Source organism: Rhinoderma darwinii, chromosome 6 (genome assembly GCF_050947455.1).
Source record: "Rhinoderma darwinii isolate aRhiDar2 chromosome 6, aRhiDar2.hap1, whole genome shotgun sequence".
In the NCBI taxonomy this organism is placed as follows: Eukaryota; Metazoa; Chordata; class Amphibia; order Anura; family Rhinodermatidae; genus Rhinoderma; species Rhinoderma darwinii.
In genome coordinates, this window is record NC_134692.1 from 75,394,049 (window position 1) to 75,538,227 (window position 144,179).

Here is a 144,179-nt window from a genome sequence, read left to right on the forward strand (position 1 = left end):
CGAATAAGACTGAACTACCTAGTCCCAGACACTTCGGCAAAGCCCATCACAGGGTTAATCAGCTTTGCTTCTGGATCATTGACCATATACCCCCTCTTAGGAGAGGTGGAGATAGGGAGAAACAATTTAAGAGAAAGGAGGTAGAGTGGATTAGTAAACTCAATACGTTACAACCAAATGGACTCAATTTTGAGTATAATTTGAAAGCGTTTTCATAGGATGTTTTGTTCTAGGGGATGGAGGATGTGGTAATTTTCCCTTATTACCATTCAATGATATTATCTGTCATGTCCGTGGCTGCAGGCTCTGCGAGTGCTGGCCCCAGTGTCCTCCTCAGGAGACGCCAGCATTCACTTCCACTCACCTCGGTCGGGTCCAGCAGGGTGCGCGCGCACGCTCGTGCCCGTTCTTAAAAGGGCAGCGCGTGCACCGGACTTTAATGTGTAATCAGCCCATGAGTGGCCTGGACTATGAGACGGGTCCATCCCCTTGCTTCGATGCCTGAGCGTTGTTTGTCGTATCCTAGTTTGTCTAACCAAATGGTCTCCTAGTATTTTCCGGTTCCCATTGTTTCCTCTATCCTGTGCTATCAAGGTAAAGTGCTGTGCTGTAGTCGTGCTGTGCTGTATTCTACGCCTGTCCTGCTACTTCACACCTGATGTCTACCTGCTGCCTAGTCCCAGCGGAGCCTGTCTTGCTACTGTCCGAGCTGCCACAGGTACCCTATACGAACTATAGACTGTGACCTGCGCCCTGTTGGCCAGCAGCCATACCGCCAAGGCGGTATTGCCCAGTAGGTCCACGAACCCTATGTAACGTTATCCTCTTAAGTAGTAAGATGTATTGTATTTTCCATTAGGGGTTTATATACACTTATTTTCACTTTCTATATGGTATTTTTTCTAAGACTGCATATCTCTTTTTGATTATTCATTTATTGTTATTTATTATTTTTTATTCTGCATGTTTGTTTTACATCTTGCTGGAATTGGATTACTTCGCTGAATGCTGGCCCAAGCCGAGGGATACATTTGCGCTGAGGGTTATATTTGTTGACCTAGATGTTGATCATTATTTACTATACCAAGTTATTACAGATCTGGCCCCTTGATATTATTATATCTGTTGAAATGTGTCTATCTTTCTCTTATGGATTAACAGAACCCTATTTGATCTTAGCATTATTTTTATGGCGTGAGTTTTTCATTGCTATATTTTGCTAGGATATTAGACTTTTCTATCTGGTTTAGGCGATATAAGTCGGGTCAATGAAATCCATTGAATGTTATAGACTGACACTGAGGTCATCTTCGTGTGGTTTTCTTGATGTTTCCCCTCCGGCTCTTATGTACGCATGCGCAGCATGTTTTACTTTAGTTTGCTAGCCGTCTCTATAAAAGCTAACACAGGGCTGCTTGACAGCCGATCACGTGATACTTGTATCACCTGACTAAGTGTTAGGCATGCGCAGTTGGGTTTCATAGACGCCGTATTTGGATTAGTGTAACGCATTATACCCGTGAGTGCTCTGTTCCTTCGCTTTGGGTGAGTGCCAGTGATTATATACCTATATGTATTACTTCCATACACCTGAAAGCTTACAGCTGTTTAATATATAAAGTTTTGATTTTGATTTAGAGAATTGCGAAGTCGTTTTTATTATGTCACTTTTTTTTAGTATAATATTGTTGTTTACATTCTCACATATATGTATTTCTACAAATTCTATGACACTGACACTATGGATTTTGTATGATCAATTGATTATGCACTTATAAAACGTTAAATGTTTTATTAAGATGTAAATTTTGATGATGGCTCCTCCCATTGTGGGTTGTATAAATGCACTGAATTGTCTGTTTTATATTGCTTGACAAAGGCTGCATCGAGCAGCTTAAACATTGTACCTTTTTCTCTGATGGGTGAATAAATGTATTCTATTTTGACCTTTAGAGTGCTGCCTCTCTTTCCAATTTGTAAAAAAATACAAAGACATAGGAAAAATATTTTATTGAAATAAAAACCCCCCATACAATCCTCGTAAACCATTTAATTGAGTATAAAAAAAAAACGCTGTCATCAAAAGTAGTCCTCAAATCTAATGTAGTCCAATAACTGAACCTGTAAAAAAACACAAACACACAAAAAACATTAGTAGCACATAAAAAAAGCAAAGCAATTATTATACTAACCTTTTCCTGGGTCCAGTACTGGTGCCGCAATGTCAGCGAACTGAGCCCTATATAAGCCTATCATATGTGATACAGTCTGCTGAGCCACTGTATCTAATCCTATCCATAGCTATAGGGTCTTAGTGCTATAGATATGCTGTCTCCTAAAAATATCTTTTTTTGGGGGGGGGGGGGGGCATATGGATTGGGGCTATGGCCCCTGATATTTTAAGACCTTAGTGATGCCCCTGGCTGCTAGTTCTGCATCGTTGGATAACTTAGAAGACCCAGCAATGCAGCTGAAAGCTGCGGGCCGTCGGCCATGAGAAAAAGTTTGGGGGGCCCCCAAGAAGGACTTCTGTATCGGGGGCCCATAAGGCCCCCTGCACGCAGCTGTAATCCCGGTCGTGTGCATCGGGCCTGGCATTTAGCTACGCCCCTGAATTCCAGCATTCCCTCTGGCAGTTCTTGGGAGTGAGCTAGGTGATAGGATGACACTGAGGACACTGACGAAACGTGCAGAGAGCGGAACAGTTTTCTGAAACAATGTGCTACAGACGATGCTGAAGTTGGTTTCTTATTCGTCCAGTTTCTTATTCAGGGCTGAAGTTGGTTTCTTATTCAGCAGTTTCTTATTCGCATTTTCAGTATTTTTGTTTTTGTAAATCATTTGTTTTTATTGATTTATCAAATAATTCCACAGGTTACAAACGGTACAAAATCTTGCTTACAAAGGTACTAACAGTACAAACAAGACAATTAAAGGCAATCAATTGAGAAGTGACCTGAGGAGGGGTAAAGGAAAGTCAGGAAGGAAAGGGGGGGGGGGGGGAGAACCTAGATAAACACCAAGTATATATTTATACATTCAAATGTATATGAAACAGAGGCACACAGAGAACATGAGCCTGTCAGGGAGGATAGTCCCCTCCTCCTGCCTGCAAACATCAAAGTCCCATCAAACATCAAAGTCCCAAGAGCAGGCCCCTCAACAAGGGAACAGGATTGTCCACAGGTGCCACTGGGCTGAGAAGCGTCCCATCCTGTTCTGACGGAGTGCAAAAAGTCTCTCGTATACACAATGTGACGAAACACTATCAACCACCTATTGTAGAGAAGGAGCAACAGTAGACTTCCACCGTTTAGCCAACAAGAGTTTAACCGATAGGCAGATATGACACACTAAAACCTTTTGGGACGGTAAAACAGAATCCATATCTAAGGACAGGAGGGTCAAAGCTGCGTTCAGTGCCAGCTGAGTACCTAATAGTGTGGATATAAGATCAAATGCCACTATCCACAATGGAGCATTAACTCGGCAATCCCAGAAGATGTGATATAAGGACCCCACCATCCCCGCCAACAAAAGGGACTAGAAGCCGGAAAGATCTTGGACAACTTAGATGGAGTATAATACCACCTTAAAAGGATTTTGTGGTAAACTTCCAGGAGATTTGAATTCATGGTAGACCTCAGCGTCCACTTAATGGCAGTTGACCAAACATCAATACTGTACGTAGACCCCAAATCTCCTTCCCATTTTGTGATTTGTGGGATCTTAGAAGCCACCACATCTCACAAGATTATATCATAGAACGATCGAGTTAACTTTGAGTCCCCCATGAAGGCCGTGAAAACCATGTCATACAGTCTAGAGGGAACTTGCACCTGTGCATGAGATCTAGAGGGGAGAAGGTGTCGAGCCTGTAGGTACTTGAAAAAGTCAGAATGTGAGATTGCAAACTCCGATCTCAATTCGGAGAAGGATTTTATGGAATCATTCCTGAAAATATCGGTCAGTGTCGCAATACCCAAGGTAGACCAAGTCCCTATCTTAATATTAGGAACCAGAAGCTCAAGAGCATCCACCGGCAAAGAGATTGTGCGGGTAGGAGCAGGGGAGGGAAGCAATTTCTCGCCTGAATCGAGACCTTCACCATAGGAAAGTTCGGAATCAAGCTATTGGGAAATTTCGCATGGATCAAAAGTAACGAGGGGAGAGGGGTATAACCGATCAAATGACGCTCAATCGTAGGCCAACTAGAGCCTGAGAATGGGAGGAACCAAGTATTTTTGTTTTTTTATGAACATATTAAAGTGAAAACTTATGTTAATAATAAAATACGTTACACTAAGCTACCCAGAAGTGAAAACACTTTAAAACAGCCTAAAAACAGAAAGAGCTGGCACAAAGATGGGCATAAAAGTGGGCAATACAAAGTGATTTATAGGGTTAAATAACTTTGGGCCACTGATCTCACACGGCCAACGTACAGTGAGGGATACCCCGCATAAAAATCAGTCGAGATCAGCCTGGCCCGAACAGGTTCTCGGTATCAAAGCTGGTATCAAAGTGGGCAAATTGACAGTTTTTAATAATGAACTGATGTTTTTGAAGGGTTAAATGGCTTTGGGCCACTGATCTCACACTGCCAACATACAGAGAGGGATTCCCCGCATCAAAAGCAGTCGAGATAGGAGCTTCATTGATAGCCCCATTTACGCAATTAGAGTTAGACTCAGTTTTAAAATCTATACCGAACGGGTAGAGTATAGGAACTGATGGCCTACCAATCATTTGCTATAAAAAAACTACAAAAAGTACTTCTACCACAATTTCTGACCCTCTATAATTCGATACTACAAGCTGACCATTTTCTCACAAAGGCTTTGGCAGCTAACATCACGATTCTTCCAAAACCTGGAAAGGATCCGGAAAGGTGCAGCAGTTATAGAGCTATCTCTCTCTTAAATTCAGATATAAAATGGTGGGCTAAAATAATATCCACACGTATTAGTTCCTTTCTCCCACGTTTGATAGGTCTTGAACAAGTGGGTTTTGTCCCAGGGAAGGAAGACAAATTTAACACCACACGAGTAATACATTCGATATACTATGCTAAACACCATAAAATTCCTTTACTGCTGTTGGGAACAGATGCTGAAAAGGCTTCGACCAGGTAGACTTGATGTTTTTGCAAGAATCACTATACAAATTTGGATTTCCGACACAACTTATCGAGGCTATTTTTTCACTGTATTCCACCCCTATTGCCAGGGTACAGGTTAATGGCACCTTTTTGGATCCTTTCCCGATAAGAAATGGCACAAGACAGGGATGCCCTTAATCACCTACTCTATTTATACTTATAATGGAGACATTATTACTTAAGCTAAGACAAACACCTTTCATACATGGGCTTCACATTGGAGAATTCGAGCATAAAACAGCGGCTTTTGCTGATGATTTATTATTGTTCATCACAAACCCTTTAGACGCGTTATCTCAAGTGCTGCGAGTGTTTGGGGAATTTGGGGAGGTCTCAAATTTTAAAATAAATTATGATAAATCAGAAGCCCTGAACATAAACTTATCACAAGATGTCCTCAAAATAATTAAACACAGTCCCCTTTCCATTGGCCTAAAACGGAAATAACCTACTTAGGTTTAAAAATAACATTGGATACCAAAAAACTTTTTAGCAGAAATTACACTCCTCTCTTTTTAATTTTAGAAATGGCCTTACAATTCCATATGTGTCATGGTTAGGCCGAAAGAACCTACTTACTACTTACATACTTCCTCAAGTGTTATATCTGCTACAAGCACTTCCGATGGAGGTCCCGAAATATTATTTTTTGAAATTTAGACGCCTATTTACAGCAGTCATATGGAATAATAAAAAACCTAGATTAGTTTATAATTTACTAATTAGGAAAAAACGCACGTGAGGCATATCCTTACCGGACCTAGCCACATATTATAAGGCTATACAACTGTGCAGATGGACTCAATTAGCGAACGCACAGGTTACGCTACCACATGTAGATATCGAACGTCACCTGATGATAGGAAGTCTACCCTCATACCTCTGGGTTAAATCGCCATTACCTCCCAAGACATTGATTGTAAGCGACCTTACTAGAGGACTTCTTAAAGTATGCCAATCTTCCCCGGCTCTTAATGCAGGGCCTGATAAGGTATCGGTCTTAGCCCCACTTTCCATACTCCCTTGTTACATAAATAGGAAAGCTATACAAATTCCGGACATTTGGATACAATTGAAGCAAACCAATGTAGCCAGGCTTTCGGGCTCCCAGGCTATCAGCTGTTTATCACAGCTATATGACGAATTGCATTTAGCTCAACCCACGGCCATACAGATGTTTGATTTTTCATGCACATATCTTGAGTGCTTCTGATTTACAAAAAGGAGAACCAACGTGGTTGGAAAATTATACATTACATACTAGCTCACCTAAGAAGTCTCTTTCTAAAGTATATTTAGGTTTATTATCAAACTCGCCTTTTGTGACAGCAAATTATTTGACGGCTTGGGAGGGGGAACTGAAGAGGGTATTTTCATCAGAAGGTTTGTTGTGTTCTACGACACTCACATGGCTTTTCTAGTTGTGTGCGTATACAGGAAAACTCATATAAGATCCTCACACGGTGGTATAAGACTCCTGACTTTTTATTTAAAATACACCTTTCCGATACGTCTCTTTGTTGGAGGTGTGAAGGGGAAGTGGGAAATATCTCACATATTTGGTGTTCTTGTTCACGAATTCAAACATTTTGGAAACAAATTGAACATTTCATAACAGAAGTGTGTTCAGTGTCCTTCACTATTACAAGGGAATTGGTCTTACTATGGTTGCCCACGATTGAATTCCGGCCTTCACATAAGAATCTTCCCACATATATTATAGCCATAGCCAAATTGTTAATTCCCACAAAATGGAGGGATCCCTCACCACCCACGATGGCACACCTGATTTCCAAAATGCATCAATTATGTAGGTTAGAGGAATTAGCAGCATGGGAAAATTAAAACAGACCATTTTTTCTGCAGGTGTGGCAGTCTTGGCTGGACTATGAGAGCAAGAATCCAAACTTAGTTCATGTTGCCTAGGAAAATATATCCAAAGGAATAAAATAAATTTGAGACCTTCTATCCGTGAATACTGACGCTGCGTATACGTACTGTTCTAGACGAGCAATGTTCGATAAATAATCTGAATACTTTTCATCCATTTTCACGACCATGATAAATGACACTGTTGGTTTTACTTATTGGTTATAACACACATGACGTGCTTTATGACGGTACAGACACGAGGTTCACAGAATGTATTGTATGTGACAAACTTACTTAACAAGCAGTAGGCGTAGAGTAAACTCATTAGCTGATATGTGTTGGGAGGTTATTGCTCTCTAGCTAAAAAACGTGCCTGCAGTAGTATACAATTTAAATTGTCATTTGTTATATACAATTGTCATTGATATTATTTTTTTGTTACTCTGTACAAATATCTGTATGTACCAAGCTTTTGAATAAATAAAAAGAGTTTCTACAAAAAAAAAAAAAAGCAGTCAAGATCAGCCTGGCCCGAACCGATTCTGGGCATGAAAGCTGGCATCAAAGTGGGCAAATTGAAAATTTTTACAGATTTGAATAATTAACTGATGTTTTTGAAGGGTTAAATGACTTTGGGCCACTGATCTCACACTGCCAACATACAGAAAGGGATTCCCCACATCACAAACAGTCGAGATCAGCCTGGCCCGAACCGATTCTGGGCATGAAAGCTGGCATTAAAGTGGGTAGACGGACACTTTTTCCGAATTTGAATAAGTAACTCGTATTTTTAAAGGGTTAAATGACTTTGGGCCACTAATTTCACACTGTCAATATACATAGTAGACTGTCCCGCATCAAAATCAGTCTAGATCAGCCTGGCCCGAAAAGGTTCTGGACATGAAAGCTGGCATCAAAGTGGACAAAATTTACAATTTTACATATTAATTAACTGATGTTTTTGAAGGGTTAAATGACTTTAAGCCACTGATCTCACACTGCCAACATACAAAGAGGGATGCTCAGAATCAAAATCAGTCGAGATCATCCTGGCCCGAACCGATTCTGGGCATGAAAGCTGGCATCAAAGTGGGTAGACTGACACTTTTTCCAGATGTGAATAAGTAACTGGTATTTTTAAAGGGTTAAATGACTTTGGGCCACTCATTTCACAATACTAATATACAGAGAGAAATCAAAATCAGTTGAGATCAGCCTGGCCCGAACAGGTTCTGGGCATGAAAGCTGGCATCAAAGTGGGCAAATTGGAAATTTTTACAAATTTGAACAAGTATCTGATGTTTTTGAAGGGTTAAATGACTTAGGGACACTCATTTCACACTGCCCACATACAAAGAGTGATGCCCGCATCAAAATCAGTTGAGATCAGCCTGGCCCGAACAGGTTCTGGGCACAAAAGCTGGCATCAAAGTCGGAAGATGGACACTTTTTCCAGATTTGAATAAGTAACTGGTATTATTAAAGGGTTAAATTACTTTGGGCCACTCATTTCACACTGCCAACATACATAGAAGAATGTCCCGCATCAAAATCAGTCTAGATCAGCCTGGCCCGAACAGGTTCTGGACATGAAAGCTGGCATCAAAGTGGGCAAATTTAAAATTTTACAGATTTGAATAAGTAACTGATGTTTTTGAAGGGTTAAATGACTTTGGGCCACTCATTTCACACTGCTAAGATACATAGAAGAATGTCCCGCATCAAAATCAGTCGAAATCAGCCTGGCCCGAGCAGGTTCTGGGCATGAAAATGTTTCCAGATTTTAATAAGTAACTGATGTTTTTGAAGGGTTATATGACTTTGGGCCACTCATTTTGCACTGCCTACATACAGAGAATGATGCCCCGCATCAAAATCAGTCAAGATCAGCCTGGCCCGAACAGGTTCTGGGCATGAAAGCTGGCATTAAAGTGGGTAGACGGACACTTTTTCCAGATTTGAATAAGTAACTGGTACTTTTAAAGGGTTAAATGACTTTGGGCCACACAATTCACACTACCAACATGCAGAGAGAAATGACACACATCAAAATCAGTCTGGATCAGCCTGGCCCGAACAGGTTATGGGAATAAAAGCTGGCATCAAAGTGGGCAAATTGACAATTTTTACAGATTTGAATAAGTAACTGATGTTTTTGAAGTGTTAAATGACTTTGGGCCACTGATCTGACACTGCCAACATACAGAGGGTGATGCCCCTCATCATATTCCGTAGCATTAAGCCTGGCCCGAACAGGCTGTGAGTAGGAAAGCTGGTAACAAATTCTGAAGACGGACACTTTTCTTGGACTTTAAAGAGGCTCTGTCACCAGATTATCAAATCCCTATCTCCTATTGCATGTGATCGGCGCTGCAATGTAGATAACAGTAAAGTTTTTTGTTTTTTTTAAAAATGATCATTTTTGCCCAAGTTATGAGCAATTTTATATTTATGCAAATGAGCTTTTCAATGGACAACTGGGCGTGTATTGTGTTTTTACCAACTGGGCGTTGTGAATAGAAGTGTATGACGCTGACAAATCCGCATCATACACTTCTCATCGTTCCCACCCAGCTTCTTTCACAGCAGAAATACAGAGTGACGTCACCCACAGGTCCTTCAACCTTGTTGTCGGGAGTTGTAGTGTTACAACTGATGGAGTAGCGAAGGTTGCTTTCCCCTGATCTAGGATATATTATAAATGCTTTATAGAGTATATGTCCGACTAATAGGGAGTCTATGGTTTTGAATGACATCTTGAAGCATAAGGGGGTACGGGGGGGGGGGGGGGGTGTTGAAATGAAGTGGGCTACACTACATATGGTAATGAGCATGAGGCGGCACTCTACCCCGATTCTATTAAAAAAAGATCATGCGAGTCGATTGAGGACTAAACACAGCGCCCTCCTGTCCATGTCAGGTGATCATCTGTGTGACTAAGCTGCAATACCAGACACCACCCATGCACAGGAGAGGCGCTGTTTCTGAATGAAAGCAGTCATGTTTTTGGAAACCTCAAAACCCCCTTAACATATGCTGCCACCTTCCCGTCGGCCCCGTTCTGAAATTAAGGATTTCACTTACAGGGGGCATTGACGTCCTGATTTAAAGCGCTCTCTACTACTCTGAGTGGCTTCAATAAGAGAATACAGGTACAACAAATATGGCTGCCATCTCAGCTCCCACGGGGCTCTCCACAACTCTGAATGGCCACTCGACATTTAACAATTGCCATGTATAGCATCACTATATTAGGCCTCATGCACACGACCGTAAAAACACCCGTTATTGCGGGTCGTTATTACGACCCGCAATAACGGGCTCATAGGCTTCTGTTAGCCACGGGTACCTTCCCGTTTGCTCACGGGAAGGTACCCGTGCCGTTAAAAAAGATAGAACATGCCCTATTTCATGCCGTAATAACGGCACGGGCATCCCATAGAAGTCTATGGGGCTCCCGTAATCATGGGTGGCTCCGTGTGTTCACCCGTGATTACGGGAGCGTTGCGAGGTGAGGTGAGGTCAGGGGACTACCCGGTCTGCAGGCCACAGCCCAGTGGCGTAACTACCGCCGGGACTACAATGAAAACTATGGCAGAGCGGGGAGGTATCTCCCCGCTCTGCCATAAACAAAAGACATGTATCCCCTATCCTGTAAAAAATAAAAATAAAAGACGTTCATACTTACCGACAACTTCCTGCTTCTCCAGTCCGGTCTCCCGCCCGTTGCCTTGGTGACGCGTCCCTCTCGACATCCGGGCCGACGTCCTGGATGACGTTTCAGGCCATGTGACCGCTGCAGCCAATCACAGGTCAATCACAGGCTGCAGCGGTCACATGGACTGCCGCGTCATCCAGGGATGTCGGGCTGGATGTGAAGAGAGGGACGCGTCACCAAAACAACGGCCGGGTAAGTATGAATTTCTTTAACTTTTATTACAGAAAAGGCTGTCCCTTCTCTCTATCCTGCACTGATAGAGAGAAGGGGCTGCCGATTAGTGCAGTGCTATTTTGCTGCCAAAAACGTGCTCGTAAATACGGGTGGAATACGGGTGACACCGGACCCATATTTACGAGCACGGGTTCGTAAATACTGGTGCAAAACGGGTGGAATACATGTGACACCGGACCCGTATTTACGCCAGTATTTACGGGTGTGAAAAAATACGGTCGTGTGCATGAGGCCTAACTAAGTAGATTTGCTCTTCAGGACCCTAGAAAAGCTGGGTCACCGCTGTAATGTGGGTCATGTTGGGTATTTTTCATTTTCCCCTTATATGACTTGGCCTCACAGACAGACAATCTACGGGGCTGAGATCTGATGATGGATTTGCAAAATATGAAACAACATCTGAGGTAAATGGATTTTCCGTATAAAGTAACAGTAATGCGCCTTTATCTATAGCCAGCACACGGAGGACTGTCAGGCGCGACTGTAGGATCAGGTCATTAGAAGCGCTGGACAGTCCTCCGTGTGCTGGCTGCATGTAATGTGGCGCGGTCACCATGAATATGGGGACTGGGGGGGGGGGGTCACCTTGACTGACGATTTACGGTGTGGGGGTCCCAGCACCCCCAGCGCTGCCGCTCTTTAGCTGCCTGTCTCCCAGCGTGAAGGACGGTCGATCTGTTCTATTTTTACACATCTCCTGTCATGCAGCGGGAGCCATTAAATCCACGTTCGCAGACGCGCAGCGAGCAGATAAAGGCGCATTTACTGTTACTTTATACGCAAAATCCATTTACCTCAGATGTGGTTTCATATTTTGCAAATCCATCATCAGATCTCAGCCCAGTAGATTGTCTGTCTGTGAGGCCAAGTCATATAAGGGGAAAATGAAAAATACCCAACATGACCCACATTACAGCGGTCACCCAGCTTTTCTAGGGTCCTGAAGAGCAAATCTACTTAGTTATATAGTGATGCTATACATGGCAATTGTTAAATGTCGAGTGGCCATTCAGAGTTGTGGAGAGCCCCGTGGGAGCTGAGATGGCAGCCATATTTGTTGTACCTGTATTCTCTTATTGAAGCCACTCAGAGTAGTAGAGAGCGCTTTAAATCAGGACGTCAATGCCCCCTGTAAGTGAAATCCTTAATTTCAGAACGGGGCCGACGGGAAGGTGGCAGCATATGTTAAGGGGGTTTTGAGGTTTCCAAAAACATGACTGCTTTCATTCAGAAACAGCGCCTCTCCTGTGCATGGGTGGTGTCTGGTATTGCAGCTTAGTCACACAGATGATCACCTGACATGGACAGGGGCGGCGCTGTGTTTAGTCCTCAATCGACTCACATGATCTTTTTTTAATAGAAACGGGGTAGAGTGCCGCCTCATGCTCATTACCATATGTAGTGTAGCCCACTTCATTTCAACACCCCCCCGTACCCCCGTATGCTTCAAGATGTCATTCAAAACCATAGACTCCCTATTAGTCGGACATATACTCTATAAAGCATTTATAATATATCCTAGATCAGGGGAAAGCAACCTTCGCTACTCCATCAGTTGTAATACTACAACTCCCGACAACAAGGTTGAAGGACCTGTGGGTGACGTCACGCTGTATTTCTGCTGTGAAAGAAGCTGGGTGGGAACGATGAGAAGTGTATGATGCGGATTTGTCAGCGTCATACACTTCTATTCACAACGCCCAGTTGGTAAGAACACAATACACGGCCAGTTGGTAAAACGAGAATACACGCCCAGTTGTCCATTGAAAAGCTCATTTGCATAAATATAAAATTGCTCATAACTTGGGCAAAAATGATAGTTTAAAAAAAACAAAAAAAACGTTACTGTTATCTACATTGCAGCGCCGATCACATTCAATAGGAGATAGGGATTTGAGAATCTGGTGACAGAGCCTCTTTAATAAGTTTGTCTGGGTATCGTCTGTCTTCTCATTTACGTTTTTGGGTATGTTCACACAGCCTATTTTCAGACGTAATTCGGGCGTTTTACGCCTCGAATTACGCCTGAAAAAACGGCTCCATTACGCTTACAGACATCTGCCCATTGCTTGCAATGGGAATTACGATTTTCTGTTCCCACGAGCCTTTATTTTACGCGTCGCTGTCAAGATACGGCGCGTAAAATGACGGCTCCTCAAAAGAAGTGCAGGACACTTTTTTTTCGAGGCGTTTTTCATTGACTCCATTGAAAAACATCTCCAAAAACGGCTGTAAAAAACGCAGCGAAACACACGAGTTGTTAAAAAAAAGTCTGAAAATCAGGAGCTGTTTTCGTCTGAAAACCGCTCCGTATTTTCAGACGTTTTTGGTCACTGCGTGTGAACATACCCTTACGATAATGGAGTTTATCATGTTTTCTTTGTTGTGTCAAATATTTTACTGGATTAGTGGATTAGTGGATTTTACTGGATTAGTGCTGCAATACTGAAAATGCGAATAAGAAACCAACTTCAGCATCGTGAGCTACAGCGTAAGGGTATGTGCACACGATGAGAGGCTTTTACGTTTCAGGAGCAACCAGCTGCCTCGTTTCAGACGTAAAAGCGCCTCGCATTATGCGAGGCGTCTTTGACGCCTGTAATCTTGAGCTGCTCTTCATTGACTTCAATGAAGAACGGCTCAAATTACGTAGCAAAGTGTCCTGCACTTCTTTGACGAGGCTGTATTTTTACGCGTCGTCGTTTGACAGCTGTCAAATGACGACGCGTAAATGACAGGTTGTCTGCACAGTACGTCGGCAAACCCATTCAGATGAATGGGCAGATGTTTACCGACGTATTGGAGCGCTATTTTCAGACGTAAAACGAGGCATAATACGCCTCGTTTACATCTGAAAATAGGTCATGTGAACCCAGCCTAAGGGTATGTTCACACACACTATCTACGGACGTAATTCGGGCATTTTAGCCCCGAATTACGTCCGAAAATGCGCCTCAATAGCGTCGGCAAACATCTGCCCATTCACTTGAATGGGTCTTACGATGTTCTGTTCAGACGGTCATTTTTTTTACGCCCCGCTGTCAAAAGGCGTGGCGTAAAAAAGACGCCCGCATCAAAGAAGTGTCATGTCACTTCTTCAGACGTAAATGGAGCTGTTTTCCATGGAAAACCAGCTCCAGTTACGTCCGTGTTGGACGCGGCGTTCAAGCGCCTGCACATGCCGTTACGGCTGAAATTACGGGGCTGTTTTCTCCTGAAAACAGCCCCGTCATTTCGGCCGTTACGGACGATGTAGTGTGAACATACCCTTAGGCTGGATTCACATGAGCACATTTTGTCCGTAATGGACAGAACGTATTTCGGCCGCTAATCCTGGACCGAACACACTGCAGGGAGCCGGGCTCCTAGCATCATACTTATATAAGTACGATGCTAGGAGTCCCTGCCTCGCTGCAGGACAACTGTCCCATACTGTAATCATGTTTGCAGTACGGGACAGTTGTCCTGCAGCGAGGCAGGGACTCCTAGCATCGTACATAACTATGATGCTAGGAGCCCGGCTCTCTGCACTGTGTTCGGTCCGGGATTAGCGGCCGAAATACGTCCGTCCATTTCGGACGTAAAATGGTCGTGTGAACCCAGCCTCAAAAAAAGAGAGTCGACTAGCATAACATCGTATACAGTGCGCGCGCGCTCGGACGGCCTCCTGACCCTACCCGCCCTCAGCTCTACCCGCCGTCCTGACCCTACCCGGCCTCAGCTCTACCTACACTGCAGATCAACCACATACGTGAACTTTACGACCAAAAAAAAAAAAGCATTCTCTCCGGACCAATCAGCATCTAGCATAGTTAGGACTAGGCAATAATTGGTTTATACCGTTTATGGGCGGTGCCTGGCGGCTTGCGTGCCATGACGTCTTAATTAATGCTGCACTTTTCAAACTACAACCGTCGTGCCCGGGGTGACAGCTGACGGTTATACCTGCAGGCAGGACGTTTGACGGGATATAGATCGGCGTGCTCCGTGAGTAACGATGTGCCAGGTCACGTGACAATCGGTGGTATTAGTAGAGAAGCTGTGAGATGCCCTTCTGCTTGTCGTATGTGTGTGAAGGGCACGGTGTCGCCCATGCTGTCACTGTGTATGATATGGGCAGTACTGGGCATTTGGGTAAAGAGAGATAAAAGTGGAACTATTCACTGCATTACACATTACTGTACAATCAATTTCTGATTCGTCATCCGCAGGAAAATACTAGCAGACTGCCCGTCTATTATTTGTGTGCCACCACTATGCTGAGAAGTAACCGCTCTCTGGACTGTCTATATTCTACAATCCAAACCCCTATCAAGACCGAAAGCCTTCACAACTTCTATTCCATGGACACAAACCTACTGGGCAGGTAAGACGCAGTATCTGTATACACCAGCAAGCAGACAGATGGAAAGGTGCAGCTATCCGATTTTTTTATAAAAATGTAAATTGTTTTGCCAATCCCTTTCTAAAATAATTTTAGTGCTAAAAAAACCTTCTGACGTCATAGAGACCTGTCATAGGGAGCAGATGGCATCGCTCCGCAGAGTTCCAGCCTTCTTGGATCTCGTTGGCCTCTCTGGACTTCATTCGGAAGAGAAACTGATGGGCCGGTCTTCTCCCAGGGACGGCGGCTGTATGGACGGTGTCTTTACACACGTGCCCGTTCAGCATGTTCGGAATGAGATCCATAGAATCCATACGTATTTCTGCCTGGTGCCTTCAGTTATTTGGTAGCTATCTAAGGGTATGTGCACACACACTAATTACGTCCGTAATTGACGGACGTATTTCGGCCGCAAGTACCGGACCGAACTCAGTGCAGGGAGCCGGGCTCCTAGCATCATACTTATGTACGATGCTAGGAGTCCCTGCCTCGCTGTAATCATGTTTTCAGTACGGGACAGATGTCCGGCAGCGAGGCAGGGACTCCTAGCGTCGTACATAAGTATGATGCTAGGAGCCCTGCTCCCTGCACTGTGTTCGGTCCGGTACTTGCGGCCGAAATACGTCCGTCAATTACGGACGTAATTAGTGTGTGTGCACATACCCTTAGGCTTTGTTCACACCAGGTTTTCAGCCTTCCGTCAGAGGTATATCTGGGTAGAACTCCCAACGTATACCTCACTCAGAAGGCTTAAACATATCCCACTGTATAGGGCATACAATAATATGTCACCTATACAGTTCCTTCAACCTCTTTTATAAGTCCGCTTAGTGCACACAAGCGGGTGGGACTTCTATGAACTGTACACAGTATGGGGAAAACGAGGAGAAGGGGCGATCACTCGGTACCTGTCACGCTGACTACTTCCTAAGGCCCCATGCACACGGCCGTAGTTTTAATCAGCAGTTCTGGACCGTACTTGCGGATCAAAGTATGGACCCATTATTTTCTATTGCCCTCTGACAACCCCCCCCCCCCCCTCTTCCCCCAGGAATCTCTCCTGCACTATGGACTAGGGATGTCACGATACCAGAATTTGGACTTCGATACCGATACTTTGTTTAGTATTGCGATTTCGATACCAAAACGATACTTTGCCAACCGTAATAAAAATAAATAAATAATTCTTACGTTTTCTGATGTGAACATATTACGCAGCGCTTTACAGAGGTCTTCTTTTACTGTCCCCATTGGGGCTCACAATCCAAATTCCCTATTGGTATGTTTTTCGGGGTGTGGGAGGAAACCGGAGGAAACCCACGCAAACACAGGGAGAACACACAAACTCCATGCAGATGTTGTCCTTGGTTGTATTTGAACCCAGGACCCCAGTGCTGCAAGGCAACAGTGCTAACGAATAACGGTACCGAACCATTTGGGGATGCAATGTATCGAAACCGTATAGAAGTTTCGATGCATCGTGCATCCCTGCTATGGACTACTAGAAGTGAGAAAAATGCAGTGGCACCTCCTCCCAGGGAAGGTCTAGTGGTGGCACTGCCCATATACAGACAGTCATCAATGGGCAAACATGTCCCTGCCTTTTTTCTCACATCTAGTAGTGCTGGAGAGATTCACAGAGGGGGGGGGGGGGGGGTGCATTTTCTACTAAATCACCCCGCCTCCTCTTACATCATTATTCCCCCTATACTGTGTATAGTTCATAGAAGCAACGGGGGTAGAATTGATTAATTCCGAGGCCCCCTTCAGTGTTAAACACCCACCACAAGAGATCCACACAATAAAACGTGATGCCACCCCCAGGACACTGAACTGCTTACAATGCTGTCTTTCAGGAGCCTTTGTTATAACTTGCGGCCAGCTTTTACCCTCTGCCTGGCAAAGCTCCAGTGATAATGTCCATGTATGGCCCGTGATGTCATTATGTACGTTTAAAGGGCTTTTCTCATAATGATCATTATCTTTCCACTGGATAGGCGATAAATGTATGATCTGTTGGGGTTCGACCTCTGGGATGCTCACTGATCCTGAGAACGGGGGTGCCGGGTGGGCCCTATATGAATTCAGCGGTATTGCATGCTCGGCCACCGTTCTTTTTCACTTCCTATGGGGCTGCCAGAGATAACGCTCAGCTATCTCTGGATAGGTGATGAATGCTCATTATAAGAAAACCTCTTTGATGCAGGCCTGTAACAGAAGCCATACAGTGGAATTCATCACACAAGCTCACATTGTTAAACAACATACCGTATTTTTCGGACTATAAGACGCACCTGACTATAAGACGCACCCAGGTTTTAGACAACAGAAAATAGGGAAAAATGTCATATTTTACTACTTTTACAAAGCAAAAACTATTTGCTAAAAAAAAATAATTTGTTCTGTTTCACCACATTCTGAGAGCCATATTTTGGTACATACGATTTTGTATTTTTTTTTTTATCACTTTTTATTCCATTACTTTTTTTTTTCTTTTTTTTTTTTTTTTTTATACGTTGTGATTGGGGAAAAATGGGAAAAGGGTTTTTTTTTTTTAAATTTTTTTTTATAAACTTTTCATGTTTTTTTTACACTCCTGAAAATTAATCTAACTTTTTATTTTTTTATTTTTTTTTACACATTTTATTAGTTCCACTAGGGGACTTGAACTAGTGAACATTAGATCGCTGGTACAATACACTGCAATACATGGATGAGTTATGGAAACGGCGTAACTCGCTGAGCTAGACTGTTCCCATAACTCCCATATGGCATTTACAGAAGCAGCGTAGCGTGCTACGCTGTTTCCGTAACTACTATTCAGTTCTATGGGAGTTTCGGAAACTGCATAGCTCAGCGAGTTACGCTGTTTCCATAACTCAACCATGCACGCGGTTTTCAGAGCTACCGAGTTCTGGAAGCAGCGTAGCTCGCGGTGCTACGCTGTTAACGTAACTCCCATTCACTTCCATGGGAGTAACGGAAACTGCGTAGCTCAGCGAGCTCTCGGCTGTTTCCGTGATTCCCGACCACCCAACCAGGAAGTGGCCGGGAGACAGCTGGCGAGTAAGCTAGAATAGGGTTTAGAGGGCCCCGTTCTAGAGATAGATGCGGGTCCCACCTCTGGGACCCGCATCTATCTGACATTTATGGAAAGACCCACATAAATACCGCCGTGGCATTTAACTAGTTAAATGGCCAGGAACAGCGCAATCGCTGTTCCTGGCCGTTAGAGCAGCGTGTCAGCTGTAAAACACTGCGGACACCTGCAGTGCATGGAGCGGGCTCAGCGTGTAAGCCTTCTCCAAACATCATCCCCTCCCCACTCCATGATGTGCCAGCACATCAAGGGTCGGGAAGGGGGTTAACCCCTTCGCGCTCAGTGACGTACTATTCCATTATGGTAATCACATCGTTCGCTCTCCATGACGGAATAGTACATCGGCCATTTCGGACGTTTTCCGGACACATACAGAGCTGTGACAGCTGCGGTCTTGTACAGCAGTTGCCGCAGCTCCTTTAGCGGGGTCCGAACGCGGTGTCCCCGCTGATTAACCCCTTCGAAGCCGCGGCCAAAAGCGATCGCGGCTTCTTGGAGGTAACCACCATGGACGGCACGCTACATGATAGCAGGCAGCGATGGTTGCTATGGCAACCGGACGCCTAATAATGGCGTCCAGCTATGCCATCTACGGAAGCCTAGTGGGTCCTGACTATGCTTGCTGTCAGCGAGTAGCTGACAGCTCTAATACACTGCACTACGCACGTAGTGCAGTGTATTAGAATTACCATCAGGGCCTCCTGCCCTCAAGTCCCCTAGTGGGACAAAGTAAAAAAAAGTTGTGTACAAATATGAAAATACAAGTTTTAAAAGTAAAAATCCCCCCTTTTTCCCTTATCAGTCCTTTTATTATTAATATAAATAAACTCTACTTCATTGGTATCGCCGCGTCCGTAACGGCCTGATCTACAAAATAATTTCATTATTTATCTCGCGCGGTGAACGCCATAAAAGAAAATAATAATAAACCGTACCAGAATCACAATTGTTTGGTCACTTCACCTCCCAAAAAATGGAATAAAAAGATATCCAAAAAGTCGCATGTACCGAAAAATGGTAATGATCGAAACTACAGTTCGTTACACAAAATACAAGTCCCCGCACGGCTTTTTTGATGGAAAAATAAAAAAGTTATGGCTCTTAGAATAAGGTAACACAAAAAGTAAATTATTTTTTACAAAAAGTATTTTATTTTGCAAACGCCATAAGACATAAAAAAAAACTTTAAACATAGGGTATCGCCGTAATCGTATCGCCACGCAGAATGAAGTGAATATATTTTATTTATAGCGCACGGTGAACGCTGTAAAAAACATGTTAATAAAAAAAAATTGTAGAATTGCTGTTTTTTAGTCACCGCGCCACTTAAAAATAGAAAATAGAAATAAAAACTGATCAAAAAGTCGCATGCACCCCAAGAAAACTACAATGAATTCCTCAAGGGGTCTAGTTTCCAAAATCCACTAGGTGCTCCTTTGCTTCGGAGGCCGGTGCTTCAGTCCATTACCGCACTAGGGCCACATGTGGGATATTTCTCAAAACTGAAGAATCTGGGCAATAAGTATTAAGTTGCGTTTCTCTGGTAAAACCTTCTGTTTTACAGGAAAAAATGGAATAAAAAGGATTTTCTGACAAAAAAAAAAAAGAAATATGTAAATTTCACCTCTACTTTGCTTTAAATTCCTGTGGAACACCTAAAGGGTTAATAAACTTTCTAAATGCTGTTGTGAATACTTTGAGGGGTCTAGTTTCTAAAATGGGGTGTTTGATAGGAGTTTCTAATATATGGGCCCCTCAAAGCAACTTCAGAACTGAACTGGAACCTAAAAAAAAAATTAAAATTAGGCAATACTTAGCTTATTACATTATACTGATAATGAGCCGTGCCCACCCCGAGATGAGCCCCGTTTTGACCGTTTGTATAACCCGAGACCCCTATTAGACCATTTAAGTGCCTGGATTTCCCAAGCATTCACCCCCGAGACGTGTATTTCTATTGATGAGTCCCTGGTACATTTTAAAGGGAGGGTTCAATTCTGCCAGTACCTGCCGAGTAAGAGGGCAAGGTATGGCGTGAAGATGTATAAGCTGTGCGAGAGGGCATCAGGGTATACCTACAGATTTAGGATATATGAAGGGAAGGACACCAGTATTCAGCCCCCAGAATGCCCCCCCCCCCTTACTGGGAGGTAATGCAAAAATTGTGTGGGATTTGGTGCACCCACTGCTGGACCAGGGTTACCACCTCTACCTGGATAATTTTTATACCAGCTTCCCACTCTTCAACTGCCTCGCTTCCAGAAGGCATGCGGCACTGCTACGGTAGAAGAAACCTGAGAGGCCTCCCTAAGACTCTGCTTGGGCAAACACTGAGAAGGGGTGAGAGCAGGGCACATTCTATATTGTATGTCAAGGACAAGAGAGATGTCCTGGTGTTAACAACCATATGCGGTGTGGTATAAGAAGCTGGCCGGGCACATCATACAGATGGCATTATACAATGTGTACGTGCTACGTCGATGTACAGGCCAGACGGGAACTTTCCTGGAATTTCAAGAGGTGGTTATCAAGAACCTAATCTCTAGGGACCAAGAAGGGGGGGGCACCCAGTACTTCTGGAAGCGGGGCCACACGCATCGTACCAGGGCAACACTTTCCAGGAGAAGTTCCCCAAACTGGCAAGAAAGGAAAAAGTCAAAAGAGGTACAAAGTCTGTTATAAGAGGGGGATAAGGGAGGACACAATATATCAATGTGACACGTGTCCTGAAAAACTAAGGCTCTGCATAAAAGTGTTTTAAAATTTATCATACATCCCTTGATTTTTAATCTACCCCAGTTTTTCTTACCCTGATGCACTCCGCACAGCTTATCCCCCTCATCTTTCCCCTCTGAGCCCTGCTGTGTGCCCAGGCAGCTGATAACAGCCACATTGAGGGTATTACTATACCCGGGAGAACCCACATTACAATTTATGGGGTGTATATCTCCGGTGGCACATGCTGGGCACAATGTATCGGACACTGAATTGGCATATATGTATAGAAAATTGCAAATCTCACTCTGCACCATCTGCTGCACATTATCTTTTACACAGTACCTGTGGGGTCAAAAGGCTCACTACACCTCTAGATGAATGCCTTAAGGGGTGTCGTTTTTAAAACAGGGTCACTTCTCGGGGATTTCAACTGTACTGGTACCTCAGGGGCTTCTGCATACATGACTTCGCACCAGAAAAGCTTCAGTAGGCCAAATGGTGGTCCTTTCCTTCTGAGCCCTCCCATGGGCCCAAACGGCAGTTTATCACCACAAATGGGGTATTGCCGCACTAAGGACAAATTGGGCAACAAAATGGGGTATTTAATTCCTTGTGAAAATAAGAAATTTTGAGCAAAAACTACATCTTATTGGAAAAATGTTAATTTTTTTTTAAATTCACAGCGCAATTCAAATACGTGCTGTGAAAAAACTGTGGGGTCTAAATGGTCACAACACCCATAAATTTCTTGAGGGGTGTAGTTTTCAAAATGGGTTCACTTTTGGAGGATTCCTACTGTTTTGGCACCTCAACACCTCTTCAAACCTGGCATGCTGCCTATAATATATTCTAATAAGAGTCCCCAAAATGCACTAGGTGCTTCTGGGGCTTGTGTTTTAGTCCACGAGCGCAGTAGAGCCACATGTGGGACATTTCTAAAAACTGCAGAATCTGGACAATACATATTTAGTAGAGTTTCTCTGGTAAAACCTTCTGTGTTACAGAAAAAATTTGAATAAAATTGAAATAAGGCAAGAAAAATGAAATTTGCAAATGTCACCTCCACTTTGCTTTAATTCTTGTGAAATGCCTAAAGGGCTAAAAAACGTTCTAAATGCTGTTTTGAATACTTTGAGGGGTCTAGTTTTAAAATGGGATGTTTTATGGGGGTGTCTAATACATAGGCCCCTCAAAGCCACTTCAGAACTGAACAGGTACCTTTAAAAAAAAAAAAAAAAAAAAAAGGCTTTTGAAATTTTCTTTGAAAATTGCTGTTTTATGTTCTAAGCCTTGTAACGTCCAAGAAAAATAAGAGTGTTCAAAAAACGATGCCAATCTAAAGTAGACTTATGGGAAATGTGAACTAGTAACTATTTTGGGTGGTATAACCATCTGTTTTACAAGCAGATGCATTTAAATTCAGAAAAATGCAATTTTTTTTTCAAAATTTTGCAATTTTTCACAAATAAACACTGAATATATCGACCAAATTTTACCACTAACATAAAGCCCAAGGTGTCACGAGAAAACAATCTCCGAATCGCTTGGATAGGTTTAAGCATTCGGACGTTTATTACCACATAAAGTGAAATATGTCAGATTTCAAAAATGGGCTCTGAGCCTTAAAGCCAAAACAAGGCTACGTCCTTAAGGGGTTAAAGGGGCTCTGTCACCACCACCACATTATAAGTGGCCTATCTTGTACATAATGTGATCGGCGCTGTTATGTAGACTACAACAGTGTTTTTTTACTTAGAAAAACGATCAATTTTGACGGAGTTATGACCTATTTTAGATTTATGCTAATGACTTTCTTAACCTATTAACGCAGGAGGACGGCTATATCCGTCCTGTGATCGTGTGGGTACTGACAGTGTACACACGCGATCAGCGGCAGGAGCACGGTTGTTATACACAGCCTGGCTCCTGCTGCAACTGCCGGAATCGAAGCGCGCTCCGATTCCGGCAGTTTAACCCTTTAAATGCCGCTGTCAATAGGGACAGCGACATCTAATGTGTTCGACAGAGGGAGGGAGCTCCCTCTGTCACCCCATCTGCGCCCCCGCAAAGAAATCGCCGTCGGGTTTCCAAGGCAGCCGGGGGCCTAACAAAGACCCCCAGGTCTGTCGTCAGCAAATGCCTGTTAGGCATGGCCTAATAGATTGCCTGTCAGTTTTACACTGACAGGCAATAATGCTTTGGTATACTAAGTGTACCAAAGCATTATATATGCGATCAACAGATCGCATCGTGAAGTCCCCTGGTGGGACTAAAAAATAAATAAATAAAGTTTGTGAAAAAAACGTAAAAATAATTTAGTCAAAATCAAATAAAATTTGCCCAACTGCCCAAAAAGTGGTTTTATTTAGTAAAAGTGCCAAAACAAATCACACATACACATATATGGTATCCCCGCGATCGTAACAACTTGAACAATAAAATGAACACATTAATTAAACCGCTGGATGAACGGCGTCCGAAAAAAACGCAAAAAACAACGGCAAAATTCTCTCTTTTCTCCTATTCTCCCCATAAAAAATTAAATAAAAATTTATCTATGTCTTATGTACCCCAAAATAGTACTAATGAAAACTACACATTGGCCCGCAAAAATCAAGCCCACATACGGCCACATTGACGGAAAAATAAAAAAATTACGTCTCTTGGAATGCGGCGATAGAAAAAAATTACTTGCTTTTGCAAAAGGGTATTTATTGTGCAAACGTAGGAAAACATATAAAACCTTTACATATTTGGTATCCCCGTAATCGTGCCGACCCATAGAATAAAGTTAACATGTTATTTACGCTGCATAGTAAACGGCGTACATTTATAACGTAAAAATCGATGCTAGAATAGCTGCTTATTTTCAATTCTCTCCTAAAATAAAGTTAATAAAAGTTAATCGATATAAGCATCTAAAAATGGTACAATTACAAAATACAACTCGTCCCGCAAAAAACAAGCCCTTATACGGCTATGTCGACGGAATAAAAAAAAAATTACGACTCTTGGAATGCGACCGTGAAAAAACAAAAAATAATCCTTGGTCATTAATGCGCAAAATGGCCGGGTCATTAAGGGGTTAATGCCCAACTGGGCGTGTTTTACTTTTGACCAAGTGGGTGTTGTGGAGAGAAGTGTATGATGCTGACCAATCAGCGTCATACACTTCTCTCCATTCATTTACTCTGCACAAAGTGATCTTTCTAGATCATGATGTGCAGTCACATACTCACACATTAACGTTACTGAAGTGTCTTGAGAGTTAATAGACCTCCAGCCAGGACGCGATGCCTATTCACAATCCCGACACTTCGGTAAAGTTTGTGTGGGACTTACAGCACATCGAGATCACGCTGTGCTGTCATTTACAGCGTGATCTCGCGAGATCACGCTTGCTGTCATTAAGTCCCACACAAACTTTACCGAAGTGTCAGGATTGTGAATGGACATCGCGTCCTGGCTGGAGGTCTATTAACTCTCAAGACACTTCAGTAACGTTAATGTGTGAGTATGTGACTGCACATCATGATCTAGTAAGAACACTATGTGCTGAATAAATGAATGGAGAGAAGTGTATGACGCGGATTGGTCAGCATCATACACTTCTCTCCACAACGCCCACTTGGTCAAAAAGTAAAAACACGTCCAGTTGGGCATTTAAGAAAGTCATTAGCATAAATCTAAAATGGGTCATAACTCTGTCAAAAATTATCGTTTTTCTAAATAAAAAAAAAACACTGCTGTAATCTACATTACAGCGCCAATCGCATTATGAAGAAGATGGGCCACTTATAATGTGGTGACAGAGCCTCTTTAAGAAAGAAGCGGTCAGGGGGCCCGGCGCTGCCGGGTCCCTTGACTGCCAACTATAAGACGCAGGGACCTTTTAGCAAGATTTATTCTTGCTAAAAACTGCGTCTTATAGACCGAAAAATACGGTATATATTTTTTACTGTACTCTACAGGATGGAGTAGCATAGTCTTCTATTTATTTCTTTTTTTTGCAAGTACACACTTTCGGCCTCCGTCTGTCAATAGAGCACTACAGAAACGTTTAGCGCGTATGTCGGGAGATTCCCCTGTGTAACCGCTAGATATAGGGGAAAACGTGATGTGAACAGGGCCTATATCTAGTTTCGTAGTGCTTACTCTAAAATAATGACTACATAGCATTGTTGATAGTCCTTTTATTAAGTCTCATATTTCTGTTATTTTCTAAGTGTATGTAAGTGTTCAGCTTTGTCTTATTGTTTTGTTTAGGGGTAAATTTGCCGTAGTTCGGCGATGCACTGAGAAGGCCACTGGAAAAGAATTTGCTGCAAAATTTCTTAAAAAGAGAAGACGAGGAAAAGACTGCAGAGCGGAGATTATTCATGAAATAGCTGTACTTGAAATGGCAAAGTCAAATCCACGCATTGTGGATCTCCATGAAGTCTATGAAACTAGTAATGAAATGATTCTAGTTATGGAATAGTAAGTACCAAGTTATTCATGGAATTTACATTGAGACCATTGCTATTTCTTCAAGGAAAACTGCACTCTTGAATGAATTTTAGCAATAGTCCACAGTTTGTCTACAGAAAAAGTAACTAAATTCATTGCTTTACTTATCTTTTACCACATTTAAATTGCCTTATGTTTTATTGGCTGTTCAGAATTCTACTGGACTCCTGTTACCAGAGAGCAGTGCATTGTGGGAGCTTAGTTGACAGCTAGCGCTAGGATTTTGAATAAGAAGTGTAAGCAGCTATGAACAATTATACAAAATAACTGACAAAGTCTCATTCAAACATGTTTGTTTAGGTCAATATTTTGCATAAGTATTTCTAAGCCAAAACTAGCTGGGGGTTCAAAACATTCAAAAAGTGCAACGATTACCATTATAAATTTTCTTTGTGGTTCAACTCTAGTTTTAGCTTCCAAATACCATACCTCCCAATCGTCCTGGATTTCGGGCGGTGTCCCGGACACCCGGTGTCAACTGTATCTGCGTCCTCAGGACGCAGATACAGTTAAACCCAATGATGAAGCTGGGAACCGTCATCTCGGTGCTTCAGCATTAGTACAGAGGACTCCCCGGGCACATCGCTACTTTAAGCGCTGAGCCTGGGGAAGCCCTTTACGGTCAGTAGCTCCATTATACTGTATGGGAGGAGCTCTGGGGCATTATACTGTATGGTAGGAGCTATGGGGCATTATACTGTATGGTGGCAGCTAAAGGGGCATTATACTGTATGGGGAAGCCATAGGGGCATTATACTGTATGGTGGCAGCTGAGGGAGAATTATAGTATATGGTGGGTGACAGCTGTGGGGGCATTATACTGTATGGGGGCAGCTAAGGGGGCATTATGCTGTATGGGAGCAGCTGTGGGGAATTATACTCTATGGGACAGCTAAGGGGGCATTATACTGTATGGGTCCGCTATAGGGGCATTGTGTCGTATGGGGGCAGCTATGGGGCATTTTAGTATATGGGGGAAGCCATTGGGGCATTATACTGTATGGGCATAATAGTGTATGGTGGCAGCTGAGGGGCCATTATACTATGTGGTGGCAGATAAAGGGGCATTATACTGTATGGGGCTGCTAAGGGGGCATTATACTGTATGGTGGTAGCTAAAGGGGCTTGTACTTTATGAGGGCATTATACTGTATGGGGAAGCTACAGGGGCATTATACTGTATGGGCAGCTGTGGGGGCATTACAGTGTATGGTGGCAGCTAAGAGGGCATTACGCTGTATGGGGGCACAATACTATATAAGAGCAGTGGGGGCACTATGCTGTATGTGGCAGCTGTGGGGGCATTATTCTGTATGGGAGCATGATACTGTGTTGGCTGAACCGGTTGTGTATGGGCAGGATTAGAGGCGTGGCTTAAGAGGAAAAAACCTTGTCCCTCTTTGTGTTACTTGAAAGTTGGGAGGTATGAAATACTATATAAAATACTGCCGTGTGAAAGTCGTCTAAGGCCAAGATCACAGGGTGTTTTGGAGTTTTTTGAGCCAAGCCATAAATGAATCCAAAAGGAATAAAAAAAGGTACAAAGAAAAAAACTGATGCATTTCTTTTCTTTAGTTTCCTCCCCGTGTTGGGCTCAAAAACTGCATGTGACTTTTTTTTTTTTTTTTTTAAAGATGGAATTTCACTTTTTTATTGTGAATTTCTTGTAAGGCTGGATTCGACAGGGCGTTTTAATTGCATTTTTTACTACAATATTGTAGTGGTTTTCATGTGCTTCTCAAAGGCTATGTACACCTTTCAACCAAATGTTTTTGTTTTTTTTAATAAATTAATGTTTTAAGAGATTTAAAAGAACTTTTACATTTTGTTTTACTTTTTAGGATACAGCTTCTATGTATCCTGAATACATAGAAGCTGTATCGTTCTTTCAAAGTCTAATCCGTCAGGTCAGCAGGACTGACGGCTCGGCTGAAAACTGGTCACATCTAAGTTATGATCATGAAAGCAAAGCCCTTTCCATTTGTATCACATCCTTATCAGTGAATATGATCATTGCTAGGCATGGTATCCAAAAGTATTTCTACAATTAGTATAATTCACTTGTCTAGTGCATGAATTATGTAGTATAAAATGAGAACATCAGCAACAGGGCAGAACCACACACTTCCACTAATAATGAGTCTGCATCTCTAAGTGGCTACTGCGCGTGGATAAAACCCAGTTCTCTGAATTACAGCGCTTATTAACCCGTTAGTGACCGCCAATACGCCTTTTAACGGCGGCCACTAACGGGCTTTATTCTGATGCATATGCCTTTTTACGGCACTGCATCAGGATAAAGTAAACAGAGCAGGGAGCGTCAAATCTCCCTGCTCTCAGCTGCTAGAGGCAGCTGAGGGCTGGGAGCGTCCCTGCTCTGCCGGGTGAGATCGATATCAGTATCGATCTCACCTGTTTAACCCTTCAGATGCGGTGCACAATAGCGTGCACCGCATCTGAGTGGTTTTGGAGAGAGGGAGGGAGTTCCCTCTCTCCCCACCGACACCCGGCGATACGATCGCCGAGTGTCTGTGTCTCTAATGGCAGCCGGGGGCCTAATAAAGGCCCCCAGGTCTGCCAGTAATGAATGCCTGCTAGATCATGCCGTGGGCATGACCTAGCAGATGCCTGTCCGTTTTAAACGGACAGGCAGTAATGCACTGCAATACAAAAGTATTGCAGTGTATTATAATAGCGATCGGAGAATCGCATATTATAGTCCCCTAGTGGGACTAGTAAAAAAGTTTAATAAAGTTAATTTAAAAAAAAATGTGAAAAAAAAATGAAAAACCCAGCTTTTCCCCATACATAATGCTTTACTATTAAAAAAACAAAATAAAGTAAAAAAGTTACACATATTTGGTATCGCCGCGTCCGTAACGACCCAGACTATAAATCTATTACATTATTTAACCCGCACGGGGAACGCCGTAAAAAAAATAATAAAAAACTATGGAAAAATTGCTGTTTTCTGTGAATCCTGACTTTAAAAAAATGTGATAAAAAGAGATCAAAAAGTCGCATCTACTCCAAAATGGTACCAATAAAAACTACAAGTCTTCCCGCAAAAAAAAAGCCCCATACGACCGCATCGGCGAAAAAATAAAAACGTTACGGCTCTTCAAATATGGAGACACAAAAACAAGTCATTTTGAAAAAAAAGCGTTTTTACTGTGTAAAAGTAGTAAAACATACAAATTTTGGTATCGTTGCAATCGTAACAACCCAATGAATAAACTTATTGTGTTATTTATATCACACGGTAAACGCCGTTGATTTAAGACGCGAAAAAGAGTGACGAAATTTCAGGTATTCCCCCCCCCCCCCCCAAAAAAAGTTAATAAAAGTTAATCAATAAATAATATGTCCCCCAAAATGGTGCTATTAAAAAGTACAACTTGTCCCGCAAAAAACAAGACCTTATATGGCTATGTCGACGCAAAAATAAAAAGGTTATAGCTCTTGGAATGCGACGATGGAAAAACGTAAAAAATGGCTTGGTCATTAAGGTCTAAAATAGGCTGGTCATTAAGGGGTTAAGTAACTAAGAAGACTCTAGACCTCTCCTTGCAATCCATCTTATCACTTTGCTAAACTGAAGTTACCAACTATCTACCAGGGGATCATATAACGGGAAAAATCGAAGTAATGGGGGATCAATATATAACTTTACCTGAAAAACTATGTGATCGCGGGAGCACCTATATTACGACGCAAAGACATATAGAAATAAAGCCTGATGTGTGAAAAAAAAATACAGCGGGCCCCAGAAAATCTGCCCCCCCCCCCCTAATATGCCATCACTGTCCCCTGTATGTCATCTCTGTCCGCTAGGTATGCCACCACTCTGTTGCCTGTATGCCATCACTGTCCCTTATGTGTCACCACTCTTACCCCCTGCATGACCATTGTGCAAAAAAATATAATGGGCTCTAGAAGACTCTTGTTGGTCAGTTCTTAAATTTTACATGAAACGTTAAAATACAAAATGCGGAAGAATTTGCAGGATGATAATCCTCCCTTCCGCGTGTTGCTTCAGTTTTTATTTTTAACAGTTTTATAATTTTTTTTGCTCCCCACATATCTATTATACTGATTGTAACCACACACTGACCTCCAGATAATGATAGACACCCCTACTTTATAATCTTCTACTGGGAAAATGGCCATTAAAAATGGATCAACTCTCAGTTTTTTTTATGGCCATTTTGCATCAGTGTGTCTCCAAATTTTCATCCATTTTCAGTCCGTTTTTAATCACCGTTTCCATCCGTTTTTCATGGCCGTTTAAAAAAACAAAAAACGTTTGATTTTATTTGTCAGGGTTTTTTTTGTCCAAACCCCCTGTAAACACCACAGTGCCTATGTAGATAGTGCCCAAATATTGCCATAGTGCCACACCCCCCCTTGAAGATAGCGCCATTCAGGCTTCCGCTAGGAGCGGAATCCTCAGCTAGAGAGTTGCTGACACTCTGGCTGAGGATTCCGCACCTGACATCACTGTCCATATATGTATAGTGATGCCAGAGGCTCCACTAGGAGTGGAATCCTTGGCCGGAGCGACGGCAACTCTCTGGTCGGGGATCCGCTCCAGGAGGGGGCCCTGATGTCACTGTCCATATATGGATAGTGATTCCAGGGGCTCTTACGGTAGCGGAATCCCCGGCCAGAGCGTCTGATCTGGCCAGGGATTCCCGTAACTCAAAGCTCCTAATGTCACTGTCCATTATAGGATGCCACCTTTTTCCACAAGTCAGTTTGTGATGTTTCAGATCTGCTAGATTTGTCCCAGTCAAATGTAAGTTCTATTATTATGAAGTGTCTAGGAGTAACAACAGCTCAGTCACAAAGCAGGGACAGGGTGTGAAAATCACCTATTCTCTGTTGCATCATTTATAACCGAGTTCTAAACTGCCTCTAGATGGAACACTGTGCTTCAGGAGCTCCATGAAATAGGTTTCCATGTTTGAGCAGCTGTACATAAGCCTAAGATTGCCATGTCAAATGCCAGATGTTGGCTGGAGCGGTGTAAAAAACACCACCACTGAGCTCTGTAGGAAAAGTGTTCTCTGAAGTGGTGAATCCCGTTTCACGATCTGACAGTCTTGTGGATAAATAGTTACATAGTTGATGAGGATGAAAAAAGACACCGGTACATCAAGTCTAACCTATAATGCTACAGCATACAGAGACCGTTTAGGCAAGTGTATGCTTCCAACTTTGTGGCAACAGTTTGGGGAAGATGCTTTTCTGTTCCAGGACGACTGCCCCAGTCCACAAAGCAAGGTCCATTAATAGTGGCTTGCACAGAGCCCTGATATCAACCCCTATGGGATGAAATATAACGCCAATTACGAGCCAGACCTTCTTGTTCAACATCTGTGTCTGTCCTCACAAATGCTCTTCTGCCTCAATGGGCACAAACTTCCACACACTCCAGACTTTTGTTCAAAGTCTTCTCAGAAGAGTGGAGGCTGTTATAGTAGTATGGAGTTTTGCCCTCTTTTACCAACGCAGGTGTTTACATTGCTTGATTAGGCAACCTTGTCTTTGTATAGTAAACAATTTAGGACTTAGTAAGGCTATGTTCACACGGAGTATTTTGGGGGAGGAATATCTGCCTCAAAATTCAGTTTGGAACTTTGAGGCAGATATTCCTCTCCCTGCACGCCGATTTTCGCTGCAATTATCGCGCCGTTTTTCGCCCGCGGCCATTGAGCGCCGCGGGCATAAAACAGCGAGAAATACGCTTTCTCCTGCCTCCCATTGAAGTCAATGGGAGGTCGGAGGCGGAAGCGCCCGAAGATAGGGCATGTCGCTTCTTTTTCCCGCGAGGCAGTTTTACTGCTCGCGGGAAAAAGACGCCGACGCCTCCCATTGAAATCAATGGGAGGCGTTCTCGGGCCGTTGCTGCCGAGTTTTGCGACGCGGTTTCCGCGTCAAAAAACTCGGCAAAATACCCCGTGTGAACATAGCCTAAAGCAGTAAGAATCTAGTCACATTGTCGCTTGTTTTCATTCTATCGGATTTCCGTGGGATTTTAATGGAAAGAATGGTGTAGTCTAATGCTCTCTTCTAACCATCAAAAACTGAAACTTAAAGCGGCTCTTTCACCATTATAAGTGCCCTATCTTGTACATAATGAGATTGGCGCTGTAATGTAGGTAACAGCAGTGTTTTTTTTATTTAGAAAAACAATCTATTTTCACCAAGTTAGGAGTGATTTTAGCTTTATGCTAATGACTTTCTTAATGCCCAACTGGGCATGTTTTTACTTGTGTCCAAGTGGGCGTTGTGGAGAGAAGTGTATGACGCTGACCAATCAGCGTCATACACCTCTCCATTCATGTAATCGGGGCATAGTGACCCTGCGTTGTTCACTATGTGCTGTCACATACTCATTAACGTTACTGAAGCGTCTTGACCGTAAATAGACATCGCGTCCAACCAGGACGGGATGTCTATTCACACTCCCGACACTTCGGTAACGTTTGCGTGGGACTTACTCAACACAGCACATCGAGATCACGCTGTGCTTTCATTTACAGCGAGATCTTGTGAGATTACGCTTGCTGTGCTGTAAGTACCACACAAACGTTACCGAAGTGTCGGGATTGTGAATAGACATCCCGTCCTGGTTGGACGCGATGTCTATTTACTGTCAAGACGCTTCAGTAACATTAATGTGTATGTGACCGCACATAGTGAACAACGCAGGATCACTATGTGCAGAGCAAATGAATGGGGAGAAGTGTATGACACGGATTGGTCAGCGTCATACACTTCTCTCCACAACGCCCACTTGGTCAAAACTAAAAACACGCCCAGTTGGGCATTAAGAAAGTCATTAGCATAAAGCTAAAATTGCTCATAACTTGGTGAAAATAGATCGTTTTTCTAAATAAAAACCACTGCTGTCACCTACATTACAGCGCCGATCACATAATATAGGAGATAGGGCACTTATAATGTGATGACAGAGCTTCTTTAAGGGGGTTTTCCCATGAAGGACGTTTATGACATATCCATAGTAGTTACGGAAACAGAGTAGCTCGCATGCTACATTGTTTCCGTAACTGCCATTCACTACTATGGAAGTTACGGAAACAGCGTAGCTCAGGAAGTGGGCGGGAGTCTGCATGAGCACAAAAAGCTAGAACAGGGATTTTGGGGGGCCCATCATAGAGATCGGTACGGGTCCCAGAGGTGGGACCCGCATCTATCTGACACTTATCACATATCCTGTGGATATGTCATAAATGTCCCTCATGGGGAAAACCCCTATAAATCAATGATATCCGTCCTTATTTGCTAGGATCCATTTATTAACCGATTCCACAAAGCTGTCATAGCTCTGATAATAACAAAAGCTTAAGAGAGCCTGACTCCTGTGCAGCAGTGGGTGACAAGTGTAAATCATTAAGGCTATGTTCACACGATTAACAAAAAACTTCTGAAAATACGTAGCTGTATTCAACGGAAAACCGCTCCTGATTTTCAGCTGTTTTTTAATCAAACTAGCGGTTTTTATGGTTGTTTTTGGAGCTATTTTTCTATTAAGTCAATGAAAACCGTCTCCAAAAAACGGCCCAAGAGGTGACATGCACTTCTTTTTACGAGGCGTTTTTTATACGCTGCTTTTTTTAAGATTCGTATTTTAGTAAATCGTTTATCTTCAATTCATGGTAACTGTTTCATTTTACTCCAGTGCAGCAGGTGGCGAAATATTTTATCTTTGTGCACCAGACAGAAATGACAACATCTCTGAAAGACAAATAATTAGACTACTTCGTCAGATCATTGAAGGTGTACAGTTTCTGCATGAGAACAATGTTGTTCACCTTGATCTTAAGGTAATGTTCTCCTAGTATGCTTGGAAAAAATGTTTACTGTAAAGACTGCTGATGAATTTCTAAACCTCAATCAACTACCATGCATCTTCTCTATCTGTCATTCGTTTTATTTCCCTTCCTTGGTGGGGCTTGTACACGTGCCTATTGATATGCTTACATAATGGAGTAAAATCTAAACGCCTATTTAGAAGAGTTTTATGTTTCCTTGAATTTCCTTTAAGACTTTTCTTAGATGTTGTTCCGTGCATCTCGTTGGGTTCACATGACTTCTGGAATCCTTCAACGACAATTATGGCATTTTTTTCATATGATCACATGTATCAAGCAGCTTTCATACTGTAGTTTTGTAGTTCCGGACAGATCTGAGAAAACCCATACTGTTGCTGCCAATATAAAATACAAAAACATTTAAAAATATATAAATAGATTAAATTCTAGATTCAATGTATGAGTTTCCTGGCTGTGCTGTTGCCTGAAGCTCAGGAAAATATGTGCTCATTGTTGTTAGCATGGTGAGCAGATCTAATTGATATGAGTATTAAATTGGCAAAGATGTTTCACTTTTATATGAAACATGAGTTTGGCAAAGGGTTAAGGCCTTATTTACACGAGCTTGTCCGATTTGCGTCCACAAAAACGGGCTGTTTTCTTTGCATATAAATGTGTGTGTTGCGTCAGTGTGATTTCCATGTGTTATCCCTTTTTCTCATTCGTGTTTCTCTGCAAGCACTTCCTGCTTTCACGTACTATTCTGTCGCTCTGACCGACACGTTCGCGCTCAGCGACGGAATAGTACATCGCAGGGAAAATGCATCGCCATTTTCCACCGGCGCGTGCACGAGCTGTGACAGCTGCTGTTTCCGACAGCAGGCTATCACAGCTCAATACGTCGGGACCTGTCGCGATGGTCCCGCCTCCACGATCGTCACTATTGGTCAGTTAGTGAGTATCTGTCCAATAGTGGCGATCGGTTTCTTCACTTCCTCTCCCTGACATCACATCCTGCCGCTCCCACCCTGAACGCCTCTGTTGGTGATAGCGAGGCGTTAAGAGCGGTTGTAAGAGAGAGTAGAGAAAAGATTAAAAAAAAAAAGTCTAAAAAAACAACTTTTTTCGGCATCCCACCTCTCCCATCCACTACCCATTCCTGTACCGTTCCTCCTTGTGTCTCCCCCCCCCCCCCCCCCCCACGTTTTTAGTCAGTGATCACCTATCACTGACCACTTCTTAGTCTTCAGGACCAATTTCTTGGTCCCTGGGGATTATTTTTTTCTTTTTTTTTCTTTATAAAAAATATATGAAAATTAAAAAAAAAACAGTTAATTTAGACAATTTAACTGGTTAGTTTAGTATTAGTTAGTGTCGGGGAACCGTTAAAAAGCGTAGTTAGGTATAGCGTCAGGGAATTTAGCGTCAGGAATCCGTCACCGTAGTTAGATCTAGCGTTAGGCGTCCATCACAGTAGTTCGGTTTAGCGTCGGGGAAGCTCGGAATAATCTAGTTAGGTTTAGTGTCGGAATAGTCGCCATAGTTAGATTTAGTCTCAGGGAAGTTCAAATAAAATCTAGTTAGGTTTAGTGTTAGGAACCCTCGCCCTAGTTAGGTTTAGTCTCCGGGAAGACCACTCGTTCTATAAAAACACCAATTTTTTTGGGCTGGCTTAGGTAGCAGCCTATTGTTCCTAGTTAGGAAAGCAATCAAACATGTCCCAACGGACATTTAGTGCCGAAGAGGCATATTCATTTCTTGCCTCTGACACAGAGTCGTCGGATGGTGAGACTCTGTTTTATTTATCCACCTCCTCATCCAGTGATGAAGAGGAACCCCCTAGGAGACGCCCCAGGACCACCACCACAGTTGAAGCCCCCGAGCCAGATGACCCCGCCGCAGTTCAAGCCCCCGAGCGAAGTGACCCCATTTGGACCCCCACACCAGACATTTGAGCCCCAAATCCCAGAGTACACGGGCAGCTCAGGGATAAAAATTAATACGGCAGGGCTCAGTGAAATGGACTTTTTCAAGTTCTTCTTCACTGATGACTTTATAGATCTTATGGTCTCCCAGACGAATTTATATGCCCAACAGTATATTACTAAGAACCCCACATCATTTTATGCCCAATCCCACAGGTAGACCCCTGTAGATGCAGCAGAGTTCGGCAAGTTCTGGGGACTTCACTTGAACATGGGGCTTCTGAAAAAGCCGTCAATTAGGACCTACTGGAGCACGGACATCTTATACCACACCCCGATGTACCGTATGGCCATGTCCAGGATGCGTTATGAGGCAATACTTCGCTTCTTACATTATACAGATAATGAGCAGTGCCCACCCCGAGATGACCCCAGTTTTGACCGTTTGTACAAACTGAGACCCCTATTAGACCATTTCAGTGCCCGGTTTGCCCAAGCATATACCCCCGAGAAGTGTATTTCTATTTGAGTCCCTGGTACATTTTAAAGGGAGGCTTCAATTCTGCCAGTACCTGCCGAATAAGGCCTCATTCACACGACAGGGTCCGAGTGTCGGCCGGGAAAATCGGACGTTTTTGGCCGATTTTTCCCCGGCCGGTTTGCATCCGTTTTGCATCCAATCCGTTCCGGGCCGAGTTGCCGTTTTTACCGGCCGATTTGGACCCGATTTGCATCCGTTTTTTTCCCTGTCCGTTTTAAAATCTGATGAATTTCATTTAAATTTGTTGCCACACACAGCCCTTTGTAGATAATGCCACCCAGCCCCCTGCAGGCGATGCCACCCAGCCCCCTGCAGGCGATGCCACCCAGCCCCCTGCAGGCGATGCCACCCAGCCCCCTGCAGGCGATGCCACCCACCCTGCCCCCTGCAGGCGATGCCACCCACCCTGCCCCCTGTAGGCGATGCCACCCTGCCCCCTGTAGGCGATGCCACCCTGCCCCCTGTAGGTGATGCCACACAATCCCCTGTAGGTTGCACCCGTCCCCCCCCCCCTTCCAGGAGAAGTCACTGACTTCAATGTCCATATATGGACAGTGTAGTCACTGACTTCTCCTGAAGAGGAATTCCCTGCCACAGGTCGGGAATTCCGCTTCAGAAGTGAGTGACGTCACTGTGTCCATATATGGACAGTGTAGTCACTCACTTCTCCTGTAGCGGAATCCCCGGCCATAGAGTCGGGGATTCCGCTGCAGAACTGCGTGACTTCGCTGTGTCCATATATGGACAGTGTAGTCACTCACTTCTCCTGTAGCGGCATCCCCGGCCATAGAGTCTGGGATTCCGCTGCAGAAGTGAGTGACATCGCTGTGTCCATATATGGACAGTGTAGTCACGCACTTCTCCTGTAGTGGAATCCCCTCCCCGGCCATAGAGTCGGGGATTCCGCTGCAGAAGTGCGTGACTTCGCTGTGTCCATATATGGACAATGTAGTCACTCAATTCTCCTGTAGCGGCATCCCCGGCCATAGTCGGGGATTCCGCTGCAGAAGTGAGTGACTTCACTGTGTCCATATATGGACAGTGTAGTCACGCACTTCTCCTGTAGCGGAATCCCCAATCCCCGGCCTTTGATTGGGGATTCCGACTCCTACAGCGAGCAATAAAAGACCCTCCTCCTCCTCCTCACATGCACTCTGCACTGTGAGGAGGAGGAGAGAGAGTGCGCGAGCGACGGTAGACCCGGCCATCACTCGGGACACATTCCGGTGATGGCCGTGTATTACCCGGCCCCATAGACTTCTATGGGGGCCGGGCACCCGGCCGAAAATAGAGCATGTCCTATTTTTTGACGGCCGGTTTTCCCGGCCGTCAAAAAATCGGTCGTGTGAATAGCCCCATTAGGGGTCTATTATTCCTAATGCAGCCGGGTGCCGGCCGATTTATGAACGGCCGGCACCCGGCCGGGAAACCCTGACGTGTGAATCCCGCCTAAGAGGGCAAGGTATGGCGTGAAGATGTATAAGCTGTGCGAGAGGGCATCAGGGTATACCTTCAAATTTAGGATATATGAAGGGAAGGACAGCAGTATTCAGCCCCCAGAATGCCCCCCCCCCTTACTGGGAATTAATGCAAAAATTGTGTGGGATTTGGTGCACCCACTGCTGGACCAGGGTTACCACCTCTACCTGGATAATTTTTATACCAGCGTCCCACTCTTCAAATGCCTCACTTCCAGAAGTACTGTGGCATGCGGCACTGCTAGAAGAAATCTGAGAGCCCTCCCTAAGACTCTGCTTGGGCAAACACTCAGAAGGGGTGAGAACAGGGCACATTCTAGCAGCAACATATTGTGTGTCAAGTACAAGAGAGATGTCCTTGTATTGACAACAATACGTGGCCACACCAGTACCCATGTACCTGTATAAGGTACCAGTACAGAGACCCCCAAACCAGACTGCATCCTGGACTACAATAGGTACATGGGAGGGGTGGACTTGTCAAATGAAGCCCTAGATATAGCGCCATGCGGAAAACGAGGGTGTGGTATAAGAAGCTGGCCGTGCACATCATACAGATGGCATTGTACAATGCGTACGTGCTACGTCGATGTGCAGGCCAGAGGGGAACTTTCCTGGAATTTCAAGAGGTGGTTATCAAGAACCTAATCTTTAGGGACCAAGAAGGGGGGGGGGGGGGCACCCAGTACTTCTGGAAGCGAGGCCACACGCATCGTACCAGGGCAACACTTTCCAGGAGAAGTTCCCAAAACTGGCAAGAAGGGAAAAAGTAAAAAGAGGTGCAGAGTCTGCTCAAAGAGGGGGATAAGGAAGGACACAACATACCAATGCAACACGTGTCCCGAAAAACCAGGGCTCTGTATGAAAGATTGTTTTCGAATTTATCATAAATCCCTTAATTTTTAATTTACCCTGATGCACTCCGCACAGCTTATCCCCCTCATCTTTCCCTTCTGAGCCCTGCCGTGTGCCCAGGCAGCTAACAGCCACATTCAGGGTATTGCCGTACCCGGGAGAACCCACATTACAGCTTATGGGGTGTATATCTCCGGTGGCACATGCTGGGCACACTATATCGGACACTGACATGGCATATATATATATAGAATATTGCAAATCTCACTCTGCACCATCTGCTGCGCATTATCTTTTACACCGTACATGTGGGGTCAAAATGCTCACTACACCTCTAGATGAATGTCTTAAGGGGTGTCGTTTTTAAAATTGGGTCACTTCTCGGGGGTTTCAACTGTACTGGTACCTCAGGGGCTTCTGCATACATGACTTCGCACCAGAAAAGCTCCAGTAGGCCAAATGGTGGTCCTTCCCTTCTAAGCCTTGCCGTGTGCCCAGGCAGCTAATAACAGCCACATGTAGGGTATTGCAGTACCCGGGAGAACCCACATTACAGCTTATGGGGTGTATATCTCCGGTGGCACATGCTGGGCACACTATATCGGACACTGACATGGCATATATATATAGAAAATTTCAAATCTCACTCTGCACCATCTGCTGCGCATTCTCTTTTACACAGTACCTGTGCTGTCAAAATGCTCACTACACCTCTACATGAATGTCTTAAGGGATGTAGTTTTTAAAATGGGGTCACTTCTCGGGGGTTTCAACTGTACTGGTACCTCAAGGGCTTCTGCATACATGACTTGGCACCAGAAAAGCTTCAGTAGACCAAATGGTGGTCCTTTCCTTCTGAGCCCTGCCATGGACCCAAACGGCAGTTTATCACCACAAATGGGGTATTGCCGCACTAAGGACAAATTTGGCAACAAAATGGGGTATTTTGTTCCCTGTGAAAATAAGAAATTTTGATCAAAAAGGACATCTTATTGGAAAAATGTCATTTTTTAAATTTCACAGCCCAATTCAAATAGGTACTGTGAAAAAACTGTACTGTCAGAATCATAACAACCATAAATTAAATTCCTTGAGGGGTGTAGTTTCCAAAATGGGATCACTATTGGGGGATTCCTACTGTTTTGGCACCTCAACACCTCTTCAAACCTGGCATGCTGCATAAAATGTATTCTAATAAAAAAGAGGCCTCAAAATGCACCAGGTGCTTCTTTGCTTCTGGGGCTTGTGTTTTAGTCCACGAGAACACTAGAGCCACATGTGGGACATTTCTAAAAACTGCAGAATCTGGACAATACATGTTTAGTAGTATTTCTCTGGTAAAACCTTCTGTGTTACAGAAAAAAATTTAATAAAATTGAAATTCAGCAAGAAAAATTACATTTGCAAATTTTCACCTCCACTTTGCTTTAGTTTCTGTGAAATGCCTGAAGGGTTGAAAAAAACTTTCTAAATGCTGTTTTGAATACTTTGAGGGGTCTAGTTTTTAAAATGGGGTGTTTTATGGGGGTTTCTAATACATAGGCCCCTCAAAGCCACTTCAGAACTGAAGAGGTACCTTTAAAAAAAGGCTTTTGAAATTTTCTTAAAAATATGAGAAATTGCTGTTTATGTTCTAAGCCTTGTAACGTCCAAGAAAAATAAGAGACTGTTCGAAAAACGATGCAAATCTAAAGTAGACATATGGGAAATGTGAACTAGTAATTATTTTGGGTGGTATAACCATCTGTTTTAGAAACAGATGCATTTAAATTCTGAAAAATTCTATTTTTTCAAAATTTTCTCTACATTTTGCAAATTATTTTTTTTTCACTAATAAACACTGAATATATCAACCAAATTTTACCATGAACATGAAGCCCAATGTGTCACGAGAGAACATTCTCAGAATCGCTTGGATAGGTTTACGCATTCCGACGTTATTACCACATAAAGTGAAATATGTCAGATTTAAAAAATGGGCTCTGAGCCTTAAGGCCCAAACTAGGCTGCTTCTTTAAGGGGTTAAAGGGCAAGATTGGTCCACATAAACGGACCAGAATAGGACATGTAGGGAGTTTCTTGCAATTGACACACACTCTGTGAAAAACACGGATGTGTGAACAGCCCTATTGAATTGCATGGGTCAGTCTGCTGTCCGTTATTAAGACGGACAGCATGTAGACGAGAAACACGCTCGTATGGATAACGCCAATTTTAATTTTCATCTTAGAAGTGACGATACATTTGCTTATCTATACTAAGCGTCCATATGTTCAAGAAATAGGTAATGGAAGCGTGATACGTCATAGCAATAATGAAAGTGATCTCTGTAAAAAGCTTTATTTTTCATATGGGGAAAACTTTCTGCCTACCGTTGACCAAAGCTTTTCTTGATGCTTTCTCAATCTGCTTAACATGTCTGTCCACATAATCGTAAAACTTGGACTGCTCACTGTTGCCTGTGAAGAGAGGACTTCAGCTGAAGTCCTCTCGGCTCTTAAAGGACCACAGCTTTAATCACTAAATCAGAGACATTTTATTATATACAGTACTGTGCAAAAGTTTAAGGCAGTTGGGGAAACATTCTGCAAAGTAAGAATGCTTTCAAAAATAGAAATGTTAATAGTTTTTTTTTTTTATCAATTAGCAAAGTGAATGAACTGAAGATAAATCTAAATCAAATCAATATTTGATGTGACTACCCTTTCCTTCAAAACTGCATCAATTCTTCTAGGTACACTTGCACACACATTTTTTGAAGGAACTCGGCACGGAGGTTGTTCCAAATATTTTGGAGCGTAACCACAGATCTTCTGTGGATGTAGGCTTCCTCAAATCCTTCTGTCTCTTCATATAATCCCAGACAGACTTAATGATGTTGAGATCAGGGCTCTGTGGGGGCCATATCATCACTCTCAGGGCTCCTTGTTCTTCTTTATGCTGTAGATATTTCTTAATGACATTGGCTGTATGTTTGTGGTCGTTGTCCTGCTGCAGAATACATTTTGAGCCAATCAGACGCCTCCCTGATGGTATTGCATGATGGATAAGTATCTGCCTGTATTTCTCAGCATTGAGGACACTATTCATCCTGACAAAATCCCCAACTGCATTTGCTGAAATGCAGCCCCAAAATTGTAAGGAGCCTCCACGATGCTTTACTGTTGCCTGCAGACACTCATTGTACCGCTCCCCAGCCCTTCGGCTAAATAAATGCCTTCTATTAAAGCCAAATATTTAGAATTTTGACTCATTAGTCCAGAGAACCTGCTGCCATTTTTCTGCATCCCCCAATTCATATGTTTTCGTGCATAGTTGACTCGATTGGCCATGTTTCCACATCGAAGGTATGGCTTTTTGGCCGCATTACTTCCATGGAGACAACTTCTGGCCTTCTCCAATCAGTAGATGGGTGTACCTGGGTCCCACTCGTTCTGCCAATTCTGAGTTACTAGCACTGCTGAATATCTTCCAATTTTGAAGGGAAGTAAGCATGATGTGTCTTTAATTTGCTGCACTAAGTTTCCATGGCCGACCACTTATTCTACTGTCCTCAACGTTGCCCGTTTCTTTGTGCTTCTTCAAAAGACCTTGAACAGCACATATTGAAACCTCAGTCTGCTTTAAAAACGTTGCGTGGCAGAGACCTTGCTGATGCAGTATAACTACCTTTTATGTTTTGATGCTGTGCTCAGTCTTGCCATGGTGGACCTGTGACATCAAACGGTCTAGAACAGCCTCCCCCTTTGTAGCAGTTTGGCTGTTGCTCACCCAGTTTTAAGCCTCCTACACAGCTGTTTCTGTTATAGTTAATGACTGTGTTTCAACCTGCATATGAAAATTATGATCATTATCACCTGTTTGGTATAATTGGCTGCTAATACACCTTACTAATCCTATAAAATCCATGACTTTGCAAGTGTATCTTAAAGAATTGATGCTATTTTGAAGGCAAATGGTGGTCACACCGAATATTGATTTTGATTTAGATCTCTCCTTTTTTTTTCTTTCACTTTGTATTTTGTTAATTGATTGAAAAAAATGATTACCTTCTTTTTACAAGCATTCTTACTATGCTGCATTTTCTCATTAAAGTATTTACTAGGGAACAGAGTACCATGGCTATAGGCCGCTGTCACTAGGAGGCCGACAGGTAAACGTGAAAAAATGTGTGGCTCCGCCCACGTGGGTGGTACCCTCTGCTGAGCACTGCAGGCAATTCTGCTAGATTTTTTTAAAATTTAAAATTTTATTTATTTTCCAGGTTCAGGGTGTGAATCCTTCGTGTGTTCCACTTGGTGACTCCCCTACGGGCACCGGCCATAAGGAATTCCCACTGTTTGTGTATGACCACCATTTTGGTGGATGCTCTTCCCACCTCAGTGGAAACACCTCTCTGGTGGATGTTCCCCACCTTGCTCGCCTATTCCCCTATTACCGCAGCGGCGGTTTGAGGCAGCCGGACTACGTGTGTGCGTTTTACAAAGGGTTGACAGGCTGCGCTTGAAGACGACTGACAGGTAAGTTCCTCCCGACATGTCGCGAGCTGCTCTGGAAGGAAACGGAGCAATTTAGACTTGTCAGTGGGCTTTACGGCATTATGATAGAGAGGGGATTTTTTATTTTGAGGCGTTGTGTCCTTTCTGAGGGATTTCTAACACTTATGTTCTGGCAGACATACTTTCAGCATTATCTTTTGTTTTCAGCCGCGACATTCCACCAATGGCACCGTTTACTTACGCCCAGGCTTTGGTTCTTTACTAGGACCCAAGATGGCCTGGCGCTCCCGCCTGCTCCTCACCGTTTCTCGTGTTCTGTTTGGACTCCGGGCAGAACCGGCGTCACATGCACGCCCTGTCCACCCAGCACGGCGTGGGTTTGGCTGGAGGGGAGGGATTTCTGTTTTCCTCAGACGCTCTTCAATATCACTGGTAGTGAACGCCATAGTACACTGAGCCGGTGTACTGACATCATACGGCGCTGGAAACGGTCCTGCTTCATGAGGACACAGCACCTAGGGGGTCTGGTAGGATAGCCATTGGCTATAGTGTGTATTTTGTAAAAAGCTCATAATATGTCTTCAAAGGACAAAACTGACCCAGTTTGTTCAGTGCCCTCCCTCTAAACCACCACAGGATTCCCCACTCCCACGTGAACATATTACCCCCCCCCCCCCAATGGGCGGCTTCCCTCACCCAGGCGGTTGATAATCTCACGTGCCTCTCTTAGGCCTTAGTGGATGCTTTACATCGCCTACTTCAGCAGTTATCATCCCAGTTGTCTGATCCCTCTCAGGCACCACTGTCCATTCAGGCCCCCAGACATTCTTCCCTGGATTGCACTCTTTCTAGTTCTCGCAGTGCATCCCGCAAGTGGGCCAGGAAATCAAGGAGATATCATTCTTCCTCTTATTCCTCTTTGGACATAAATACTTCATACTTAATTCAAAAGCTATATCTGAACCAGCTTCTTCAGGGGCTGTCTCTTCCTCTGTCTCAGAGTTTGAGTGTAATAGAAGCAAATCCACTTATCCTGCTGTGAAGGATCTCATTCAGGCAGTGAGAGATATACTTAAAGGAACAGTGTCATCACAAATAAATTTTTTATATGTTAAAGATGTTAGTGCTTTAATAAAAACGTTTATATTCATTTGTGTGTTTGTGTTTTACTGTTTCTTATTTTTACACTTTTTCTTCCCTATGGGGGCTGCCATTTTTTGTTCCATTTCTGTGTGTGTCGATTAACGACACACACAGACATGGAATACGGCGTTCACAGTCCCATAGGGACTGTGAACGGCTCCCGTCCCATTGACTGCCGTGTACGGCGTCTGTGTGGGAACTGCGCATGCGCCGCTCCCACACAGTCCTATTCGAAATTGGCGCCGTCCGGCGCCATTTTCCTGTGGACCGGAAGTCGCGGCCGGACAGTAATATTACTACTTCCGGTCGCGGCTTCCGGACTTGTGCACATGGAACAGCGGCAGCGGACGGGCCGGAGGGAGCCGCGGCGGCAGGAGCAGGTAAGAGATTTCAATGTATGTTAGTGTTTGTGTGTGTTTACTACTGTATGTAAACCTACTACACTGTGGGTTACCTCAAAAAATGGCGACACACAGTGTAGGAGGTTAAACCTTTCAAACCCCTCGTTTATCCCGGCACTAGCCAGGATAAAGGAGGGGGGGATGCTGAGAGCTCACTAGAGCGAGGGCTTTTAACCCAATGTTGCAATGCTGCAATTTTGGGAACTAGCTCCATCTAGTGACCAAAAATGGGTAGTATTATAAATTAGAAAAAATTTATAATATTTCCTGACTCGCAAAAAAAATAAAAAAAATTTGAACAATGTTTAATCACCCACACACTAAATGTTTAATTTTTAAAAAAAAAACATGTTTTTCTGGCAACACATTCCCTTTAAGAGTGTGGATGATCCTGCTGAATCCTTTCAGAATGAGTTCTCATTGGGTTCGCCACATGCCACTTCCTCTGATCTTTCCAGAACATAAGGGTTTTGACAAATTGTTTGTTTTCTGATGCATGGAAACCTCCTAACTGGTCTATGCATGTGTCCAGGAGTGTGGACTATGTTTCGATTCTCTGATGAGTGTATTGCCAAATGGTCAGCTCGTCCTAAGGTAGATGCTCCCATTGCCCGGCTTTATGAAAGTACTACCTTACCAGTTGCAGATGCTTCAGCTGATGCCAAAGTGGAGTCTATGGCAAAAGCTACTTTCAGCACAGTTGCGTCTTCAGTCTCTTTTTCAGCATATTGGGTTAGCTTGGCTCGTATTGAAATAGCTACTCAACTACAGGATGCTTTTGATTCAGGAGACTCAAGTGGATACTTGAGTCTCCTGCACAGCTTTTGCAGATATCTAAATATATCTGTGACGTCTCTGTACAAGTTGCCCCATGGGCGGCTAATATTTGAAGGCGGAAAAGGAACATAAGGCGCCACATCGTGCAGTATATTAAGTAGGATGAGACATCGGGAAGCTTTAGGAGTATCCGCGGTCACCTTGTTAGGTTGTACAGTCCAAAGACAACTCTGGTGTGTGCGTGTCGACAGATGTCAGCTGCTGCCGTCCCGGATCGGTGGATGAATTCCTCAGGCCTGAGGAAGATGCCGGTCCGGCGTTGAAAAGCATAGCCACAATAACTATTAATAACCTTCTTTAATCACAGTTTCTGGATATTGGCAGCGTCTCTTTGCAATCCCCATTTTGTTTTTTTTCCTTGCCTGGAAATTGTATGCAACGGTCGGCTAAAGCAATGGCTATTGCAATAGCTTTCTGTAGGGCCATTTGGACTAGGAACTGGGATACTGACAGTGCCTTTAGGAAGAAGGTTTTCGCCCTTCCATTTGCCCAGGATCTCCTTTATGGCCCTGACATGGTCCAATCCAATTCTGAGGCGACTGGAGGAAGGAGCACTTTACTTACACAACGTCGTCAAAGGCGACGCCCAGTACCCTCAGTCAGAAGAGAAAGGTGGTTTAGTTCATTTCGGTACTTGGCTCAATGTCCGAGGCAGAACTCATGTGACTCACATCCCTTCCGAGCACAGAGACCCTTTTTCAGGTCTAGAAACACCTGGCAGACCCGCAACAGACCTGCTAGGCCTGCTCCAGCACAGCGGACTTCCACAGCTTAAAAATTTGCCCTCACTCGAGCTGCTGTGTGGTAAGTCTGCTCTTGCTCCAGGAGACATGTCTCGAAGACGTCAAAGACGCCTGGGTGCGGGATGTTGTGTCAACAGGCTACAAAATAGAGTTTTCTTCTCGCCCTTCCGGGTGGTTTTTCCTATCAACCCCACCCTTGGTGCCCCTCCCAGGTACAGATCTCTTCAACCCATTTTGGATCAAAAACGTCTTAATCGGCTTGTGAAGATTCAAATGTTTCGTGTGGAATGAGGGGTCGCTTTCTTGGAGGTCGACGAGTTCCTTTCTTCAATAGACATCAAGGATGCTTGTCTTAATGTTCCCTTTGCTCAAGTACATCAGCATCTTCTGCGCTTTGCAGTAGATTTATAGCATTTCCAGTTTGTGGCCATGGCTCTAAGGGTCTTCATCAAGGTCATGGTGCCACACATGGCTCTCCTCAGATCTAGTGGGATAGCGGTTATCCCAAACTTGGACGATCTTCTGGTCAAAGCACCTTTCAAACAGGACAACTTGCACAGTCTCAACATTACACTGGATTGTTTTCGCAGATTCGGATAGCTGATCAACACCACTAAGTAATCTCTCACGCCTTTTTAGAGAATGGAGTTTCTCGGGATGGTCCTGAATACACAGGCAGTCACGGAATACTTACCCAAGGCCAAGATCACAACTCTCAGATGGGGAGTGACAGTACTCCGCAGGAATACTCCTTACTCCAGCCGCTTCTGCATGAAAGTCGAAGCAGTCCCACTCCCTATTTCTACAGCCGGGGATTTCTTTCTCGTTGGGACAAGTCTCTGGACTCAGTGGATCTGATGATCCATCTGCCCCCTTCAGTCAAGAAGGAGTTGCTGTTGTGGATGTCTTTTCCCAACATCTCTTAGGGAAGTACAAGAAGCAGCACTGTGTGGAAGGAATACGCCAGGATCCTTCGATGGGCGGAACAAAATGTCCCAGGAAGTTTTAGCAGTGCACATTCCTAGAGTAGACAACTGGGAGGCGAATTACCTGAGCCCGGAATGCCTGGATCAAGGAGAATGGTTTCTTCATCCAGAGATTTTTCACCACATTTGCCTTCGGCAGGGCTTCCAGGACGTGGATCTTTTCGCCTCTCCCCTCAATCACAAGTGTCCGGACTACGTCACCAGAATCAGGGAGGCCATAGGAGCCGACGCTCTGGTTCTCCCCGGGTTGTCCTTCAACCTCCTCTATTTCCCCCCCCCCCCCCCTCCACTCCTGTCTTGAGTGCTGAAGAAAGTCAAGCACACAGGAATTCCAGCCATTCTGGTGGCTCCAGACTGGCCTCACAGAGCTTAGTATGCGGATCTCATGCTCCTGTTAGCAGATGCCCTGTGGCTGTTTTCTCTGCGGCACAACCTTTTTCCAAGGTCTAATGTTCCACCCCGCTTTACCTCGGCTGCATTTGACGGCTTGGCTGTTGAAACCGTGGTTTTGAAATTCGCAGGTTTCTCTGATCCGGTCATTCAGACTATGATTAAGGCCTGGAAGACTCAATCCCAAAGTGTTTAACATCGTACCTGGTTGTCTTATTTTATGTGCAGTCCATCTTGCATATTCTGGCTTTCCTCCAGTTGGGTTTCGATTAGGGACTCCGGTTGGCTACTCTAAAAGGGCAGGTTTCAGCCCTATCTATTCTTTTCAAGCACATTTTGGCTTTTCGCGCTTCAGTTAAGTCTTTTTTGCAAGGAGTCGCACATTGTGCTCCTCATCGGTCTCCTCTGGAACCTTGGGATCTCAATCTGGTCCTTGACTGAACCCTTTGAACCTTTGCGGGAAGTTTCCCCTCAGGATCTATCCTGGAAGGTAGTTTTCCTTGTGGCAATCACCTCTATCCGTAGAGTTTCTGAGCTGGCAGCTTTGTCCTGCAAACCTCCGTTTTCAGTTTTTCATAGGGACAAGGTGGTGCTATGTCCGGTGCCATCTTTCCTTCCTAAGGTGGTTTCCTCCTTCCATTTTTATGACGACATTGTCCTTTCTTCGTTTCCTAAACCACCTCATCCACGAGAACGTGGCTTACATTGCTTGGATGGCATCAAAGGCCTTCGAGTCTACATTGCAGCTATAAAGTCCTTCTGAAAGCCGGACTCCCTATTTGTTGTTCCTGAGGGTCCGCGTCAGGACGGTCTAGCTCCAGAAGCCACCATTGCTAGCTGGATACGGTTGGCCACTAAAAAGGCCTACTCTGCTAGGGGTAGGGAACCTCCCTTCCGGGTCACTGCTTACTCTACTAGGGCAGTTGGGGCCTCCTGGGTGGTGCGGCATCAGGCTTCTGTCCTTCAGGTCTGTAAAGCCACCTCCTGGTCCCCGTTACATACTTTTTTGAGGTTTTACCGGATCCATTCTTCGGCCTCTGCTAATGCCAGTTTGGGTCGGATGGTGTTGCAAGCAGCCGTGGTTTAGGCTGCTTGCAAGCCTCTGATTCTATTTTTTTTTTTCCCACCCTAAGGCCTCATGCACACGACCGTATTTTTGTCCACTCGTAAATACTGGCGTAAATACGGGTCCTTGGTCACACGTATTCCACCCGTATTTACGGACCCGTTTTTGTCTGCAAAATTGCACTGCAGTAATCGGCAGCCCTTCTCTCTATCCGTGCAGAATAGAGAGAAGGGGCAGCCCTTTCCGTAATAAAAGTAAAAGAAATTCATACTTACCCGGCCGTTGTCTTGGTGACGCGTCCCTCTATTGACATCCAGTCCGACCTCCCTGGATGACGCGGCAGTCCATGTGACCGCTGCAGCCTGTGATTGGCTGCAGCGGTCACATGGGCTGTAACGTCCTCCCAGGAGGCCGGACTGGAGGAAGAAGCAGGGAGTTCTGGCTAAGTATGAACGACCTTTTTTTTTTTTTACAGGCTGATGTGTATTTATGATCGGCAGTCAGTGTCCAGGGTGCTGAAACAGTTACTGCCGATCGTTTAACTCTTTCAGCACCCTGGACAGTGACTATTTACTGACGTTGCCTAGCAACGCTCCTGTAATTACGGGTGCACACACGTAGTCACCCGCAATTACGGGAGCCCCATAGACTTTTTTATGGGCTGCCCGTGCTGTAATTACGGCCTGAAATAGGACATATTCTATCTTTTTCAACGGCACGGGCACCTTCCTGTAAGCATACGGGGACGTATCCGTGGCCAATAGAAGTCTATGGGCCCGTAATTACGGGAGTTTTTACGGTCGTGTGCATGGGGCCTAAGGGACTGGTTTAGGATGTCCCATGGTGCTGTGTCCCCCAGTAAATACTTTAAAGAGGCTCTGTCACCACATTATAAGTGGCCTATCTCCTACATAAGGAGATGTGTGCTATAATGTAGGTGACAGTAATGCTTTTTATTTTAAAAAAACGATCTATTTTTACCACTTTATTAGCGTTTTTAGATTTATGCTAATGAGTTGCTTAATGCCCAAGTGGGCGTATTTTTACTTTGGTCAGCGTCATACACTTCCCTGTACAACACCCACTTGGTCTAATCTGCCTCATGCACTCCTCTCCATTCATTTACTCAGCGCATAGGGATCCTGTTAGATCCTTATGTGCTGTCTTTATACTTACACATTAATAATACTAAAGTGTTTAGAGAGTGAATAGACATTCCACGGAATGTCTATTCACAATCTCTGCACTTCGTTACTCTGTCTGTGGTAGTTACAGCAGAGGACGCGTAATCTCGCGAGATTACGCGGTAAATGACAAGTTACAACGAGATCACGCTTCCTCTGCTGTAACTACCATAGAAACAGTAATGAAGTGGAGAGATTGTGAATAGACATTCCGTGGAATGTCTATTCACTGTCTAAACACTTCAGTATTGTTAATGTGTAAGTATAAGACAGCACATAAGGATCTAACCGGATCCCTATGCGCTGTGTAAATGAATGGAGAGGAGTGCATGATGCTGATTGGTCAGCGTCATACACTCCCCTGTACAACGCCCACTTGGTCTAAAGTAAAAATACGCCCACTTGGGCATTAAGCAACTCATTAGCATAAATCTAAAAACGCTAATAAAGTTGTGAAAACAGATATATTTTTTTTTTTTAAATAAAAAGCACTGCTGTCATCTACATTATAGCGCCCATCTCCTTATGTAGGAGATACGGCACTTATAATGTGGTGACAGAGCCTCTTTAACGAGAAAGCAGGATTTTTGTACTTACCAGTAAAATCCCTTTCTCGTTGAATTCACTGGGGGACACAGGTCCCACACTATTTCTTTATTGTTATATTTTTGGGCTTCTTGAGGTTGATTTTTCTCATTGGAAACATAGTGTTAAAACTTCTCTTCTCGGTACAAACTCAGGAGCTGAGCAGAGGTTCTAGTCCACTGGGCGGAGCCACACATTTTTGGTTAATATTTACCTAGTGTCAACCTGCTAGTGACAGCGGCCTATACCCATGGTGCTGTGTCCACCAGTGAATTTAATGAGAGGTTTTTACTATAAAAATCCTGTTTTTCCACAACTGCCTAAAACTGTATATTTGAGAGTTTTTTTTAATTTTTTTTTATTTTTGGTCTCCTATTACTTAAAGGGATCCTGTCATCAACATCTTACCTGTTAAACTAGCCTGACCCCTCAATGGCCGCAGCTGTCCAGAGTTCATTCCTGTTCTCTTCTTTCCTGAAGTCCTCCTCTGTCAGTAAATATAGTCGTTTAAACTTTTCCCGCCTTTTATGGTAATTATTTTTCCCTCTGGGCTGCAGCTTCTTAACCACGCCCACTGCCACCACCTGTCCGGCCCTGACTGGCTAAGGAGCTGTCAATCAAAAAGAAGGAGGTGGAGTCCACTCTGAGATGCTGGAGGAATGAAAACCTGACTCTTTTCAGATGAAGATTTGACTCTTTTCTGCTAATTTGCATACGGCGTGGGACCACTGAAAAATGGAATACTAAAGCTACAGAGCTTACTTAGAACATATTTATAGCTTAGATGACAATGATTTTTCACCCACTTTCACCAGGTATTGCTGGCTTTATAGCTAAAATGCTGGTGACAGGTTCCCTTTAATGAGTTTTCCCAGGATGTAATAGGTCCTCTTTAAGCAAATGTAATCCGCTAGCAGCATATTATACGGTGGTGTTACCATTAGTGCAGATTCATGCATAAATCAAGCAGCGAAAAACAATGTGTTTTTTTTATGCTTTTTAATTATTTTTTGTTTTAAAGACAGCCCTCTGGAGGTTGTACTACCCACAGGGCTATGAAAACTCCACCCATCCTCCTAGGTGCCATTTTATGCATAGTAGTGCTAGAAAGTAGATTGAAAGTAAAACCTCTAGAGACGCTATAAAAGAATGGATCCAAATCCCCAACAGGGCAGTCTGGGGGCCCCAAGAGGCCAGAATTAAGGTGAGGAGGCGGGAAATGCGCCTCCTTATGAAGGTGGTAGTAAACATGGTCCGTCGCCGTAGTTTGCATCAGGTAAGTTTTGACCAAAACTTTTTCTACCCTCCATTATTAGCCAAATTTTGAAAACGCTTTCATTTCATTAATGTTTAACACTTGGTTTTTCACAGGAGGAAGAATCACGTAGAGAATGCCGCTGCTACTGGGTGCACACTATTAACTCATTGCGGCCACAGAGGGGACACCTTGGACAGCTCTACGCAGAAATATGATGGTGAGCTGTTGCATGTTTTCCACACTGCAACTGTAAAAAATTGGTGATGTATTTTTTTCAATTTAGCTGCCTCCATATTCTGTGGGTGTCAGCTGTGTATTACATACAGTTGACACCTCGCACTAACATGCAGGAACAGAGAAGACTCTAATCCTGACTGCTTAACTACTGAAATGTCGCGGTCAAAAGTGACCATGGCATCTAAGCCGTTAAAAATAAGGGGGCGGCACCCTTCGACAGCTTATGGACCCCCACCCATTCGCGACTCAAATTTGAGGTGCTGATTGATGTCATGGCATCCTGGGGGCCTAATGAGGCCCCCCCCCCCCCCCCAGGTCTGCCTTCTTTCTGCTTCTGTTTAACCCCTGCCTCTCAGAATATGCCAACACAAAACAAAGTTGTTTTGTTTTTTAGCAAATAGTTTTTACTTTTATAGTAAAATGTAAAAAATTATCGTCATAATCTCATTGACTATCAGAATAAAATTAAGTTGTCGTTTTGACTGCACAGTGAAAGCCGTAAAAACGTAACCCAAAAAACTTTGGAATCTCTGGAAACAGTGGAATTTTTTTTCAGTTTCTTACATTTATATGGTACGTTAACCCCTTAACGACTAGCGATGCATATATCCGTCACAAGCACGAGCTAGTTCCCGCATAGCGACTAATATATCCGTCGCTCTGATCGGGTGGGTACTGCCAGTGTAGCCACGAGATTAACGGCAAGATCACGGCTGTTATACACAGCCTGGCTCCTGCCGGAATTGAAGCGCTTTCCGATTCTGGCAGTTTAACCCATTAGATGTCGCTGTCAATAGCGACAGCGGCATCTAATAGGTTTTACAGAGGAAGGGAGCTCCCTCTGTCACCCCATTGGCAGCCGTTCAGTTTCCATGGCTGCCGGGGGCCTAATAAAGGCTCCCAGGTCTGCCTTTATGCTGGTATAGCAGAAAAAGGAGTCACCGCGGGCGCTGCTGCACTTCAATGGAACCAAAATGCTTGGAAGGTTCAGATCGTTGGTAATAATGTACGGAAGAGTGTAAGAATAAATGGAATTTATTAATAATATGACTACGCGTTTCAATGCCGTACTGGCATCTTCATCAGGTCATGGATGAACAAACAAAAAAAAAGTCACTGTTTAAATAGCCATGTTGATGTTGAAAAACCCGCCAATGTGAACGGGGTCAAGGTGTTTAAGTGACGTCACAGTTCAAAGTTCAAAATACACAGGACCGGAAAAACACACAAAAACAGTAAAAGTATGTCATAAAATAAAAACAATAAAAAATGAATAGAGAAAGAAGAGTTAAAATGTATGAAAAGAGAACATAATGAAAACCATATAATTAAGAAGGTTTGAAATGTAGTACGTAATGTGTGCCGAAGCGACACTGAAAGAAAGGCTGCCCGATAATATAGAATAATAATGTAAGTAATTAAAAATGTAAGCAATTAAAAATATAGGTATGGACTACAAAATCCGGTGTATAGTACAAAGGTACTAATTAGAATATAAAACATCATTATATATAATATATATATATATATATATATATATATATATATAAATATATATAAAAATTTTTATATATATATAAAAGGTAAAGGTGGTAATACATCGGCAATAGGAAAAAAATTATTTTCATAGAAAGAAATGTCCATATGAAAAATAAAACAGTAGAAAAAAATACAAAAATTAACAGAACTGTCGGGAAATGACAGAGAGGTAATAGTCTTATAAATTAAAACAAAGTCGGCAAAGCCGATAAATTGTAATAGATGACAAAACGAAATAAGGAGAAAGCAATGTGTCATGAATGAAATTCAAAATGGGAACATAATGAATAATATATCTGAGGGGGGGAGCATCAAAAATGTATACGAAATTAACTGGTAACATGGTAAACGGGTTATGTATAAAAGTGATATATATGAGATACACTGAAATGTAAAGTCGGCAGGGCTAAAATGTATTAGGAGATACAGTGAAATCGATATCATAGGTACAAGAATTAATGATCATTAATAAATAGAGGCATAAAGACAAAAATGGTAATAATGATAATGGATGATAATAATGGAAAATGAATAAAATAAAATGAAATATAAAATAATGAAATTAAAAAACAAAAAACAAAAAAATAACCGGAAAGTAGCATCATAATGTACAAAAAAATATATAATATAACTGTGAAAAATGAAAATAAATATAAATGTCAATAATAATGAATTTAAAAAAACCACAACAAAAACAAAAATATGACAGAAGAAGTAGCATCATAATGTACAAGAAAATCACCAGAATAAGTGTAATATACCTTCGTAAACACAATAATATAATGATACGTTGATAATCAATGATATTTAACCGCAGAAAACACAAAGTTAAATGATAAATAATAAAGTGATATACTAATCAAGAGTGGATTCGGATATATCATTAAGGCCATCCGGTTGGAGGGTCTTCATTTTAAAGATCCAGTAATTTTCGCGCTGCTTAACCCCTTAACGCACCATGACGTAACTGTACGTCATGGTGAGCAGTAAGTTCGCGCACCTTGACGTACAGTTACGTCAGTGCTTTGACAGTTAAGGATAAATGAGAAAATGCACCCCAACGTTTGTAAAGCAATTTCTCCGGCAATACCCCACATGTGGTCATAAATGTTTTTTCATTAGAAAGTAATTAACCCTTTACGAACTGATTCATGTTTTGCTTTTTCGTTTTTCCTCCCCGCTTTCCAAGAGCCACTACTTTTTTTATTTTTCTGTCAATAGAGGGGTGTGGGGGCTTATTTTTTGCGGGACGAGCTGTCGTTTTTATTGGTACCATTTTTTGGTACGATGCCATATCGGTGGACATAAACGGCTGTTTGGGCACGCTGTAGGGCTCAGAAGGGAGGGACGCCATTTGGCTTTTGGAGCGCATATTTTGCTTGGTAGTAGCTCTGGCGTTTTGCTGGTATTTCAGTTTATAATGTTGGGGCACATGTAGGCTGGGCAGAGTACATCACGGGCATAATAAGAGGGTATAATAATGGGGTAAATAAATAATAATCCACAGATATGTGGCCGGTGTCGCACTGATAAATGGTGCCCGATCTTATCCACTTTTGGAACACATTTTGCATCGCCATAATCTGGGAGCCGGAACTTTTTTGATTTTTTCACCACCGGAGCCGTGTGAGGGCTTATTTGTTGCGGGACAATCTGTAATTTTCATTGGTACCATTTTGGGGTACATGCGATTTTGTTGATCACTTTTTATTTAATTTTTCGGCAAGCAAGGTGACCAAAAACCATCAATTCTGACAATGATTTTTATTTATTTTTGACGGCGTTTACCCTGGGCTATAAATGACTATTATACTTTATTCTGCGGGTCGGTACGATTACGGCCATACCATATGTATATAGGTTTTGTTATGTTTTGCAGCGTTTGTGCAATAAAATAACTTATTTAGAAAATAATTTATTTTCTGTCACCATATTCTGAGAGCCATAACTTTTTTATTTTTCAGTCAAAAAAGCTGTGTAATGGCTTGTTTTTTGCGGGACGGGTTGTAGTTTTGTATCAGTACTATTTTGGCGTACATGCGACTTTTTGATCACTTTTTATTACATATTTTGTGAGGGGTGGTGACCAAAAAATAGTGATTCTGGCATTGTTTTTCGTTTATTTTTTTTGCGGCGTTCACTGTGTGGGAAAAATAATATTATCACAGGGGCTGGCGATGGTACCCATGGCAACCGGACGCCAGACAATGGCTTCCGGGTTGCCATGTACAGAAGCCTATGAGGACCACCCCGAGGGTGGTCGTCGTAGGCTTCCTGTCAGTGTGACTGTCACGTCACAATGACAGTTGGAATGCATTACACTACGTGTGTAGTGTAATGTATTCCAGCAGCGATCAGAGCTGCAAGTCTAAGTGTCCCCTAGTGGGACAAGTGAAAAAAGTAAAAAAAAGAATAAAAATGTTTTAAAAAAAGTGTAAAAATAAAAGTTATAACTGACATAAACAAGAACTGCTTTTTTTCCTATAATAAGTCTTTCATTATAGGAAAAAAAATGAACACGTAAAAAAAAAGTACACATATTTGGTATCACCACGTTTGTAACGACCCCAACTATAAAACTATAATATTATTTTTCCCACACAGTGAACGCCGCAAAAAAAATAAACGAAAAACAATGCCAGAATCACTATTTTTTGGTCACCACCCCTCACAAAATATGTAATAAAAAGTGATCAAAAAGTCGCATGTACGCCAAAATAGTACTGATACAAACTACAACCCGTCCCGCAAAAAACAAGCCATTACACAGCTTTTTTGACTGAAAAATAAAAAAGTTATGGCTCTCAGAATATGGTGACAGAAAATAAATTATTTTCTAAATAAGTTATTTTATTGCACAAACGCTGCAAAACATAACAAAACCTATATACATATGGTATGGCCGTAATCGTACCGACCCGCAGAATAAAGTATAATAGTCATTTATAGCCCAGGGTAAACGCCGTCAAAAATAAATAAAAATCATTGTCAGAATTGATGGTTTTTGGTCACCTTGCTTGCCGAAAAATTAAATAAAAAGTGATCAACAAAATCGCATGTACCCCAAAATGGTACCAATGAAAATTACAGATTGTCCCGCAACAAATAAGCCCTCACACGGCTCCGGTGGTGAAAAAATCAAAAAAGTTCCGGCTCCCAGATTATGGCGATGCAAAATGTGTTCCAAAAGTGGATAAGATCGGGCACCATTTATCAGTGCGACACCGGCCACATATCTGTGGATTATTATTTATTTACCCCATTATTATACCCTCTTATTATGCCCGTGATGTACTCTGCCCAGCCTACATGTGCCCCAACATTATAAACTGAAATACCAGCAAAACGCCAGAGCTACTACCAAGCAAAATATGCGCTCCAAAAGCCAAATGGCGTCCCTCCCTTCTGAGCCCTACAGCGTGCCCAAACAGCCGTTTATGTCCACCGATATGGCATCGTACCAAAAAATGGTACCAATAAAAACGACAGCTCGTCCCGCAAAAAATAAGCCCCCACACCCCTCTATTGACAGAAAAATAAAAAAGTAGTGGCTCTTGGAAAGCGGGGAGGAAAAACGAAAAAGCAAAACATGAATCAGTTCGTAAAGGGTTAATTACTTTCTAATGAAAAAACATTTATGACCACATGTGGGGTATTGCCGGAGAAATTGCTTTACAAACGTTGGGGTGCATTTTCTCATTTATCCTTAACTGTCAAAGCACTGACGTAACTGTACGTCAAGGTGCGCGAACTTACTGCTCACCATGACGTACAGTTACGTCATGGTGCGTTAAGGGGTTAAGCAGCGCGAAAATTACTGGATCTTTAAAATGAAGACCCTCCAACCGGATGGCCTTAATGATATATCCGAATCCACTCTTGATTAGTATATCACTTTATTATTTATCATTTAACTTTGTGTTTTCTGCGGTTAAATATCATTGATTATCAACGTATCATTATATTATTGTGTTTACGAAGGTATATTACACTTATTCTGGTGATTTTCTTGTACATTATGATGCTACTTCTTCTGTCATATTTTTGTTTTTGTTGTGGTTTTTTTAAATTCATTATTATTGACATTTATATTTATTTTCATTTTTCACAGTTATATTATATATTTTTTTGTACATTATGATGCTACTTTCCGGTTATTTTTTTGTTTTTTGTTTTTTAATTTCATTATTATTTTATATTTCATTTTATTTTATTCATTTTCCATTATTATCATCCATTATCATTATTACCATTTTTGTCTTTATGCCTCTATTTATTAATGATCATTAATTCTTGTACCTATGATATCGATTTCACTGTATCTCCTAATACATTTTAGCCCTGCCGACTTTACATTTCAGTGTATCTCATATATATCACTTTTATACATAACCCGTTTACCATGTTACCAGTTAATTTCGTATAAATTTTTGATGCTCCCCCCCTCAGATATATTATTCATTATGTTCCCATTTTGAATTTCATTCATGACACATTGCTTTCTCCTTATTTCGTTTTGTCATCTATTACAATTTATCGGCTTTGCCGACTTTGTTTTAATTTATAAGACTATTACCTCTCTGTCATTTCCCGACAGTTCTGTTAATTTTTGTATTTTTTTCTACTGTTTTATTTTTCATATGGACATTTCTTTCTATGAAAATAATTTTTTTCCTATTGCCGATGTATTACCACCTTTACCTTTTATATATATATATATAATTTTTTTTATATATATATATATATATATATATATATATTATATATAATGTTTTATATTCTAATTTACTATACAATTTTGGCTATTTAATATTTCTGAAATCTAGCCTGCCTCAACTAGTGGGTTGTTTTATTCCCATTTCATTATATGTATATCGCCGCTTTGAATCATTGCCGACATTATGGTTATCATTCTGTTAATTATATAAATTCTGGTACATAAAGGTTAGTACCTTTGTACTATACACCGGATTTTGTAGTCCATACCTATATTTTTAATTGCTTACATTTTTAATTACTTACATTATTATTCTATATTATCGGGCAGCCTTTCTTTCAGTGTCGCTTCGGCACACATTACGTACTACATTTCAAACCTTCTTAATTATATGGTTTTCATTATGTTCTCTTTTCATACATTTTAACTCTTCTTTCTCTATTCATTTTTTATTGTTTTTATTTTATGACATACTTTTACTGTTTTTGTGTGTTTTTCCGGTCCTGTGTATTTTGAACTTTGAACTGTGACGTCACTTAAACACCTTGACCCCGTTCACATTGGCGGGTTTTTCAACATCAACATGGCTATTTAAACAGTGACTTTTTTTTTGTTTGTTCATCCATGACCTGATGAAGATGCCAGTACGGCATTGAAACGCGTAGTCATATTATTAATAAATTCCATTTATTCTTACACTCTTCCGTACATTATTACCAACGATCTGAACCTTCCAAGCATTTTGGTTCCATTGAAGTGCAGCAGCGCCCGCGGTGACTCCTTTTTCTGCTATACCAGCATAACCTTCGCGGTCGTTCATTTGAATCACCGGTCCCGAGTCCTGGCAGCAGCTGTACCTTTATCCTTTATTGCCTTCTACCATCCGTTACCAGGTGAGTACCACTCTTCTTGTACACCACTCCATACCTGGGTAACCTGCACTATGTGGCGCCGTGTTTTTTGCTTTTTCTCAGGTCTGCCTTTAGCAACTATCTTTTAGGGCATGCCCGATGCATGGCCTAATAGATTGCCTGTCAGTTTTACATTAAAATAACACATATATTGTATCCCCGTGATCGTAATGACGTTAATAATAAAGTTAACACATTAATTAAACCGCCCGGTGATGGCCCAAAAAACGCAAAAAAGTGCGTCAAAATTCCTACTTTTTTTTTCTCCCATTCCCCCATTAAAAAATTAAATAAAAGTTAATCCATAAGTCCCATATACCCCAAAATACTACCAATGAAAACGACACCTTGCCCCACAAAAAAACAAGCCGACCTCATGGCTAAATCGACGGAAATATAAAAAAAGTTACGGCTCTTCGATGCAAAAACAAGTTGTTTTTTAAAGGGTTTTTGTTTTTCCAAATGTAGGAAAACCTAAAACCTTTACATATTTGGTATCCCCGTAATCATGCCGACCCATAGAATAAAGCTAACCTGTTATTTATGCCGCATAGTGAACGGAGTAAATTTATAACACGAAAATCCATTCTGGAATAGCGGTTTATTTTAAATTCTTTTCAAAAATAAAGTTAATAAGAGTTAATCTATATATTTTATATGCACCCAAAAATGGTGCAATTGAAAAATACATCTTGTCTCGCAAAAAACAGGCCCTTATACAGCTATGTCGACGGAATAAAAATAAAGTTATGACTCCTAGAATGCGACAAAGAATAATCCTTCGTCATTAGAGCAAAAAGGCCTGGTCGTTAAGGGGTTAAAGGCTATGTACACCTTTTGAAATAGTTTTCGTTTTTATTAAAAATGTCTCCGTGTATTTTGTGCAACTTTCTAAATACTTTTTATTAAAAATTATTTTTACTTTTTGAGATAGTTTCTTTGTATCCTGTATACAGAGCAGCTCTTTCTAGTGCTGAAACCTGTGTCCGTCATGTCAGCGGCACTGACCGGTTCAGCGGGTCAGACACGCAGGATCGAGCTGTTAGGGCGGGTTCACACATGGCGGAATTCCACTTAAATTCCGCTGCGGACACTCCGCAGCGTTAATCCGCAGCGGAGCCGTTTCTCCATTGACTTTCACTTTAAATTAGCAGTGTTCGTTTACACGATGCGTACAATTCCGCTGCGGAGCATAGGCTGCGGAGCGGAATTTGGTGTCCGCAGCATGCTCTGTCTGTTGCGGAGCAGTGGCGGACTCATGGCGGAATTTCTCCATTGACTTCAATGGAGATTCAAAGTTCCGCAATGAAGTCCGCAGCTGTCATGCACATGTCATGTGTGCTGCGGATACGTCTTGCTTTTTTAACTTGACATTTCTTCATTCTGGCTGGACCTATGTATTTCTAGGTCTACAGCCAGACTGAGGAAGTCAATGGGGCTCCCGTAATGACGGGAGCGTTGCTAGGAGACGTCTGTAAATAGTCACTGTCCAGGGTGCTGAAAGAGTTAAGCGATCGGCAGTAACTGTTTCTGCACCCGGGACAGTGACTACCGATCCCAATATACATGTATCTGTAAAAAAACATATAAGTTCATACTTACCGAGAACTCCCTGCGTCTGTCTCCAGTCCGGCCTCCCAGGATGACGTTTCAGTGTAAGTGACGGCTGCAGCCAATCACAGGCAAAGCACAGGCTGCAGCGGTCACATGGACTGGCGCGTCATCCAGGGAGGTCGGGCTGGATGCCGAAAGAGGGACGCGTCACCAAGACAAGGGCCGGTAAGTATGAAAATCGTTTCCTTTCACTAGGGAAAGTGCTGTCCCTTCTCTCTATCCTGCACTGATAGGGAGAAGAGAAGCACTTTTCCTGCAGTCCGCAGCGGCCAGTCCGCATCAATTTTCTGCACATTTTGTGCAGATCCGCTGCAGAATCTGCAACGCAGATTCTGTGCGGCATTGATGCGGACAGTTGCGGAGGAATTCCGCCATGTGTGGTCATGCCCTTACCGATCACATCTAAGTTCATAACTTAGATGTGATCTATAACTGGTAGATCCTGCGTGTCAGAGACAGGCGGGACTTGCTGACTTGACGGATTCAGGTTATACAGGATACAAAGCAGCTGTATCTCAAAAAGTAAAAATAATTTTTAATAAAAAGTATTTACAAAGTTGCACCAATCACACTAATATACATTTTTATTTTATAAAAAAAAAAAACGATTTCAAAGGTATACATCGCCTTTAAATAGTGCCAATAGAAACTACAAATCCTCCTACCAAAAAAGAGCCTTCACTCCATTGACAGAAAAATAAAAACGTTATGGCTCTTTGAAGGCGAGGAGTGAAAAACTAAAATGGGAAAAAAATAAAATAATTAACCCCTTTTAAACTTAAGATTTTTATTTTTTAATTTTTTTTCAAGCTCCTTTACAGCTATCCTGAGAAGTTTATCGACTTTTGCAGAATGAGTATCCAGGCATTTGATCGGCTGGATGGAATCCTTGCAAACCATCTCATTCGTCGGGGCACCACCATGAGGAGGGCCATCAGTCCTACAAAGAGGCTGCTAATAACGTTGCAGTGAGTTTGTTGTTTTTTTTTTTGTGTTTTGCCTTCTTGACAGTCTCTCCTAATTTTCTATATTTAATATTGGTGGGTATGGTCAAGATACGTATGTATATACGTGATTACACATTGTACTAATTTTTTCTTTTCTTTTTTTCAGATTATACGCATCTCGGGCATCACCTCAATTTCCGGGTTGGTAAATCTACCATCTCTGGAATTGTGAGGAGTACATGCCACGTGATCTGGCAGAACTGCTGGGCCCATTGCGATGCCCTGCCAAAATTCTGAGAATTGGTTGTAGGCTTTCAGTCTGTGGCCAATTTCCCCAACTGCATAGGCGTCATCGACAGGAAGCAGATACGTGTGCAGCAGCCACCTCACTCAGGATCCCATTACTTCAATTACAGGAAGTTATTTTCTGTGGTCCTGATGGCAGTGGCGGATGCCTCGTAAAATTTTGTTGACGTCGATGTCGGCGCCTATGGCAGTACTGGGGACTCCCGGGCACTACTGACATCGCATTTGGCCGGTGAGAGCTGGTAGATCGGGTGATTCTGCCCCCTCCAAGACCTCTTCTGGGTACCACGCATTCACTCCCTTTCGTTGTTGTAGGGGATGATGCCTTTACACTGATGACCAACCTGCTGCGCCCATACCCCCTGTGGGGACTAGATGCACGGAGGAGAGTTTTCAACATGAGGCTGAGCCTGGCATGACTCTTCCAACAGACTACTTCATGAGTCCCGAAGGTCCTGTGCCCTGGCAATTTTCATGCCTCAGTGAAGAGCAGCCTGACCAGGACTGATGGTTCTTCTCACGTGTCCCTACAATGCCTTACTCTTCCTATTCAGCGACTCGTTTCTGCTAGCATTTCGTTTTAATTTTATCAAGTTTATTATTGGCATTTTTTTTTTATTTTTTTTTTAGTGTCCAAGGCCTTAACCTGTATTTCCCCAACCCCCATTCCACTAAAAGTAAAAGTTGATTTTACTTCAAATATGTGTCGTGTGTTTTTATGCAAATTAATATGAACTTGTAAAGATTGTTTCCAGTGTCACTTTCTGTTGGGAATCTAGTACCCAAAAATTACATGATGTACTAGTTTCAAATCAGCTGGAGTGTCTTTGTGTTTTTGTTTTTTTTTTAAAGAAAAACACACATTGACAAAACTAAAAAAAATCTAAAGACATTTACGTTTTTGGATCCATTCTAAAGTCATGCTGCATCTTTCTTAAAAACTGTCTTTTTTTACAATGAAAAAAGAACAAACTTGTGGCATGTCATAGTGATATCGAAGTTTTGATTGCTGGGCTTCCGGTTGCCGAGAACGCCACTGATTTTTTTTTTAAACAAACAGGTAGACTTTCTCACCCGAGCGTTTTTACTATTTGGCTGTGAACGGCAATAGTATGCATGGAGAGGGATTTACATAAACCGTCTATATCAGTGTGTCTTCATGCTGAAAACTGCTATACTTTTTTATTTTTGTTAGGCCGTTTTCAAACATACTTTGTCTGCCAATCACAACCGAAAAGGCAAAGTGCTCAGATGAGCGCTTCTGTCCATTTGTTTCAAACATCGGTAGGGGCCTCAGCAAGCGGCCACACTAATCCAAACTTCTGATATGTCACTATGACGTGTCAAAAGTTTGGTCAAACAGAAAAGATTTTCATGCCTTCATTTGGGCCGATAGTTCTTGGCTGGAGCATTTTTGTGGACATTCAGGTATAGACACTTTTCTTTAACCCCTTCCCGTCGTAAACACCTTTCAGATTTTAATTTTCGTTTTTTTCCTCCCCACCTTCCAAAAGGCATAACTTTTTTTTATTTTTCCGTCTATATGGTCCTATGAGGGCTTGATTTTTGCGGGACGAGTTGTAGTTTTTCGTAGCCCCATTTATTGTGCCATATAATGTATTAGGAAACAGGAAAAAAATTATTTGTGGGGTAGAAAATGAAAAAAAACAGCGATTTCCTCCATTTGTTTTTTGCGCGTCGTTTTTACGGAATTCACTGTGCAATTAAAACATTTTAACTTTATTCTGTGGGTCAATTCGATTACGGCGATACCAAATATGCATAGTTTTTTCTATATTTTACTACTTTTACAAGTAAAAACCTAAGTGTAAAAAATAAAATTTATTTTGTCACTAAATTCCGAGAGCCATAGCTTTATTCTTTTTCCGTCTATTAAGTGGTATGAGGGTTTTTTTTTGCGGTATAAGCTGTCATTTTTAATACCATTTTGGGGTACATGCGAAGTTTTAATCACTTTTATTAACTTTTTTGTAGGAGATGAAGTGACCAAAAAAAAGATTCTGGAGCTTCCAATTTTTTTTTTATGCCGTTCGCCGTGCGGGTTAAATAAAGATATATTGTAATAGTTCAGAATTTTACGGACGCGGCGATACCAATTATATATGTTTATTTATTTTCTTGAAATTTCCCCTGAGAACTTTTGGAGACAAAAAGACATTTTAAGTATATAGTACACCTCATTTTGGGAATAGAAACATAGGCATTAATACTTCTGGGTTTTGTCACCTGCTGGGCAAAATGAACAGCAGCAGCACCTCGTAGTGAGGGAGTTTGGGTCTTTTAGAGGGAGAGTCTCTTTGCTTTTAGCACCTCCTTCATTAAGCTGTCCCGCTCGCTTTTCCACTTCTTTTTTTTTTTTTTTTTTTCACGTCTTTATCTGTAAATACAAAATATACATTTAGATCTTAAACAAAAACCTGTGAAGAAAAAAGAATCCCGTTTAAAAAAACAATTTTGTTGAAAGACCTACTCACCAGTACGCCTTTTTTCCGAATTTGACAAGGAACTCGAGGCCAGGAGATCTCTAGCCACAATTCTTCACGCAGGTTTCGGTTAATGTACCCGGCTGCACCTTTGTCCCATAGATTGGGACGGGAATGGACATGTAAAAGATGAAAATAGAAAGCTCAGTTTATTAACTCACCCAGCGTTGTTTTAGGGTGAAAAAAAGATTTTGGGCCTGTGTGATTAATCATATCATATGCTTCCCAAGAAATTGGTATTTTGACAAGACAGTTACAATCCTGCACACGCAATTACGATCCGCTGCCATTTTCTGCAACGGATTTCATTGCGTAAAAACTGCAGCGTAATACAGTAGATCTCATCCACACGCTGCATAAAAAAATCAGCCGAAAACCGTTCATAAATTGACCTATTGGTGCAGAATTTTTTAATTCGCAGCATGTCAATTTATGCTTCAGAATCTCTGATTTTCTGTTGCAGGGTTCCCCCATTGAATTCAATGAGGACGTAAAACCTGCAACAAATAGCAGATGTTGTGATTTTTGCACCGGACAAACTGATTCCGCCGCAAAAATAAAAGCTTATACTTACCCAGATCTCTCTGCTTTTGCTTCCAGCCTAGCCTCCAGGGATGACGTTTCATCCCTTGTGACTGCTGCCGCCAATCACCGGCGGCACCAGTCACATCGCATGAAACGTCTTCCCAGCAGGCTGGGCTGCAGGGATGCTTCGCCATGACTATGGGTAAGTATAAATCTTTATTTTTTTCCCCTGCTGTTTACTGCAGCGGACATTCTGGCCAAAACAATGCACCACAATTAGGTGCAATTTTTCGTTCGGAATTCCCTGTGGGGTCCAGGTTTGATACGTTGTGTACTTGACTCAGCGTGTGTGAACATGGTTTGACAAAAAAGAAACTGCATGTGCCTAGTTTATTTATTTTACTAAAATCTTGAATAAATAAAAAGTGATGCAAAAAAAATCATACATTGCATGAAAAAAAAAGCATTTATGTGAATGTGTCCATGTGGATTTGTGTACAATGCAAGCAAATGATATGTGCACAAAATGACATTGTAAACTCCCTTCCTCAAGTTGTTTTCCAACGTCAATATCCATACGATGATAATCTTGAGACATGGTGAATTATCGCTGAAAGAAGCACTGAAACAGGGGGGGGGGGAAATACTAATGACTTGCACATCTGCCTAGAGATATGGCTGGTGTATATAAGCAGTACATTTTTTTTTTTTTTTATGCAGGAGAGTGCTTGGGTTTGGGCCTATTCTTTTCCAGAGGGGAGCTGCGCTTTTGGGTGGGATTGTCTTTTTTTCTTTATTTTTAAATACAGCAAAGAAGAACTGCGCTCAGTGTTTGACATAAATGTGGCGGTCGTTTGAGCCATTTTTTTTCTGCCTCCCATTGATTTCAATGCAGTTTTTGTGTCTGAAACCGTTCCATAAAAGCACAGGACGCTTTTCTTCTCTTCCCCCCCCCCCCCCTTCGAGTACCCAAAAATTGATCAGGAGAAAAAAAGGCCTCTGCTCCCATTGATATCAATGGGAGGAGCTTTTTGCCGCTGATTCCTATGCGGTTTCTGTCAAAGTCCGCGCCAAAAAACTCTGTGTGAACTGACCCTAAATGTACAAGATTCCTTGCTGTTATTTTAACACATTGGTGATGTGCTTGCAGTGATTAATTCTGATTTTCATTTTCTATTATACATCCCTTTTAGTTTTACATGATACTGTTACTTTTCACTTCACATGGAGAACCATCCACATTTTGTATTTTTCCTTTCTAATTTTTAGCTTCAGAATATACTACTCAGCAGACTGGAACCTCCTCGTGACATCAAAATAGTTGATTTTGGAATGTCCCGAAAAATAGGAAATTCTGAAATTCGAGAAATAATGGGCACGACTGATTATTTAGGTAATTATGTTTTTCTGTATTAACTCCTTGCTGACGGGTTTTGTATTGTTTTTTTTGTTTTTGTTTTTTTTCTGTTTTCCTTCCAAAATCCAATACATTTTTATTCTTACATTGAGCTTTTTATTTTTTTGACTGCACCATATAATGTACTGAAAAACAAAAAAAGTATTTGTGGCGTGGAAAAGTGTTTTTTTTTTTCCTTTTTTTATTTTTATGGCATTCACCGGGCGGTAATGACATAGTTACATAGTTAATGCGGTCGAAAAAAGACAGATGTTCAACCAAGGGACGGGAATGAAACAAAGTTTCTACACATTGACATAGGAGCTAATTTTTTTTTAGTTCTAGGAAATTATCTAAGCCTTTTTTAAAGCCATCTACTGTCCCTGCTGTGACCAGCTCCTGTGGTAGACTATTCCATAGATTCACAGTTCCCATAGATTCAAAGAAGGCATTTCGTCTCTTGAGATTTAACCTTGTTTTCACCAGACTGAGGGAGTGCCCTCTAGTCTTTTGAGGGGATTGTACATGGAACAAGTTTTCACTATATTTCTTTTTAACAATTCTGTTTTTATTACGGATTTTCAGAACATACAGGTAAAAAGACATAAAATATAAAGTCACAGGCAGACAACGCAGGGCCACTCAGCAGACATCTATGTACTCGCATAGATCAGTAATCTTCTATACAAAGAACACTTATCCAAAAATCTAAATTGTGCAGAAATGCATAAAATTGTATAAACATACAAAATACAAATTACAGTAGAGACGAGACCATTGAATAATAAAACATGAAATCAAAATCTTATGCTGTAGTTTGTTCCTCTATAAAGTGTCTTATATTCCCAGTGCGGATATGTAGCAACCGCATATATATATATATATATATATATATATATATATATATATATATACTACCGTTCAAAAGTTTGGGGTCACCCAGACAATTTTGTGTTTTCCATGAAAACTCACACTTATATTTATCAAATGAGTTGCAAAATGACTAGAAAATATAGTCAAGACATTGACAAGGTTAGAAATAATGATTTTTATTTGAAATAATAATTTTCTCCTTCAAACTTTGCTTTTTGTCAAAGAATGCTCCATTTGCAGCAATTACAGCATTGCAGACCTTTGGCATTCTAGCGGTTAATTTGCTGAGGTAATCGGGAGAAATTTCACCCCATGCTTCCAGAAGGCCCTCCCACAAGTTGGATTGGCTTGATGGGCACTTCTTGCGTACCATACGGTCAAGCTGCTCCCACAACAGCTCTATGGGGTTGAGATCTGGTGACTGCGCTGGCCACTCCATTACAGATAGAATACCAGCTGCCTGCTTCTTCCCTAAATAGTTCTTGCATAATTTGGAGGTGTGCTTTGGGTCATTGTACTGTTGTAGGATGAAATTGGCTCCAATCCAGTGCTGTCCACAGGGTATGGCATGGCGTTGCAAAATGGAGTGATAGCCTTCCTTATTCAAAATCCCTTTTACCTTGTACAAATCTCCCACTTTACCAGCACCAAAGCAACCCCAGACCATCACATTACCTCCACCATGCTTGACAGATGGCATCAGGCACTCTTCCAGCATCTTTTCAGTTGTTCTGCGTCTCACAAATGTTCTTCTGTGTGATCCAAACACCTCAAACTTCGATTCATCTGTCCATAACACTTTTTTCCAATCTTCCTCTGTCCAATGTCTGTGTGCTTTTGCCCATATTAATCTTTTCCTTTTATCAGCCAGTCTCAGATATGGCTTTTTCTTTGCCACTCTGCCCTGAAGACCAGCATCCCGGAGTCGCCTCTTCACTGTAGACGTTGACACTGGCGTTTTGCAGGTACTATTTAAAGAGGCTCTGTCACCAGATTTTGCAACCCCTATCTGCTATTGCAGCAGATAGGCGCTGCAATGTAGATTACAGTAACGTTTTTATTTTTAAAAAACGAGCATTTTTGGCCATGTTATGACCATTTTTGTAGTTATGCAAATGAGGCTTGCAAAAGTCCAAGTGGGTGTGTTTAAAAGTAAAAGTCCAAGTGGGCGTGTATTATGTGCGTACATCGGGGCGTTTTTAATACTTTTACTAGCTGGGCTTTCTGACGAGAAGTATCATCCACTTCTCTTCAGAACGCCCAGCTTCTGCCAGATCACGCTGTGACGTCACTCACAGGTCCTGCATCGTGTCAGACGAGCGAGGACACATCGGCACCAGAGGCTACAGTTGATTCTGCAGCAGCAGCAGCATCAGCGTTTGCAGGTAAGTAGCTACATCGACTTACCTGCTAACGCCGATGCTGCTGCAGAATCAACTGAAGCCTCTGGTGCCGATGTGTCCTCGCTCGTCTGACACGATGCAGGACCTGTGAGTGACGTCACAGCGTGATCTGGCAGAAGCTGGGCGTTCTGAAGAGAAGTGGATGATACTTCTCGTCAGAGCGCCCAGCTAGTAAAAGTAGTAAAAGCGCCCCGATGTACGCACATAATACACGCCCACTTGGACTTTTACTTTTAAACACACCCACTTGGACTTTTGCAAGCCTCATTTGCATAACTACAAAAATGGTCATAACTTGGCCAAAAATGCTCGTTTTTTAAAAATAAAAACGTTACTGTAATCTACATTGCAGCACCTATCTGCTGCAATAGCAGATAGGGGTTGCAAAATCAATCTGGTGACAGAGCCTCTTTAATGAAGCTGCCAGTTGAGGACCTGTGAGGCGTCTATTTCTCAAACTAGAGACTCTAATGTACTTGTCTTGTTGTTCAGTTGTGCAGCGGGGCCTCCCACTTCTCTTTCTACTCTGGTTTGAGCCTGTGTGTGCTGTCCTCTGAAGGGAGTAGTACACACCGTTGTAGGAAATCTTCAGTTTCTTGGCAATTTCTCGCATGGAATAGCCTTCATTTCTAAGAACAAGAATAGACTGTCGAGTTTCACATGAAATCTCTCTTTTTCTAGCCATTTTGTGAGTTTAATCGAACCCACAAATGTAATGCTCTAGATCCGTTTTATAGCTCCTCTAAACAGCAAAACTGTTTACAGCGGTGCTAACATAATTGCACAAGGGTTTTCAAGTGTTTTCTAATCATCCATTAGCCTTCTAACACAGTTAGCAAACACAATGTACCATTAGAACACTGGAGTGATGGTTGCTGGAAATGGGCCTCTATACACCTATGTAGATATTGCATTAAAAACCAGACGTTTGCAGCTAGAATAGTCATTTAGCACATTAACAATGTATAGAGTGTATTTCTGATTAATTTAATGTTATCTTCATTGAAAAAACTGTGCTTTTCTTTCAAAAATAAGGAAATTTCTAAGTGACCCTAAACTTTTGAACGGTAGTATGTATGTATGTGTGTGTGTGTGTGTGTGTGTGTGTGTGTGTGTGTGTATATATGTATATATATATATATATATATATATATATATATATATATATACACACCCCCCCCCCCCCCATAGGACTGCGTCCCATGAGTCCATGGTTTGGGCAAGATTCAAAATACAGAACATACAGTCTAAGGAGTTCCATTCTGTATAATTTTATACCTAATCCACCCATCCCAAGTGTGAAGAAACCTTTGTCTATTGCATAGCTCCCACCCTGTAAGCTCCTCATAACGATACAACCAGTGTACCTTATCTCCCCAATGCTGGATTGAAGGGGGTTCTGTTTCCCTCCAATGCAGAAGAAATAGGCAGTTTCACTGCTTGTACCAACCATGTAATGACATTTTTTTTGAACGGTTTGTGTTCTGGAAAAGGCACCCAGAGGAGAATAGTTTCTGGGCTAAGAGATGAGTTAACCCCACAGATCCAGTCTATCTCCCTCTTGACTTCCTCCCAAAATGGCTTTATCCGCAAACAGCTCAGCCAAATGTGCTAACGTGCCCGGCGCAGATAAACGGCAGAGATTAGAATCACAGAGCCCAATTTTATGTAAACATACCGGCATTTTTTACCAGTGGGTGAGTAATTTAAACAAACTCTCCTGCCTCATTCACACGGTAGGGTTTCCCGGCCGGGTGCCGGCCGTTCATAAATCGGCCGGCACCCGGCTGCATTAGGAATAATAGACCCCTAATGGGGCTATTCACACGACCGATTTTTTGACGGCCGGGAAAACCGCCCGTCAAAAAATATGACATGCTCTATTTTCGCCCGGGTACCCGGCCGCCCGGCTCCCATAGAAGTCTATGGGGCCGGGTAATACCCGGCCATCACCGGGATGTGTCCCGAGTGACGGCCGGGTTTTCCGGCTCTTGCGCTCTATCTCCTCCTCACATCGCAGAGTGCATGTGAGGAGGAGGAATTGATGCCATTCTGACGAATGGGATCGCTGTACACGGTGTGGCAGGGCCGGGGTGTACAGCAGGTGGAAGGGAGCGCTGCGCTGGCTCCCTTCTGCTTGTTTTAAAAGCGCCCTTTTCTGGCGACACCTTTTGATGGCGCCGCTAGCAGCTGCAGCTGCTGCTGCGGCTGCTACTACTGTAGCGACGCCACTATAGCAGAGCAGGGAGGTATCTCCCCGCTCTGCTATGTGCTAGCCGCACTTTAGCTCCTTGAAGGAGCGGAATCCCCGTGTGTTCGGGGATTCCGCTCCTGGACAGAGCGCTTGATGTCTCTGTCCATATCTGGGCAGTGACATCAGGGGAAACTCCTGAAGCGGAATCCCCAAACACATGGGGATTCCCCTTCAGGAGTTGCCGCTGATGTCACTGTCCGGATCTGCCCGGCCCGGCACGGATGCATAACTTTATGCAAACCGGCCGGGCAGAATGGCCGATTTTACCGGCCGGCACTCGGGCTCGGACGCGACCTGGTCGTGTGAATCCCGCCTAACACACTGGGAGAAACCATGGGAGCCAGACCAGGTGATTCTAACTCTGAATTGCTTAATCTCCTAATCCTTCACATAACGTGGTTTGGGGCAAGAGGTTTGCAGTTATAATATCCAATAAATTTGGGATATAGTTTTAGCCTGAGGATTAGTGCCAGTGAGGAACTTTTCCATCCAATTCAATTCTTTCTAAGTGGTGAAGCCACAAGACTCTTGAATCTCCTAAGTGTCTGTCTCCCCCTGGGTATCAATGTAGAAATGTCCGGATCAGTCCCCTGGGCATATATATCCTTAATAGGGGAATCAAGAAGTCTAGACCAAGATGCTGAAAAAAATTGGACATAGCATGACTGACTCTTAATAGTGCCCCTAGTTGCAAAATGTCATTTTGTACATCTGGCTTCTGGGGTAATCTCCTGGAATTCCATAGAAGTAGGGATAGCCTGCGATCCTAAAAGCCACTTTTCAATACCTATATGTATTGCAATTGAAAAAAAGGGCATTTGTATTTTATACTATATTTCTCGCCCAAAATCATAAACTATGCCTCCAAGTCAGGTGTCCTTATTATCAGGATAAATTAAAGCTATATTTCAATACATGTGTATGATACAAATGCCTTTATTTTCAAACTATTACATTTAAAATTATGAAAAATGTAAAATTTAGATTTTTTCCATCTATCCATGGCTATAAAAAACGACTGAACATTTTACCTATACATATATACCACAAAAAGGAAGCGCTACATTTCCCAAGAAATCAATGCAAACTTCACATCAATACATAAAACACATACAAAGTTATAGTGCGTTACATCTGCACATAGCAAAACTGTGAAAATTGCTCTGTCACTAAGAATTAAAATACCTTTGGTATTAAAGAGGCTCTGTCACCAGATTTTGCAACCCCTATCTGCTATTGCAGCAGATTACAGTAACGTTTTTATTTTTAAAAAACGAGCATTTTTGGCCAAGTTATGACCATTTTTGTAGTTATGCAAATGAGGCTTGCAAAAGTCCAAGTGGGCGTGTTTAAAAGTAAAAGTCCAAGTGGGCGTGTATTATGTGCGTACATCGGGGCGTTTTTAATACTTTTACTAGCTGGGCGCTCTGATGAGAAGTATCATCCACTTCTCTTCAGAACGCCCAGCTTCTGGCAGTGCAGATCTGTGACGTCCTGCATCGTGTCGGACACATCGGCACCAGAGGCTTCAGTTGATTCTGCAGCAGCCTCGGCGTTAGCAGGTAAGTCAATGTAGCTACTTACCTGCAAACGCTGATGCTACTGCAGAATCAACTGTAGCCTCAGGTGCCGATGTGTCCTCGCTCGTCTGACACGATGCAGGACCTGTGAGTGACGTCACAGCAGTGATCAGGCAGAAGCTGGGCGTTCTGAAGAGAAGTGGATGATACTTCTCGTCAGAAAGCCCAGCTAGTAAAAGTATTAAAAACGCCCCGATGTACGCACATAATACACGCCCCGATGTACGCACATAATACACGCCCACTTGGAGTTTTGCAAGCCTCATTTGCATAACTACAAAAATGGTTATAACTTGGCCAAAAATGCTCGTTTTTTAAAAATAAAAACGTTACTGTAATCTACATTGCAGCGCCTATCTGCTGCAATAGCAGATAGGGGTTGCAAAATCTGGTGACAGAGCCTCTTTAAGGGGTTAAAGTAGAGCTTCTTATTTACAATTTTAGTGTTCCTTTTCCAAAACAAAAAAGAGCAAGAATTGCTATTTTTCATGGAATTTCACTTCCCCATTTAAACTCAAAAGTCAACCAAAGATTTGCAACAGTTTCGCAGCAGAAATTGACATGTCACGAATTACAAAACCCGCACCACAGGTTAATTTCATCCACTTTGCTGCTGCTCTAATTCGTTGCAGATTTTCAAACTGTTTTACATTTTTTCAAAGATGCTTGGCAAAACACATTTAAGGCTCTGTTCACAGCTAAGGCTCTGTTCACCGTCAGAACGGGACCCTGAGCAGACACAAACTGACACAGACGGAAACGAGGTTTCCGTCTCCTTCACCATTGATTTCAATGGTGACGGAGCCGGTGCCCCTGGTTTCCATTTGTCTCTTTTGTGCACCGGATCAGTCGTTTGGCCAGAAGCAATAGCGTAGTCGACTTTGCTATTGCTTCTGGCAAAACAACAAGTCCGGTGCACAAAAGAGGCAAACGGAAACCAGGGGCACCGGCTCCGTCACCATTGAAATAAATCAATGGTGATGGAGATGGAAACCTCTCGTTTCCGTCGGTGTCAGTTTGTGTCTATTCGGGGTCCCGTTCTGACGGAAACCTCAGATGGAACGACAGAACGGAACCCCAGCGCAGATGTGAACAGAGCCTTAGCTAGAATATAGAATACCCTATTTTTCGGACTAGAAGACTGTCACGAAGGGTCTGTGGACCCGCTGGGCCGTACCGCCTTGGTGGTAAGGCAGCTGGCCAACAGGGTGCAGGACAATGTCTATAGTTCGTATAGGGTACCTGTGGCAGCTCGCACAGTAGCGAGGCAGGCTCGGCTTGGACTAGGCAGCAGGTAGACTTCAGGCGAGGTGAAGCAGGTCAGACGTGGAACAGCACGACACGACTTTGGCACAACAAAGTGCTAGACCAGGATGGTATGGAAATGCAAGGAACAGGAACTGGAACAGGTACAGGAACACACTAGGAGGCCATCACATAGACAAACTATAGGGAACAACTACTCCGCTCAGGCATAGAAGCAGGGGGCTGGACCCCTCTTATAGTCCAGGGTACTCACGGGTCAAGAGTCATCAGAATGACCCTACGGGATCCGGCTGAGGTGAGTGGACGCGAGCGCTGGCGTCTCCTGGGGAGGAGGCTGGGCCAGCGCTTGCCGACTCGTGGCTGCGGCTGTCAGGGGGAGGTTGGAGCTGATGGCCCGCAGCCACGGACATTACAAAGACGCACCTGACTGTAAGATGCACCCAGTTTTTAGACAACCGAAAATAGGAAAGAAATTCATATTTTACTACTTGTACAAAGAAACTATTGTTTAAGAAAAATTATTGTTATTTGTTCAGTTACACCACATTCTGAGAGCCATAACTTTTTCAGATTTTTTCATTGTGTGATTTTTTTTTTGTGAGACGAGCTGTAGTTCTTATTAGCACCATTCTTTGGTACATACGATTTTTTTTTATCACTTTTTATATCCTTCTTTTTAGCGCTATGGTGACCAAAAAACAACGGTTCTGGGGTTTAAAAAAAAACATTTACGCCGTTCACCGTGCGAGTCAAATAATGCTATATTGTAATAGGTTCAGACTTTTACGGACGCAGCGATACCAATTTTATGAGTTGTTTGTTTGGGTTTTTTTTTTTACATTGTGCTTGGGGAAAAATGGGAAAAGCTTTTTTGTTTTTTTTTTTAACTTTTAATATTGTTTTACACTCCTGAAAATGTATCTATCTTTTTTTTTTTTTTTTTTACACATTTTATTAGTTCCCTTTAGGGGACTTGAACCATGCAATACATGGATGAGTTACGGAAACAGCGTAACTCGCTGAGCTACGCTGTTTCCGTAACTCCCATAGTAGTGAATGGCAGTTACAGAAGCAGCGTAGCATGCTGCTCTGTTTCCGTAACTACTATTCAGTTCTATGGGAGTTACGGAAACAGCGTAGCTCAGCGAGTTACACTATTTCCGTAACTCAACCATGTACGCTGTTTTTGTAGCTACCGAGTTCCGGAAACAGCGTAGCTTGCGGTGCTACGCTGTTTCCGTCATTCCCATACACTTCTATGGGAGTTACAGAAACTGCGTAGCTCAGCAAGCATGTCATAAATGTCCTTCATGGGAAGACTCTTATAAATGCCGCGGTCGCCATTGAACGCGGCATTTAACTAGCTAAATGGCCAGGAACAGCGCCATCACTGTTCCTGGCCGTTAGAGCAGCGTGTCGGCTGTAAAACACAGCTGACACCTGCAGTGTATGGAGCGGTTTCAGCGCGTGAGCCCACTCCGCTCCAAACATCATCCCCTCCCTGCTCCATGATGTGCCAGCACATCATGGGTCAGGAAGGAGTTAAGTAAGCAAGCAGTCTGGGGGCCCGGCGCTGCTGGATCCCTTGACTGTCGACTAGAAGACTCTCAGGAATTTTTTTAGCAAGATTTATTCCTGCTAAAAACTGCGCCTTCTAGTCTGAAAAATACGGTACTTTACCAGCCCCTACACCAAGCTTCTTTTAAAGGGGTTGGCCAGGAATACATTTTATTTCTATTTTAACCTAAGGTGACATGTACAATTAACTTTATAATATAAGGTATTTTTATTTTTGGAACGGCTACTTACTTCTAATTAGCGGTCACGTGACCACATCCAAAGTAAATTTTTAATTTCCTGTGACGTTCCGTGTCTTTACTTAGCCAGCACTTCTGGCTGAGAAGAGGCACAGCGCATCATCAACTACGTTTACAGGCAGTGGGCCGGGCAGATTTTTCTTGAGCTCTTCAGAGCTCCGCCTCTGGGCCCACTGCCTGTAAGCCTAGTTGATGACGTGCCGTACCTCTGCAAGCCGGAAGGGCTGGCTGAGCAAAGACACGGAGTGTCGTCCCTCAAAGTACACACCCTCTCCTACTCTCTCGGAGTCCCCTCACTGCCTGGCTCCAGCGGGGACGATGAGAGAAGAGGGGGTGTGTACGAGGAGAGACGCGGCACCCAGGCAGTGAAGGAACTCCGAAAGAGAAGGAGGGGTGTGGACGACGAGATAGGATGGCCGTGATGTCAGGGGCTTCCCTGGAACCGGAGTCCCGGTCAGAGCGCTAGTATAGGCTCTGCTCCGGGACTCTGGAATCCCCTGACATCGCTTCTTCTCTCTTGGAGTTCCCTGTCTGCTGCGTATCTCCTCGTGTGTTACACACACCCTCGTCTTCTCTCATCGCCCACGCTGCGTTACATAAATTCATGGATGATGGGGGTTATATAAATACATGGATGATGGGATTATATACAGGAATGATGGTGTCATCATCCCTGTGTATAACCCCCTTCATCCCTGTGTATAACCCCCTTCATCCCTGTGTATAGCCCCCTTCAGCCCTGTGTATAACCCCTTTCAGCCCTGTGTATTACCCCCAACATCCATGTATATAACCCGATCATCCCTGTATATAACCCCAATCGTCCCTGTATAGGATGTTGGGGTTAATACACAGGGATGATGGGGGTTATATACAGGGATGATTGGGGGTAATACACAGGGATAATAGGGCATATATACAGGAATGATGGGAGTACTACACAGGGATGATGGGAGTTACATACAAGGATGATGGGATAATACACAGGAAGGATGATGGGGGTTATATACAGGGATGATGGTGTTATATCATCCCTGTGTGTTACCCTCAACATCCATGTGTGTTACCCAAAACATCCGTGTGTGTGTGTGTGTATAACCCCCATCATCCCTGTATAGAACTCCCATCATCCCTGTATAGAACTCCTATCCTCCCTTTATAGAACCCCCATCATCCCTGTGTGATAGTTAGTGTGTGTGTGTGTGTGTGTGTGTGTGTGTATAGCCCCATCATCCCTGTATAGAACTCCCATCATCCCTGTATAGAACTCCCATCCTCCCTTTTATAGAACCCCCATCATCCCTGTGTGATAGTTAGTGTGTGTGTGTGTGTGTGTGTGTGTGTGTGTGTGTGTGTGTGTGTGTGTGTGCAGGGAGGGAGCTGGGTGCCTGTAATTAGAGCAGAGGGGCGTGGCCGTATTAAAATAGTTGAGATGCTGTGGAGGAAGGGGGGGGCTGTAAGCTGTCTCCTTAGATCCAGCAAGGGATCATGGGTATGGTGGGTTACAAAACCGGAAACCGACAGGAACAGAAACAAGAGATGTAAACAAACAGAGCAGCAGTGACGATTGTGATGAAACAGAAACGGATTAGAAGGTTAGTGGGGGGTTTTAGGGAAGGCAAAACAAGGCTGGGTGACACTTTTTAGAAAATATTTTTTCCCTGGCCAACCCCTTTAGGTATAAAAGGAAGTAGGAGATGTCCTGATAGCTCTAACTGATCCTGGCACATCTCTCCCAGCAGTTATGGACATTATAAATACATTTAGTTCCGCATCTTATTATAAAATCATACTTCGAAATCCCAGATACTTAATATGGGCCTAAAGAACTCTATAAAACAAGAACTATCCAGAAAATATAGTTTTAACTGGGTTGAAAACTCCCTTTCATATTTAGGAATAAAACTCATTTCCCACGTCTAAACTGTTTGATCAAAACTACGGTACTCTTTTTGAAACGATTAGGAAAGATGCTGATAAGCTAAGACCCAAGGTATAGCGTGGATTGGTAGAGCCTCTGTTATCAAGATGGTGATCCTCCCTAAAATTCTCTACATATTTAGAAATGTTCCCATTTATCTTCCTATTTCCTACATAAACAAATTGCAATCAATTCTACAAAAGTTCATATGGAGGAAAATGAAGCCCAGAGTCCATGCCAATATTTTACACTTCTCGCACCGAGATGGTGGTGTAAAAACTCTGTATATTTTACATTATTATCGAGCTGTGACATTAAATTCATTCACAATTTTTGGCACAAATTTTACTCCCAAACTACTTACACTGCAAGCAATTTCTCTTACATGGAAGGCAATCTATCAAACAGATCTCTATTCTGAACCTCTTGAGATTCTTGAAGTGGTTATACCTGGTCTTCATTTGGGTTTGTGGAGAAGTTTAGGAATCAATAACATAGGGATGTTATGGAAGGACAATCACTTTGTTTCTTTTCAATATTTAAACACTACCTTTTAAAGTCCCACATAAGGAATTGTACAAATTTCTACAAATTAGACATCTTTTGCATGATTGTCCTCCACCAGTTGTATCAAATATTTCTAATCTCTTTAATATCTGGTTGACAGATACACAACCGCATAAAGGTATTTCCAGATGCTATCAGTTAATAAAAACAGAAGATACTGACCCACTTTCCCATTTTAAAAAAAATATGTGGGAGATGGATCTAAAAATGAACATTACAGACGAACAATCGCACTCATTTAGTATATTGTCTAAAACGTCCAAATGTATCTCTCACTTGGAGAATTCACGAAAAATCTTTTATCAATGCTATTTGAACCCAGGGAAACGGCAGAGGTTTTTCACAAGATTTTCCAAACTCTGTTGTAAATGTAACTCCTCTACTGGCACCTTTTTTCACTTATGGTGGGAATGCAATATTGTTCATTGTTTGTGGCTGAAGGTTTTTAATATGATGTCTAGATTATTCGGAACGCACATCCTACCTGACCCTGCTTTGCCACTTTTGGGGATTGTCTTGATAAACTAGTGATCGAGTCACGATTGTTTCTCACATTTTAATTTCCACACGATTGAAAATTGCCCAACTGTAAAGGATCTGCCAGGCACAGCTTCGGGGTTAACTCCCTTAATTAATCAGTCAGCACCTGAATCTACATCCCTGAGACTGACTCCAGCTTCCACCACTCAGGCTGGCAGGCTTAGGAGTGGGTGAGCCTATCGCAGCCTGGCCAGACTCGGCTAGCTCCCCCCCTCTGTCTATTTATACCTGCATTTCCTGTTCCTCCTTGCTTGTTATTCTTTTTCGTGTGGTTTCCTGGCCCAGCTACAGCTCCTTCTATTTTGTTCCTGCTCCATACAGACCCTGGCTTACTGACTACTCTTCTGCTCTTCGTTTGGTACCTCGCACACTCCTGGCTTGACTCGGCTCGTTCACCACTCTGGTTGCTCACGGTGTTGCCGTGGGCAACTGCCCCTTTCCCTTGCTTGTATTCCCTTGTATGTTTGTCGTGTTTGTCGTGCACTTACTGAGTGCAGGGACCGCCGCCCAGTTGTACCCCGTCGCCTAGGGCGGGTCATTGCAAGTAGGCAGGGACAGAGTGGCGGGTAGATTAGGGCTCACTTGTCCGTTTCCCTACCCCCCGGTCATTACACCAACATTGGAAAGCGGATTTCCAACCGACTTTGAAGATGATTATCAGAAGTATTAATGACAATTGTTGGTTTGAACTAAAATATGCAGGTGCCAACTGTGTACGAACTAAAGTCCTCAAAAAATGGAAGTTGTGGATCAATGGCCCATATGGCTCTTTCCCTTTAACTCCTATTTAGTTTATATGCTATGCATTTCTCCTCTCATTTGGTAGATTTTTTGTGTATTCTAATCGTCAGGTTTTCAGATCGCCTATAATTCCTGAGTTTATTTGATGAGATCTACTCATTACAAATTTTGTTCTCCGTGACATGCTGTCAAGACCACTCCATAACACCACTGACGGCTGTTTTGTGTAATCATACCATGTTATTATTATAATGTAATATTTTGTTATTTGATTTTCCTTTGTCAATTCCAATTCTTTACTTTTTAACTTGTATCTTCATTGGATTATTGACTTATTTTTGTATAATGTTCAATAAAAATCTAATGAAACAAAAAAAGAAAGGAAGTAGGAGTTCCCCAAGAGTGGAAAATTTGTTCAGGAGTTCACTATGGTAATTAGGTTGGAAATAACTGATCTATTTGTGTCATATTTTTTTTCTTTATTAGCCCCAGAAATACTCAATTATGAGCCCATAACAACCTCTACAGATATATGGTAAGTGTATTTTTTTTTGCTCTTTTTAAAAAAAATAAAATAAATGATATCGAATATTCTGAATCCGAGGGAGAGGAATGGACTAGGAACAGAGGTTGTAGGGTTGCATGATGCATTGAGATATCGATACTATTTAGATGCTGTGCACCCTAAAACTGTTCAATACCGTGAATTCATGTATTTATTTTATTTTCATCAATTTTTCACATATTAATGCATATCAATAAAAGTTAAATATTAAATCAGATCACATCTTTTCCCTCTTCCTCATACTCCTATGTATTTCGACACTAAGCTGTGCGGCTGCATAGCCTAGTATTGTAATACATGAATTTAGTGACTAGTATGATGTGCAGCGGTACCGGCACAGTGGACATGGCGAGAACATGGCGCACGGACTGCAAAGTGCCCCCATGTTCTGTCTTCAGAGCTCATTAGTGCAGTGCCAGCCACATGATGCTGATTGCGCGGTCACAGCAAGTGTGCGAACAGGAGCAGGGCAATGGCTGTAAGACACAGCCGCAACCCTGCTGCGTCTGCAGACACAGTTTTAAAGCCATCGCTGTTTCAAGGCCAGGACCGGAGCTAGCCTCCGATCCGGCCGATTAACCCCTTAGATGCAGCCCTCAAAACCGAGCGCTGCATCTATGGTGTTCACAAGCAGATCGGAACCCTGCAATGAAATTGCGGGGTTCCGATGACTGCTCCGGAAGCCTAACAATGGCCTCCTGTCTGCCTAGAACGGATGACTGCTAGGTCCCGCCCAGAGGCGGGGCCTAAAAGGAGTCCGGCCACAGTTTCAAGATGGCACAGGCTCAGAAGCTGAGCCTGCAACATCTGCCGCTGGTGTCAGCTGTATGTTACAGCTAAAACCGTGCTGTAACGGCAGGGAACCGAGCTAGCTCCGATCCCTGCCATTAACCCCTCAGATGCAGATTTTAGCGATCGGCATCGACACGATGTTATGGTGACGATGCCGATCGCTGCTATGGCAACCGGAGGCCTAATAATGGCCCCCTGTTCTGCCACATACGATAGCTCATATGAATGACTGACAGCTCTGATGCATTGCACTACGTGGGTAGTGCAATGCATTAGAGTAAAGATCAGAGGTGCGGGACATGAAGTCCCCTAGTGGGACAAAAAAAAAAGTTTCATAAAAGTTTCAAGTTAATAAAAACAAACACTGCCTTTTTTCCAATAATAAGTCTTTTATTATTGGGAAAAAAAATGAAAATGTTAAAAAAAAAAAAAGGTACACATATTTAGTGTCGCCGCGTCCGTAACGACCCAAACTATAAAACTATAATATTACTTTTCCCGCACGGTGAACACTGCAAAAAAACAAATGCCAAAATCACTATTTTTTTTTATCACCAACCCTCACAAAACATTGAATAAAATGTGATCATAAAGTCGCATGTACCCCAAAATACTACCAATAAAACTACAACCTGTCCCGCAAAAAATAAGCCCTTACACAACTTTTTTGACTGAAAAATAAAAAAGTTCTGGCTCTCTGAATATAGCGACACAAAATGTGCAGTGTCCAAAAGCGGATAAGATCGGGCACTATTTATCAGTGCGACACCGGCCACATATCTCTGAAATATTATTTATTTACCGCATTATTATACCCTCTTAATATGCCCTGATGTACTCGCACAGATTACACATGCCGCCACATTATAAACTGAAATACCAGCAAAACCGCAAACAGAACTGCCAAGCAAAATATGCGCTCCAAAAGCCAAATGGCGCTCCCTCTCTTCTGAACCCTGCAGCGTGCACAAACAGCAGTTTACGTCCACATATATGGCATCGCTATACCCGGGATAACCAGCTTAGCAGTTTGCGAGATAAGTGTCTTCGGTGGCACAAACAGGGCACAACATATGCACTAAAATGGCATATCAGCGGAAAATTGCAATTTTCTCTTTGCACGTCCGCTGCACATTAATTACTAATGGAAAAGTACCTGTGGGGGCAAAATGCTCACTACACCCCTTAAAATGCCTTAAGGGGTGTAGTCTCCAAAATAGGGGTCACTACTTGGGGGTTGGTTTTACTATTTGACCTCAGGGCCCTGCAATTGCGGGCCAATGCTGTGAAAATCACCAAAATGGACCTCAAATATGCATGTTGCTCTTCACTTCTGAGCTATGTCATATGTCCAGGCAAATGTTAAATGCCTTGAGGGGTGTAGTTTCCAAAATGGGATCATTTCTTGGGGGCTTCCACTTTACTCTGGTACCTCAGGGTTTTACAAATTCGACATGGCACCCAAAACCAATCCAGCAAAATCTGCATGCCAGCCGTGTGTCCAAACAGCAGTTTATGACCACGTGTAGGGTATTGCCGTACTCTGGAGAAATTGCTTTACAAATGATGGTTTGCTTTTTCTCCTTTTATCCTTTGTGAAAATGAAAAAATTAAAACTTTTAGTGGAAAAAATGTTGATATTCATTTTTATGGCCTAATTCCAATACATTTTGCAAAAGACCAGTGGGGTCTAAATGCTTACTATACCCCTAGATGAATTCCTTGAGGGGTGTAGTTACCCAAATGGGGTCACTTTTGGGGCTTTCCACTGATTTGGTCCCTCAGGGGCTTTGCTAATGCAACATGGCACCTGAAAATCATTGCCGCAAAACTTGAGCTCAAAAAGCCAAATGGTTCTCCTTCCTTTCTGAGCTCTGTCCTGTGTCCAAACAGCAGTTTATTACCACATATGGGGTATTGCCGTAATCGGGAGAAATTGCTTTTCAAATGTTGGGGTGCTTTTTCTCCTTATTGGAAAAAATTTAGATTTTCATTTTCACTGCTTCATTCCACTAAATTCAGCAAAAAAATGTGGGTCAAAATGCTCTAAACCCCATGATAAATGCCTTGAGTGGTGTAGTTTGCCAAATAGTGTCTTTTTGGGGGTGTTTCTTACTGTTTTGGCATCACAAGACCTCTCCTGACATGGTGCCTAAAATATATTCTAATAAAAAGGAGGCCCCAAAATCCTCTAGGTCTCCTTTGCTTCGGAGGTCTATGTTTCTTTTATCACTGATTGCGATCTTTTAGGGATATAGTATTTATTCAAATATCGATGTTACTGTATATTGATTAGTAAGTAATCTCTGCATGTATTGATAAATGATGCAGATGTGATAATATTTGTTACTAGTGCATTATGCACTTGCATTGTCACTATCACCTCGGTAATATAATGGTCGAGATATATGTACAGAGTCTGCCTATTATTGCTCTAGTCTCTATAGTTGTGATATCTGATGTCGTATTATTTTATATTGTTTTTGTTATTTATGTTTGTATTTTTATTTTATATATTTTTTATGTAAACTATTTTTAATAAATATGATATTTTATTATTTCATTATCCACATCAAATATGTTTAGGCACTTTCGTTTCCAAATGTCACCCCCTCGTTTATAAGTTTGTTTTTAAGTTCACAGTGAACAGTGCAGGAATTGTACCACGTGCACTGTCATTTATAACCTGAGAGCTGAGCAAATGTGTTCATTCAGCAACCCCAGATAGCCGTGCTGCATTTATTGCAGGTGAATTGATATTTGCAGTATATGTTTCAGTGAATTAGCACACTAGGGCCACATGTGGGATCAATTTTTAAAAAATTGAGAATCCGGGTAATAAATATTGAGTTGCGTTTTTCTGGTTAAACCTTCTGTACAAATGAAATTTGTAAAGTTTACAATTTTTGTGAAACGCCTAAAGGGTTAATAAACTTTCTAAATGCTGTTTTGAATACTTTGAGGGGTTCAGTTTTTAAAATGGGTTGATTTATGGGAGTTTGACTTGTATGGGCCCCTCAAAACCACTTCACAACTGAACTCGTCCCTGTAAAAATAGCCTTTTGAAATGTTTCTTGAAAATGTGAGAAATTTCTGCTAAAGTTCTAAGCCTTGTAACGTCCTAGAAAAATAAAAGAATGTTCAAAAAACTATGCCAATCTAAAGTAAACATGTGGGAAATGTTAAATGGGTTTTATGGAAGCAAATCCCATTTAGTTAAACTAAACAATTCAAAACAAGTAACTTTGCAATATACTTACGTTGGATCTGATGAATGTAGCGGCGTATCCCATCTTCAGTCATGTGACCGCTTGCTAATCCAAAATTGGCACTTCCTCTGCAGACTCGTTCATTAGCTCCGATAGCTAAGTTCCTGTTTCTGGTTATCAGAGTGTACGGTTACGTCACAAATGAGTTTCTTCATATGTTTTGCCACGTCCGGGAGGGCTGCAATTAACTCTGCAGGGCTTTTCCAGAACGTCCTGCAGAGTTAGCAGGTTTGCCGCTCCCCTGCGGCATTTAACCCCGTGATACAGCTGTCTCCAGACAGCTGTATCATGGAACTTTAACCGGAGACCACTCAGCGTGGTCTCCGATCATGTGATCGTTGTGACAACCTGTCACAATGATCACATTGCTCCTAACAGCAGCGCTTACGTGCCGACTGTGAGGAGCTCTGTGATACAGCGGTCTAGAGACTCAGCGTGGTCTCCGGTCATGTGATCGTTGTGGCAAACTGTCACAACGATCACATTGCTCCTAACAGCAGTGCTTGCGTGCCTACGGTAAGGAGCTCAGCCATGTGAACGCTGTGACAGCCTTTCACAGCGATCACATGCGTGCCGACAGTAAGGAGCTCCATGATACAGCTAAGGAGCTCCATGATAAAGCTGTACCACCGGGCTTCAGAGTGGTCTCTGGTCAGATGATCTCTGTCACAGCCGTCACAAGTTGCATCTTCTCCCTCTCTGGCAGACTGCCAGAGAGGGAGAAGAATAATGTAATGTGAAAAAAAACACCACTTTTTTTATTTTTTTCATAAAAAATTGTCATTATAAATAAATTTGTCTATCTGCTACATGGCGACTTTGGCCACGTACGACACAGGTCGACCAGCCAAAGATCGCTATGTCCCAAAGCCTAAATTGCATGTAATAAAAGTCAATGTGGTTGTGTCGCAACGCGCAAGTTGCCACGACATGGCAGTTGCAAGAAATCCAAACTGTCGTGTCGCAATTACTTGCAGGTCGCAACACGACCACATTGATCACAGAGAAGTGCAGAGAAGTGACAGGAGTCTGAATACATATCACGTCCTGGCTAGAGGTAATGTATATTCATTGCAGTAACGTTATAGTGTGTTTATGTGGCAGCACATAGCGATATAGCTATATCGCTATGTGCTGTATAAATTAAAGGAGAGAAGTGTATGACGCTGATTGGTCAGCGTCATACACTTCTCTCCAACGCCCACTTGGCCATATAGTAAAACACGCCCAGTTGTCCATTGAGAAACTCATTCGCATAAAGCTAATATAGGTCATAACGCCGTCAAAAATGATCATTTTTCGAAATAAAAAACACTGCTGTAATCTACATTACAGCGCCGATCACATCATGTACAATATAGGCCACTTATAATGTGGTGACAGAGCCTCTTTAAGGCGGAAGTTCAGCAAATTGGCTGTAAAGTTGAGGACCTGGAGTCGGCCTGCACTAACATCGTAGAGCACTCCGTAGCATTGGCCTCCACTGTCTCTCAACATACGGTACACCTTAATTGAGCCCTCACTCTGATTGAAGACAAGGAAAACAGGAGAAGGAGAAGAAATGTGTGTATTAAAGGTCTTCCTGAGACCTGGGCTGCGGAGGTTCTACACAAGGTAACCATGGATATTTTCTCTGACCTATTAGGCCTAGACAGAGCTGTAGCTGTAACCATTGAACAGGTTCATAGAGCCCTACGGCCACGACTGAAACCAAATGAACAACCACGTGATGTGATTTGCGGCTTACTTTCCTATGTGGATACAGCGGCTATTCTTGTTGCTGCAAGGGAGCGTCGTTCTATTATGTACCAGGAGGCTCCTATAACGCTATCGAAGCGGCGCCAATTAAAGCCTCTTCTAGAAGTTTTGAGGGCTCGCAATATTCAATACACATGGCTTTTTCCTTTTGGCCTGGCAATTCTACATGATGGTAGACTGCTTTTTATTCATACCCCATCTGATCTGGAACGGATCTGGCCGATTTTTGGATATACCGCCGGTTGAAGTGGCTTCTTGGTTGCATACTCCAGATGTGGAGCCTCTGCCGACCCTGCCGGAATTTGCTCCTTGGACTGTTGTGCGGAAACCTAAATCGCCTAAACGCAAGAAGTCGGCGTCAAGAGACTTTCACTTACCTACCTGATGTGACTACTGGGTTTCTGACTGCTATTGGTAGTGAGTCACTACAAACGTGATGGTTGTTTCTTCTAAAAGTTATTAGATGTACAGTGACGGTTTATAGTTCTGACTGAACCATTTTACCTTCCTTGCATTATATGAGGGCCCTTGTGGTTCCACATTACCTTTTCCTAATGCTGGACTGGTAACTGGTTTATTGTGCATTGAAATTTTCATTTTCTATATTACCTTTGTTTGAATAGATGTGGTTCATCGTTACACCTATTCGAACATCTCTGTCCCCCCGTCTACTCGGCATATCTAACTGACCCGTGTTTGCCTTTGCACTAGTTTGGTGTTCTAGGACTCAAGCTCTTGCAGCCTAGGTTAGTTGGTATTTCGACTTTCAAGCAGCATTGCTTTCAGGCAAGCTTTGCTATTCAAAAACTGTTCTTTATTGTAACTGTGTGTTGATATCCCCCCCCCCCCCCACACTTCTACCTTCCCATTCACCTCTTAACCCACCCTCCTTACCATTGTTGATTTGACGCTAAAGCTTAAGACCTAGATATATCAGATCCGAAGCCAAATGGCAGATGTTGTGGTCTCATCGTTTAATGTTAAGGGCTTGAATTCCCCTGATAAAAGACATCATGTGATACTGCTTTCCCGTAAAATTAAGGCTACTATCACTTTCTTTCAGGAAACACATTTTAAGAACGATAAAATTCCAAGTCTCCCCAAAACTTACTTCTCACAATGGTTTCATTGCTGTCACCCAAACTCTAAGGGAGTTAGTGCAGCGATTCATAAATCCATCCCCTTCACACTTACACAACAGAATGCTGATTCAGAGGGTCGAGCCCTTTTTCTTTAAAGGGTACGATAGCCTCTGTTACTTATACTTTGCCTAACATCTATGTACCTAATGTCAATCAAACTTCATGTTTATTAAAGACACTAGATCAACTTAAGATGTTTGCTGATGGTCCTATAATCCTAGGAGGGAATTTAAATGTAACTTTGAACCTGTTGGACTCTTCCTCTAAAAGGTCCCATGTTTCTCAGGCTTCCATTCGAAAATTATACTCGGTGCTACAGGACCTTCATCTTGTAGATATTTGGAGACACCATAACTCCGCAACTATAGATTACTCCTATTTCTCTTCCATTCGTAGTTCTTTTCAGAGGTTAGACTATATATTTGTCTGATTCCCTCCTACCTTATACCGCAATATTACAATATCCGATCATGCCCCTGTACATATGCATCTCACATTGACTCCGTTGCCGGTGAAGGAATGGAGATTCCATTAAATGAGTCCCTACTAGACTCCGAGACTGATTGTGGGGTTCTACGAGACCATTTACAAGAATTCTTTAGGTTTAATACTTCTAGCATCACTGACCAACCGATGGTTTGGGAATCACACAGGGCTTACATTAGGGGCTTCTAGATAGCGCTTGGTTCCAGGATTAAGAAGAGCAGGCAGATGGAATTGGATTCTCTTATGTGACAGATAGCGGCTTTAGAACGTGTGCATAAATCCTCCAAGTCACTTTTAGTACAAACTGACCTTATTGCACTTAGGGAAAAGTTGCGAGCTTTATTAGCAGCTAAATCGACTAAACAACACCTTTTATTTTAAACATAAAGTTTATGTACACGGTAATAAAGGAGGTAAACTTATGTCCTCACTCATAAAGAAAGCTAGAACCAAAGCGCATATTAACGCTATTAAAGAGGAGTCCGGTATGGTGACAACCTTGACTAAAGATATTGTACAGGCCTTCCAGGTTTTTTACTCTCCGCTTTATAATCCACACCAGTTTGAACCCTCTAACGCTGCGATTGATAGAACGGAAGCTGTTGCTTCTTTCCCCAATGCCCTTAATATGCCGATTTATAGGGGATGATGTAGCTGCTGGTCTTTTAGCTCCGGTCTCCTTATCTGAACTGCAGAAAATTATCAATAGTATCCCGCCGGGGAAAAGTCCGGGACCTGACAATTTTCCTCTTATATATTATAAAAAATTTCAGGAGATTCTTCTACCACAGCTTGTACTTACCTGCAATGCCTTATTGACGGGCTCCTTGCTCCCTAGACAGGCACAGGAGGCTCATGTCACTTTGATATTGAAAGTGCAAGGTTCCATTGTCATGTAGTAGCTACAGGCCCATCTCTCTTCTGAATATAGATGTGAAGATATGGGCTAAGCTCATTTCCACTAGACTAAACACTATCATACACACCCTCATACATGTGAACCAGTCAGGTTTTGTTAGGGGCAGAGAGGATAGGGACAACTCAACTAAACTTTTCCATTCTATTCAGTTAGCTTGATCCCGTGATATCCCCCTGGTCTTTCTTGGTATCGATGCCGAAAAGGCTTTTGATAGAGTTGACTGGGCCTTTATGGAAGCCACCCTGCTGAAATGTAATTTCCCTCCTGCTCTGATACGTGCTATCTTTATTTTATATGAACAACCACATGCTAGAAAGTTAATGATACTCTTTCCCCAACATTCCAGATTTCGAATGGTACTCGTCAGGGGTGTCCCCTCTCTCCCACCCTTTTTCATCTTCGTCATTAAAACCCTTTTGCAGGCCGTTCAACAGGACCAGGAGATCAGGGGAATTCAAACACACAACTCTCAATTCAAGGCCACTGCGTTTGCTGACTATTTGTTATTTGTAGTTACTAACCCAGAGACAGGTCTTGCACGCATCACGAAGCTCCTCTCTCTGTTTGGTACCCTCTCTAACTTTAAGGTTAATTTGAGCAAGTCCGAGGTGTTAAACATTTCCCTACCTATGACTGTTGTAGAGAGGCTTAAACGGACCTTACCATATAAGTGGTCCAGAGAGGCGATCACATATCTTGGCATACAGATCTCGGCTTTGTCTGACATATATCGTCTTAATTACCAACCCCTCTTATCAACAATTTCTAGCCTCTTGAGATCCTATGATATTCCCCTGGTCTCCTGGATGGGACGAAAGAATTTGTTGAAGTCATATGTACTTCCGAAACTCTTATGTTATGCAGATGGCGCCTATACACCTGCCCGCTCTCTTTTTCAAATCTATTAGAAGTCGCTTTTCTAGGTTTCTTTGGTCCAAACGTAAACCTAGACTCGCTCACAAATTATTGGTTCAAGACAAGTCAGCTGGGGGTATTGGTCTACCTGATATTTTAGCATATTATACAGCAATTCAACTCAATAGCTGGTTAGAATCGGTTAATCCGTGCAAAAATTTTGAGATGATGACAATCGCTAGGGATGCATATGGTCCGTCCTTTTTGTCTGACATTTGGCTTCCACAGCCTAAGATATACAAAGCTCCTGAGTTAAATCCATTATTGAAAGGGGTCCTTGAAGTTTGGCATGAGAGACGTACAGTACTTGCACCTACCCTCTCCCCTGTGCGTCTCCTCTCTGAGTATATAGGTTGCAGGACGGCCTCAATGATGCCTATGTCTAATTCTTTTGGTGCTTTATCTGTGCATGAAATGTTTACTGACATTGTGGTTCCTGATGAACCTTCTTTTAAACAACTGGTCTCTCCACTTCGCCCTAATTTTCTTCATTACCAACATTTTAAAAAGTCTTGTTCCCTGTTCCTGAAGTCGCATGCGGTTACTAAACCTTTCACGGAATTTGAGAAAGTTATTGCTGTTAAGTCGCCTGTTTCTAGGAGGATTTCGAAATTATACCGTAATTTTCTGGTTACCACTACAGTTGGCAGACCGAATTTCCTATTCGCTTGGGAAAAGGAATTGAATATTACCTTGTCTGACTCTGAGTCCAAATTTATATGATCTCACGTTCATGGTTTTTCTTGTGTTTTGCTACAAGAAAACCATGATAAATTACTGACAAGATGGTACAGAACCCCAGAGTTTTTATTTAAATGCAACATTTCTGACTCCAATCTATCCTGGAGGTGTGGGTTTCCTCTCGCATATTTGGTGGAACTGTCCGGGTATTTTGTATTTTTGGGAGCAAATCACGCAGAGTATACTTTCTATTATGGGCTTAGATTTGGTCTTAACCATAGATATGGTTGTATTGGCTAGACCAAGTACTCAGTTTATTCCATCAAAACGCAACCTAGTTACCCACCTTATTACGGCGGCCAAGACCTTAATACCCCCTACAATTCCTCCTACTTTACAACAATGGCGTGCCAAAGTTAACCACCTTTCTAGATTTGAGGTACTATCCAGTTGGACAAATAGGACTCATGATAAATATATGTCTACGTGGGCGCCATGGCACAAATATAACTTTGGATGTGCGTTCTAGTTGATTTATCCTTTGCTTGGTTCTAGGGGTACGGTCTGGCAGAGGGAGTTTTCTCTCATGCTCATCTCTATTAATCTGTCGTTTTTGGTATTTTGCAGATTATACACTATCTTTGCATAACTTGTATACTTACATTTTGTATTATTGTCTCCACCCCCCCTTTCTCCTCCCCCCCCCCTTCTTCCCTCTTTTGTCTCCTTTTTCACTTTCAATTGTCATTATAAGTTGTTGTCATTACGTGTTGATGCAGAAAATGTCACATGTAAATTGCATGTTCTTATTCTTGTTTTTATTTTATAAAATTCAATAAAAAAATTTGAATTAAAATAAAAAAACAAAACAAAAAACAGCCGATCGACGGGGGTGCCGGGTGACGGTCCCTGACAGATCAGATATTGATGGCCTATCCTGAGGAAACCACGTCGGAAAACGCCTCCTATTGGTTTCAATGGGAGGCGGAGGCGTTTATACCGGTTTTACCGCTCGCGGGGAAAAAGTGGCGTGCCCTATCTTCAGGCGTTTAAGTCTCTGACCCCCCATTGACATCAATGGGAGGCAGAGAGCGTTTTTGCCTGTGGCGCTCAATGGCCGCGGGCAAAAACGCTGCGAAAAACGCGGCAAACGGCGTGCAGGCAGATCAAAATCTTCCCCGGAATTCCAGACAGAATTTTGAGGCAGAATTTTCTGCCTGCAAAAAAACTCAGTGTGAACAGGGCCTAATACAGGATCTCTTGGAACAGATCCAGCAGCAGGTGAGGAAAATGTGCTGACCGGATTGTGTGTACCAAGATGTCTGACATAGGTGGAGTGGGCAGACTTACATTTATCATACCTCCCAACTGTCCCGGATTCAGCGGGACAGTCCCAGATTCCGGGCACTGTCCCGGGCGGCAGGGGGTATGTCCCGCTTTCAAACTAATTCTGAAGCAGGGAACCATCCGCTTGCCGAGGGCTCCCCTGGCACAGTGCTACTTTAAGCGCTGTGCTCGGGGAAGCCTTTGACGGTACTGTCCATTTATGAGCGGAATCCCCGGCCAGAGTCGGCAACTGGGATTCCGCTCAAGGATTAGCCACTGACGTCACTGTCCATATATGGACAGTACTGTCAATGGCTTCCCTGAGCACAGCGCTTAATGTAGCGTTGTGTCCGGGGAGCAGAGTTGCCAACTGTCTCTGACTGGGGTGATCTCAGTCACAGACACACAGACCGTCATTGGGTCGGTGCCGGGACCAGTAACGTGTGAGTCACCTGGTCCTAACCATGTCCAGAGACCAGGCTGGGGGGGGGGTGCGGGTGGACAGAGTGTCCGACTCACTAGTCCTATCCCTGCTTGTAGCTTTCCTGTGCTTAATTATCATGGGAAAGCTAGAAGCAGGTCTGTGACTGGTGAGTCTTACAGTCACTCTCAGTGCACACTGCATGTGGCAGCAGCCAGTCTGACTGTGAGTCTCTGACCAGTCACCACCCACACACAGCAGACAGACCTTGCCGGCAGGATAGACTGAGATAGTGCCTGTTGTTATTGACTGGACCCTCAACTACTACTGTTTGGCATGTATTGAATATGACCGCTTCTATAGTGTAGTGGTCAGCTTGTCTGCCTTACAGCTGAAAGGTCACTGGTTCAAAATCTGGCAGAGCTTATTTTTTTAAAAATATTATTAATATCTTAATTGTATTCAGCTAAGTTCACACTAGCATTGTGCCCGTACTCTTCTTTTTACTATCCCACTATTTGGTATTCATCTGTGTGGGAGGCACTATGGGAGCATGATACTGTTTGAGCTGAATCGGGTGTGTATGGCCGGGGATTGGGTGGGATTAGAGGCGTGGCTTAAAATAAAAAAATTGTCCCTCTTTGTGATACTTGAAAGTTGCGAGGTATGCATTTATCAGGCTGTGAAAGGGGTGTGGGGGGGGGGGGAGATGGGTGCCTGTACTTAGATCATGGATAGATGGAGGCACAAAGGATAATGATGATTCTAGTGTGTAGGACAGTGTGCAGGGAGGGAGCTGGCTGCCTGGAATTAGAGCAGGGAAGGACCTGTGAACATAGAGGGGCGTGGGAGTATGCAAATAGCTGAAATGCTTTGGAGGAACGGGAGGAATGCAAGCTGACTCCTCAGATGCAGCAAGGGATCATGGGTATGGTGGGTTACAAGACCGGAAACAGCCAGGACCAGAAGCAAGGGATGTAAACAAACAAAGAGCAGCAGTGACAATGGAGATCAAACAGAAACTGGTTAGGAGGTTAATAGGGGGTATTAGGGAAGGCAAACCAAGGCTGGGGGACACTTTTTAGAAAAAAACTTCTTCCTGGACAACCCCTTTTAATTAGCATTTATTTTGTGTGGTATTACTATCTGTAAAACACGCCCAGTTTTCCATTAAGAAACTCATTAGCATAAAGCTAAAATAGGTCATAACTCCGTTAAAAATTATAGTTTTTCTAAATAAAAAACACTGCTGTAATCTACATTACAACGCCGATCATATTATGTACAAGATAGGCCACTTATAATGTGGTGACAGAGGCTCTTTAAGGGGTTAAAAATGTAAAATGAAGTCTAAAAAAAAGTCATGTTAAAGAGGCTCTGTCACCAGATTTTGCAACCCCTATCTGCTATTGCAGCAGATCGGCGCTGCAATGTAGATTACAGTAACGTTTTTATTTTTAAAAAACTAGCATTTTTGGCCAAGTTATGACCATTTTTGTATTTATGCAAATGAGGCTTGCTAAAGTCCAACTGGGCGTGTATTATGTGCGTACATCCACTTCTCTTCAGAACGCCCAGCTTCTGGCAGTGCAGAGACACAGCGTGTTCTCGAGAGATCACGCTGTGTCGTCACTCACGTCCTGCCCCAGGTCCTGCATCGTGTCGGACGAGCGAGGACACATCGGCACCAGAGGTTACAGTTGATTCTGCAGCAGCATCGGCGTTTGCAGGTAATTCAATGTAGCTACTTACCTGCTGATGCTGCTGCAGAATCAACTGTAGCCTCTGGTGCCGATGTGGCCGACACGATGCAGGACCTGGCGCAGGAAGTGAGTGACGTCACAGCGTGATCTCTCGAGAACACGCTGTGTCTCTGCACTGCCAGAAGCTGGGCGTTCTGAAGAGAAGTGGATGATACTTCTCGTCAGAACGCCCAGCTAGTAAAAGAAGTAAAAACGCCCCGATGTACGCACATAATACACGCCCAGTTGTACTTTTACTGTAAACACGCCCAGTTGTACTTTTGCAAGCCTCATTTGCATAAATACAAAAATGGTCATAACTTGGCGAAAAATGCTCGTTTTTTAAAAATAAAAACCGTTACTGTAATCTACATTGCAGCGCCGATCTGCTGCAATAGCAGATAGGGGTTGCAAAATCTGGTGACAGAGCCTCTTTAACCCCTTCCTGCTCCTGGACGTACTATTAGGTCATGGTAGCTGTATCGTTCGCACTCCATGACCTAATAGTACGTCTCGGGAGTAATGGCCGTTTCGGCCGTCCTCCCGACACATACAGGTGCTGTGACAGCTGCTGCCTCGTACAGCAGCTCCTACAGCGGGGACCGATTTCTGTGTTCCCGCTGATTAACCCCTTAAAAGCCGCGTTCAATAGAGATCACGGCTTTTTAGGGGTTAAGCTACCATCGCCGGCCTGCTACACGATAGCGGCCGGCGATGGTGACTATGGCAACCGGACACCAAACAATGGCGTCCGGCTATGCCATCGACAGAAGCCTAGTGGGTCCTGACAAAGTCAGGACCCACTATGCTTGCTGTCAGTGAGTAGCTGACCGTTCTAATACACTGCACTACGCATGTAGTGCAGTGCAATAGAATAACGATCAGGGCCTCCTGTCCTCAAGTCCCCTAGTGGGACAAAGTAATAAAGTGAAAAAAAGATGTGTGAAAATAAAAGTATTAAAAGTAAAAATCCCCCTTTTTCCCTTATCAGTCCTTTATTATTAATAAAAATAGATAAATAAACTATACATAATTGGTATCTCCGCGTCCGTAACGGCCTGAACTACAAAATGATTTCATTATTTATCCCGCACGGTGAACGCTGTAAAAGAAAATAATAATAAACCGTACCAGAATCACAATTGTTTGGTCACTTCACCTCCCAAAAAATGGAATAAAAAGAGATCAAAAAGTCGCATGTACCTAAAAATAATGGTAGAAACTACAGTTCGTTACGCAAAAAATAAGTCCTCACACGGCTTTATTGATGGAAAAATAAAAAAGTTCTGGCTCTTAGAATAAGGTAACACAAAAAGTGAATGATTGTTTACAAAACATATTTTATTGTGCAAACGCCATAAGACATAAAAAAAACTATAAACATCTGGTAACGTCGTAATCATATCGCCCCGCAGAATAAAGTGATTATGACATTTATAGCACACGGTGAACGCTGTAAAAAAAATTGAATAAAAAAACAATAGTAGAATTGCTGTTTTTTTAGTCACCGCGCCACCTAAAAATAGAATAAAAACTGATCAAAAAGTCGCATGCAGCCCAAGAAAACTACAATGTATTCCTCAAGGGGTCTAGTTTCCAAAATCCACTAGGTGCTCCTTTGCTTCGGAGGCTGGTGCTTCAGTCCATTACCGCCCGAGGGCCACATGTGGGATATTTCTCAAAACTGCAGAATCTGGGCAATAAGTATTAAGTTGCGTTTCTCTGGTAAAACCTTTTGTGTTATAGAAAAAAATTGTATAAAAAGGATTTTCTGACAAAAATAAATGTCATTTTCACCTCTACTTTGCTCTAAATTCCTGTGAAACACCTAAAGAGTTCATAAACTTTCTACATGCTGTTGTGAATACTTTGAGGGGTCTAGTTTCTAAAATGGGGTGTTTGATGGGGGTGTCTAATATATAGGCCCCTCAAAGCAACGTCAGAACTGAACTGGAACCTAAAAAAAAATAAAAATGAGGCAATACTTCGCTTCTCCTAATGAGCATTGCCTACTTCAAGACGACCCCAGTTTTGACCGTTTGTATAAACGGAGACCCCTATTATACTGTTTCAGTGCCCGGTTTTCCCAAGCATACACCCCCGAGAAGTGTATTTCTATTGATGAGTCCTTGGTACATTTTAAAGGAAGGCTTCAATTCCGCCGGTACCTGCCGGGTAGGAGGGAAAGATATGGTGTGAAGATGTATAAGCTGTGCGAGAGTGCATCAGGGTATACCTACAGATTTAGGATAAATGAAGGGAAGGACACCAGTGCTCAGCCCCCAGAATGCCCCCCCCCCCTTACTGGGAGTTAATGCAAAAATTGTGTGGGATTTGGTGCACCCACTGTTGGACCAGGGTTACCACGTCTACCTGGATAATTTTTATCCCAACGTCCCACTCTTCAAGTGCCTCGCTTCCAGAAGTACTGTTAGAAGAAATCTGAGAAGCCTCCCTAAGACTCTGCTTGGGCAAACACTCAGAATGGGTGAGAGCAGGGCACAATCTAGCAGCAACATATTGTGTGTCAAGTACAAGACAAGAGAGATGCCACACCTGTACCCATGTACCTGTACGAGGTACCAGTACAGAGACCCCCAAACCAGACTGCATCCTGGACTACAATAGGTACATGAAACTTTTACTAAATAAAGCCACTTTTTATGGGAAAAAATGGTTTTATTTATTTTTTTACTGTAATTTTTATTATTAGTCTCAGTAGGGGACTTTACTGTGCGATCTTCAGATCGCTGCTATAATGCTTTGGTATACTTCGTATACCAGAGCATTATTGCCTGTCAGTGTAAATCTGACAGGCAATCTGTTAGGACGTGCCTCCGGCGCGTCCTAACAGGCATATGTCCAGGGCAGACCTGGGGGCTTTTATCAAGCCCCCGGCTGCCATGACACCCCATCGGAGACCCGCGATTGCATTTGCGGGCCGCCGATGAGTGGCAGAGGGAGCTCACTCCCTCTGTAAACAAAGTTAAATGCCGCGGTCGCTATTGACGGCGGCATTTAACGGGTTAAACGGCCGCGATCGAAGTAAACTTCGATCGCGGGCGTTGGAGCAGGAGCTCAGCTGTCATCAGACAGCTGAGCCCTGGCTCCAGCCTGCACGGGACACCCGTGCAGGACTTAGACTAGGCTCACGTGAAAAGGCGTCAGCCTAGCCTAAGGCCCCTTAGTGACGAACGTGAAAAGGCGTATTGTTGGTCACTAAGGGGTTAAAGCAAAGTAGAGGTGAAATTTACAAAGTTCATTTGTTTTTTCCAGAAATTCATTTTGAATCCATTTTTTTTGTACCACAGAATGTTTTACCAAATAAATGCAACTCAATATTTATTGCCCAGGTTCTGCGGTTTTAGGAACTATCCTACATGTGGCTCTAGTGCGCTACTGGACTGAAGCACAGGACTCCGAAGCAAAGGAGCACCTAGTGGATTTTGGGCCTCCTTTTTATTAGAATATATTTTAGGCACCATGTCAGCTTTGAAGAGTTCTTGTGGTACAAAAACAGTGGAAACCCCCTAAAAGTGAGCCCATTTGGGAAACTACACCCCTCGAGGAATTTATTTAGGGGTGTAGCAAGCTTTTTGACCCGCCAGTTTTTTTGCAAACATTTTTGGAACTAGGCCATGAAAATGAAAATCGACATTTTTTTTTTCAAATAAAGGTTTAGCTGATTTTTTTTCATTTCCAAAAGGACTAAAGTAGAAAAAGCACCACAACATTTATAGAGCAATTTCTCCTGAGTAAAACAATACCCCACATGTGGTCATAAACGGCTGTTTGGACACACGGCAGGGCTTAGAAGGAAAAGATCGCCATTTGGCTCTTGGAGCTCAAATTTAGCAAGAATGGTTTGCGGAGGCCATGTCGCATTTGCAAAGCCCCTGAAGGGACAAGACAGTGGAAACCCCGAACAAGTGACACCATTTTGGAAACTATACCCCTTGAATAAATTATCTAAGGGTATAGTGAGCATTTTGATCCAACAGGTTTTTTGTAGAAATTTTTGGAAGTAGGCTGTGAAAATGAAAATCGAAATTTTTTTCAAATAAAATGTAGGTTTAGCTAATTTTTTTTTCATTTCCACAAGGACTGAAGGAGAAAAAGCACCATAAAATTTGTAAGGAAATTTCTTCCGAGTAAAACAGTATCCCACATGTGGTTATAAACGGCTGTTTGGACACACGGCGAGGCTGAGAACGGAAGGAGCACCATTTGGATTTTGGAATGGTTTCTGGGCGCCATGTCACATTTGCTGAGCCCTTGTAGTACTAGTACAGTGGAAACACCCCAAAAGTGACTCCATTTGGGAAACTGCACCCCCTGAGGAATCATCTAGGGGTATAAGTGAAAATTTTGATCCCAAAGGTTTTTTGCTGAATTAAGCCATGAAAATGGAAAATTTAATTTTTTTCCAATAAGATGTAGTTTTAGATCAACATTTTTACAAGGAATAGAGAAGAAAAAGCACCCCAACATTTGTAAACAATTTCTCCCGAGTACAGTAACACCCCATATGTGGTTATAAACAGCTGTTTACATATATGAGAGCATTCAGAAGAAAAGGAGCGGTATTTATCTTTTGGAGCGTAGATTTTGCTGGAATGGTTTGCGGGCGCCATGTTGCATTTGCAAAACCCCTGATGTACCAAACAAAATTGACCCCGTTTTAAAAAAAACTACATCCCTAAAGGCATTTATCAAGGGGTGTAGTGAGAATTTAGACTCCACAGGTGTTTTTCAGAAATGAATATGGAGTAGATGGTGCAAAGTGAAAATTGAAATTTTTTCACTGTTCTGCCATTTCACCGCTCAATATGTTGTGCCCCTAGAGAATCTTACTCCATAAATTGTTAAGCGGGTTCTCCCAGGAATGGTAATGCCTTACTTGTGGCCATAAATTGCTGTTTGGGCACACTGTAAGGCTAATAAGGGAAAGACCGCCATTTTGAGCATGGATTTTGCTTGGTAGTAGTTCTGTTTGGGGTTTTGCAGGTATTTCAGTTTATAATGTGGGGGTATATGTAATCTGTGCGGAGTACATCAGGGCATAATAAGAGGGTATAATAATGGGGTAAATAATACAATTAGCCATAGATGTGTTGTACACTGTGAAGCGATCCATTATGCACAGGCTGGTGTCGCACTGATAAACCGCTTTCTTTCTTATTCCCCTTTTATAATACTCTGCACATTTTGTGGACTTTTTCTCCTTCGTAGTTTGGGAAATTTTGCTGGAGTAAATGTGACTTTTTGATCACTTTTTATAGCATTTTTTGGGAGGAGATGTGACCTAAACACAAAGATTCTGGCGTTGTTTTTCATTTTTTTTTTTTTTACAGCGTTCACCGTGCGGAATAAATCACATAATAGTTTTGTACGTACTGCAGTGTATTAGCGCTGTCAGTTATTCACTGTCCACAAGCCTATGAGGACACGCAGCAGGCGGGTCATCATCGGCTCCCGTACAAGGCAGACTCTGACGCCATTATCTGGCCTCCGACTGCCATAGCAACCCAGCGATTGCGTCGCTGGGTTGCCGGTCGGGTTAAAACCCATCAGATGCTGCTATTGATTAATCTATGGGTTAATCAGCCGGATCTGACAATAGCTCCGGTCATGGCAGTTACAAGAGGGTGCCAGCTGTATAATACAGCTGTCACCCCGCAGTGATGGTGCCAGCTCTGCTTCTGAGCCCGCACCATCACTGCGACGTAACTGTACTGCGGTTTGCGGGATCACCGTCGTGTATATATATATATATACGGCGGATGTCGGGAAGGGGTTAAGGATGTTATGTAATGTTAATTGGCCGTGAGCAGGGATTCTCTGACATGGTGCCACACTGCCAACATATTTTTAAAGTAGCAAAAAGCAGTGTACTCTGCTTCCTTAGTTGCTCAATATTTTAACCCTTTAATTACATCTTTTACATGTCCTTATACATCAACATGTGCTTTTATCTTTACAGGAGTATTGGTGTAATCTGTTACATGCTTCTTACTGGGGAATCACCATTTGCTGGAGTAGATAACCAGGAAACATATCTGAATATTTCCCTGCTTAAAGTAGATTACTCGGAAGAAACATTTGCTTTAGTTTCACCGGCAGCTGTGGATTTTATCAAGTCCATATTTGTGAAGAACCCACAGTAAGTTCCAATACTTTAGGAGTATATGTCTCAAATGTGCAGTCTATCAAGTTGTTTCTAGTTTATATAATTGGGCGACACCGCAGTGTGGGTATTGGCCCTTGCCACTAGGAGGTTGACACCCGGAAGTAGTCTTGGCTCAAGCCCTCCCCTTCTGCTCTTACCCAGAATGCTCAAGATGGGAAGGCGTTCCCTCAATCCTAGTGGTGCTGGATTGGCCTCGTCGGGACTGGTAGGCTGACCGAGTCTACCTGCTTGCGAATGCACCTTGATGTCTTCCAACTTGACCCGACCTCCTTTCTTAAGATTTGCTATTCCATCCTACAGTATATCAGATGCATTTAATGGTGTGACTGTTGAAGACGAGGTTTTGAGGGCTCGAGGTCTCTCTGAGTCGGTCAAAACCAAGCACACCATTGTTTTTCTTGTGAAAATCTCGATTAGTTTTTTCAATGGGAAGAGGGTCATGTGACACATCAAACTTAAGTTGGATACAAAATGGCAGACTTCAAAATGGCTGCCATGGTCAGCTTGAAAAGTTTCCCTCCTCCCATATACTAATGTGCCACAAACAGGAAGTTAATATCAGCAACCATTCCTATTTTATTTAGGTGTATACATATAAATGGCCCACCCTGTAGAAGTCTATCGGTCCAAGGGTTAATTGTTACCCCTTCAAATTACTGCCCCTTTCTACAAGGGCTGTTGGTGCCCCTTGGGCGGTCAGGCATCAAGCTCCAGTTGCTCTGGTCTGCAAGGCTGCTACTTGGGCTTCTGTGCACACCTTCACCAAATTTTACCAGATTCATTCTTGGGTCTCCTCTGCTGCCAGTCTGGGTTGCAAGTAGCTGTGCGTTAGGCGGGTCGCATGGGCGTACAGTTTCCTTTAATTCTTCCCACCCTCTGGCACTGCCTTTAGGACATCCCATGGTGCTGTATCCCCCAATAATATGAACGAGAATATTGGATTTTTGTACCCGCCATAAAGAAATGTTCTCGTTGTATTCATTGAGAGACACAGATCCTACCCTCTGTTTTGGTTTGTTCCAGGCGCGTGACTTGCTGTACTGGCTGCTCCGTTGTTCTTCTCTACTGGGTGGGTGGACATGGTGTTCTTTTGTGTCTTTCTACTGCTTTTCTGTACAAACTTATTTACCCAGTGTCTATGGGAATGGTATGGCCTGCCAGGACAAAGCCAAGACTTATTTCTACTTAGTGTATGCCTCCTGGTGGCAAGGGCCTGTAACCATTGCGCTGTGTCCCCCAACGAATACAATGTGAAAAATATTTTACGGTGAGTACAAAAATCAAATTTTTCTGGGTTACAACAATAGATCTTTTACATACGCAAAATGTAGATGGGGCAGAATTAGTTGAACCATTTTTTTTCAAATTTTTTTGCCATAAATCTATAGTTCAAGCGGTGACCAGAAACTTTGTAAAAAAATATTATTACAAAAAATTGCCTCTTTATCCACTGATCAGACTTCTTCTCCCTACCTTCTGCACTGAACACACACACTCTCAATTCACTGGTAAAATCTATTTTCTATTCAAGACTATGTACACCTTTTTGAAAAAAAATAGTTTTGTTTTTTTTTATAAAAATGTGTATTCGTTTGTTTGCAACTTTCTAATTAATTTTTATTAAAAATTCTTTTTGCGATACAGCTGCTTTGTATCCTGTATTGTATTGAGCAGCTGTATTGTGTGCTGGAACCTGAATCCGTCAGGTCAGCAGGTCTGATGGGTTCAGTGACAGCAGGTCCTGAGTACCTCTGACACGCAGGATCAAGCTGTTGCCGTTCACATCTAAGTTCATAATTTAGATGTGATCGATAACCAGTGGATCCTGCGTGTCAGAGACAGGACCCGCTGTCACTGAACCCATCAGTTCCGCTGAACTGACAGTTTCAGGTCTCAGCGCAAGATACAGCTGCTCTGTATACAGTATACAAAGCAGCTGTAACTCAAAAAGTAGAAATTATTTTTAATAAAAAAATAATTAAATCTGTATCAGTGTGTTTTCTATTTAAAAAAACAACAGTTTTTAGAGGAGGAGAGATGCAGCTATAGAGATAGACAGAGACGCTGCTTCTAGTAAGTGTTCTACTGTCTCACCCCAGTGCTGGGTTAATGCTGCGTGCGTGCGCACGCACTAACTCGTGCGCGAGAGATGGTAGAGTAGGATCTCCTCTTCCCTCTGTCGTCTTCTATACACCGCACAATGCTATTCTCCTCCCCTTCTGAAGCTGAGTTTAGTGACAACTGGAGATGGAGACTGCTGAAAAGTGCAAATACAAGTCATATAATTGTCAGAAATCATGTTATTCCTTCTGAACAGATGCATGACGGTTTATTCTGAAAAGTCACTTGAAACAACACTTACACTTTTAGAGTAGGATATGCCATCACCTACTGATCCTGCAAGTTGACCCTTCTAACCTACCCCTGTGCAGGTAGCTGGAGCTGTATCACAATTCCCTGCATAGTGGGTGGCCAAGAGTGCCGCTGTTCATGAGAAAAGCAAGGGGGAAATCAGTCCCTTTGTTTTCTGAATTTGAGGGGGTCCCAGAGGTGTGGACCCCACAAATAAATGTTATGGCATTTCCTAGCTATTTGCCATACGATTATATGATGGTAATATATCTTTATTAAATATATATTAAAGAGAATATGTAAGCAGTTTTGAGGCTTCCAAAACTGTTGACAACGATATAAGGGCAGGGGAGTGCATTTTAAATGTACCTTTTAGTCTCGGTCATACAAGTTTCTTGACTGAGAAATCTATGTTTGATTCCCACAGCACCTCAGTCGCAAGTGCCACTGAGGCGGGCACTGGATGTGAAAGTCCTGGCATCTCGCTGCATGCTGTCCGTGCCATTCTGCTCTGAGTGACGGCTCTAGCGGTCTCCTGAATGGCTGCTAGAACCGTCACTCAAAGCAAAGAGTGGCACTGGCGAGCCGTGGAAATCCAACGTCAGTTTCTCGGTCATGCAGCTTGCATGACCTAGACAAAAAGGTATGTTTACAATTCATGAGGGAAAGATTGATTTCCAAAAGTGATATGTATATAGTGTGTAGCATTTGTGCATTATGTTTGCATCACTTCTACTCCAAAATATTGGCTGCACCAATTTTTCTACATGATGTTTACAGAGTATAAATTGTGGTGACCTACAACAAAATTATTGTTTACAGGGACAGAGCAACAGCTAAAGATTGCCTGGCTCACCCATGGCTTTATCAAGCTGAAACAAATCTGATTTGTCATAAAAGATTATCAATTTCACATCTAGAAGAACATCTGAGTAGGTCAAATGATTTAAAATTGAAATGTGGGAGCAATAGGATGAACTTGGATCGTGAAGAGGACAAAGAGAACATACAAGACGACAGCGTTACACCAACTAAGAGATTTCGGTTTGACAATACCAATCATCAGAACTAGTGTATCCAAGCCTTTTTTTTTTTTTTTTTTACATTCACGCTACCAAAGTGTGTTTTTATGTGTTCTTTATTATTTTACATATTGTCAGACTTATTTGCACTATGTCAAAATTGGTCTTCTTGTACATACAGTGTCATGCAATTAATGGCGGGAGATAGATATATTGTAAGCCGTCTACTATTTTGAAGTGAAGATACACAGATTGTTAGACAACTGATTATATAAAGGAGACCTGCCAGTAGTCAATTTCCTATGCTTTACGTTATAAAAATGTGAAAACATTAAAGTGCAGCGCAAAACCTGAGGTTGCATTACGGAGGGATTCTGATGACCTCTGATTTCTGTCAGGTTCAGTGTTGTCATAAAGACTTTGTGTGGAGTCAAATAACCACATATAACAATCTCTACTTCTTACCTGGTCTGAATAGTGGCAAATAGGTGTGTATATTTGGAAACATCAGTTGGTAAATCCGTTATTTGCATCCACACAAGGTGACACCAGAACAGCACACCCACTGATCAGTCAAACGGAGGGGCTGGAGCGCCACCGCCCCATCAATGCAGTACCTGACAGCAATGTCCAGGAGTGTGTGGCCGTGTCTAGTACTGCAGCTTTGAACCTTCATTCTGCTGATCAGGGGGATAATAAAGGGGAGGCTCCCACCGATCACACATTTGTGGCCTAGCCTAAGCATAAGCTATCAATATAAAATCCTGGAAAACGCTTTAAAAATGTTTTTACATTTTTCATGTACATTTAAATTACCTTTACTTCGAGTGGGTCTCGTTAAGAAATCTATGTGCAAAAAAATATTTTTATTTCCTTTCTGAATAGTTGGTAACAACCTGTTTTCAGTACTTAAATATATATTTAATGGGACAATTGGAATTGCCATGACTGCAGTTCAGTTTATGGTCTTTATGAGAAATTGTTTAATAAGAAATGACATTGCTATAATAGTAATAATCCCAGACGCCAGCTAGCTAGAATACTTAAGAATGACTGCTCACACCAAATCTTTAGAGGTTATTCCTTAGTTTGGCTCCTATATTTCATTAACAGGATCCAGAATTCTGTCTTGACCATTACTGATGAAAACCATGCAGAACTCTGGAAGCGGGCAGGGAAGGTGGCACATAGGAATGAACTCCCAAACAAAAATGATTTTCTTTTTTTTTCACTAGCTATCTAATTTCTGAAATTTGTAAAGCACAGACGCCTCACAGGCTTCTAAAATCAGATGATGGGCATTTGAAGTACATTATAGCACAGTGTGATCTAAGTAGCTGGAAGTTACTAAACTATAAATGATCTACTGTCTTCTACTTACAGGAGATCTTAAAGATCAGAAGTCATCTACTTCTGTAAAAATTATAGTATATCTTAAGCAATTGGTAAAGCAAAAACTTTTTCTTCCAATGTAACATTTGTAAATATTGGTCACATGTTTCAGTGTTTTATCATACTATCTAGTCATGTCCTACGAATGTAGTAACTGAGAAGAAATGCAGCATCAGTGATTTTGAATAAAGGAATCTTCTTTCGTTGGCAATAAAATCACTAAATATACTCTAGACATAGTAGCAGTCCACGCTCGCATTTCACGCATCCACCTGCTCTTGGTCAAAGCAATGGCTAAGGGCAGTTGGATGTCTGAATGGTCACTGGTGATTTTATCCATGTGTTGCCAGATAGATTCCTTTATTTAGGGACTTCTCATTACTACATCTTGTGTGGTTTACAGGTCCATGCGGTCACTTCCAAGTCGGTGAGCTGCTTTTGTTTCATTTGTTACACATCGTACTGATGTAATTTGTATATTCATGGTTAAATTATTAAGGACCAATTTAAATAAAATATATTGATTATATTAAATGTAACCTATTGTATATTTAAAATATGCAATGAATAAAATAAACCAAAAGATAATATCAGATTGATTTCAAGATTTACGGAACCCTATATATTGGGGGTTAGCAAGCAGTTGATTGTGATCGCCAGCACTGACTGAACATTGCCCAGTTTACTGGTTGCTATGGAGCAAGGTGCTGCGCACATATACACTGGTGCTAGTGCAAGGAAAGGGTATGGCCTTTTCCACTGTAGCTTCAGTGCGCGTCATCTAGCTCTACAGAATCCACAGACCACATTAGGCCTGCAGCCTTTGGCCAGAAGAGGCCTGCACCGCACCACTGAAGGCAACGTGAAACAAGAGTTAGGGGAGATTTCAATTTATTTTTATTACTCTGGGGAGCATTATAACTATGGTGCCACTATTACTAATGGGGCTCTCTATGGGAGCATTATTACTATTGGGGGCACTATATGGGAGAACTATTATGAATGAGGACACTGCTTTGCACAATTATTTTATGGAAGCACTGCTTGGGCAATATTACTGTCAAGGACACTACTTGCCAAAATTATCTTTCTGGGAAAATCATCGTTTTTGGGGTACTATGTTTTTGCACAAATTACTATAGGTGGCACGATTTGTGCGGTACTAGTATTTTTAAGGGGACTATCTGTATGACACTAATATTTCTGAAGCACAGTACTTGGAGGCACAGGGCAGCACAGCAGGCATAATTTTCGAGGTAGTGGCAGGATGACACTGTTAGGGCACCAGGATGTAGAGTTTGTGTTGAGAAGGTGGGGAGGATTAAGGAAAAGTGAGGAATCCTAACATATCTGAACAGCAAACTCTGCAGAGACGTGACTGGAAGAAGTGTTCATGGTGATCTGGGCCAAATGGAGAAGATGAGGAAAGAGAAGACATCACGTGTGTAACTGGATGTAATTGTTGTGTAATGTGCTTGTGACTCCATCTGATCAGTGCTGTACTCTTATATGTTCTGCAGCGATGAATTTAATCTAAAAAGAAATATGAATCCGGGGACAGTGTCTATTAAGACCCTAGCAATGCCCTGATAACTTTCACACAACACCCCATGGTCACAGCTCTGTACCAAGTACATATCAAGACCTTCTTAAGTTACAGTAGACCTCCACCTCGCTAAGGTTGCCTACTCCTGCTATAAATGCTACCGAACATACTAATGAATCCTTGTCCATGCATTAGTCAGTCATATAGGCTCTTCTTTTTTTTTTATCTCAATGTGTATTTTATCAGAGGTTAGTACCATCTCCCTCACATTCCAGAAGTCTTTTTAGTTCTCTTTTTTACGGTTTGCAGGTTCTCTGTATATGTTCAGAACCCTCTTTAGTCACTAAAAAGGTTGTCTTTGATAATACAGTAAAGCTCTGTTCACACTTGAGTTATTCTTGCAGTCAAGAATTACGGCCACTGTGATGGACCCTAATAAAGTCAATAGGGTCTCTCGGACAATGGATCTCTCACATAGGCATGGCTTCCATTAGGAATGGAAGCCATGATGTCCGTGTGAATACAGCCTTACTGAAGAAACAGGGAAATTGAGAGGTTGGACGGGATCATCTTACAGTCTCTTTATGTGTGAGACCTAGAGCTCATGTACATGGCAGTGCTCGGAGCCTATACTGCTCGTTTTTAGGCTATATTCACACAAACGTAGCCCACCTCGGACGTGAAAAACTGTAGTTTTCCACGTCTGAGGTGGACCCGTGTGGGACATGTCCTATATTTCAACAGAGCGTTCACACGCTCCGTTGAAACGACGGTCGTCTGAATGGCCCCATTGGAATGCATGGGTCTGTGTGACGGCTGTTGTTTTAACGCCCGTCACACGGACGAGAATCACATTCGTGTGAATGAGCCCTTAGGGTATGTTCACACTTGGCGGATTAGCTGCGGATTTTCTGCAGGAAAATCCGCAGCGTATTAAAGTAGTAGCAAAGTGTATGAGCTTTAGACAAAGCTCATCCACGAGCTGCGGAAAAAATCAGCTGAGAAAACATTCATAAATTGACCTGTAGTGTGTTTTCTTTGTGAATGAGCCCTTAGGGTATGTTCACACTTGGCGGATTAGCTGCGGATTTTCTGCAGGAAAATCCGCAGCGTATTAAAGTAGTAGCAAAGTGTATGAGCTTTAGACAAAGCTCATCCACGAGCTGCGGAAAAAATCAGCTGAGAAAACATTCATAAATTGACCTGTAGTGTGTTTTCTTTGTTTTTGTTGTCTTTTAATTTGTAGCATGCCAATTTATGCTGCCAAATTGCTGCACTTTTGTTGCGGGTTTTCCCTATTGAATTTTTAATGGGGAGGAAAAACCCGCAAGAAATGGCAAAAGTTGCTATTTTTGCAACAGAAAAGCCTTTGATTCTGCCCCAAAAATCACAAGTCAAAAAACTAAAAACACATTTTTTTTTGCTTAAATTAAAAAAAGTGTATACCTCCCACTCCCTTGGGTGTTGCCGTAGTGACGCGTTCCTCTGTTCTCTGTGCAGCCCGAACTCCTAGGATGACGTTTTATCCCATGGGACTGCTGCAGCCAATCACAGGCTGCAGCTGTCACATGGGCTGCAGCGTCATTGCAGAAAGCTGGCCTGCACGGAGAACTCAGGGAAGCGTCGCTATGTCAATGAGGTAAATGTTGTTCATTTTGTGGGGTTTTTTCCAACTCTATATTTTCTGCAGCACAGATTCCGGACGAAAATCTGCACCACAATTTGGTTCACTTTTTCTTCCAGAATGCCGTCGGGTTCTAGGTCAAATACCCTGCGTACTTTTACGCAGCGTATCTGCCCTGTGTGCACATACTCTTATAGAGCTCCACAGCCTCTGTGCACAAGCTCCATCTGTACACAGATATTGTCCAATAGAACCAAGACTTCCAGGGGAAAATACGTCCATATATATGGCATCTGAGGAAGCATGCCACAACTGTTTTTTTGTATAAATCCGTATGAAATCAGAGGCATACAGACGTAATACAGCCATGTGCATGACCCCTCTGGTCACTCTGAGAAGGGATTATTACATTACCACTATCTTATTTGTGTTTTAAGGTAGAATTATTCTTCAATGATATATATTTGTTGTAGGTATAATAAAATATAATATCAAATAACATATATGCCCCTAGCTCCCATACTGAATAGCGCTAGATGCCATGCTCAATGCGCGAGCTTAGGAGACAGAGTAGGAAGCATTGTCTCCTACATCTGTGCAGCTCACAGCATCCACTCCACTGGTCCATTCTGCAGTCTTAGGGTATGTTCACACGATTAACAAAATACGTCTGAAAATACGGAGCTGTTTTCAAGGGAAAACAGCACCTGATTGTCAGACGTTTTTTGAGCAACTCGCGTTTTTCGCGGCTGTTTTTGGGACTGTTTTCAATAGAGTCTATGAGAAAACAGCTCCAAAAACGTCCCAAGAAGTGTCCTGCACTTCTTTTGACGAGCCGTCATTTTACGCGTTGTATTTTGACAGCGAAGCGTAAAATGACAGCTCGTCTGCACAGAACATCGTAAGACCCATTGCAAGTAATGGGCAGATGTTTGCCGATGTATTGGAGACGTCTTTTCAGGCGTAAAACGCCTCCATTACGTCTGCAAAGAGGTCGTGTGAACCCAGCCTAACAGGAATCTATTTGAATGAAATGATTTAGAAATACTGTTATATTGCAAAGTCATACACATGTTTTATTTTATCTTTTTAAACTGGGTATACACTTAAATGTTACTGAAATGCAATATACTTACTACAGCTAAATACTAAGCAACACATAAGAAGAATATTAACCCCATCCCGCCCTGCACTGAAATTGTATGTTGTTCCTGTGAAGCCTGATACTGTAGGTTACCATTGCAGCCAGGGGCCTAATAGTTAGTATTCCAAAGCTTTGTATAAGTGAGCAACTCATCCCACCACCCAAAAAACAACTCGTCCTGAAAAAATAGTCCCAATACAGCTATGTTGACAGAAAAATAGATCAAATTTGTCTGACCTATCATTTTCCTTCCCTTGACTCCAAAGACTGCCGTGAAGGATAAATTAGCCTCACCAGATTTTATCCTATGACCAATCTACCTGGCAACAACCATAGAATAAATAGTAATCAATCAACTAATAGGAAGCAGACCCGTGACATAAATAGCCCTAACTGGAATAAAACAATGTAAAATAAAAAGCCAAATATAAAGGCAACATAATTCGGGATGGATATTGTGCTGCCCACGGACCCCAGGGAATCAGGATACCACAGCTGCACTAAAAACTCCTGAGGCCAAGCTTTTGAAGGGTTTAACATCAAGCTCCATAGTACTTTATAAAGGTACAGGGTGACGCCTAGGATGCTGTGTTGCTGATGTCTTGAAGAGAAACAGCAGCCCTCTACCTAGGATATTAAAACAGATCTTGTAGATAATAAGTGTCTGATCGCTGGGGGGGCCCCACAGTTCGGACCCACCGGCACCATACTGAGCATTGCCTTATCCTGGTGATGCGTTAAATACAGAGTGCAACAAGACAGGGCAGTCCGTTCAGAAACCCGGGTAGAAGTCACAGCCGCGAGGAAAACAACCTTCCAGGAGAGAAGTCTCAGAGAGATGTCTCGCAAGGTTCAAACGGACCAGATTGCAGAGCTTCAAGTCCCCTGGAGGTATGGGGAACTGCTAAGGGGCCGCTTGCAAGAAAGTTTGGACATAAGACTTTTTTTTTAAATTTTTTTAAATTTTTTAAAGGCTTTATTTTCATAACGTTTGTCGCGCAAAACATGTACAAATATATAGTTGATACAAAACAAAAGACATTCAGAAAGGCATTAATAACGTGTAGAAATGTCAATCCAGAGCAGATTCATTGCATGGCGTATACAGGATATACCATGAAAGCCTAACTTAATCAAAACTAACATTCACTCACAGTTATCCTAGTGCTCTAAATTCCTACCCCTCCCCCAAAATCTCTGCCACTCACAAGTGACAGTTAAACCGCAGTTTCTAGAGTCTCTAACCACCATGACCAAATTTTACCGAATTTATCTGGACATTTTCTGCTGAGATAGTTTTTTATACATAGGTATATATTTATTTACCAATTGCTTCCAGTGTAGTAAACTCGGACTCTCTGTAGTCTTTCAAGCTATAATCACAAGCTTCCTAGCACAGAAAAGAACAAAGTGAAAAAATATCTTATCATAATTGTTTTGTATAACTTCATTCATAATGCACAAGAGGCACATCTGAGGGGTAAGAAGTTGTGGAAATTCATAGTGCGTATGAAGAAACTCCACTACCTCCGACCAAAAGGGGCAATTCTGGGACACATCCACACACAATGTATAAAAGTACCAACCTCTGACTGCCAGCGAAAACAACTATCCGAAGTTAATGCTCCCATCCTCTGAAGTTGTCTAACTGGTGTGTAATAGATCCTATGTAAAAACCGAGATTGTATCAGAAAATCCCTTGCACTTACAACCGAATCAAAACAGGAAAATTCCACCTCCTTACAGTCCTCCTCTGTCAAGTCAGGGACATCTCCCCTCTATCGCATAAATGCCTTATCAAACGATCTGTGTCCCAGGGAGGTCATTAAGGTGTATAATTGGGTGAGGACCTTTGAAAGATCTGGAGCACCAAGAAGGTTCATCCAGCATAGAGAAACCCACTTGAGGTGACACAGAGCCAAATTGGGCACACCAAACATGTCGTAGATGGAGATAATGAAAAAAAGCTTTCCCTGAAAGGTTAAATCTATCCTTAAGCTCAGAAAAGGATGCAAAGCCAGAGTCTGCATTAAATACCTGACCTAGGAATTTGACCCCCGACCACATCACCGCTCCCGGTAGCAATTCAAGATGGGGCAACCAAGGATTATTCCATAGTGGGGTCCTAAGTGAGTATGAGGGAACCATAGTGTCCTTCAGCAGAGCGTGTGCCGCCCTCCAAGCCACATCCATTGTCTGAAGTGGTAGTGGTGCGCAACCCGGGGATTTAAATCTATATAGCAAATTTATAACACTTTCATAAGAAGTCATAAGTGCACCCGCCAGTGCAGTGGCTGCATTATTCAGATCTATATCTATTCAACGACGTGCAATCACCAATTGAGAAGCTAAGTAATATATATGAAGATTTGGCGCCGCCATTCCCCCATTCGTTTAGGGGCCTGCAATAGACTAAGACTGAACCTAGGAACGCCACCCTGCCAATAAAACGATCGCAGGATACTATCAAGCTGTTTAAATAATTTTTTAGACAACACCATAGGACAGGCACGGAATAGGTATAAAAATTTAGCTAAGTATATCATTTCAAATAAATTAATCCTGCCATACAGTGACAATGGGAGGTTCCTCCAGGTGTTCAACTGCTTCTCAGTAGCCACTACCAAAGGGTCAAGGTTAAGTTCACCATACCTTGATACATTAAGGGAGACCCTAATCCCCAGGTAGGTAAATTGGGAGACTATTTGTAATGGTACAGGGAGGTTCTGGCGGGAGCAATAACCAGGAGTAAGGGTAAACATAATGGATTTAGCCCAATTCACTGATAGACCAGAAAAGTTACCAAATGCATCAATCAGTTCAAAGAGAGAAGCCAAGGAAGGACCATCATCCGCCAATTATACCAGAGTTATTGTAAAGGATCTGCCAGACACAGCTTCTGTGTCGACGCCTGTGGTTAATCAGTCTGCATCTGTGCCTAGGTCTGATAGAGGTACTCCATCTGCCACCACTCAGGCTGGGAGGCTGAGGAGTGGGAGAACCTATCACAGCCTGGCCAGACGGTTCTAGCTCCCGCCCTCGGTCTATTTATGCCTTCAGTTGTTGCTTGTCCATTGCCTGTGATTTTCCTGTTTTTCCTGGCTCTTCTGCTCCTGCTATTATTATTGACCTTGCTTCATTTTGACCCTGGCTTTACTGACTACGTTCCTGCTCTGCATTTGGTATCTCGTACACTCCTGGTTTGACTCGGCTCGTTCACTACTCCTGTTGCTCGCGGTGTTGCCGTGGGCAACTGCCCCATTTCCCTTAGCTTCTGTGTACCCTTGTCTGTCTGTCGTGCACATATTGAGCGTAGGGACCGTCGCCCAGTTGTACACCGTCGCCTAGGACGGGCCGTGCAAGTAGGCAGGGACTGAGTGGCGGGTAGATTAGGGCTCACCTGTCTGTCTCCCTACCCCGTCATTACAGTTATAGAAAGAATTGTATTCGGCACACTCTTAGAAAGGTAAAGTGAATTTATTTTGATTTTTTTTCGTAATGCCAGTGGCTATATGTGCAACGTTTCCGACGTGAGACCTTCGTTGGGCACTAAATAAACATACAGGTAATTTAGTTTAGTATAGAAATTCCATGAACAAATACAATGTATAATATTCAGATTTACAATGAAATGCATTATAGAAAATATACACAAAACAGAGATGTGTACAAAGTTGGGTAATATAAAATAGGAACAGTGCAGAGCATCAAGTACCTGGGAGGTAACCCTGTTAGAGAAATATGTTTTGTATGTATATATACATCTGTACATATGTATAAGTGTTCAGACAACAGTAATAGTTATATCCTGACCGTATATACGTAGCAGTTGAGGAAACAGGTGGATATATCTAAAATAAGATAGCACAGAGTATTGGTAAATCTAGGGTTACACACAAGTAAGTTATATAGGGTGGGCAGTGTGGCCCACGTCCTGAGAGTATCTAAGTCGCAGTTGAGGAAGCAGGTGGACATTTCTAATACAAAATATCACAGAGTATCGGTTTAATACAGAGTTACACACGTGAGAAATACAGGGTGAGCGATGGGTCACATAGCTGGATAGGCATAAGCATGGAGTCAATATACATAGGTAAGAGATAACATACCGGAGCCGTACTGGGGACTGGTTTAGCGTTATAGTTGGCGCTGAATCTATAATGGGGGCTTGCCACTCTGAGTGGCGCTGGTAATCCCTGTCACTGGCCTGATTTTTATCAGGGGAGAGCAGAGACATTGGCGCTCCGGTGTGTGACAGCTGACGTCATAGTTGGCGTTGGCACATGCGAAATGGAGTGCACGGCAAGAAGGCCGTGTTTTCCACTATAGTGATGCAGAAGGAGGCTGTCACGAGGGGTTCGTGGACCTGCTGGGCCGTACCGTCTTGGCGGTAAGGCAGCTGGCCAACAGGACGCAGGTCAAAGTCTATAGTTCGTATAGGGTACCTGTGGCAGCTCAGATAGTAGCGAGGCAGGCTAGGCAGGAACTTGGCAGCAGGTGGACGACAGGTATGGAGAGGCAGGTCAGGCGTAGAGTGTATACCTCCCACTCCCTCGGGTGTTGCCGTAGTGACGCGTTCCTCTGTTCTCTGTGCAGCCCGAACTCCTAGGATGACGTTTCATCCCATGGGACTGCTGCAGCCAATCACAGGCTGCAGCCGTCACATGGGCTGCAGCGTCATTGCAGAAAGCTGGGCTGCACGGAGAACTCAGGGAAGCGTCGCTATGTCAATGAGGTAAATGTTGTTCATTTTGTGGGGTTTTTTCCAACTCTATATTTTCTGCAGCACAGATTCCGGACGAAAATCTGCACCACAATTTGGTTCACTTTTTCTTCCAGAATGCCGTCGGGTTCTAGGTCAAATACCCTGCGTACTTTTACGCAGCGTATCTGCCCTGTGTGCACATACTCTTATAGAGCTCCACAGCCTCTGTGCACAAGCTCCATCTGTACACAGATATTGTCCAATAGAACCAAGACTTCCAGGGGAAAATACGTCCATATATATGGCATCTGAGGAAGCATGCCACAACTGTTTTTTTGTATAAATCCGTATGAAATCAGAGGCATACAGACGTAATACAGCCATGTGCATGACCCCTCTGGTCACTCTGAGAAGGGATTATTACATTACCACTATCTTATTTGTGTTTTAAGGTAGAATTATTCTTCAATGATATATATTTGTTGTAGGTATAATAAAATATAATATCAAATAACATATATGCCCCTAGCTCCCATACTGAATAGCGCTAGATGCCATGCTCAATGCGCGAGCTTAGGAGACAGAGTAGGAAGCATTGTCTCCTACATCTGTGCAGCTCACAGCATCCACTCCACTGGTCCATTCTGCAGTCTTAGGGTATGTTCACACGATTAACAAAATACGTCTGAAAATACGGAGCTGTTTTCAAGGGAAAACAGCACCTGATTGTCAGACGTTTTTTGAGCAACTCGCGTTTTTCGCGGCTGTTTTTGGGACTGTTTTCAATAGAGTCTATGAGAAAACAGCTCCAAAAACGTCCCAAGAAGTGTCCTGCACTTCTTTTGACGAGCCGTCATTTTACGCGTTGTATTTTGACAGCGAAGCGTAAAATGACAGCTCGTCTGCACAGAACATCGTAAGACCCATTGCAAGTAATGGGCAGATGTTTGCCGATGTATTGGAGACGTCTTTTCAGGCGTAAAACGCCTCCATTACGTCTGCAAAGAGGTCGTGTGAACCCAGCCTAACAGGAATCTATTTGAATGAAATGATTTAGAAATACTGTTATATTGCAAAGTCATACACATGTTTTATTTTATCTTTTTAAACTGGGTATACACTTAAATGTTACTGAAATGCAATATACTTACTACAGCTAAATACTAAGCAACACATAAGAAGAATATTAACCCCATCCCGCCCTGCACTGAAATTGTATGTTGTTCCTGTGAAGCCTGATACTGTAGGTTACCATTGCAGCCAGGGGCCTAATAGTTAGTATTCCAAAGCTTTGTATAAGTGAGCAACTCATCCCACCACCCAAAAAACAACTCGTCCTGAAAAAATAGTCCCAATACAGCTATGTTGACAGAAAAATAGATCAAATTTGTCTGACCTATCATTTTCCTTCCCTTGACTCCAAAGACTGCCGTGAAGGATAAATTAGCCTCACCAGATTTTATCCTATGACCAATCTACCTGGCAACAACCATAGAATAAATAGTAATCAATCAACTAATAGGAAGCAGACCCGTGACATAAATAGCCCTAACTGGAATAAAACAATGTAAAATAAAAAGCCAAATATAAAGGCAACATAATTCGGGATGGATATTGTGCTGCCCACGGACCCCAGGGAATCAGGATACCACAGCTGCACTAAAAACTCCTGAGGCCAAGCTTTTGAAGGGTTTAACATCAAGCTCCATAGTACTTTATAAAGGTACAGGGTGACGCCTAGGATGCTGTGTTGCTGATGTCTTGAAGAGAAACAGCAGCCCTCTACCTAGGATATTAAAACAGATCTTGTAGATAATAAGTGTCTGATCGCTGGGGGGGCCCCACAGTTCGGACCCACCGGCACCATACTGAGCATTGCCTTATCCTGGTGATGCGTTAAATACAGAGTGCAACAAGACAGGGCAGTCCGTTCAGAAACCCGGGTAGAAGTCACAGCCGCGAGGAAAACAACCTTCCAGGAGAGAAGTCTCAGAGAGATGTCTCGCAAGGTTCAAACGGACCAGATTGCAGAGCTTCAAGTCCCATGGAGGTATGGGGAACTGCTAAGGGGCCGCTTGCAAGAAAGTTTGGACATAAGACTTTTTTTTTAAATTTTTTTAAATTTTTTAAAGGCTTTATTTTCATAACGTTTGTCGCGCAAAACATGTACAAATATATAGTTGATACAAAACAAAAGACATTCAGAAAGGCATTAATAACGTGTAGAAATGTCAATCCAGAGCAGATTCATTGCATGGCGTATACAGGATATACCATGAAAGCCTAACTTAATCAAAACTAACATTCACTCACAGTTATCCTAGTGCTCTAAATTCCTACCCCTCCCCCAAAATCTCTGCCACTCACAAGTGACAGTTAAACCGCAGTTTCTAGAGTCTCTAACCACCATGACCAAATTTTACCGAATTTATCTGGACATTTTCTGCTGAGATAGTTTTTTATACATAGGTATATATTTATTTACCAATTGCTTCCAGTGTAGTAAACTCGGACTCTCTGTAGTCTTTCAAGCTATAATCACAAGCTTCCTAGCACAGAAAAGAACAAAGTGAAAAAATATCTTATCATAATTGTTTTGTATAACTTCATTCATAATGCACAAGAGGCACATCTGAGGGGTAAGAAGTTGTGGAAATTCATAGTGCGTATGAAGAAACTCCACTACCTCCGACCAAAAGGGGCAATTCTGGGACACATCCACACACAATGTATAAAAGTACCAACCTCTGACTGCCAGCGAAAACAACTATCCGAAGTTAATGCTCCCATCCTCTGAAGTTGTCTAACTGGTGTGTAATAGATCCTATGTAAAAACCGAGATTGTATCAGAAAATCCCTTGCACTTACAACCGAATCAAAACAGGAAAATTCCACCTCCTTACAGTCCTCCTCTGTCAAGTCAGGGACATCTCCCCTCTATCGCATAAATGCCTTATCAAACGATCTGTGTCCCAGGGAGGTCATTAAGGTGTATAATTGGGTGAGGACCTTTGAAAGATCTGGAGCATCAAGAAGGTTCATCCAGCATAGAGAAACCCACTTGAGGTGACACAGAGCCAAATTGGGCACACCAAACATGTCGTAGATGGAGATAATGAAAAAAAGCTTTCCCTGAAAGGTTAAATCTATCCTTAAGCTCAGAAAAGGATGCAAAGCCAGAGTCTGCATTAAATACCTGACCTAGGAATTTGACCCCCGACCACATCACCGCTCCCGGTAGCAATTCAAGATGGGGCAACCAAGGATTATTCCATAGTGGGGTCCTAAGTGAGTATGAGGGAACCATAGTGTCCTTCAGCAGAGCGTGTGCCGCCCTCCAAGCCACATCCATTGTCTGAAGTGGTAGTGGTGCGCAACCCGGGGATTTAAATCTATATAGCAAATTTATAACACTTTCATAAGAAGTCATAAGTGCACCCGCCAGTGCAGTGGCTGCATTATTCAGATCTATATCTATTCAACGACGTGCAATCACCAATTGAGAAGCTAAGTAATATATATGAAGATTTGGCGCCGCCATTCCCCCATTCGTTTAGGGGCCTGCAATAGACTAAGACTGAACCTAGGAACGCCACCCTGCCAATAAAACGATCGCAGGATACTATCAAGCTGTTTAAATAATTTTTTAGACAACACCATAGGACAGGCACGGAATAGGTATAAAAATTTAGCTAAGTATATCATTTCAAATAAATTAATCCTGCCATACAGTGACAATGGGAGGTTCCTCCAGGTGTTCAACTGCTTCTCAGTAGCCACTACCAAAGGGTCAAGGTTAAGTTCACCATACCTTGATACATTAAGGGAGACCCTAATCCCCAGGTAGGTAAATTGGGAGACTATTTGTAATGGTACAGGGAGGTTCTGGCGGGAGCAATAACCAGGAGTAAGGGTAAACATAATGGATTTAGCCCAATTCACTGATAGACCAGAAAAGTTACCAAATGCATCAATCAGTTCAAAGAGAGAAGCCAAGGAAGGACCATCATCCGCCAATTATACCAGAGTTATTGTAAAGGATCTGCCAGACACAGCTTCTGTGTCGACGCCTGTGGTTAATCAGTCTGCATCTGTGCCTAGGTCTGATAGAGGTACTCCATCTGCCACCACTCAGGCTGGGAGGCTGAGGAGTGGGAGAACCTATCACAGCCTGGCCAGACGGTTCTAGCTCCCGCCCTCGGTCTATTTATGCCTTCAGTTGTTGCTTGTCCATTGCCTGTGATTTTCCTGTTTTTCCTGGCTCTTCTGCTCCTGCTATTATTATTGACCTTGCTTCATTTTGACCCTGGCTTTACTGACTACGTTCCTGCTCTGCATTTGGTATCTCGTACACTCCTGGTTTGACTCGGCTCGTTCACTACTCCTGTTGCTCGCGGTGTTGCCGTGGGCAACTGCCCCATTTCCCTTAGCTTCTGTGTACCCTTGTCTGTTTGTCTGTCGTGCACATATTGAGCGTAGGGACCGTCGCCCAGTTGTACACCGTCGCCTAGGACGGGCCGTGCAAGTAGGCAGGGACTGAGTGGCGGGTAGATTAGGGCTCACCTGTCTGTCTCCCTACCCCGTCATTACAGTTATAGAAAGAATTGTATTCGGCACACTCTTAGAAAGGTAAAGTGAATTTATTTTGATTTTTTTTCGTAATGCCAGTGGCTATATGTGCAACGTTTCCGACGTGAGACCTTCGTTGGGCACTAAATAAACATACAGGTAATTTAGTTTAGTATAGAAATTCCATGAACAAATACAATGTATAATATTCAGATTTACAATGAAATGCATTATAGAAAATATACACAAAACAGAGATGTGTACAAAGTTGGGTAATATAAAATAGGAACAGTGCAGAGCATCAAGTACCTGGGAGGTAACCCTGTTAGAGAAATATGTTTTGTATGTATATATACATCTGTACATATGTATAAGTGTTCAGACAACAGTAATAGTTATATCCTGACCGTATATACGTAGCAGTTGAGGAAACAGGTGGATATATCTAAAATAAGATAGCACAGAGTATTGGTAAATCTAGGGTTACACACAAGTAAGTTATATAGGGTGGGCAGTGTGGCCCACGTCCTGAGAGTATCTAAGTCGCAGTTGAGGAAGCAGGTGGACATTTCTAATACAAAATATCACAGAGTATCGGTTTAATACAGAGTTACACACGTGAGAAATACAGGGTGAGCGATGGGTCACATAGCTGGATAGGCATAAGCATGGAGTCAATATACATAGGTAAGAGATAACATACCGGAGCCGTACTGGGGACTGGTTTAGCGTTATAGTTGGCGCTGAATCTATAATGGGGGCTTGCCACTCTGAGTGGCGCTGGTAATCCCTGTCACTGGCCTGATTTTTATCAGGGGAGAGCAGAGACATTGGCGCTCCGGTGTGTGACAGCTGACGTCATAGTTGGCGTTGGCACATGCGAAATGGAGTGCACGGCAAGAAGGCCGTGTTTTCCACTATAGTGATGCAGAAGGAGGCTGTCACGAGGGGTTCGTGGACCTGCTGGGCCGTACCGTCTTGGCGGTAAGGCAGCTGGCCAACAGGACGCAGGTCAAAGTCTATAGTTCGTATAGGGTACCTGTGGCAGCTCAGATAGTAGCGAGGCAGGCTAGGCAGGAACTTGGCAGCAGGTGGACGACAGGTATGGAGAGGCAGGTCAGGCGTAGAGTGTATACCTCCCACTCCCTCGGGTGTTGCCGTAGTGACGCGTTCCTCTGTTCTCTGTGCAGCCCGAACTCCTAGGATGACGTTTCATCCCATGGGACTGCTGCAGCCAATCACAGGCTGCAGCCGTCACATGGGCTGCAGCGTCATTGCAGAAAGCTGGGCTGCACGGAGAACTCAGGGAAGCGTCGCTATGTCAATGAGGTAAATGTTGTTCATTTTGTGGGGTTTTTTCCAACTCTATATTTTCTGCAGCACAGATTCCGGACGAAAATCTGCACCACAATTTGGTTCACTTTTTCTTCCAGAATGCCGTCGGGTTCTAGGTCAAATACCCTGCGTACTTTTACGCAGCGTATCTGCCCTGTGTGCACATACTCTTATAGAGCTCCACAGCCTCTGTGCACAAGCTCCATCTGTACACAGATATTCTCCAATAGAACCAAGACTTCCAGGGGAAAATACGTCCATATATATGGCATCTGAGGAAGCATGCCACAACTGTTTTTTTGTATAAATCCGTATGAAATCAGAGGCATACAGACGTAATACAGCCATGTGCATGACCCCTCTGGTCACTCTGAGAAGGGATTATTACATTACCACTATCTTATTTGTGTTTTAAGGTAGAATTATTCTTCAATGATATATATTTGTTGTAGGTATAATAAAATATAATATCAAATAACATATATGCCCCTAGCTCCCATACTGAATAGCGCTAGATGCCATGCTCAATGCGCGAGCTTAGGAGACAGAGTAGGAAGCATTGTCTCCTACATCTGTGCAGCTCACAGCATCCACTCCACTGGTCCATTCTGCAGTCTTAGGGTATGTTCACACGATTAACAAAATACGTCTGAAAATACGGAGCTGTTTTCAAGGGAAAACAGCACCTGATTGTCAGACGTTTTTTGAGCAACTCGCGTTTTTCGCGGCTGTTTTTGGGACTGTTTTCAATAGAGTCTATGAGAAAACAGCTCCAAAAACGTCCCAAGAAGTGTCCTGCACTTCTTTTGACGAGCCGTCATTTTACGCGTTGTATTTTGACAGCGAAGCGTAAAATGACAGCTCGTCTGCACAGAACATCGTAAGACCCATTGCAAGTAATGGGCAGATGTTTGCCGATGTATTGGAGACGTCTTTTCAGGCGTAAAACGCCTCCATTACGTCTGCAAAGAGGTCGTGTGAACCCAGCCTAACAGGAATCTATTTGAATGAAATGATTTAGAAATACTGTTATATTGCAAAGTCATACACATGTTTTATTTTATCTTTTTAAACTGGGTATACACTTAAATGTTACTGAAATGCAATATACTTACTACAGCTAAATACTAAGCAACACATAAGAAGAATATTAACCCCATCCCGCCCTGCACTGAAATTGTATGTTGTTCCTGTGAAGCCTGATACTGTAGGTTACCATTGCAGCCAGGGGCCTAATAGTTAGTATTCCAAAGCTTTGTATAAGTGAGCAACTCATCCCACCACCCAAAAAACAACTCGTCCTGAAAAAATAGTCCCAATACAGCTATGTTGACAGAAAAATAGATCAAATTTGTCTGACCTATCATTTTCCTTCCCTTGACTCCAAAGACTGCCGTGAAGGATAAATTAGCCTCACCAGATTTTATCCTATGACCAATCTACCTGGCAACAACCATAGAATAAATAGTAATCAATCAACTAATAGGAAGCAGACCCGTGACATAAATAGCCCTAACTGGAATAAAACAATGTAAAATAAAAAGCCAAATATAAAGGCAACATAATTCGGGATGGATATTGTGCTGCCCACGGACCCCAGGGAATCAGGATACCACAGCTGCACTAAAAACTCCTGAGGCCAAGCTTTTGAAGGGTTTAACATCAAGCTCCATAGTACTTTATAAAGGTACAGGGTGACGCCTAGGATGCTGTGTTGCTGATGTCTTGAAGAGAAACAGCAGCCCTCTACCTAGGATATTAAAACAGATCTTGTAGATAATAAGTGTCTGATCGCTGGGGGGGCCCCACAGTTCGGACCCACCGGCACCATACTGAGCATTGCCTTATCCTGGTGATGCGTTAAATACAGAGTGCAACAAGACAGGGCAGTCCGTTCAGAAACCCGGGTAGAAGTCACAGCCGCGAGGAAAACAACCTTCCAGGAGAGAAGTCTCAGAGAGATGTCTCGCAAGGTTCAAACGGACCAGATTGCAGAGCTTCAAGTCCCATGGAGGTATGGGGAACTGCTAAGGGGCCGCTTGCAAGAAAGTTTGGACATAAGACTTTTTTTTTAAATTTTTTTAAATTTTTTAAAGGCTTTATTTTCATAACGTTTGTCGCGCAAAACATGTACAAATATATAGTTGATACAAAACAAAAGACATTCAGAAAGGCATTAATAACGTGTAGAAATGTCAATCCAGAGCAGATTCATTGCATGGCGTATACAGGATATACCATGAAAGCCTAACTTAATCAAAACTAACATTCACTCACAGTTATCCTAGTGCTCTAAATTCCTACCCCTCCCCCAAAATCTCTGCCACTCACAAGTGACAGTTAAACCGCAGTTTCTAGAGTCTCTAACCACCATGACCAAATTTTACCGAATTTATCTGGACATTTTCTGCTGAGATAGTTTTTTATACATAGGTATATATTTATTTACCAATTGCTTCCAGTGTAGTAAACTCGGACTCTCTGTAGTCTTTCAAGCTATAATCACAAGCTTCCTAGCACAGAAAAGAACAAAGTGAAAAAATATCTTATCATAATTGTTTTGTATAACTTCATTCATAATGCACAAGAGGCACATCTGAGGGGTAAGAAGTTGTGGAAATTCATAGTGCGTATGAAGAAACTCCACTACCTCCGACCAAAAGGGGCAATTCTGGGACACATCCACACACAATGTATAAAAGTACCAACCTCTGACTGCCAGCGAAAACAACTATCCGAAGTTAATGCTCCCATCCTCTGAAGTTGTCTAACTGGTGTGTAATAGATCCTATGTAAAAACCGAGATTGTATCAGAAAATCCCTTGCACTTACAACCGAATCAAAACAGGAAAATTCCACCTCCTTACAGTCCTCCTCTGTCAAGTCAGGGACATCTCCCCTCTATCGCATAAATGCCTTATCAAACGATCTGTGTCCCAGGGAGGTCATTAAGGTGTATAATTGGGTGAGGACCTTTGAAAGATCTGGAGCACCAAGAAGGTTCATCCAGCATAGAGAAACCCACTTGAGGTGACACAGAGCCAAATTGGGCACACCAAACATGTCGTAGATGGAGATAATGAAAAAAAGCTTTCCCTGAAAGGTTAAATCTATCCTTAAGCTCAGAAAAGGATGCAAAGCCAGAGTCTGCATTAAATACCTGACCTAGGAATTTGACCCCCGACCACATCACCGCTCCCGGTAGCAATTCAAGATGGGGCAACCAAGGATTATTCCATAGTGGGGTCCTAAGTGAGTATGAGGGAACCATAGTGTCCTTCAGCAGAGCGTGTGCCGCCCTCCAAGCCACATCCATTGTCTGAAGTGGTAGTGGTGCGCAACCCGGGGATTTAAATCTATATAGCAAATTTATAACACTTTCATAAGAAGTCATAAGTGCACCCGCCAGTGCAGTGGCTGCATTATTCAGATCTATATCTATTCAACGACGTGCAATCACCAATTGAGAAGCTAAGTAATATATATGAAGATTTGGCGCCGCCATTCCCCCATTCGTTTAGGGGCCTGCAATAGACTAAGACTGAACCTAGGAACGCCACCCTGCCAATAAAACGATCGCAGGATACTATCAAGCTGTTTAAATAATTTTTTAGACAACACCATAGGACAGGCACGGAATAGGTATAAAAATTTAGCTAAGTATATCATTTCAAATAAATTAATCCTGCCATACAGTGACAATGGGAGGTTCCTCCAGGTGTTCAACTGCTTCTCAGTAGCCACTACCAAAGGGTCAAGGTTAAGTTCACCATACCTTGATACATTAAGGGAGACCCTAATCCCCAGGTAGGTAAATTGGGAGACTATTTGTAATGGTACAGGGAGGTTCTGGCGGGAGCAATAACCAGGAGTAAGGGTAAACATAATGGATTTAGCCCAATTCACTGATAGACCAGAAAAGTTACCAAATGCATCAATCAGTTCAAAGAGAGAAGCCAAGGAAGGACCATCATCCGCCAATTATACCAGAGTTATTGTAAAGGATCTGCCAGACACAGCTTCTGTGTCGACGCCTGTGGTTAATCAGTCTGCATCTGTGCCTAGGTCTGATAGAGGTACTCCATCTGCCACCACTCAGGCTGGGAGGCTGAGGAGTGGGAGAACCTATCACAGCCTGGCCAGACGGTTCTAGCTCCCGCCCTCGGTCTATTTATGCCTTCAGTTGTTGCTTGTCCATTGCCTGTGATTTTCCTGTTTTTCCTGGCTCTTCTGCTCCTGCTATTATTATTGACCTTGCTTCATTTTGACCCTGGCTTTACTGACTACGTTCCTGCTCTGCATTTGGTATCTCGTACACTCCTGGTTTGACTCGGCTCGTTCACTACTCCTGTTGCTCGCGGTGTTGCCGTGGGCAACTGCCCCATTTCCCTTAGCTTCTGTGTACCCTTGTCTGTTTGTCTGTCGTGCACATATTGAGCGTAGGGACCGTCGCCCAGTTGTACACCGTCGCCTAGGACGGGCCGTGCAAGTAGGCAGGGACTGAGTGGCGGGTAGATTAGGGCTCACCTGTCTGTCTCCCTACCCCGTCATTACAGTTATAGAAAGAATTGTATTCGGCACACTCTTAGAAAGGTAAAGTGAATTTATTTTGATTTTTTTTCGTAATGCCAGTGGCTATATGTGCAACGTTTCCGACGTGAGACCTTCGTTGGGCACTAAATAAACATACAGGTAATTTAGTTTAGTATAGAAATTCCATGAACAAATACAATGTATAATATTCAGATTTACAATGAAATGCATTATAGAAAATATACACAAAACAGAGATGTGTACAAAGTTGGGTAATATAAAATAGGAACAGTGCAGAGCATCAAGTACCTGGGAGGTAACCCTGTTAGAGAAATATGTTTTGTATGTATATATACATCTGTACATATGTATAAGTGTTCAGACAACAGTAATAGTTATATCCTGACCGTATATACGTAGCAGTTGAGGAAACAGGTGGATATATCTAAAATAAGATAGCACAGAGTATTGGTAAATCTAGGGTTACACACAAGTAAGTTATATAGGGTGGGCAGTGTGGCCCACGTCCTGAGAGTATCTAAGTCGCAGTTGAGGAAGCAGGTGGACATTTCTAATACAAAATATCACAGAGTATCGGTTTAATACAGAGTTACACACGTGAGAAATACAGGGTGAGCGATGGGTCACATAGCTGGATAGGCATAAGCATGGAGTCAATATACATAGGTAAGAGATAACATACCGGAGCCGTACTGGGGACTGGTTTAGCGTTATAGTTGGCGCTGAATCTATAATGGGGGCTTGCCACTCTGAGTGGCGCTGGTAATCCCTGTCACTGGCCTGATTTTTATCAGGGGAGAGCAGAGACATTGGCGCTCCGGTGTGTGACAGCTGACGTCATAGTTGGCGTTGGCACATGCGAAATGGAGTGCACGGCAAGAAGGCCGTGTTTTCCACTATAGTGATGCAGAAGGAGGCTGTCACGAGGGGTTCGTGGACCTGCTGGGCCGTACCGTCTTGGCGGTAAGGCAGCTGGCCAACAGGACGCAGGTCAAAGTCTATAGTTCGTATAGGGTACCTGTGGCAGCTCAGATAGTAGCGAGGCAGGCTAGGCAGGAACTTGGCAGCAGGTGGACGACAGGTATGGAGAGGCAGGTCAGGCGTAGAGTGTATACCTCCCACTCCCTCGGGTGTTGCCGTAGTGACGCGTTCCTCTGTTCTCTGTGCAGCCCGAACTCCTAGGATGACGTTTCATCCCATGGGACTGCTGCAGCCAATCACAGGCTGCAGCCGTCACATGGGCTGCAGCGTCATTGCAGAAAGCTGGGCTGCACGGAGAACTCAGGGAAGCGTCGCTATGTCAATGAGGTAAATGTTGTTCATTTTGTGGGGTTTTTTCCAACTCTATATTTTCTGCAGCACAGATTCCGGACGAAAATCTGCACCACAATTTGGTTCACTTTTTCTTCCAGAATGCCGTCGGGTTCTAGGTCAAATACCCTGCGTACTTTTACGCAGCGTATCTGCCCTGTGTGCACATACTCTTATAGAGCTCCACAGCCTCTGTGCACAAGCTCCATCTGTACACAGATATTGTCCAATAGAACCAAGACTTCCAGGGGAAAATACGTCCATATATATGGCATCTGAGGAAGCATGCCACAACTGTTTTTTTGTATAAATCCGTATGAAATCAGAGGCATACAGACGTAATACAGCCATGTGCATGACCCCTCTGGTCACTCTGAGAAGGGATTATTACATTACCACTATCTTATTTGTGTTTTAAGGTAGAATTATTCTTCAATGATATATATTTGTTGTAGGTATAATAAAATATAATATCAAATAACATATATGCCCCTAGCTCCCATACTGAATAGCGCTAGATGCCATGCTCAATGCGCGAGCTTAGGAGACAGAGTAGGAAGCATTGTCTCCTACATCTGTGCAGCTCACAGCATCCACTCCACTGGTCCATTCTGCAGTCTTAGGGTATGTTCACACGATTAACAAAATACGTCTGAAAATACGGAGCTGTTTTCAAGGGAAAACAGCACCTGATTGTCAGACGTTTTTTGAGCAACTCGCGTTTTTCGCGGCTGTTTTTGGGACTGTTTTCAATAGAGTCTATGAGAAAACAGCTCCAAAAACGTCCCAAGAAGTGTCCTGCACTTCTTTTGACGAGCCGTCATTTTACGCGTTGTATTTTGACAGCGAAGCGTAAAATGACAGCTCGTCTGCACAGAACATCGTAAGACCCATTGCAAGTAATGGGCAGATGTTTGCCGATGTATTGGAGACGTCTTTTCAGGCGTAAAACGCCTCCATTACGTCTGCAAAGAGGTCGTGTGAACCCAGCCTAACAGGAATCTATTTGAATGAAATGATTTAGAAATACTGTTATATTGCAAAGTCATACACATGTTTTATTTTATCTTTTTAAACTGGGTATACACTTAAATGTTACTGAAATGCAATATACTTACTACAGCTAAATACTAAGCAACACATAAGAAGAATATTAACCCCATCCCGCCCTGCACTGAAATTGTATGTTGTTCCTGTGAAGCCTGATACTGTAGGTTACCATTGCAGCCAGGGGCCTAATAGTTAGTATTCCAAAGCTTTGTATAAGTGAGCAACTCATCCCACCACCCAAAAAACAACTCGTCCTGAAAAAATAGTCCCAATACAGCTATGTTGACAGAAAAATAGATCAAATTTGTCTGACCTATCATTTTCCTTCCCTTGACTCCAAAGACTGCCGTGAAGGATAAATTAGCCTCACCAGATTTTATCCTATGACCAATCTACCTGGCAACAACCATAGAATAAATAGTAATCAATCAACTAATAGGAAGCAGACCCGTGACATAAATAGCCCTAACTGGAATAAAACAATGTAAAATAAAAAGCCAAATATAAAGGCAACATAATTCGGGATGGATATTGTGCTGCCCACGGACCCCAGGGAATCAGGATACCACAGCTGCACTAAAAACTCCTGAGGCCAAGCTTTTGAAGGGTTTAACATCAAGCTCCATAGTACTTTATAAAGGTACAGGGTGACGCCTAGGATGCTGTGTTGCTGATGTCTTGAAGAGAAACAGCAGCCCTCTACCTAGGATATTAAAACAGATCTTGTAGATAATAAGTGTCTGATCGCTGGGGGGGCCCCACAGTTCGGACCCACCGGCACCATACTGAGCATTGCCTTATCCTGGTGATGCGTTAAATACAGAGTGCAACAAGACAGGGCAGTCCGTTCAGAAACCCGGGTAGAAGTCACAGCCGCGAGGAAAACAACCTTCCAGGAGAGAAGTCTCAGAGAGATGTCTCGCAAGGTTCAAACGGACCAGATTGCAGAGCTTCAAGTCCCATGGAGGTATGGGGAACTGCTAAGGGGCCGCTTGCAAGAAAGTTTGGACATAAGACTTTTTTTTTTAATTTTTTTAAATTTTTTAAAGGCTTTATTTTCATAACGTTTGTCGCGCAAAACATGTACAAATATATAGTTGATACAAAACAAAAGACATTCAGAAAGGCATTAATAACGTGTAGAAATGTCAATCCAGAGCAGATTCATTGCATGGCGTATACAGGATATACCATGAAAGCCTAACTTAATCAAAACTAACATTCACTCACAGTTATCCTAGTGCTCTAAATTCCTACCCCTCCCCCAAAATCTCTGCCACTCACAAGTGACAGTTAAACCGCAGTTTCTAGAGTCTCTAACCACCATGACCAAATTTTACCGAATTTATCTGGACATTTTCTGCTGAGATAGTTTTTTATACATAGGTATATATTTATTTACCAATTGCTTCCAGTGTAGTAAACTCGGACTCTCTGTAGTCTTTCAAGCTATAATCACAAGCTTCCTAGCACAGAAAAGAACAAAGTGAAAAAATATCTTATCATAATTGTTTTGTATAACTTCATTCATAATGCACAAGAGGCACATCTGAGGGGTAAGAAGTTGTGGAAATTCATAGTGCGTATGAAGAAACTCCACTACCTCCGACCAAAAGGGGCAATTCTGGGACACATCCACACACAATGTATAAAAGTACCAACCTCTGACTGCCAGCGAAAACAACTATCCGAAGTTAATGCTCCCATCCTCTGAAGTTGTCTAACTGGTGTGTAATAGATCCTATGTAAAAACCGAGATTGTATCAGAAAATCCCTTGCACTTACAACCGAATCAAAACAGGAAAATTCCACCTCCTTACAGTCCTCCTCTGTCAAGTCAGGGACATCTCCCCTCTATCGCATAAATGCCTTATCAAACGATCTGTGTCCCAGGGATGTCATTAAGGTGTATAATTGGGTGAGGACCTTTGAAAGATCTGGAGCACCAAGAAGGTTCATCCAGCATAGAGAAACCCACTTGAGGTGACACAGAGCCAAATTGGGCACACCAAACATGTCGTAGATGGAGATAATGAAAAAAAGCTTTCCCTGAAAGGTTAAATCTATCCTTAAGCTCAGAAAAGGATGCAAAGCCAGAGTCTGCATTAAATACCTGACCTAGGAATTTGACCCCCGACCACATCACCGCTCCCGGTAGCAATTCAAGATGGGGCAACCAAGGATTATTCCATAGTGGGGTCCTAAGTGAGTATGAGGGAACCATAGTGTCCTTCAGCAGAGCGTGTGCCGCCCTCCAAGCCACATCCACCGTCTGAAGTGGTAGTGGTGCGCAACCCGGGGATTTAAATCTATATAGCAAATTTATAACACTTTCATAAGAAGTCATAAGTGCACCCGCCAGTGCAGTGGCTGCATTATTCAGATCTATATCTATTCAACGACGTGCAATCACCAATTGAGAAGCTAAGTAATATATATGAAGATTTGGCGCCGCCATTCCCCCATTCGTTTAGGGGCCTGCAATAGACTAAGACTGAACCTAGGAACGCCACCCTGCCAATAAAACGATCGCAGGATACTATCAAGCTGTTTAAATAATTTTTTAGACAACACCATAGGACAGGCACGGAATAGGTATAAAAATTTAGCTAAGTATATCATTTCAAATAAATTAATCCTGCCATACAGTGACAATGGGAGGTTCCTCCAGGTGTTCAACTGCTTCTCAGTAGCCACTACCAAAGGGTCAAGGTTAAGTTCACCATACCTTGATACATTAAGGGAGACCCTAATCCCCAGGTAGGTAAATTGGGAGACTATTTGTAATGGTACAGGGAGGTTCTGGCGGGAGCAATAACCAGGAGTAAGGGTAAACATAATGGATTTAGCCCAATTCACTGATAGACCAGAAAAGTTACCAAATGCATCAATCAGTTCAAAGAGAGAAGCCAAGGAAGGACCATCATCCGCCAATTATACCAGAGTTATTGTAAAGGATCTGCCAGACACAGCTTCTGTGTCGACGCCTGTGGTTAATCAGTCTGCATCTGTGCCTAGGTCTGATAGAGGTACTCCATCTGCCACCACTCAGGCTGGGAGGCTGAGGAGTGGGAGAACCTATCACAGCCTGGCCAGACGGTTCTAGCTCCCGCCCTCGGTCTATTTATGCCTTCAGTTGTTGCTTGTCCATTGCCTGTGATTTTCCTGTTTTTCCTGGCTCTTCTGCTCCTGCTATTATTATTGACCTTGCTTCATTTTGACCCTGGCTTTACTGACTACGTTCCTGCTCTGCATTTGGTATCTCGTACACTCCTGGTTTGACTCGGCTCGTTCACTACTCCTGTTGCTCGCGGTGTTGCCGTGGGCAACTGCCCCATTTCCCTTAGCTTCTGTGTACCCTTGTCTGTTTGTCTGTCGTGCACATATTGAGCGTAGGGACCGTCGCCCAGTTGTACACCGTCGCCTAGGACGGGCCGTGCAAGTAGGCAGGGACTGAGTGGCGGGTAGATTAGGGCTCACCTGTCTGTCTCCCTACCCCGTCATTACAGTTATAGAAAGAATTGTATTCGGCACACTCTTAGAAAGGTAAAGTGAATTTATTTTGAATTTTTTTCGTAATGCCAGTGGCTATATGTGCAACGTTTCCGACGTGAGACCTTCGTTGGGCACTAAATAAACATACAGGTAATTTAGTTTAGTATAGAAATTCCATGAACAAATACACTGTATAATATTCAGATTTACAATGAAATGCATTATAGAAAATATACACAAAACAGAGATGTGTACAAAGTTGGGTAATATAAAATAGGAACAGTGCAGAGCATCAAGTACCTGGGAGGTAACCCTGTTAGAGAAATATGTTTTGTATGTATATATACATCTGTACATATGTATAAGTGTTCAGACAACAGTAATAGTTATATCCTGACCGTATATACGTAGCAGTTGAGGAAACAGGTGGATATATCTAAAATAAGATAGCACAGAGTATTGGTAAATCTAGGGTTACACACAAGTAAGTTATATAGGGTGGGCAGTGTGGCCCACGTCCTGAGAGTATCTAAGTCGCAGTTGAGGAAGCAGGTGGACATTTCTAATACAAAATATCACAGAGTATCGGTTTAATACAGAGTTACACACGTGAGAAATACAGGGTGAGCGATGGGTCACATAGCTGGATAGGCATAAGCATGGAGTCAATATACATAGGTAAGAGATAACATACCGGAGCCGTACTGGGGACTGGTTTAGCGTTATAGTTGGCGCTGAATCTATAATGGGGGCTTGCCACTCTGAGTGGCGCTGGTAATCCCTGTCACTGGCCTGATTTTTATCAGGGGAGAGCAGAGACATTGGCGCTCCGGTGTGTGACAGCTGACGTCATAGTGGGCGTTGGCACATGCGAAATGGAGTGCACGGCAAGAAGGCCGTGTTTTCCACTATAGTGATGCAGAAGGAGGCTGTCACGAGGGGTTCGTGGACCTGCTGGGCCGTACCGTCTTGGCGGTAAGGCAGCTGGCCAACAGGACGCAGGTCAAAGTCTATAGTTCGTATAGGGTACCTGTGGCAGCTCAGATAGTAGCGAGGCAGGCTAGGCAGGAACTTGGCAGCAGGTGGACGACAGGTATGGAGAGGCAGGTCAGGCGTAGAGTGTATACCTCCCACTCCCTCGGGTGTTGCCGTAGTGACGCGTTCCTCTGTTCTCTGTGCAGCCCGAACTCCTAGGATGACGTTTCATCCCATGGGACTGCTGCAGCCAATCACAGGCTGCAGCCGTCACATGGGCTGCAGCGTCATTGCAGAAAGCTGGGCTGCACGGAGAACTCAGGGAAGCGTCGCTATGTCAATGAGGTAAATGTTGTTCATTTTGTGGGGTTTTTTCCAACTCTATATTTTCTGCAGCACAGATTCCGGACGAAAATCTGCACCACAATTTGGTTCACTTTTTCTTCCAGAATGCCGTCGGGTTCTAGGTCAAATACCCTGCGTACTTTTACGCAGCGTATCTGCCCTGTGTGCACATACTCTTATAGAGCTCCACAGCCTCTGTGCACAAGCTCCATCTGTACACAGATATTGTCCAATAGAACCAAGACTTCCAGGGGAAAATACGTCCATATATATGGCATCTGATGAAGCATGCCACAACTGTTTTTTTGTATAAATCCGTATGAAATCAGAGGCATACAGACGTAATACAGCCATGTGCATGACCCCTCTGGTCACTCTGAGAAGGGATTATTACATTACCACTATCTTATTTGTGTTTTAAGGTAGAATTATTCTTCAATGATATATATTTGTTGTAGGTATAATAAAATATAATATCAAATAACATATATGCCCCTAGCTCCCATACTGAATAGCGCTAGATGCCATGCTCAATGCGCGAGCTTAGGAGACAGAGTAGGAAGCATTGTCTCCTACATCTGTGCAGCTCACAGCATCCACTCCACTGGTCCATTCTGCAGTCTTAGGGTATGTTCACACGATTAACAAAATACGTCTGAAAATACGGAGCTGTTTTCAAGGGAAAACAGCACCTGATTGTCAGACGTTTTTTGAGCAACTCGCGTTTTTCGCGGCTGTTTTTGGGACTGTTTTCAATAGAGTCTATGAGAAAACAGCTCCAAAAACGTCCCAAGAAGTGTCCTGCACTTCTTTTGACGAGCCGTCATTTTACGCGTTGTATTTTGACAGCGAAGCGTAAAATGACAGCTCGTCTGCACAGAACATCGTAAGACCCATTGCAAGTAATGGGCACATGTTTGCCGATGTATTGGAGACGTCTTTTCAGGCGTAAAACGCCTCCATTACGTCTGCAAAGAGGTCGTGTGAACCCAGCCTAACAGGAATCTATTTGAATGAAATGATTTAGAAATACTGTTATATTGCAAAGTCATACACATGTTTTATTTTATCTTTTTAAACTGGGTATACACTTAAATGTTACTGAAATGCAATATACTTACTACAGCTAAATACTAAGCAACACATAAGAAGAATATTAACCCCATCCCGCCCTGCACTGAAATTGTATGTTGTTCCTGTGAAGCCTGATACTGTAGGTTACCATTGCAGCCAGGGGCCTAATAGTTAGTATTCCAAAGCTTTGTATAAGTGAGCAACTCATCCCACCACCCAAAAAACAACTCGTCCTGAAAAAATAGTCCCAATACAGCTATGTTGACAGAAAAATAGATCAAATTTGTCTGACCTATCATTTTCCTTCCCTTGACTCCAAAGACTGCCGTGAAGGATAAATTAGCCTCACCAGATTTTATCCTATGACCAATCTACCTGGCAACAACCATAGAATAAATAGTAATCAATCAACTAATAGGAAGCAGACCCGTGACATAAATAGCCCTAACTGGAATAAAACAATGTAAAATAAAAAGCCAAATATAAAGGCAACATAATTCGGGATGGATATTGTGCTGCCCACGGACCCCAGGGAATCAGGATACCACAGCTGCACTAAAAACTCCTGAGGCCAAGCTTTTGAAGGGTTTAACATCAAGCTCCATAGTACTTTATAAAGGTACAGGGTGACGCCTAGGATGCTGTGTTGCTGATGTCTTGAAGAGAAACAGCAGCCCTCTACCTAGGATATTAAAACAGATCTTGTAGATAATAAGTGTCTGATCGCTGGGGGGGCCCCACAGTTCGGACCCACCGGCACCATACTGAGCATTGCCTTATCCTGGTGATGCGTTAAATACAGAGTGCAACAAGACAGGGCAGTCCGTTCAGAAACCCGGGTAGAAGTCACAGCCGCGAGGAAAACAACCTTCCAGGAGAGAAGTCTCAGAGAGATGTCTCGCAAGGTTCAAACGGACCAGATTGCAGAGCTTCAAGTCCCATGGAGGTATGGGGAACTGCTAAGGGGCCGCTTGCAAGAAAGTTTGGACATAAGACTTTTTTTTTAAATTTTTTTAAATTTTTTAAAGGCTTTATTTTCATAACGTTTGTCGCGCAAAACATGTACAAATATATAGTTGATACAAAACAAAAGACATTCAGAAAGGCATTAATAACGTGTAGAAATGTCAATCCAGAGCAGATTCATTGCATGGCGTATACAGGATATACCATGAAAGCCTAACTTAATCAAAACTAACATTCACTCACAGTTATCCTAGTGCTCTAAATTCCTACCCCTCCCCCAAAATCTCTGCCACTCACAAGTGACAGTTAAACCGCAGTTTCTAGAGTCTCTAACCACCATGACCAAATTTTACCGAATTTATCTGGACATTTTCTGCTGAGATAGTTTTTTATACATAGGTATATATTTATTTACCAATTGCTTCCAGTGTAGTAAACTCGGACTCTCTGTAGTCTTTCAAGCTATAATCACAAGCTTCCTAGCACAGAAAAGAACAAAGTGAAAAAATATCTTATCATAATTGTTTTGTATAACTTCATTCATAATGCACAAGAGGCACATCTGAGGGGTAAGAAGTTGTGGAAATTCATAGTGCGTATGAAGAAACTCCACTACCTCCGACCAAAAGGGGCAATTCTGGGACACATCCACACACAATGTATAAAAGTACCAACCTCTGACTGCCAGCGAAAACAACTATCCGAAGTTAATGCTCCCATCCTCTGAAGTTGTCTAACTGGTGTGTAATAGATCCTATGTAAAAACCGAGATTGTATCAGAAAATCCCTTGCACTTACAACCGAATCAAAACAGGAAAATTCCACCTCCTTACAGTCCTCCTCTGTCAAGTCAGGGACATCTCCCCTCTATCGCATAAATGCCTTATCAAACGATCTGTGTCCCAGGGATGTCATTAAGGTGTATAATTGGGTGAGGACCTTTGAAAGATCTGGAGCACCAAGAAGGTTCATCCAGCATAGAGAAACCCACTTGAGGTGACACAGAGCCAAATTGGGCACACCAAACATGTCGTAGATGGAGATAATGAAAAAAAGCTTTCCCTGAAAGGTTAAATCTATCCTTAAGCTCAGAAAAGGATGCAAAGCCAGAGTCTGCATTAAATACCTGACCTAGGAATTTGACCCCCGACCACATCACCGCTCCCGGTAGCAATTCAAGATGGGGCAACCAAGGATTATTCCATAGTGGGGTCCTAAGTGAGTATGAGGGAACCATAGTGTCCCTCAGCAGAGCGTGTGCCGCCCTCCAAGCCACATCCATTGTCTGAAGTGGTAGTGGTGCGCAACCCGGGGATTTAAATCTATATAGCAAATTTATAACACTTTCATAAGAAGTCATAAGTGCACCCGCCAGTGCAGTGGCTGCATTATTCAGATCTATATCTATTCAACGACGTGCAATCACCAATTGAGAAGCTAAGTAATATATATGAAGATTTGGCGCCGCCATTCCCCCATTCGTTTAGGGGCCTGCAATAGACTAAGACTGAACCTAGGAACGCCACCCTGCCAATAAAACGATCGCAGGATACTATCAAGCTGTTTAAATAATTTTTTAGACAACACCATAGGACAGGCACGGAATAGGTATAAAAATTTAGCTAAGTATATCATTTCAAATAAATTAATCCTGCCATACAGTGACAATGGGAGGTTCCTCCAGGTGTTCAACTGCTTCTCAGTAGCCACTACCAAAGGGTCAAGGTTAAGTTCACCATACCTTGATACATTAAGGGAGACCCTAATCCCCAGGTAGGTAAATTGGGAGACTATTTGTAATGGTACAGGGAGGTTCTGGCGGGAGCAATAACCAGGAGTAAGGGTAAACATAATGGATTTAGCCCAATTCACTGATAGACCAGAAAAGTTACCAAATGCATCAATCAGTTCAAAGAGAGAAGCCAAGGAAGGACCATCATCCGCCAATTATACCAGAGTTATTGTAAAGGATCTGCCAGACACAGCTTCTGTGTCGACGCCTGTGGTTAATCAGTCTGCATCTGTGCCTAGGTCTGATAGAGGTACTCCATCTGCCACCACTCAGGCTGGGAGGCTGAGGAGTGGGAGAACCTATCACAGCCTGGCCAGACGGTTCTAGCTCCCGCCCTCGGTCTATTTATGCCTTCAGTTGTTGCTTGTCCATTGCCTGTGATTTTCCTGTTTTTCCTGGCTCTTCTGCTCCTGCTATTATTATTGACCTTGCTTCATTTTGACCCTGGCTTTACTGACTACGTTCCTGCTCTGCATTTGGTATCTCGTACACTCCTGGTTTGACTCGGCTCGTTCACTACTCCTGTTGCTCGCGGTGTTGCCGTGGGCAACTGCCCCATTTCCCTTAGCTTCTGTGTACCCTTGTCTGTTTGTCTGTCGTGCACATATTGAGCGTAGGGACCGTCGCCCAGTTGTACACCGTCGCCTAGGACGGGCCGTGCAAGTAGGCAGGGACTGAGTGGCGGGTAGATTAGGGCTCACCTGTCTGTCTCCCTACCCCGTCATTACAGTTATAGAAAGAATTGTATTCGGCACACTCTTAGAAAGGTAAAGTGAATTTATTTTGAATTTTTTTCGTAATGCCAGTGGCTATATGTGCAACGTTTCCGACGTGAGACCTTCGTTGGGCACTAAATAAACATACAGGTAATTTAGTTTAGTATAGAAATTCCATGAACAAATACACTGTATAATATTCAGATTTACAATGAAATGCATTATAGAAAATATACACAAAACAGAGATGTGTACAAAGTTGGGTAATATAAAATAGGAACAGTGCAGAGCATCAAGTACCTGGGAGGTAACCCTGTTAGAGAAATATGTTTTGTATGTATATATACATCTGTACATATGTATAAGTGTTCAGACAACAGTAATAGTTATATCCTGACCGTATATACGTAGCAGTTGAGGAAACAGGTGGATATATCTAAAATAAGATAGCACAGAGTATTGGTAAATCTAGGGTTACACACAAGTAAGTTATATAGGGTGGGCAGTGTGGCCCACGTCCTGAGAGTATCTAAGTCGCAGTTGAGGAAGCAGGTGGACATTTCTAATACAAAATATCACAGAGTATCGGTTTAATACAGAGTTACACACGTGAGAAATACAGGGTGAGCGATGGGTCACATAGCTGGATAGGCATAAGCATGGAGTCAATATACATAGGTAAGAGATAACATACCGGAGCCGTACTGGGGACTGGTTTAGCGTTATAGTTGGCGCTGAATCTATAATGGGGGCTTGCCACTCTGAGTGGCGCTGGTAATCCCTGTCACTGGCCTGATTTTTATCAGGGGAGAGCAGAGACATTGGCGCTCCGGTGTGTGACAGCTGACGTCATAGTGGGCGTTGGCACATGCGAAATGGAGTGCACGGCAAGAAGGCCGTGTTTTCCACTATAGTGATGCAGAAGGAGGCTGTCACGAGGGGTTCGTGGACCTGCTGGGCCGTACCGTCTTGGCGGTAAGGCAGCTGGCCAACAGGACGCAGGTCAAAGTCTATAGTTCGTATAGGGTACCTGTGGCAGCTCAGATAGTAGCGAGGCAGGCTAGGCAGGAACTTGGCAGCAGGTGGACGACAGGTATGGAGAGGCAGGTCAGGCGTAGAGTGTATACCTCCCACTCCCTCGGGTGTTGCCGTAGTGACGCGTTCCTCTGTTCTCTGTGCAGCCCGAACTCCTAGGATGACGTTTCATCCCATGGGACTGCTGCAGCCAATCACAGGCTGCAGCCGTCACATGGGCTGCAGCGTCATTGCAGAAAGCTGGGCTGCACGGAGAACTCAGGGAAGCGTCGCTATGTCAATGAGGTAAATGTTGTTCATTTTGTGGGGTTTTTTCCAACTCTATATTTTCTGCAGCACAGATTCCGGACGAAAATCTGCACCACAATTTGGTTCACTTTTTCTTCCAGAATGCCGTCGGGTTCTAGGTCAAATACCCTGCGTACTTTTACGCAGCGTATCTGCCCTGTGTGCACATACTCTTATAGAGCTCCACAGCCTCTGTGCACAAGCTCCATCTGTACACAGATATTGTCCAATAGAACCAAGACTTCCAGGGGAAAATACGTCCATATATATGGCATCTGATGAAGCATGCCACAACTGTTTTTTTGTATAAATCCGTATGAAATCAGAGGCATACAGACGTAATACAGCCATGTGCATGACCCCTCTGGTCACTCTGAGAAGGGATTATTACATTACCACTATCTTATTTGTGTTTTAAGGTAGAATTATTCTTCAATGATATATATTTGTTGTAGGTATAATAAAATATAATATCAAATAACATATATGCCCCTAGCTCCCATACTGAATAGCGCTAGATGCCATGCTCAATGCGCGAGCTTAGGAGACAGAGTAGGAAGCATTGTCTCCTACATCTGTGCAGCTCACAGCATCCACTCCACTGGTCCATTCTGCAGTCTTAGGGTATGTTCACACGATTAACAAAATACGTCTGAAAATACGGAGCTGTTTTCAAGGGAAAACAGCACCTGATTGTCAGACGTTTTTTGAGCAACTCGCGTTTTTCGCGGCTGTTTTTGGGACTGTTTTCAATAGAGTCTATGAGAAAACAGCTCCAAAAACGTCCCAAGAAGTGTCCTGCACTTCTTTTGACGAGCCGTCATTTTACGCGTTGTATTTTGACAGCGAAGCGTAAAATGACAGCTCGTCTGCACAGAACATCGTAAGACCCATTGCAAGTAATGGGCACATGTTTGCCGATGTATTGGAGACGTCTTTTCAGGCGTAAAACGCCTCCATTACGTCTGCAAAGAGGTCGTGTGAACCCAGCCTAACAGGAATCTATTTGAATGAAATGATTTAGAAATACTGTTATATTGCAAAGTCATACACATGTTTTATTTTATCTTTTTAAACTGGGTATACACTTAAATGTTACTGAAATGCAATATACTTACTACAGCTAAATACTAAGCAACACATAAGAAGAATATTAACCCCATCCCGCCCTGCACTGAAATTGTATGTTGTTCCTGTGAAGCCTGATACTGTAGGTTACCATTGCAGCCAGGGGCCTAATAGTTAGTATTCCAAAGCTTTGTATAAGTGAGCAACTCATCCCACCACCCAAAAAACAACTCGTCCTGAAAAAATAGTCCCAATACAGCTATGTTGACAGAAAAATAGATCAAATTTGTCTGACCTATCATTTTCCTTCCCTTGACTCCAAAGACTGCCGTGAAGGATAAATTAGCCTCACCAGATTTTATCCTATGACCAATCTACCTGGCAACAACCATAGAATAAATAGTAATCAATCAACTAATAGGAAGCAGACCCGTGACATAAATAGCCCTAACTGGAATAAAACAATGTAAAATAAAAAGCCAAATATAAAGGCAACATAATTCGGGATGGATATTGTGCTGCCCACGGACCCCAGGGAATCAGGATACCACAGCTGCACTAAAAACTCCTGAGGCCAAGCTTTTGAAGGGTTTAACATCAAGCTCCATAGTACTTTATAAAGGTACAGGGTGACGCCTAGGATGCTGTGTTGCTGATGTCTTGAAGAGAAACAGCAGCCCTCTACCTAGGATATTAAAACAGATCTTGTAGATAATAAGTGTCTGATCGCTGGGGGGGCCCCACAGTTCGGACCCACCGGCACCATACTGAGCATTGCCTTATCCTGGTGATGCGTTAAATACAGAGTGCAACAAGACAGGGCAGTCCGTTCAGAAACCCGGGTAGAAGTCACAGCCGCGAGGAAAACAACCTTCCAGGAGAGAAGTCTCAGAGAGATGTCTCGCAAGGTTCAAACGGACCAGATTGCAGAGCTTCAAGTCCCATGGAGGTATGGGGAACTGCTAAGGGGCCGCTTGCAAGAAAGTTTGGACATAAGACTTTTTTTTAAAATTTTTTTAAATTTTTTAAAGGCTTTATTTTCATAACGTTTGTCGCGCAAAACATGTACAAATATATAGTTGATACAAAACAAAAGACATTCAGAAAGGCATTAATAACGTGTAGAAATGTCAATCCAGAGCAGATTCATTGCATGGCGTATACAGGATATACCATGAAAGCCTAACTTAATCAAAACTAACATTCACTCACAGTTATCCTAGTGCTCTAAATTCCTACCCCTCCCCCAAAATCTCTGCCACTCACAAGTGACAGTTAAACCGCAGTTTCTAGAGTCTCTAACCACCATGACCAAATTTTACCGAATTTATCTGGACATTTTCTGCTGAGATAGTTTTTTATACATAGGTATATATTTATTTACCAATTGCTTCCAGTGTAGTAAACTCGGACTCTCTGTAGTCTTTCAAGCTATAATCACAAGCTTCCTAGCACAGAAAAGAACAAAGTGAAAAAATATCTTATCATAATTGTTTTGTATAACTTCATTCATAATGCACAAGAGGCACATCTGAGGGGTAAGAAGTTGTGGAAATTCATAGTGCGTATGAAGAAACTCCACTACCTCCGACCAAAAGGGGCAATTCTGGGACACATCCACACACAATGTATAAAAGTACCAACCTCTGACTGCCAGCGAAAACAACTATCCGAAGTTAATGCTCCCATCCTCTGAAGTTGTCTAACTGGTGTGTAATAGATCCTATGTAAAAACCGAGATTGTATCAGAAAATCCCTTGCACTTACAACCGAATCAAAACAGGAAAATTCCACCTCCTTACAGTCCTCCTCTGTCAAGTCAGGGACATCTCCCCTCTATCGCATAAATGCCTTATCAAACGATCTGTGTCCCAGGGATGTCATTAAGGTGTATAATTGGGTGAGGACCTTTGAAAGATCTGGAGCACCAAGAAGGTTCATCCAGCATAGAGAAACCCACTTGAGGTGACACAGAGCCAAATTGGGCACACCAAACATGTCGTAGATGGAGATAATGAAAAAAAGCTTTCCCTGAAAGGTTAAATCTATCCTTAAGCTCAGAAAAGGATGCAAAGCCAGAGTCTGCATTAAATACCTGACCTAGGAATTTGACCCCCGACCACATCACCGCTCCCGGTAGCAATTCAAGATGGGGCAACCAAGGATTATTCCATAGTGGGGTCCTAAGTGAGTATGAGGGAACCATAGTGTCCTTCAGCAGAGCGTGTGCCGCCCTCCAAGCCACATCCACCGTCTGAAGTGGTAGTGGTGCGCAACCCGGGGATTTAAATCTATATAGCAAATTTATAACACTTTCATAAGAAGTCATAAGTGCACCCGCCAGTGCAGTGGCTGCATTATTCAGATCTATATCTATTCAACGACGTGCAATCACCAATTGAGAAGCTAAGTAATATATATGAAGATTTGGCGCCGCCATTCCCCCATTCGTTTAGGGGCCTGCAATAGACTAAGACTGAACCTAGGAACGCCACCCTGCCAATAAAACGATCGCAGGATACTATCAAGCTGTTTAAATAATTTTTTAGACAACACCATAGGACAGGCACGGAATAGGTATAAAAATTTAGCTAAGTATATCATTTCAAATAAATTAATCCTGCCATACAGTGACAATGGGAGGTTCCTCCAGGTGTTCAACTGCTTCTCAGTAGCCACTACCAAAGGGTCAAGGTTAAGTTCACCATACCTTGATACATTAAGGGAGACCCTAATCCCCAGGTAGGTAAATTGGGAGACTATTTGTAATGGTACAGGGAGGTTCTGGCGGGAGCAATAACCAGGAGTAAGGGTAAACATAATGGATTTAGCCCAATTCACTGATAGACCAGAAAAGTTACCAAATGCATCAATCAGTTCAAAGAGAGAAGCCAAGGAAGGACCATCATCCGCCAATTATACCAGAGTTATTGTAAAGGATCTGCCAGACACAGCTTCTGTGTCGACGCCTGTGGTTAATCAGTCTGCATCTGTGCCTAGGTCTGATAGAGGTACTCCATCTGCCACCACTCAGGCTGGGAGGCTGAGGAGTGGGAGAACCTATCACAGCCTGGCCAGACGGTTCTAGCTCCCGCCCTCGGTCTATTTATGCCTTCAGTTGTTGCTTGTCCATTGCCTGTGATTTTCCTGTTTTTCCTGGCTCTTCTGCTCCTGCTATTATTATTGACCTTGCTTCATTTTGACCCTGGCTTTACTGACTACGTTCCTGCTCTGCATTTGGTATCTCGTACACTCCTGGTTTGACTCGGCTCGTTCACTACTCCTGTTGCTCGCGGTGTTGCCGTGGGCAACTGCCCCATTTCCCTTAGCTTCTGTGTACCCTTGTCTGTTTGTCTGTCGTGCACATATTGAGCGTAGGGACCGTCGCCCAGTTGTACACCGTCGCCTAGGACGGGCCGTGCAAGTAGGCAGGGACTGAGTGGCGGGTAGATTAGGGCTCACCTGTCTGTCTCCCTACCCCGTCATTACAGTTATAGAAAGAATTGTATTCGGCACACTCTTAGAAAGGTAAAGTGAATTTATTTTGATTTTTTTTCGTAATGCCAGTGGCTATATGTGCAACGTTTCCGACGTGAGACCTTCGTTGGGCACTAAATAAACATACAGGTAATTTAGTTTAGTATAGAAATTCCATGAACAAATACACTGTATAATATTCAGATTTACAATGAAATGCATTATAGAAAATATACACAAAACAGAGATGTGTACAAAGTTGGGTAATATAAAATAGGAACAGTGCAGAGCATCAAGTACCTGGGAGGTAACCCTGTTAGAGAAATATGTTTTGTATGTATATATACATCTGTACATATGTATAAGTGTTCAGACAACAGTAATAGTTATATCCTGACCGTATATACGTAGCAGTTGAGGAAACAGGTGGATATATCTAAAATAAGATAGCACAGAGTATTGGTAAATCTAGGGTTACACACAAGTAAGTTATATAGGGTGGGCAGTGTGGCCCACGTCCTGAGAGTATCTAAGTCGCAGTTGAGGAAGCAGGTGGACATTTCTAATACAAAATATCACAGAGTATCGGTTTAATACAGAGTTACACACGTGAGAAATACAGGGTGAGCGATGGGTCACATAGCTGGATAGGCATAAGCATGGAGTCAATATACATAGGTAAGAGATAACATACCGGAGCCGTACTGGGGACTGGTTTAGCGTTATAGTTGGCGCTGAATCTATAATGGGGGCTTGCCACTCTGAGTGGCGCTGGTAATCCCTGTCACTGGCCTGATTTTTATCAGGGGAGAGCAGAGACATTGGCGCTCCGGTGTGTGACAGCTGACGTCATAGTGGGCGTTGGCACATGCGAAATGGAGTGCACGGCAAGAAGGCCGTGTTTTCCACTATAGTGATGCAGAAGGAGGCTGTCACGAGGGGTTCGTGGACCTGCTGGGCCGTACCGTCTTGGCGGTAAGGCAGCTGGCCAACAGGTTGTCGCGCAAAACATGTACAAATATATAGTTGATACAAAACAAAAGACATTCAGAAAGGCATTAATAACGTGTAGAAATGTCAATCCAGAGCAGATTCATTGCATGGCGTATACAGGATATACCATGAAAGCCTAACTTAATCAAAACTAACATTCACTCACAGTTATCCTAGTGCTCTAAATTCCTACCCCTCCCCCAAAATCTCTGCCACTCACAAGTGACAGTTAAACCGCAGTTTCTAGAGTCTCTAACCACCATGACCAAATTTTACCGAATTTATCTGGACATTTTCTGCTGAGATAGTTTTTTATACATAGGTATATATTTATTTACCAATTGCTTCCAGTGTAGTAAACTCGGACTCTCTGTAGTCTTTCAAGCTATAATCACAAGCTTCCTAGCACAGAAAAGAACAAAGTGAAAAAATATCTTATCATAATTGTTTTGTATAACTTCATTCATAATGCACAAGAGGCACATCTGAGGGGTAAGAAGTTGTGGAAATTCATAGTGCGTATGAAGAAACTCCACTACCTCCGACCAAAAGGGGCAATTCTGGGACACATCCACACACAATGTATAAAAGTACCAACCTCTGACTGCCAGCGAAAACAACTATCCGAAGTTAATGCTCCCATCCTCTGAAGTTGTCTAACTGGTGTGTAATAGATCCTATGTAAAAACCGAGATTGTATCAGAAAATCCCTTGCACTTACAACCGAATCAAAACAGGAAAATTCCACCTCCTTACAGTCCTCCTCTGTCAAGTCAGGGACATCTCCCCTCTATCGCATAAATGCCTTATCAAACGATCTGTGTCCCAGGGATGTCATTAAGGTGTATAATTGGGTGAGGACCTTTGAAAGATCTGGAGCACCAAGAAGGTTCATCCAGCATAGAGAAACCCACTTGAGGTGACACAGAGCCAAATTGGGCACACCAAACATGTCGTAGATGGAGATAATGAAAAAAAGCTTTCCCTGAAAGGTTAAATCTATCCTTAAGCTCAGAAAAGGATGCAAAGCCAGAGTCTGCATTAAATACCTGACCTAGGAATTTGACCCCCGACCACATCACCGCTCCCGGTAGCAATTCAAGATGGGGCAACCAAGGATTATTCCATAGTGGGGTCCTAAGTGAGTATGAGGGAACCATAGTGTCCTTCAGCAGAGCGTGTGCCGCCCTCCAAGCCACATCCACCGTCTGAAGTGGTAGTGGTGCGCAACCCGGGGATTTAAATCTATATAGCAAATTTATAACACTTTCATAAGAAGTCATAAGTGCACCCGCCAGTGCAGTGGCTGCATTATTCAGATCTATATCTATTCAACGACGTGCAATCACCAATTGAGAAGCTAAGTAATATATATGAAGATTTGGCGCCGCCATTCCCCCATTCGTTTAGGGGCCTGCAATAGACTAAGACTGAACCTAGGAACGCCACCCTGCCAATAAAACGATCGCAGGATACTATCAAGCTGTTTAAATAATTTTTTAGACAACACCATAGGACAGGCACGGAATAGGTATAAAAATTTAGCTAAGTATATCATTTCAAATAAATTAATCCTGCCATACAGTGACAATGGGAGGTTCCTCCAGGTGTTCAACTGCTTCTCAGTAGCCACTACCAAAGGGTCAAGGTTAAGTTCACCATACCTTGATACATTAAGGGAGACCCTAATCCCCAGGTAGGTAAATTGGGAGACTATTTGTAATGGTACAGGGAGGTTCTGGCGGGAGCAATAACCAGGAGTAAGGGTAAACATAATGGATTTAGCCCAATTCACTGATAGACCAGAAAAGTTACCAAATGCATCAATCAGTTCAAAGAGAGAAGCCAAGGAAGGACCATCATCCGCCAATTATACCAGAGTTATTGTAAAGGATCTGCCAGACACAGCTTCTGTGTCGACGCCTGTGGTTAATCAGTCTGCATCTGTGCCTAGGTCTGATAGAGGTACTCCATCTGCCACCACTCAGGCTGGGAGGCTGAGGAGTGGGAGAACCTATCACAGCCTGGCCAGACGGTTCTAGCTCCCGCCCTCGGTCTA

The 144,179-nt window shown here is 42.8% G+C and overlaps 1 protein-coding gene and 1 long non-coding RNA gene across 5 annotated transcripts; both read left to right on the forward strand.

The window, feature by feature from the left end:
• The first annotated feature begins 14,823 nt into the window (after positions 1–14,823).
• Positions 14,824–102,750, forward strand: STK17B (serine/threonine kinase 17b). 4 transcript variants are annotated; one of them, XM_075829961.1, is made up of 8 exons: positions 14,824–14,972; positions 15,197–15,351; positions 25,454–25,666; positions 33,405–33,549; positions 65,998–66,121; positions 79,573–79,621; positions 99,086–99,265; positions 102,467–102,750. In XM_075829961.1, exons 2-8 carry the CDS (start codon positions 15,242–15,244, stop codon positions 102,714–102,716), a joined length of 1,071 nt encoding a protein of 356 aa, XP_075686076.1. In that variant the 5' UTR covers positions 14,824–14,972; positions 15,197–15,241; the 3' UTR covers positions 102,717–102,750. The 4 variants fall into 4 exon arrangements, with proteins under 4 accessions (XP_075686076.1, XP_075686077.1, XP_075686078.1 ...); XM_075829962.1 differs by lacking the exon at positions 14,824–14,972 and adding an exon at positions 15,005–15,090; XM_075829963.1 differs by lacking the exon at positions 14,824–14,972 and adding an exon at positions 15,008–15,026.
• Positions 51,234–62,358, forward strand: LOC142656360 (uncharacterized). The gene is made up of 4 exons (XR_012849661.1): positions 51,234–51,446; positions 51,542–51,645; positions 61,257–61,414; positions 61,560–62,358. It is a non-coding gene; the product is annotated as an uncharacterized LOC142656360 (long non-coding RNA).
• Positions 102,751–144,179: the final 41,429 nt, after the last annotated feature.

Coding starts and splice junctions, on each gene's coding strand:
- STK17B (XM_075829960.1), top strand. CDS start 15,051: ATGTGTGTGAAGGGCACGGTGTCGCCCATGCTGTCACTGTGTATGATA. Junction 15,352..25,453: donor GACACAAACCTACTGGGCAG/GTAAGACGCAGT, acceptor TGTTTTGTTTAG/GGGTAAATTTGCCGTAGTTC. Junction 66,122..79,572: donor GGGCACGACTGATTATTTAG/GTAATTATGTTT, acceptor TTTCTTTATTAG/CCCCAGAAATACTCAATTAT.